Genomic DNA, 144179 nt, shown 5'->3' with positions numbered 1-144179 from the left:
AACATATTTTACACCAGAGTACAATCCAAGAACACTCACTTGTGAAATGGGAGATGCAAATTCACTTGCCCTTTCTGCTTAGGCAGAACACAGCTTCAGTGAGGCATCTTCAACACCAAATAGTAACAATCTCTAGATAGGACATTCCTCATTCCTCCCAACTGATGTTCAGAAAAAACCATGACACTCCACCCCACCCACACCCCAAACTGTATCAACTACTCAAAGTGTACTCTGATCTCTGTCTTCTAACTTTTGCCCAAGACGATAAGTGTCTCAACTGATATGCTTTTGATGCCCTGTACTCAATGATCCCCTCTCACACTCTCCTTGGCCAAGTTAATTCAGAGTTATTTTCTTTCCATTTCTCTTACATCCATCCAATAGATTGTAAAATGACAGTTTTGAACATCAATCTCCTTTTGCTACTTCAAATATTTAAGAATCAAAACATGCAATTATTTTTCTTCCTCGCAGATTTTAGTATTCTTTCACAACTGCTACTAACCTCATTATACAAACTATAAGGGACCTCCTGAAGAACTATAAAGATACATATAATGGGAATTATGGAAAATATGAATTCCCTAATGGCTACTGGGCAAGTTTTATGGAAAATTAGACATATCCCTCGTTAACCTAACTTTTGATAGGTTTTTTTAATCTTTAAAATACCTTTCCACCCTTGAAAAGCATAGACAAAATTCCATAAGCATAATAAAACACAAAACCACTTCAAATAGCCCTTGTGGATCAAACCAAAACATCTCACTAGCCCAATATTCAGATTTCAAAAAAATGTTCATTAATAGACAGTTTTGGAAGTAAAATGAGGAATATACTAAATTTCAGGTTTCAGTAGTCTCAGATTAATTCTATGATTCTGACAATCAATTACTATCTTCATTATTAAATACCTCTTTACTGTACATCATTTGAGCCTATGCTTTAGGTTTGTTCCTTGTTGGGTGGAATCTAGCTCCTGTAGATTAGGTAAAAATGCAGGGAGTAATGGCCACAATAATTTAGCTTTTTGTGTTATGACTGTGTATTATCATATCATAGAATATCCTGAGTTTGAAGGGACCCACTAGGATCATCAAAGTCCAGCTCCTGGCCGGCACACATCAGCCCCAAGAATCACATCATGTGCCTGATAACATCCAAACATTTCTTGAACTCTCTCACGCTTGGTGCTGTGACCACTCCCCGGGTGAACCTATTTCATTGCCTGACCACTCTCTGGGTGAAAAAAGTTTTCCTAATATTGAACTTAAACCTCCCCTGACACAGATTTAGGCCATTCCTTAGTGTCCTGCCACTGATCACCAGGGAGAAGAGATCAGCACTCTGCTTCCCCACGAGGAAGCTGTAGATCATGATGAGGTGTCCCCTCAGTCTCCTCCAGGTTGAATAGAACAAGTGCCCTCAGCTGCTCCTCATACAGCTTCCCCTCAAGGCCCTTCATCATCTTCACTGCTCTCCTTTGGACACTCTCTAATAGCTTAATATCTTTCTTATATATATCTTCTTGTGGCCCCCCAAACTGCACATAGAACTTGAGGTGAGGCCACACCAGTGAGTGTAGAGCAGAGCAGGACAATTCCCTCCCTCAACCAGCTGGTGATGCTTTGCCTGATACCCCCCAGGACACGGTTGGCCCTCCTGGCTGCCAGGGCACTGCTGACTCATCGACCAGGAACCCAGCTCCCTTTCTGTGGCACTGCTTTCCAGCCTCTCATTCCCCAGTCTGTATGAACATTCAGGGTTGCCCCATCAGAGGAGCAGAATCCTCTTGTTAAACTTCATATGACTGGTAATAGCCCAGCCCCTGAGGTCTCTCTGCAGGGCCTCCCTGCCTTCAAGGGAGTCAAAAATCTCCTCCCAATTTAGTATTATCTGCACACCTACTTAATATACCCTCCAGTCCTGTATCCAAGTTGTTTATGAAGATGCTAAAGAGCACCGGCCCTTCAGTGGAGCCCTGCAGAACCCCACTAGTGACAGATCACCAGTCTGTCACCCCATTCACTACTGCCCTCTGTGCTCAACTCGTGAACCAACTGCTCACCCACTACACAATGTTTATCTAACTGTGTGCTGGACAGTTTGTCCAGAAGGATCCTTTGAGAACCAGCATCAAAAGCTTTACTGAAACTCAAAAAGATTACATCAACTGGCTTCCCCTGATCAACTAGGTGGGTTACCTTGTCATAAATAGAAATTAGGTTGGACAATCAGGATTTTCCCCTCGTGAAGCTGTGCTGGCTGTGACTGATGACTGCATTGTCCTTTGGGTGATTTCAGTACCTCCCAGAATAATCTTCTCCATGACTTTACCAGGCACTGCAGTGAGACTGACAGGCATGTAGTTTCCGGGGTCATCCTTCCTGCCCTTCTAGAATATTGTAACAACTTTATCCATTTTCCAGCCAGCTGGGACCCCTCTGGATTACAAACACCATTCAAAAATCATCAAGAGAGGCCTTGCAATGACAGCAGCCAGCTCTCTGAGGATTCTTAAATTAATCCTATCAGGCCTCAGACCTTTAGGAATCCAGCTATAGCAGCAAATCCCACACAAGTTCAGGGTCAACTGGGAGCTGATTTTCCCTGCAGTCATGGTCCTCCAGCTGAGGGCACTGAGACCCCTTTGGTCTGTTATCCGTGTTGAAGACAGAGGCAAAGAATGCATTAAACACCTCTGCCTTGTCTCTATCCCTGTTTGTGAGGTGATCATCCTCATCCTGTAACAAGCCGATGTTAATTCTATATTGCCTTTTGCCATTAATATATTTGAAAAAACTCTTTTTATTGTCCCCCACATTTCTGGCCAGCTCTAACTCCAATCAAGCTTTGGCCACACAAATTTTCTCCCTACAGTGGCAAGCAGTATCTCTGTATTCTTCCCTTGCCACCTGACCTTGCTTCCACTGGGCATACACCTTCCTTTTTCACCTTATACCCCAGAGGAGACCCCTGTTCAGCCAAGCCAGCCCTCTATCTCGCCTGCTTGACTTCTGACATTTGGGAATTGCCTGCTCCTGTGCCCTTAGGAGGTGATGTTTAAAAAGTGACCAGCATTGATGGACTCCAGCACCTGCAAAAATATTTTCCTGGGGGACTTTACATACTAATTTCCTGAGAAGCCTGAAGTCTACTCTCCTCATATCCAGGGTTGAAGTTTCGTTGGCACTTTTCCTCATGTCAGCAGAGCTTTTAAACTCGATCACCTCATGGTTGCTGTGACCAAAACAGGCACCAATCGCCACTTTACTCATGAGACTCTATTAACAAAAAACAAATCAGTGATGGCATCTTTCCTAGTCAGCTCCCTTAGTACCTGAACAAGGAAGTTATCATCCAAGTGTTTTAGGAATCTTCTAGACCTGTTTGTGTCAGATGTGCGGTGCTCTCAGTTAATTTTCAACAAGTAGTCCCCCATAAGGGCAAGAGCAGTTGATTTGGAGGTGTCTCCTAGTTCCTTGAAGAATAATTCGTCAGCATCATTGTCCTGGTTGGGAGGTCTATAGCAGACTCCCACAATGACATCCACATAATTTGTTTGTCCCTTAAGCCTTACCCAGAGGGTACCATGCCAGTGCCAACCATGAGCTCCATCTTCCTTGAGTTCAAATTTTATACTTCAGAGGTCTATGAGTTCCCCCCTGGTGGCATCCCTATGACTTAAATAAGTTGGGCGAGAGAGGAGGACATTGTGCCCATAGTAAGTTGCTCCTCAAACTTCATTTGAATTAAACATATTGTGTCTGAGCTTTTGCTCTTTTCTGTGATTAGATACAATTTTCACTTTCAAAAATACTGTCCTTAACTTTCAACAGGAACCTGCTTAAGAATGATGGACTTACTTTTCCCTCATGCTCTAAAAAATTCCCTGCTATCTATGAGCATATTAGCTATTTATTTGCCCCTTTAAATAATTCCCACTTTAAAAATTTTAATCTCTACATAACCACTCCTAAACTGAATGAGTGGATTATTCCTGTAAAGATTTTGAATTTAACTGTATCACCATTAACATATATGTAAAACTCCTCACAGAACTCTTTTCCTAACTGCCTCTCAAACTAGGTCTCATGTAGTGCTCAAGGCTAAAATCAAGAGATACTGATATTTTTTTCAGTTTCATTACCGGTGACTCTGAAAAGCAACCATTTATGAAATCTAAATGTCTGCATCATTATCCATTGGAACATCCATCCAGTTAAAATAAGCACTTTGCATAATGCTAAACATCTGCATTCCATGCTTTTTAAACAGTACAAATTTCTCTGCTTATAAAGTATACACCGTATTTCAAAGCCAATAGATATTAGAAAAATCACACTACTCTAGTTTACATTGAGAACAAAACCCCAAACCCTAAATGAGTCACAGAGAATATTTTTAAAGCATTTTAGAATGAAATAAGGTTCTTAACCCATGTTTAACTTAAAGGACTGATAAAATATGAATCCTGTTGTTATCAAAATCTGTTTCCACTGTTGAGGCAATTGCTTATTTCCTCCAATAACAACCATGCACACACCATTTTAGACAAAACAATATGGATAGTTGGCCAGGTTAGAACCAGATTTTACCAAAGAGAGAGTGTAAAATATTATTACAATACAGCTTATAGTGCAAATAGAAAATATGCTACTTGTACATCTATTTTCAAATAAAGAGTATTTTCGTATCAAATCCACATTTATATATTTTTAACAGTGACTGTAATCTCAGGGATACAACTAGCCTGGCATGTCCTGACACTGAAGTCACCTACATCCTGAAAAAAATAAGCCTCCTTATCATCATCATCATCATCATCATCATGGCTAGGCTTCATGAACAAAGATTTGGGAAGGGCTCTATCCACATTTGCTACAGGCGTGTTGGTGGCTAAAGACGCCAATACGAGATAGGCATGTCCAGTTGCAAAGGCACAGCAGAAAGACTCCTTGGATGGTATCAGCAGGATAGCATAGGTGAACCTGAAAATTACTTTGAAGTATCTGGATTCTATCACATGTGTTGGGAAGTTGGGAAGTTAAAAAAATGTTGGGAAGTTAAAAATAAAACAAAACAAAAAATCAGACAAACCAATCCATGGCCTCAGGAAAAAAAGCCTGGAAGTTTTTTTATATATATAAAAATTATATATATATATATATATAGGACACCATATCAAATTGCCTGTGGAAAATATGTTACAATATTTCATCAGCAGAAGATGTTTGAGTGTTCTGTGTTAGTATGAGTTGTTAAGGTGTGTAGGTAAATAACAGGGCTCTGGTATTGAGTGTAGTCGTCTGAACACAACACAATTATTGAACACAATATGAGAAATTGCCGGACATATTGAATAACACGGTGAGAATCTGACAAAAGTTGCAAATCACACTGAGAGGAATGTCTGGATTTCAACAGTGGTTAAGGGAGAGTCAGGACAACAATGGTTGAACCTCATGGGTAATTAAAGGCGGGCAATGGGGATCTTTTGGTGTGTTCTTGTAAAGACAGTAGTACCAAGGTACAACTGTGACCCATGGGGCAGAAGTATTTACATACAAATTGTTAATTTTGGGAAGACAAGGACGGAGATAAGAGGGGATCAAGATGGATCAACAAGAAACAAGACCAGCAAAATGAAGAGAAGTTGGGGAATAAAAGAGACCTGACACATGTAAGCAATCTACTGGTCATTATGTTTGTCTGGCTCACGTTGCTCATGATTATGAGTGCTCTGTGTGTTTATGTTGGTGTCTGCAATGGCCAGCTTGTCTGTAAAATGTATGTTTGTGTTTGTACATGTGTGCATGCACTGGGAAGTAGCCTGGCTGCAGACTGTCTGGAAACAGAGAAACTGCCACCTTGCATTAGCAAGGTTCATGGGATTCAGCTACCGTCATAACAAGTGATATTACTTTGAATTCGTTAACATTAACGTCTTTAATTTTGTGGGATCAATTCACACTTCCTCTACCACTAAATATGAGGAAAAATGAAAATACATTATCATATGATCGACTGGTTCTTGTGTCTCTTCTATAATTTTTTTTCTGCCTCCTCAGTTAACCAGAGAAGTATCTAGCAATTATTTGTTTATTCAAACATACTAGAATAGCTACAAGATCATTCAGACAGGGAAACAAAAGGGTAAATTGTCAAGATATTTAAAACAAATGGATGTAAGCAGTGCTCAATGCTATATCCATTTGGCTTGAAGAATCAGGACAGAACAACATTTACATTGACTATAATCTGTAACACAGAGATGTCACTTCTGTCTGCCAATAATAAATGATGGTCAACCACTCAGCTCAAATAAGACAACAATCTACTTGAAAACATCCATACATTTTGAAGTAAGCATCCACAATCCATTTAGAAACTCTACAAGGAGTTTCACAGTTAATTCTAATGAGAGAAGCAATTGATTTTGTATTATTAGTACAGCCCTATAGTTTTTGAAACAAAGATTTGTTCATGGGAATATATGAAAATATCACGAATTCTTAGAGATTTTAGACTGGACTTTGTTTTCAGTGTGCTGTGCTATGTACAACTTTCTATTGATTTCTCTCTCTAATTTATTACAACAGCACTTTTTAGTAGCAACAGGATGAGAGTGCCCAAGAGCCGAGAGAGCATAAAAAGAAACATTCCAAACATTCTGCATCAGACTTAGCAAGTTTATTTTTATTATTTGCAGGGTTGGTTGGTTTGTTTCATTTTGTTTCTTTTAACATTGTTTCTTTTATTGTCAGGTTAATTTAAATTAGTAGCTCTGCCAGTATTAGTGGAAAATATAACTTTTTAATCAGTGCTCACAGAATGACATTTTAACTACATTAATATTTCACCTTCCTAAAAATTTTTTACAGATAAGAAAGTAAGATAGTCTTACATTTTTCAGTTAAAAGCATATTCCAATTTGTTGCAATGCAAGTCCAGAAATAAGGTCCTTGATGAAAGTATAAATTTCAAAATATTAAAGTCTAGTAGACCAGTCATCTCATGCAGGTAGAACTCTACGTAAGAAAACTTAGTAAGTTTGGAGATGAGGGCTAAAGATGAAGCAAGACAGATTTAGCATAAAAACAACAATTCAAGCCCCAGTCTGCAAATAATTTTTCAAGTGACAAATGAGACAGTAATGATTATCTTACAATGAGCACGACATCTTTTGAGGTACACCTGAAAATTTACCTAGAAATGATTGAATTACTAAAGGTTGGCAAAGTTTTTTAAGAACTACTTATAATGTACATAATAATAATGTACATCATAAAAAGACAGAGTTCACTATACAATATCACAACGTTTATGGAAGAAGAAAATGGGAGAGATGGTGGTTATTGTATTCCATGATCCAAATACCGGTGAAGGGAAACATCCACATAAGCTTTACCAACTACTTAAACATTATTAATACTCATAAATCAAGCAAAGTCAGTGTATCATTTTTAAAAGTTTAAAATTCTAGATCTTATTTACAAATGTATTCAGATCCCAATTCACATTCTTTGCTCACAGAAAGACTTTTATTGAAGTCAAAAGGACAATTAATATCAAAAATATGCATTGTGTAGCAATTTAGGTTTTAAAAAAGTTTGACTGATGCAAGTTTTTCACATAGGAAGCAGAATTTCAACCCTAACAGATACCTATGCTTTTCTGTCAATTAGAAGAAACTCAGAAGAAAAATCTACAGTAGTCTCTAGTCAGAAACAAGAGTAAAAAAAGTGCATCAATTAAGTACATTCAATTAGCCAACTACACCAGTCTGAATGACAATTATTTCAATTATTTTAGAATTATTTAAATTAGCTCTTTGTATGCACCATATTTCTTAATGCATACTTTCAATGCTTAGATGGGTTGATGAAAAAATATAAGAGGTAGGAAACTTCCAGAACACTCATCACATAGCAAACAGAAAGTCTGTATTTCACACTTCCCTCTGAGTTTGATAAACGGATGACCTGTATAGCAACTGTCATAAAATAGTTTTGCTTATTTATATTTCAAACTCTGTATTTCAAGAAACCTTTAATTTTAACTCCAGTTCAAATCTCTACAAATCTCCAAAATTCTACCTTTACCCTAAACACTTAAAGAAAGGCTATTCTGGATTCCTGCAACACAGATTATTAACAGTCAAAAATATGGAGAAAACATTTAATTAAGCATGCTGTTATTGTCAGAAAACAATCACAATGCAAAAAGTTCTCTTTCTGTTCTTTGTACTTTACATTGTGGAAATATATTTGGAAAGATAATGTGCTACCAAAGCCAGGGATTCAGAGGTGGACAACAAGTGAATAGGGAAATAAAATAGGAATATTATTTCAAATTAGAGAAGCTTGTACCATAAGGCAAAATAATAAGACAAATGTCTGTTTCATTTAGAATACAAATTATCAGCAAGTTTTGGCATGGTTTTTGACAGCACTGACCATCAACTTCCACCAACTTCTCTATGTTCATATTTAGTATTTCTTGAAAAATCTAGCCTTTTTCCATTTATGACCTATCCTGCAATCACTGCACTTGAATAACTTCTCACTGAACTCTAGGTCTGCTTCACCTGCGTTCAGTTGTAGAACCTTAGTCCTGCATATTGCAAGTTCTGCAAGACAGAAGATATATTTAATTAATTCCCTTAATTTTGGAAGGAAAAACATATTTGCCTATGAAGAATTTAAAGACTTCACAGAAATTTCACACTGATAAAGGATAGAGAACAAAACTGGATTACACTGGATGTTCAATATGACAAGTCTTTTCTATTATATCATTATATATATGATCACTTACAAGCGCTGTATAGTTTAAAATTAATGCATCAACCTTGGGTACAATATAGTCCTTCTGTAACATGTCTCCCTTGACACACATCTAAGCAGGTATATATTTAAAGACTTATTTTCTTTTTAATAAAATTGAACAGAGTAAATATGCTACTCCAGGATTTGTGACAATAAAATGTCAAAGAACAAGCTGCAAGCTGTTTGTTGCTTAAGATACTCAAAGAATTAATTTTATGCTGGCATATACTGTAATTAGAAATAGCTCTGTGCATCATGATTAAACTAGTAGCTATGGAAACCAAAGCAGACTAGGATAAGTGTAAAAGGAGAATAATGAATAAGCCAATCATAAAACTCCTCTAATCTGTTTATTTTTTAATTTTTCTTGTAATGCAAATTGGAATACTAAGGGTCAATACTACTTTTTTTTTAACCTTTGTACATTTGGAAGAAACAGTATTCTTTCCAAACTACTTCCTAGGTATTAGATTTTGTTTTCACTTCAGAACTTCTCAGCCCACACAATCTCAGAAAGCACAACATTTTTAATGACCTGTCCTGTATCAAATAATTGTACATATCTATCCTTTTACAAAATGAGAACTCTGTGTTTTCAAGAGCATAAAATATCGTGCTCTATTCCCTTAGCTATTCTGATAGCTATCTGCTGATCACATTCCAGTTTAGCAATTTCCTTATAGGTGGGGGAATGGATGGACATATCTCCAAGCTGTACTCAGCTGATGCAATCTCAAGTACTGAATGAAGAGAAAGAATCACTTCCTTTGCTATTCTGGCTACATGCACTTTGGCCACCAAACAGGCAGACAGCTTTCATGATGCAGTGCTTACTCGTGTTTAAATTCTCATGCACCCTCAGGTCCTTTGTGAAAGAGCTGTTTAGTGCCAAGTCACTCACCAGCCTATGTTGTTGCATGGGGTTGTGCCAGCCCAAATGCAGCACTTCATGTCTTTTCTTACCGAATTTCACCAGGTACCTTATGGTCAAGTTAGCTGAGGTCCTTCTGAGTGCTAGCCCAGCATACAGACTCACTTCCCCACCCATGTCACTGTCATTCACAAACAAAAGGGCACTTCCCCTCCCATCATCCAGGTCAATGATGAAAATGTGATGCAACATTTGCATCAATATCAGTCTCTAAAGTGCAGCCACTACTTAGGCTTCATGCTGTTCATCTCTATTCTGTGAGACATACAGTGGAGCTGCTTTCTCACCTGTGTTGTGGCCACTAGTCCATAATGCTTTAAGAAACCATGACAAAATACTTGATTAAGTCAAGGTAAACATCATTGTTTACCTGTTCTCCCCTTGACCAAAGAGCCAGCTGTCTCATTACAAAATGCAATCAGGTTAGTCAGATATGATTTGTCCTTGGTAAAGCCATAATGGCTGTTACGAATCACCTTATTTACCTTGTTGTGACTAACAATGGCTTTCAGGAAGATTTATTTCATAATCTTCTCAGGAATTGAGATAAGACTGTCCTATGTGCAGTTCTCTGGATATCCTTCCTTTCTCTCTTGGAAGTGGGCATGTTAATTATCGTGCTCCAGTCACTGAAGATCTCTCATAATCACCATATTCTTTTGAAAAAGATGGGAAATAGCCTCCTCAAAATAACAGCAACATTGGATGCACATCCAGCAGTCTCAGTTTGCTCATATGGTCTCTAACTCAACCTTTCTCTAACATAGGTAGCATTTCTCTCCCCAGACTGTCCCCGTAGGCACAGAGGTCTGGGAGGCTAGTGACTAGAGGCCCAAAGAGAGCCCTTTAAAACTTTCTAACCTTTAAATGGAAAAGCAGTAAATATATTAGCTATACTACAGATTTACAAACTTCACCTGCCTTCAGAAAGGGACAATTTATGATGCTCTGTGCCAATATTTGGTACATTATCGGGCCATTAATGTAAGAGAACTGTTTAGAAAGAACACTTTTCTCAGAAGATGACTGTGGAAGGGGACCTGGTCCAAAGATATGCCATTCGCTGGGCTACGGTAAATGATGAATAAACATTTCAGATATGATGCTTAGTATAAGTACCTTCAGACAGACTTAAACAGTTTTCTGGTATGAAAGATGTGACATTGACCTGGTCAGAAAACATTTTATTGTTGACTGGGATCACTATTTGAAATGAAAAAATCCTATAGAACAAACTAAAATCTTTTTTTCTCACTTCCAGAATACAGAAACAGATAAATCTTACAATTCAAACTAACTTTTCAAGAAAGCACTTGGTCTAATAAACTCAATTTCATGATTCTCAGTTAAGTGTTTTCCTGGGCTACTCCTTCTTCTGTCTCCCATCACCAGCACAAACATTCATAAAACAAAATATGCAGAGCAACACTCTGAAGGACAGAGATGTTTTCTTTTTTTTGCTACTTCTGGTTGGGGTTTTTGCTTCAAAAAGTGTTTCTTACTATTGTATCTCCCGTACTTCATAGGCTCTAACATCCTGTATCTCTGTGCTAAAGAAAGAAAATCTAGTAGAACCAGTGTTTTTGACAGGATCTCATCAACATGTATCACACTACCATCACCTGGGTAAGGAAAACTGTCATTACAATTAAATTCAACAGCTGTGACCTGCACAGCAACTACACTGAACAATTTTTTCTGCATTTGAAGTCACACCTTCATCAGCAGAGATAGGTAACAATATCTTTGGAACTTTGGGAAAAAAAGGTTATAAACATAAAACTGGATTTTGTTTTGCAACTGTATTTTTACAACTGGAAGAGAAGAAAATGCAAAAGTACATATTTACAAAAACATGCTGTTTAGCCACATCCATTTCTCATGACATATACAACTTTTGCACTGAAAGATGAGGAAAAATCTCCAGTTGATATCTTTACTATGTTATTGAATTAATTATAGTTTGAAGAGTTAGTTGTATTCCCTCTCAGAATACAGGGATGTTGCCAAAGAATTTAAGCTATTTCAGCGAGAAAACAAAAACCAAAAAAGCTTCAGTAAATCCAATTAGTATTCAGGTTAAAGAAATCATGTCTACCTAGAATACCTGTGAAATTTTCCTTATTCTGTTAATAATGGCCAGAAGTTCTCAACACACAAGTCATTAGCAAAATATTCATTATTTTTTTCTATTCCAGTATCAGTCACTTCATTCATTTATGCTATTGTCATCCTCTCTTTCCCCAGGCTAATAACTGCAATGATTGTATTAACTTTCTCACGTGGTTTCAAAGCTATCTGACAATACTGTGATTGGTTTCACTATTACCAGTAAGAATCTCACCAAAACACAAAATTACTCAAGATGATATTACAAAGGAGGGAGAGGGGGTTGGCACACTCAAGAGCATTTCTCTTTTCAAAGGTCTCCAAAATGTTGCATATTTCACAAGAAACATTTTTGAACCAGCCTTCTTCAAAATGCTCCCTTCCCCCTCACTACTAGCAGTACATTTTATTTTCTTTTCTTTAGCAGAAAATTGATTACTGCAACCAAACTCATCAACATCTGAAGCAACCGCTGGACTGCTTCATGTGCATAGAAAGATAGGAATAATCATCTTCCAGGGCTATTTCTCTTGACAATCATATTAGGTTTGTGCAGCAAGGTTTTGTAGCAGGGAAGGGGCTACACGGGAGCTTCTCTGAGAAGCTGCCAGAAGTTTCCGCAATGGATCCAATGCCAGCCAGCTCCAGGATGGACCCACTGATGCCCAAGGCCAAACCAATCAACGACAGTGGCAGCATCTCTGGGATAACATATTTAAGAGCAAGGAAAAGTTACTGCACAAGACCAGCCAGGGGAGAGAGGAGTGAGAATACGTGAGAGCAACAGCCCTGCAGACACCAAGGTCAGTGCAGAAGGAGGGGAAGGAGGGGTTTTAGGTACCAGAGCAGAGATTCCCCTGCAACCCATAGTGAGGTAGCTATGCCCGTGCAGCCCATGGAGGTCCACGGTGACCAGAGAAGATGCATGCCTGAAGGAGGCTGTGACCCTGTGGGAAGCCTGTGTTGGAGCAGATTCCTAGTAAGACTTGTGGACCGGTGGAGGGAAAATCCCATGCTGGAGCAGGTTTGCTGCCAGGACCTGTGATCCCGTAGAAGACCCATATTGGAGCAGTCTGTTCCTGAAGGACTGTATTCACATCTCTTCTTGGTCCTGCATTACATTGCCCTTACTTAGTGAGCACTGGCTTGATATACGTTGGCTTTCATACAAACTGTATTCATCCGTGAATGAAATCGGTTCTAATCAATCATTTAAAAAATGACTATTTTTATGATGGGACAGCGACTTGAATCAAGATTGACAATTCTGACTTCAAGAAATTCTCGTCTAAGATTAGGAACTGCGTTTTCTTCTATGCCCTCCCGCATGACGCACTCTCCATCAAACCTTAAGTTATCCTCCAGTTCTCCACCTGCAGGCAGGCTGCGGGAAAAACAACCTCGTTTCACGCCTCAAAGAAAAGGGACTTCCACTCACTTTAAAAACAGATGACGTAATTTTTTTTTTTTTTTTTTTTAATAGAACAGATGAAATTACCACTGGTTAGCTGGAAAGGGAACGACGGAATCCAGTATAGTTAAAAAAACCCCGCAGGATGCCAAGAGAAAAATTTTTTCCAGATCAGGTTCTCACTTTCATTCTGTTCCGCTTAGAAACGGCTCCCTAGTTACAAACTGAGCTCTGCTCTCCATGAATTCTCGGCGCAGCTACAGCTGGAAAGGGACAGGACGTGATGGGAAGCGGGTCTCCAGAGCTGGAAAGGGACAGACGCGACGGGAAGCGGGTCCCCAGAGCTGGAAAGGGACAGACGCAATGGGAAGCGGGTCCCCAGGGCTGGAAAGGCACAGACGCAATGGGAAGCGGGTCCCCAGGGCTGGAAAGGCACAGACGCAATGGGAAGCGGGTCCCCAGGGCTGGAAAGGCACAGACGCAATGGGAAGCGGGTCCCCGCAGCGATGCCAGGCGGGAGCGGCGCGTGCCCCTCCCGGCGGAGAGCGACGCCCCCTGCTGGGCGCGCGTGCTTATCGAACAGCGCTGTAAAGGTGACGTAACCGCTGCAGCAGCCCCGACCCCCCCTCTACTCACTGTCATAAGAGACAAATATTCCAACAGGTTTTCACCCTGCTCTTTTTTGCTGTTTTGTTTTTACATCTTTAAAATAACTGCTCTGAAAAATTTTAATATCAAAACATTACAATATTGTAAAGAAAGACTAAAGAAACACCTCCCACTGGAGGTTATTCAGCAGAGCCCAGTGGGAGATGTCACTGGCATACACTGCAATCTAAATGTTAATTACCTTTCTATTGTGCAATAAATAAACAAGGTTGAATGAGGTACAGAGTCGATGATACAGTCAGCAATACTACCACTCCCCAGTGTTTTACGGGACCAAGTACCACTTGTCAGAAAACCACAGCATCAGGTAACGTGAGCAATTTATAGAACAGCCCTCCCACCCAGAAAAAAACCAAACCCAAACCTAGACCCAACCAAACAACAACAGCAAAAAGCAGAAAACAAAGAAAACCCTCAAAACCAGTCCATGAGTCTCATTGGTAGGCTGATTCCTCTGCAAACAAGACGACACTGATCTTCTAAATTCCCCAGTCAAATGCTGAAACACTCCTGAAAAGCACAACCCTGCTATTTGATGCATTTCCCAGTAGTGTTGAATGAAACTGTCAGCTTCCACAAGCAGAGCTTGTAAGGTCAGGAGATGGGGTCTCTCAGTAACAAGGCAAAAGTTTGGAGGCCGTTACTGGAGAAGAGTGTTCTGAAAGCTGTGAGGTTTGCAGTCAGAGAAGAAAATGTGTATTTTTTTCCAGATCTACAGGTAGAAATTACACAGAATAAGAATGGAAAGGAAAAAAAAAAAAAAAAAAAAAAAGAAAGAAAAATAACAGGGATTTAAAAAATATCCTTAACTACTTCAAGAGAAAAATCAGAATGTTGCCCTACCTGCTCTTAAGCTTCAGTTATGCAGTGAAGGGGGACATTATAGCAATCACAGAGTTGATAAATCATCTGGTACAGAATAAGTACTAGATTTGGCTTCCATTGAAAGTAGTGGAGTATCCACGGACACTGAATTATGAAATGTTCAACATTACGAAAGGCAAAATTAGTTATTTTGTTTAAGAGGACATTACTTATTTAGGCGAGTCAAGCATGTATATGCCATTATTACAAGTGTAGCAGGAACACTGCACTTGTTTTGACCTTTATTCAGTATTGCATTGTATTTTATTAATCATCAGTAATTGATTTAAAAAAAAAAATCTATGTTACCTCTCAGGTTCTTTTCTTGTATTTACAAAAATACATTTTCTTGCTTATAAATTCCAGAATGTAGGCAGATCACCATGATTCTTTAAACACTTCAATAATCTGAGCAAGAACCAGCCACAGAATATAAAACGTCTTCAGAACTATTATACTGCCAACTGGAAGGATTAGCAATTTGTTTACAGCATACCAGGCAAATTCAAATCTATATACTATAGCCTACAGAAAACTACTGTAATCCTTCATCCTACACACATATATTTTCTAATTGGTTATAAAAACAGATTTCAATTTTTTGGATTAACATATTTAAGAAGGTAAATAATATGAAGAATTAGCATGCACCAGCAGGTCAAATTATTAACTAGAAGTACAAATCCAAAAACTCATGAGCTCCACAAAAATGTGTGACACTAGCTACTGCAAAAATTTTTTTTACTAAGTGGCAGCAATAGGTATGTGCTATTATTTAAACATTTCAAGTAAGCTGTCAAGATTTTACAATACAAACTCCACTAATGAGAAAACAAGAAAATGTCTCCACAGGAAACTAGTTAAGAGGTGTCACAAGTGAGAATTTTGGTCACTTAAAGAACCACCACCAAAGTTATTAGTGAAAGCAGATTTTAATGTAAATTTTTGAAAGTGCAATTTAACAGAGTTTGGTGGCAAGGTTCACTCTATTTCTAAATACATAGATGAAACATACAAGGAAAATGGAATTAGAATCAGTTTGGGATGATTTCCACAGAGGCTGGGGATGCAAAAGTGTAAGGGTGCAAAAGGATAATGGAGATTCACACATTGAGTAACGAGGTTCAGAGTGGACCCCTTGCTCTCTAAACTCCTTCTGGAGCTTAGGTGTGGGCGGGTCCAATCCCAGCCTCAGATCTGGACAACGGTTTATGTCTAAAGGATTTAGTAGCACTACATAATTGATTAATTTAACATTTACACAATGATTCAATAGCATTGACTATAATCACAACAGTAACTCAATAAGGTGTTTAAATCAATTCACACATGCAGACCCACAGACACAAAGATGTATTTATATGCACAGAGGTACCTGTTAAAAATTCCCTTGAGTGCCAGTGAAATATGTTGAATGCCTTGGTGTTTCTCAATAGGCAAGGGTTGAGCCTCAAGGAGTTGGAGTATCGGCCCAGATCCTGTCATCAGCCAATGAGAGCCCTCCAACTATTGCGAACTTGGGAGTTTGCAAGCTCTAAGAACTGTCCCACTAAAAGGGAGGTGCTGGCACAGCCCGCTGCAGTTCAGGAGAGTTCAGAGGGCCTCACTTAGGAACACCGCTTGTAGGGTTGCAAGATGATTGTCTTTTGAAATTATTCAAAAGTCCAGTAACCACGGGACCATTCCACTTGGGTTACAATTCAGGTGGGTCATGTTCCAAGGCTGTCAGGGATGACTGATTATTTTTTGTTCCCCTCCATGGTCAGGCAGTAGATGTACCCGGTACGGACAGTGCCACTCATGCTTTAGCCGTGCAAGAGGTGCTGGTACAGTCAAGGGACACTTCACTGCCAAACTGGTTACACAAAGGCTGTGGTGTAATGAGAATTACTGAGATCATGGAACAGTCCAGAGAAGGCAGAGCAGGCCTGATGAGGGAGAGTATGCACCACCACAGTGGGCTGTTTTCCTGTCAGAGGTGTTCAATTCCATGCATTTCAGCACTTGCTTTTGTTAGTGCAAAATATTATTAGAAAATTATTTTTTATACAAATGGGGTATTTAGTTGATAAGGCATCTGATGGGAATTCATTGGCCAAGATCACTTCTATTAACTCCCTTGACAGAAGACAGTATGAAAGCTGAAAAAAAACCCCAAATTTTTTGGCCCCCAGACAAATTCTTAATGCTACAGAGTTTTTAACTACAACAGTTATACATTATCAACTGCTGTCTTGGAAACATTGATATATGCCAGCAGTTGAAATTTTAGCATACTCATAATTTTAATGAATTATTACATTATTATCAAATAGTATGTTCTGCTGTGCCTTTTGCAATCGGATATGTCTGTCACGTATTGGCCTCATAAGCCACCAGCGTGCTTGTAGCAAATGTGGATAGAGCCTTCCCAAATCTTCGTTCGCGAAGCCCAGCCATGATGATGATCAAATAGTATACTTTTCAAAAAAGTGTATTAACTCTAAAATTTACTGTTAAGTGATTAACTATCACTTAGTAATTGCATACATGTTCTCTTTCGCTTACGTATATTTCCAAAAGGGGTTAGGCCAGAGTGAATACCCACAGGCCTATAGCCGGGACAATCACACCTGCATCTTTCTCAGGGGCAAGAAGGACAAAGATTATTTCTACTTGTTCCAGTTAAGAGAGAAAGTTAGTAGCAAACCATTGCAATTCTTTCCCTTCCACCTTCCATTTTATGTTGAAACTAGCTGTATATTTTGAAATATTCACATCTCTCTGACGTTTGGTTTTCCAAGTCACTCAGATTAATTCTGTTTATGTTTTATTTTCTAATTTGATCATCCTTCCAGGCAATGTAATATTACTTGAAGTTATAAGTATTAGAAATTATTACTCAAGAATGAAACACATACAGATGCTGAAGTTACAAAGTGCAATAGAAATAAGCAGCTCAAAAGGAGTAAAATGAAAACTCATACTTTATGAATGAAGAAACATGCAGACTGATAGGAATATATATTCTTGGTATAATATTAAATCCAAGAAATAATCAACATCTGATGCCAATTAATTTCAATCAATATTTCAGACAAAATATTTTTAAAAATCAGTCTATCCTCAGTAATAGATGTACTGTCATTTTCACTTGTACCAATGGATGATAAGACTGAATTTGTAGATCTGATCAAGGAGAGACAGGATACGTAAGTTCTATGATTGATACTTTTTTTTCCTTATTTAAATAAAATATTTCAGATGAAAGAAATATTTTACTGTAAAACCATAGAAGTCTAGAAGCAGACATGTTCTTTCTTCTCTTGCAAGAGCTTTACATAAAAGAAGGAAGCTAGGTTTCCTATGCTTTTGAAGGTTTCAGATTTTTATAACAACTATCAGGAAGTTAAAAGATGATCTTTAACACTGATGATTAATTTGTCAGTCTGAAATGTCATTTTGTATTTCTCTTTTGCCTTTTACTTAAGTAATTTAGAATGACATTTTTCAGTAGTTTAGCATTGCACCTAAACCCCCCAAAAACTTATAATGACTGTATAAAGGAAATTAATATAACTATATAATGCTCAAAGTCAACCTATTAGAAATTCCTCTAAGTTTGCCAAACACCAGCCTATAATATGCTTATAAACAACTGAAACCATTGAAAAGAAAAGAAATTTAGCACATATATACAGTAACTAACTTGTGTCAAAAAAGTGCTGATCAAATTTTGCCTTTCCCTTGCTCTGCTCTAGTTAAGACATAAAAAATTACATGACAGATCAAAAGAGTCAAACCACCAGAGATATTTAGCTAGAGAATATAAATCTGAGCCAGCATAGCAGTTGTCAAAAGTAGAGTTCATTAATTAGAGCTCAAAAATTTATATTTTTTTTTCCCAACATCTTTTAAGTCAAAATGGTACAGTGCATTTATCTACCACAGTAGTTCTGTTGTACTTTTCTAACACTATGTTTGATGTTTCAGTAAATTCTACCATAGTGACAGTGCCTTAAAACAGACCTTTTCTCTCTATTTCAAGTATATCTAAGCACAATCTTGCCCCCCCTGAAATCAGGGACAAAACTTTTGTTCGATGTAATAAACATTCATAATGGGATTTATTACTCTTGAATTTTACTACCATAAAGTTCCCTAAAAGGCAGTTTTTAAAATGCATTGCTGCTATAAAAACAGTTATAGTACTCCTTATTTTGTGTAGATGCCATAATGTTTCAAATCTGAAAGCAACAAGATCTCAATTCTGGAACTTGGTCCTATTCCAGTTACATACACTATGTTGCTTTCCTGAAAATTACTGATTTAGCCTCCAGATATGAATAAGCAAGCATTAAGAAATTATACCTGTATGAAAGCACTCGACAAGAAACATGATATCCTATTTTATTCAATGAAAACTGAAGGATTTGAATGGCATTGGGGGAAGGGGTAGAGGGGAAGGGCAAGGAAGAAGATGGAAAAAAAATGAATTAAATAGAATTGTTCTTTAATTTTCCTTTTTCTACATATGAAAGATTAATACTTATAATGTCTTTCTAGAGACAAAAATAGTGTGTGAACTCTGACTTTTTAATTCTTCAGCAGAACTGTCACAGCCTGACATCATTTTACTGTGCATTGACTATGTTACCATTCCTTACTTAAAAGCTGTCAGCTTTTAACTTGTAATCAAGAGATAATGATAGGAGAAGGGGAAAGAAAAGCAGAGAGAACTGCTGCTAAGGAGATGCTACACTACAGTAGATTTAAACACTGAGTAAAGCACAGTAAAGGAAGAGAGCTAGAAGAAAATAATTAACTATGCACCCGGTCACTGAAAGGCTTCTCAAGGATAAAAGGTGCAGATGAGGGACTGAAATAAGTAAGGAGTCAGAACAGGAGGGGAGGACATGGTAAGAGTAGTAAAGAGACGATTTCACAGATCCACGAGGGAAGAGATCAGAATGGAACTGTCCATATTAATGTATCAACAGTGAACAGGGCTACCACGAAAATGAAGTTTCAGCAAAAATGGAAAACCCTGGCTTCAGGCAATTTCCAGTCTCCATCTCCGAAAGTGGTGATGTCTGATCCACACATACCACATGCTCTGTAGTGTCATCATGCAGCACCATTGCTTGGCCCCTGCCCACAGCACACAACTCCACCACACATCCCTGTCTCACACCACACCCCAGGATGCTCCATGGCACTGGACACAGCTCTGTATTTGAAATCACTGAATCCTGCCTCATCTGGATCCAGCCACTGCTGTTTAAGAAAGGATTTCCTAGCCAAAGGGATGATTTTGGTCTTTGTGTCTGATGGTAGATCTGGTCAATCTGCTGGCAGATTTGGGCCTTAGCATTGCTGAAATATCACAGTTCATTGGAAGTGTTAAGAGCTTGTGGCATGAGTAACAAATTTAAACCAAAGCAAAATTGTTCTGGAGCTGGCAAATAATCTTCTTCCTTTCTACCAGCAAAGAATTACCACTAATAAGAATTACTAATAATGAGTTGTCCATCATTAAAGACCTGAAATTACCCCTGGCTTTTGCAGTTATCTAAAACTAAAAAAAATTAGTATCCAGTTGTTATAAACAATTCATAACATATAGCTTCTGATATCCTTATCCATTAGTTCAAAATAGAACCAAGATACTCAGAAAAAAAAAAAGAGACCTAATTCACAGGATTTAATTGAATGCTAAATATAAGATGAGAAAAATTGCTTCTAGTTTAATTAGAAGTACATGAAATAAAGCATTTGCGAGAAAATAAGATTGCTACCTGTGAAGTAAGAGGTGTTTTTAGTGGAATGGAATGATAGGACAGTTTATACCATGGAGGACAAGAAGGAAGCAAGCAAGAGGGAGAATACACCAGACTTTTACATAAATAGGTCCATTAAGCATGTTTCATAACATCCAGAAGAGTTAGAAAAGTAAATTCTTGGGTTTATCATCTTAAGTTTATGCATTTGATATTTAATTATGCAAAATTCACGGTTGGACTTGATGATCTTAAAGGTCTCTTCCAACCTTGATGATTCTATGAAAAATGTAGTGGGCCACTGCAGAAGACATTGTAACAGAAAGATAATGACTTCAAGTAGAATCTCAATAGTTTAGTCATAGATCTTGGTTGTACAGACCCAGACTTGGACATGAGTTACTGCTATATGACCTGAGCACATGTAACGACTTTGGTATGTACCGTGTGTAAGAGCTTGTTCCTATACAGATGTGTGAGAGCATAAAGTTCTCAGGAAATCTCTATTCCAGTACATCAAATCTATCTATTCTGGTCTACAATAAGAGGACTAACACGTAATTATATTTGCCAGCTCTTTGCTCTTCCTACCTTAAAGGGATTATGCTGAGATAACTGGAGCTGTACAATACCTGAAGAAGGGAACCAAATAAGCCTCAACACTTTTTGATTCTAAAATGTTTGTTTTCACTACCATCAAAAAAGGAGGTGTTTTACATCATGATCCCAGTTAGATAGGGACTTGAACTCTGTAAACTATTTTAAATGTTCTTTATTATAGTTAAAAATATAAAGAGAGAATAGTAGAGGTAATCTTACCTTGCTTAAGATGCTGGGAGCCCAAAGCTGTGCAGCATTGAACAGGTCTCTGTCAGGATGCAACACACCATGCAGTCCCTGCCTGTAGAAAGAGTTACCCCATGTTGGTCATTTGAGCTACTATAGGATTTTTTTACAGGTATACATCTATATTCATAATTTCTAGTCCTAAAAAGGAAGGATATTCGCAGAAGAACTTCCTGCTGCACTTTTAGATAATGGCAAAGCCACCAGGTACCAAGTGGGAGCAGTCTTGCAGTTTCCTCTGTCACAATGAGCTGGCTGATTTTGTCCCACAGCCACAGGCCTGAAAGCCTGGTGGGATGTGCAGCATGGCACAGCACAGCACAGGCCTTCACCTTCTCAGGTTCAATGTTATCTGGGTCAGTAGCACAGCAATATGCAATGGTCTAATGGTCAGCATCACTGCAGGAACGTGGTGTTACCTAGCCTAAAATTTTGCTGCCAGTAAAACTCTGGACATGGTTTAAATTTAGGTGTTTAAAATTCCCATTATAGTCAGTAATAATCTAATCAATACAGTAAATAGATTAGAGCAAACAACTCCTTTTACCCTTAACATCTAGTGTCTAGTAAACTGAGCTACTCTGCACAAGTCTGTGAAAGATCTTGCGGGACTCCTGTGAGAAAAAAATACTAATGGCAGTTTACGGACCTACTGGTCCAGCACTTCAATGTAAGTGCCCCAGTCTTAATGTGAATTTCACCTGAGTCCTAGATTTTGTAACCAGAGCCTGTCAGCCAGACTGTTCAGAGTAGTGAGCATCCCTGGTCACTGCTTTTGGAAAACTACCAATAATCATCAGCCAGGGAGAGTCTGTGACCTTCTTCTTCCTCAGGTCCTGCAGAACCTCTGTTCAAAATCTATATTGTACAAGTCACTAAGGGCAAGTGGGACTTTCTGATTTGGTCTGATCTCATTTGCAAATGTTGGATGTGATAGATATTCCAGTTCCCAAAATAAATTCTAGGCAATCCTAATGCTGTAGCTACTAACAAACATCAACAGCACTGCCAAAGTAGCAGTTCTTCCACTTCAAATAGTTTATTAAATGTTACTGATTTTAGCCACAGCAGACTGTATGCACCAAATAAAACTACAGCATGAACTAACTAGAATGAATGGAGCTTCTTTCAAGTATTTTCTTCTTTTGACACCTTTCAGTAAGCACTTCTTAGAAAGAATGAACGAAAATAAACATCAGCCTGTGTCCCCCATGAAATCATTTGCTAGATATAATTTGACAGCTAACATGAGGTAGAAAGGCATATGATCCCTACCAGGCAGCAAGCTAATAGGATCACTAGTGGAAAAACCCACAACATTCTTAGTGAGAAATTAAAATAATACTTGCTGACTCCCACCAGAGGTCAGTCATACCATAAGAATAAAATAAAAGTTACCAAAATTATAAGTATGATGGAAATTGAAACTGCATTGTCAATCCATTTAAAATTCTATTTCTATTTGTTTTGTTGTATTATTCATAGTTGGGATAAATGTATCCTCCTTTAATAACATGAGTGAGGGAAAAAATACAGAGCTCTGGTAAGAGTAGGAAACAATAGCTGAATAAACTTCAGCTTAGCTTTCAGTGACTGAAAAAGAACACGAAATATTCTGTAAGAACCTAGGGCTCTGGTAACTATAACTAACGCTGTAGATAAGACTGTGTATGGTGGACATGGATGAAAATAAACTACTACATTTCATCTAGATACCCTTATTTCTTAAGCTGAAAGTCACAGAGAAGCTAGAAGAAGTAGGATTTGGTTTTAGTAGTGTGGTAGAGCTAGACAGCTTGCATAAAGGACTTATTAGTATGCCTAGATTAATGAAGACTCCTAATAGTAAAAACTGTCTTACTTTTTAGACTAATTAAAATAAAACACAACATAACAGAGATTGCAGTGCTAAATATAATCTCATAATCCAGAGAAAATTACTTTATGCTCTTGAATGTGATTAATTCTATTAAAGGAAAAGGTTTCTATTTTTAGGATGTGAAAGCATTAAAACAGTTTTCTGTTATACATATTTAACTTTTTTCCTCTCTACTAAGCACTTCTTAGACCATATCTGTAATACTGCTTCCAGTTTTGGGCCCCCAACACAAGAAAGGCATCAACAAAATGGAGTAAGTTCAGTGGAGGACTGCCAAGATAAAACCATGGGATTTCTGGCCTGACCTCATAGCTCACCCTGCTTTAAAAAGGAGGTTTGACTTGATTGCCTCAGGAGGTCTTTCTAATCTGAATTACCCTCTTCTACTGTTTTATGATCCTATGAACTGGTTCTATGACCCACAGACCAACACTTTTCTAGGAATAACATCTGGCAATTCCAGTCATCTCATCTCAAAAGAATGAAATAAAACAAGAAAATATAAAGGCAACAAGGATGGTCATTTGCATTTATAGGTTAGAACTTCTCTAAGAGTCAAAATAGGCTAGATCTCTTCAACTGCTAAAAGAGTTGACTGAAAAGAGCGAGGAAAGCATGAATGACAGAGAAATTGAATAGAAAACTATTATCTGCTATCTATCATTAAAAAGGGAACAAATGAATTTCCAGATGGATGTTTTAAAAGTAACAAATGCAAATGCTGACTTTAAAACACCACTCAGTGTGGTGGCATGTTTTGGAGATCAAAAATCTAGGATGACAGATAAATGTAGGGGGTACATACATGAGCTGAATATGCAATTGTTACAAGAATCTCATAGTTTGTAATTGCCAAAAGATACAATATCAAGAGGGATATTATATCCTTTGTTCCTTCTAGGCCCTTTGTTCTATACTCTGGCTGCACCTACTTCTTGTACTGGCTATTGTTGGATATGGAATATAGTACTTGGGACTATGACCAAGTATGATTCTTATAGTCTTTAACATCACATAGGTTAAAACATAGCCCAGGCTTCTGAGGAAAGAAGCAAATCCAGGAAAAGTTTTTGCTGGCAGGTGATGTGGGTTAAAGCTGTAAATTTTCTGCCCAGTAAATCATATACAAAGTGATACCTTATCCACCTCTTCTCAGTTCCTCCTGCTAAAGAAAAATCTACCAGTAAGGTCAAGAATTACATTGTACAATGGATTTCCTCAAGCAATAGATTCTTTTTGTCCAGAGAACAGGGTAAGAAGACATTTTTTCTTATTTGAGCATGCCTAGATATCAGCTACAGTGGACTATGTTCGCTTTAATGGAAGAAATCAAGAACTATCTTTGGAGATGTAGTTTCACAGTCCATGGCCTACCTCCCCACTGTTTGCATTGCATTGACACAAACACAGCAATAATGATATAGGAAGTTGAACCAGGAGATTCTTCTATCTGAAGAATAATTCAAAGAAAAATACTTGTTCAGTAAACAAGTAGGATCCACACTGCAATCCACCATCCAGCTGCACAAGCAACTGAAAGAGGGAAAAAGTCGAAGCAAAAAACAAGCAGACGTCATTCAATAAATGTCCATGGATTAAAAAACCACATGTGTCCCTAATGACTCTAGGTAGAGTGGGACTCAGTGGAATGCGTTTTGTGACTCCTATTTGAGAGGATCAGTCAGTGTGTAACACCACAGACTGCAACTCCTTTCAGCCCAACAACATGGGAGCCACGCCCTCTGCAAACTAGGCGCAGGTATAGCTAAACGGCTCAAAATTCATGTCACCTTACAGTGCTGAGCTTAACAACAGGGGCAGCATCCCGGGCAGGTCCTCGGGGCGCGCAAAATCCACTCTTTCAGCCTGACGCTGGTTCCTGGTGCCCCCACGGTAACGGGGGGGCGGCTCGCTGGCTCTGACACGTCCCCTACCCAGCCGCCTCCCCTCTCGGAACCCGCATGAAAGAATCGTAATCATCAAGGTTGGAAGAGACCTTCCAGATCATCCAGTCCAGATGTGAAGCCAGCACTACCACTGTAACTCCTAATCCACTAACCCCTATCACCCAGCGCCAGATCTCAACCGACTCCTGAACACCTCCAGGGATGGTGACTGGACCACCCCCCTGGGCAGCCTGTCCCAATGCATGACCACCCTAACAAGAGCGAGCCGGGGCCGGGGTTCGCCCCCGCGGTGTCCCCCTTCTCTCCGCCGGCGCCCGGGGCTCGGCGCTGCCGCCGCGTTGCCCGGTAACGCGCTCCCGGCGTGTGGCTCCAATGGCGCGGCGGGGGCGGGCTCGCGGGTTGCCCGGGAGACGGGGCTGGAGTCGCCGGCGCGGCGGTGGATGAGCTGTGGCCTCTGCGGGCGGGCAGGTGAGGGCTGGCGGCCGCCTTGGGAGTGGCAGGGGCTCGGCAGCCGGGCCGTGCCGGGCGGGAGGGAGGAAGGGAGGGAGGGGTGCGGCGGCGCTTCTCGCCCCGAGGGGTGCGGCACGGCCGGGAGCGTCAGCCCGCCGGGGGCTGCCGAGCCGCGCCGCCCTGCGCACACCTGCGCTCCGGAGACGGAACGGCCCCGCGGAGCTCCCGGGGCTTCGGGCGGTGTCTGAAGCATCCAGGAGCGGGCTGTCGGTATTGTCGGGATTTTACACTGGTTGGGGGACTTTCCTGCTGTATGTGTATCTGTACAGACGTGCTTGTGCGGAAATACGAACTTAAAATCGAGTAGAGGCGGAGGCAGCAATCTTTAGAAGAAGCGAGCAGTGTGGCAAACGCCCTCCATAGGGAGGGAGAGCTTTGGGCTTGTTTGTACTCTAAATGCTTTTTGTAGCTGGGACAAGTGTGGGAAGGGGGAGCAAAATCAAGCTTAGAGAATTAAAAAAAGCATTCAAATACAAAAGCAAACTACAGGCTAAGCACGCAAAACTTATGAAAGCGAATTTGAGAAAGCAGACTCTGCAAATGAAGAAATAATTTTTATTTCTGTTCAATAAATTCCTCTGATACCTTAAGAGATGTTGCTGTACAAAGAGGTGGTCATACAATAATTTGAGAAACTGTTTTGGAAGGCTTAAAGAAGGCAGGTATGAAATCAAAGTCTGAGATCTTTAATTACTTGGAATGCTGCAGTAAAGATCATAATCCTGGATTTTAGAATCAATAAAGACCATAGTGTCCTTAATAATGGGCTTAACCACTGCATGATATAAAACATAAATACTTGGAAATGTCCTTTTTGAGCCCCAAAACTTGTTGCAAGAGTATCCTTCTGATGGCCATGCACTTAGTATTTCAAAAACGTTATGGGCTAGGAAGTCCATTATGTCTCTTTCTAACTAATTCTAGAAGTTTTTTGAGGAGTGTACAGCCTCTGGTTTTATGCCTCATTTAAAAATTTTGCCATGAGAATTTGCAGCTACCTGCTATTCATAAGAGCATTTCAGGGGAAGAATTCTGATAATAAACACATATGGTAAACAATCAGATGTTCTTCAGACTTTAACACAGAGTTATTTTGCATAAGTTATTAATGGGAAGACGTTTTCCATTGTTTAAAACAAAGTTCAAAGTGCTAAACTTTGCACTTCCTAACTCTTTGTAGTCCTAAACCAGGGAAAATGCACTTAGGTTGTGGCATTTCTTTCCTAATTATAGGCACAACTGTATAGGTTACTGATATATTTTAAGGTTTCTGTAAGAGAATAAGTGCCTTGCACAAATTAGTCTAATTAACTTTGTGTTACCATTATTTTTGTTTTGCATATCAGAACTGCTCAAAAGCTTCAGTTTAAGACTGTAGTCATCTTTAGCAAATAGTTGCAACCCATATGGAGACATGCTGATCTAAAGAACTTGCAAAGGTAATATGGAGTATGCATGAAATAATACCAATAATGCAAAAATTTTTAAATATCATAGGACCATTGTTTTACTTACTGATTTTTTGGTCGCTTATTAATTATTCTCCCTGACAAGGTATCTACAGTCTTCTTCCAGCTCTCAATGTTTCAATGTTTTGTGCATTCTGTTACACCAAATCTTGGACTCATTTAGTAGCTCTGGCTATTTAAAGGACCCATAACACAGTGATAAATTTGTCCTTTGGTCATCTGCTATGAGGAAAATTTCCATATAGCAAGAACAAAATAGGAAAGTCCTTGGTAAGTTTGACTAATGGTCCATTGAATTCAGTGCGCCAGTAACAGTGGTAATAGGAGATGATAACTAGGGAAAGCAATACTTCCTCTTCCTGCAGTCTTTGAGTCAGAGTTGATGTAGACAGAGTTAATTCAGCAAGTCCTGGTGCTGATATTGTGTAACTCACATAATTTGTTCTATAAAGCAAAAGATATGCAGCACAAGAAGAGAAGTAACTATCAGTATAACATTTGAATTACAGCAACTGACCACAAGAACTGTGAATTCACCTGTAGGATATAGGCAATTCAGTGACATTGTGTTACTTAGGCTAGCCCTTATTTATGGTAGCAGCTGAGCACTGGAGAAAGACAGAAGCTTTGTATAGTATTCTTTTCCCCATTTGCGTCCTATAAGCACACCTTGGCTGAATCCATTGGGGCCGTTTAGTCCTTATCCTGTTCCAGCACAGACTGGAGAATTTGATTTTGCTGCTGTGTGAGGGATTTATTTGGCTATCAGTATAGACCTGTACAATTTTACTGACTTTTTTTTATTTGTTAACAATATCTATACTAGCTCTCAAGATAGCCTAAAGTATAGGAACATGCCTCATCCAATCCTTTCTTGGTTGGTGTTTTAATTTATGGTGATAACCTTGACTGCACTTTGTCTCTGATAAGTCTCCTTGTTACATTTTTTCACTTGGGCTATTTAGTTCAGTTTTCTCTGGGAAGCTGTGTGTAAGCAGACAAGTTGATAAGTAGTGATTTCTAAGATCTTCATCAGTGATGAATCTTTTTATTTGTTGTCCAGTGCCTAATTTCCTATTTAATGATGGGAGAGGCTCTCAGAAGCCATTGTTGCAGTGGAAAAGGATTGATGTCATCTTTTTTTTTCTCAGGTTGTATATTATAGGTTTCATATTGATTACATTCATACTGCTTTTCGCCTACTTAATGAAGTTTTTTTCTTAATGCTTTTAATGACTGCAAGTTTGCTGCAGGTTCAGGAACCTTTACCTACCTTTCAGCCTATGTGACCAATTTGAACCCCACTACTTAGCGTGTATGATATAAATTGATTTAAATAACACTTCTGTATCTCTGGTAATTACCTCATCATACCAGGCTTTTTTTAAAACCCTGTATATAAATCTTTAAATTCATCTCTCTTGAATATGCCAACCAAACATAGTGCATGAATGCCTGGTACAACAGTGTTAAGCTTCCTTCTGTGTTGAAAATAGCTTTCCTAACACATTGTATATCTCTTCTTCTGTCCGCATCCCATTGGTGGTTCATACTTTTCCCCTAGTTTATTACATCCTGTGTTTGACTGACTTTATATGGGTTTTTTCCTCTTTCTCTCCTTTTGACTGATTCCATTCTGTTTGATGTGCTACAGTTTTGTAGTTTGTACTCAATTTCATGGTTTCTTGAAACCAACCATCTCTATTTGCATCTTTTGGGGGCAGAAGGCGTAGAGTTTATTCCATCCCTTTGGTTTATATCTTTTAAGATCTGTTTTGTTTCTGTCTTAGATATAATTGTTGACATTTACTTGTACCATTAGATAATGTGCTCTGTAGCCTCTTTCTTAATGAGACATAAATGGCCTGATTTGATAGTCTGAACCCTAATCTCTTTGGTTTGGCCTTTTGTATTCTCTTTTTCAATCTGGCTAAAGAATCATTTGGGAGTTTTTTGCTAGGCTTGATTATATTGAAATTTTTTTAGCATAGGCAAATCGAGGTCTAAGAGAACTATTTAATGCCACTATTTTCATTCTCCTAACTTCCTTTTCAAGTTGGTACCTGTTGTCTGAAAATACCTGTGATGGAGGACTGATAATGATGGAATTAATGAGGATATGTCATATCCCAGATATCAATTTCATACATAGGTTTAGGTTCCAGGAAAGAAAGATTAAAACTTCCACTGTCAAGTGTGAGGTTAGCGTTGTGAAAGCTCTGTAGCCATTTGTTGCTAACCTACAGCATGCTTTTTGTACTGAACTGCTGGCTCGGAACATGCACGTACTTGTATCCCATTCACCTTTCCAGAGAATGGAGTGCAATCTTGTTGCAGTTAAAAGAGTTTCTTACTTTGGAGATGGTTGTGGTGTTTGCTTTTTCAGGGTTCTTTCTGTCTTTATGGTTATTGGAGCACAAGTGGCCCCTGAAGTGTCTGAACAAAACTGTTAAATTGATTGCTCTGTAAAAATTCCTAGGCAGAAAATCTTGTGTTTTAGAACATTATCTTGGATACAACTTTTCAATAGTTGATCTGTTTTTCTAATGAAATCAACTCTTTCTTGCCCACATCCAGCTTTAGCCATTTATCCAAATCAGGAAAATTAATATAAGATGATATACAGGTGGATGTCATCCCCACTTTGACTGTTCAACCTTTCTTACCTCACAAAATCCATTAATAAATACAGATGATTTTAAATATTTCCTCAAGTTTCACAGCTAGAAAGAATTATTTCTTTCCTTTTTTTCATTACATTTTTTTCTACTTTCAGTTTGTTTTGTCTATGGTCTCATTTGTGCTTTGGATGCTAACATTTTTTTCTGCTTAGGAAAGTTCTTGTTATGTGGGGAAGTGTTTATGGTATTTCATATATCTGCCATAGAACTTTACTTAATAGTATTTATTATTTAATTTATATTTAACATCTACATCAGCAAACTATAGTACAAAAAGTTGATATTATTATAAAAGTATTTACTTTAAAATGTGTTAATTTTAATTCCAGAAAGGGATTTAAACTCTTGTAATCTAAATTTACTGTAATCTAACATGTATCTGAAGAATATCTTAGAATGGAATGACTTAGCTAGAAATAGATAAATCCTATGAACATGATACAAAAAATACATGCAATGTGTTTCTTGGCATGTTACCTGTTTTCTGACAGACCAAACAATCAGCAAATGACTGTGGGGTTTAGCTACCTGCCAGGTTAAACACTGAGGCACTTCAGCTTTGAGTATGTTCAAATTTTATTCAAGTAATGACTATGAAACAGAGACAAGTATTTTGGTATAGATGTAGTTTTATGAATAAAATTATAATTTTTCTCTGTAAATATACTGTGTGCTCTTTTTGTCTTTTTTGGCCAAGGACACAATTGGAGGCATCTAACTTCCCGTTTCTTAAATGTTGCAGGTATTCTTCACAGAAGAATGGAGGCATCTGCTAAACTATAGTAAAAGTGGTACTATATGTATAAATATACTCATATTTTTTTCTGAACAGATGGTAATTTGTTTTCTTATAAAAAGACTATAAAGCTTCATTGAATTTATTTTTAAGATCCAGTTATGGAACATCCTTAAGAAGATACATGATCAAGTCCAATCCACTGCTATTGTTGGCAGCTAGAGCTTAATCTCCTCCATAAACTGATAAAGCTCAATCTTAAAAGTAGCTTGTGAGAAGGTTGTTCTAAAGTCTCAGCCCAGTGTAAATCTGGTGATGATGGTTGTGTTGCATGTCTGTTACAAACGGCTTATTTTAGTCACTGTTAGGTGGCCTGGCTGTCCTGTATGTCATGCCCTGATAAATCCATACAGCTTGTTGGGAACGAGCAAGTGAGGGAAAAAATAAAAAAGGACAACTATTTAGAGCCCTGCTTATGTTTGTGCCATTAGTAGCTTAGTAGGAGTAGGGGAAGTCTGGGGAATTCTAATTCTTAACTGACCTTGTATGACATAGGATCACTGAGGCATAGGTTTGCAGTGTCAGTATTGAATGATTGGTTATTGCATAGCTTTATTCTAAACATTGTATTTTAGGATTTATTTTAGGATATTTAGCATCATTACATGCTTCATATTCTCAGTGTACAGGTTCTTAAAGCACTAGTTAATAAATAAAACTGGAGGCTTTAGTGGACTTCTTTACTACAGATATTGATGTAATGAATTTACATAATGGCATACAAATTATTAAAGTAATGAATTTTTATACTTTTATAATTAAGGAAATTTTTTAAGTATTTTGTTCTTGAGTTATTTGTTATGTGTTTTCGTCATGAAGACACATATAATGAAATTTGCGTCTTCAAAATGCAAAATCATAGCGCATTAATCTTTAATAAATCAGTAGTTAAGGTAGATAATTTTTAGAGCTACGATGGGACATATTGTGAAATTATGTCTACATGGATGGGCAGAGAATTTTGTCATAGAATTGGGTACAGCAAAAATAAAAATTTCTGAGGTGTTAATATAGTTATTAATTGAAAATAATTCTTAATTTTGAAATATACATAATGCTGCTGATTTGTGGCAAAAATATATTAAAAAAACCCTGATTTTTTAAAGACATTAGACAAATGTCTGAATATTTCTCTTTATAATATTTAAGCAGAAACAGAAGCAGTGAGTTAGAGATGTATTTGGAAAAAAAGAAGTGCATGCTTGATTTGTCACAGTATAACAACTATATATGATTAATTAATAGCAAATTTGGTGGTAAAAGTGGAATATCAAAATAGAGGTTTATTATCTCTCTGCTATTCATGAAGATCTTTTTTCACAACTGAAATGCATTGCTGGCTTCAGATATTGCCAGGTAACATGGGAGAATAGCATTAGTTTGTTCATTGCAGCGCCATATAGGACATTACTTTCAGATGTCATCTTTTATCCTTTGTTTTCTAGGTAAACTATATAGGTATGTTTTATTTAGGTACAGTTTTCTTAGTGTGTAGAGACTAAGACCACTATAGTCTCCAGCATATCCTTTCAGATTCTTAAGGTCATGTCTTTGTGGAAAGCAAGGTAGTAGCTTACTGTCATAATGAACAGATATCTGTACTGGAGTGTCCAGAAGATCAACTTTCATATGAAATATAAATAGAAGATAACCATTGATTTATTTTTTTTTTTGATTTTTTGGGGGGTAGGGTGATTGGTGGTGTTTGATTTTTATTAGTTCTTGACCATTGTAGCACTGAGCTTTAACCACACATTGTGATGTTTGTATCCTAAAGCACCATAGTTTACATCATCACTTCCATTTTTTCCTTCTGGCTATTTTGGGATTTCTGTATTTATGCCTAGTCAATGAGCTAAAAGGGGAGTACCTAGTTCCAAAGGGAGAATTGTGAAATGTCTGCAGCACAGGCTTGATTACAGAATATCTCAAATTTGAAGGGGTCCTTAAGGATCATTGAGTCCAACTCCCTGTTCCTTGCTAAACCATATGACTAGGAGCATCATTCAGATGCTCAGTGAACTCTGAAAGGTTAGTGACGTGACAGCTTCCAGATGGAACCCAGTGACCGACCATCCTTTCAGTGAAGAACCTTTTCCTAATGTCTAATCTGAATGTCCTCTGATGTAGCATCATACCATTTTCTTTTGTCAGCTCAAAAATGAAACAATTGTTTCTGCATCAAATGAATATGATTTTTTTTATCTTCTTTCATTCTTTCTGGAATATTGTAAATAAATTTATTGGGCAATCTATTGTAAGGCTTAATACACCTTGAAGATGTCTCTTCTGGTCTGATCTATCATGGTACATTTTGTTGTCCTTACATTGAGAGCAAAGAACACTTAACTAGAGATACCAACTGGACTTTAGGTTAAATGCATACTCAGTTACTTATAAAACATTTAATAATATTAACCCTAATTACAACAATTTAAGGAATAGAATACTTTGAGATTTTTCATGTTTTTATTGTAATAAATAGTACACAAAGCTTTATTCATCCTACACATAGGTTTTATTATACCTGTATGCCATGGTTTAACCCCAGCCAGCAACCAAGTGCCATGCAGCCTCTTGCTTACTCCCCCAACAGCAAGATTTGGGAGACAATCAGGAGGGTAAAAGGGTGCAAGACTCATGGGTAAAGACAGTTTAATAGGGAAAGCAAAAGCCGTGCACACAAGTAAGCAAAACAAGGAATTCATTCACTACTTCCTGTGGGCAAGCAGGTGTTCAGACATCTCCAGGAGAGCAGGACCCCATCATGCACATTGGTGACTTGGGAAGACAATCATCACTCCGAATGTCCCTTTCTCCTTCTTCCCCCTCACATTATATACTGAGCATGATGTCATATTGTCTGGAATATCCCCTTGGTCATTTGTGGTCAGCTCTCCCTGCTGCATCTCCTCACAGCTTCCCATGCACTTCCAGTCCGTCTGCCAGCATGGCAGTATAAAAAGCAGAAAAGGCCTCACCTCTGTGTAATCTGTATTGATTATAATCTCTGTATTGTCAACCCTATGTTCAGCACAAATCTGAGACACAGCCCCATACCAGCCACTGTGAAGAAAATTAAATCTATCCCAGCCAAACCCAGCACACATATAATAGTTTTTCCAGCACTTGGAGATGAATGGTAGAATAGGCAAAAAAATATAACGAACCCATGATGCATTTGCAGCTACTAGTCTTTCATATCTTTATTTTTCATGTATAATTTAACACAAAACTTTTTAATTTATTTACAGGTAGTTGTAACAGATGTTTTAAAGCAGTTTAATTTTCCACACACTATCTTGAGAAGATTTGAATTGCATTTGTACCTTTGAGCTGAAGATATTACCAGTTTACTGAAAGAATAATACAGTATCCATTTTCATTTAGCCCATGCTTCCCTGATGATCCTGAAACTAAATGTGAATCACAGTGTTTGTCTGTCTTGAGAGACTCATTGTTTTGACAGGTTGGTATAGACACTAGGAAACTCAGTTCATATAGACGATGGAACAGCTATAGGCATAACAGAGAAACAAGTTTGTTACTGTTGAACTACTTGTAATTCTTTGATCAAGATTCTTAATGATGCAATGTGCCCTTATGAGAAGACAGATTTGCCTGAAAGCAAAGACTTTCCTAAACATGTTAGTGTTAATTTATTTGAAACCATGATTTTGGTGTGTAGCAAGCAGAAATAATGTGGATATGTTTTGTCTAGCAATTTGTAAAATTTTTATACATAGGAGTGGTACATCAGTCATATTTTTATCATTTAGTCATAGAACTTGGATATAGTTGGGGATTTTTTCAGCAGTGTGATTAGAATTGAATGAATTAATCGTATGTTTCTCATACAGTTTATCAGACCATGTAATATAATGTGCACTTCGCTTTGTTTGAGCCAAAATCTCAAAGGGCAAGTTATTTGAAAAATTTCAGCAGTACGGTGAGAAGTTCCCTCTCTGTGTTCTTGTGTCTGTATCCATTTATCTGGAAGAGTGTATAAGCACAAAAAAAATCTGATAATCTTGAAATGCTAAATGTAGTGAGTGTCTGGATTTAAATATTTATTGTTTTGTGTGTGTGGTTTGTATTTTTTGGTTTGGGTTTTTTCCCTGGGATGTCATAATTTCTGAAAAAGAGGTTGGAAACCAATAGTATTGCTGCTTTTCTTTATTCCTCTGCTGTGTATGTGGAAATGTAGCTTGCTTATACAATACCCTTAATGGAAACTACGTGTGCTGGAGTAGGACAGGTAATGACACTGAGTTGCTCTGTGGAAATGGTAAGTAATGTTCACCACTAACATCAGGTTAATAGTTGGTACTTTCAGCTGTTCTTTTTCTACTTTGCTTTGTTTATTTCTTGATTAAACAATCGACTTTGCAGTTTTTTGCATTTATTATATTACCGATTTTGGAAATCAGCTTGTTAATCCAGTACAGAAAGGCAGAGGTTGTCTGGATTCTGGGTTGCTTAAGAAACTGGGTTTTTTAGATCTTCATAATCTCTGTTGAGGATCTGATAGTTGCTGTAATCATGCAGTCAGAAAGATTTGTATGAAAATATCTCCTAAACAGCACAGCTGATGAAGTGTGCTGCTGCTGCAGTACCGAAATGTGGTATGAGCAGTACAGCTTTTATTCCTCTTTTTACCTTTTGTTTTCATTGCTATAATGCACTGTGAAATTTAATATGAAACTTGAGAGCATACCAGCAAAGGATACTGCCTGTGGAAGGAATAAATGCCATCAGATATGTGAAACTTCTGAGAGAGAAAAAAGAAAGAGATCCATTTCGATGAATTAGGTAGATTGGGCTTTTTATATTTCCCAGCCAGTGCTGGTGGCTGTAGCTGAGCCTTTCAGGCTCTACTGGCTGCAAACAATGGAGTTGCAGATCTTTTTTTCTTTCTTTTTTTCCCCCTTTTTAAAAAAATGTTAAACCGATGTTTGGCATTTGTGATAGTTTTGGCCCCTCCTACTGTGCCAATTGAAACCACTCCCTACATAACCAAAACAAATCGTTCCCCATGACTCTGAAGATAATTTACATTTCAATACAAGCTTTTATGCACTGAACATTTCATACAGACATTTCATTTGAAAAAAGAAAGTAATTTTTAGGAGACAGATAAGAATTACTCAAACAGCACCTCGTTTTCAGAGCTCAGAAACACAGCAAAATCTAGAGCTTGAAGCACTAGTCTGCTTTAATTTAAAATATGTGAATATATAATCTATTTATTGTTTTATTATTGATTTCTGTTTTCCAGTAGAAAATCCAAGACATAGAGCATTTAAATTGCTGCTAAAAGTATTTCAGATTTATGATTTTAAAGCTTATTAATGTAAATTCATATCAGAGTTCAGATCTGTTCTTTGAGTAGGTTGCTGTAGTGTTGAGTAAATTTTAGCACAGTACACATTGGACTTATATGTGTTCAGGTTCTGTATTTTTTATTTCAACTGTGCCTTCTGTCATGGCTTGGATGACTTATATTTCTCACTGGTTTGATGAAGATGACTGGTATGAAGGACAACGACGAGTAAGAATTGTTTAAATTAAAATTTTCTCTTTTACTGCTTTTATATTTTTCTTCTTTAAGCTGCTGTTTATTATATCGATAGTATCAAAAAATAATATTTCCACTGTGGTACTCGCAAGGGATTTTTAGTAGCTTTAATGAGGTCTTGAATCCTGGGTAAAGCACATCCAAAATGAGATTTTTGAAAATTAATGTTGCTAGCTGGATAAAAGGTACTGGAAGTTTGATAGCCACCTACTTGCATTTTTAGGTTGCATAATTTAATGAGTAATTCTTTAATATGCAATGAGATGGAAATCAAACATTTAATTTTATTGTATTAGAGGAATTAATATAGCATGCATGGAGTAAACTAAAGTAGTTATAAGCAGTAATTGAGTAAAACAAAAATATTTGGGAGATATTAAATATGTCTAGTTGTACCTTGGATAGCTGTACATTTTTATTAACATGTTTCTGAGGAGGGGGAGTTGTTACTATAACAACATTTGCAGGATATCTTTGACTTTTTTTTTTAATGTTTATTAACTGCATGCCTTAGGCAAGCTTAATCTGCAGCTGCTTTCATAGGTTTATGGTAGGAAGTGAATATAAGTCTCATATATTTCACTGTGTTAAGCTCCTTTATGGAACTATTATTTCTGTGATTTCTTTTTCTTGTTTCCATACAATATCATCAGCTAACAAATTGGAATGCAGGAGATGCTACTGAAACATAAGCAGCTGCTTTCATTATATTATTGTGTATTACTTGATAATGCCAGTTATATGCTTGTAAGTATAAAAACCCGGCAGATTTTAATACTGTTTCACTGTTCTCTTTTTATATATCACTCGTGATGTGAATGTTTCAGATGTGGAGTTACCTTTTAATAGCTGTCATCAGAGATTCAGGTGTGAGATGTGCCAAGAGGTAACTTTATCTGACATCAGAACTACCTTGGCAATTTGTATACAGAAAAGCAATCTTCTGGTGATTGGAGTAGTTCCGGATTGGAAGATGAGAACAAAATCTTATGGAAACTCTTAGATGCTTCATAGGGAGATCAGACATGGTTGTATATAGCTCTTTGTATTACTCACAGTATCTGCAAACTAGATTTCTGATACCATATGATTAACCAATACTCTATAGATGATGCTAGATGTGTTTTGTATTGATTAGGTGTGTAGTTTAGCATTGCTGATGATGTATTGTTAGAACTGTTAGCATTTCTGCATGCTTTGTTTTGAACCCAAGTGTTGGTCTTTAGATTATTTTGTTAAAGTTGCACAATAAAGGATATTCTAGTTAAATGTACAAGTAGTGTAATCAAGGCAGTCAAAAATACTCCTCTGTAAGGCTTGTTCTAAGTTCTGGGTTTTTAATGTTGTTTACCTTTGATTTTCTAAGCAGGGTATCTATCTTGGATTAATGTATTTGGGTTTTATTCCAAATGCTTGTTTCTGTGAAATACAATCTTGGGCTGCAATTTCAAGTTTCAAACTTCAGAGTAAGGTCCACAAGTACTTCCCTTGTGAAGCCAAGAGATCCTGTGGTTAAAGAAATTCTGGTAGTGATTTGGGTCCAAGTTTATTGTGGAGGTTTAAAATGGCTGTGAACACTAGTAGAACACTTGTTCATTTAAAATGAGCTTTTAAATCAAAGTATTCTTTTCCTAGCCATTGTCTGGATAACGGAATGCACGCATTTTGAACACTTGCTAGGTTACCATAGGCTAGGAAATGTCATCTGCAATTCTGGTTGCAAGAGTCTAGCCAAGGCTTCTGGTGTTCTTGAAGAATCTTATTGAAGTTCAAAACTTTGTCCAAGGCACCCTCTTCCTGCCTCTGGTTAATCTTCTGATTCTCTGGGAGCTGTAGATAGCCTGTGTGCCATGAATTGTATGCAAAAGTGGAAAAAACTTTCCCAGTTTTTGCAGAGAAGTGTACAAATTGTCTGTACTGCTTAAGGGCAAACTAGCAACCAATCTGGTGCTTTAGCAAGTATTAGACTACTTTGGTTAAATTCTGCTGGAGAGTATGTCAGGCTGCATTTCTGTGTCGAGCAGTACATGTGTAAACCTATATAATTATTCTACATTGTTTTACATTGTGACTGTCATTATTAATATAGTCAGACTTAGCTCATCTTTTGCCCAGAAGCAGTTTCTTGAAGTAGTGTGTATCATCTCAATCAGACTATGTAGAGACCTACACTAGTAACTGCAGTTGGGTAGATCACATCAAGAACTGAATATTCATTAGCATTTTGCAGCATTCCAAAGTAGGAAGAATTTTTTTTATTTTGTCAAAATTTTCACGGTATAAGTTTTCTATTAGCTTTTCAGCTTCATATGTACTAGAATATTTCCAGTTCTCCATTATTTCATGGGTCTGGACAAATTATGAGAATTTAATTTCTTAACATGGCTGTAATGTGCTTGGTGGAATAATTATTTATGTTTAATTATGAATATGTTATTAATGAATTAATTATGTTTATGTTATTACATGAGACTCAATGCTATTGAGGCAGGCATTGTCAGAAAGAAGTTGTTTACTGCTGTGTCTTGCAAACATGCCAAGATTTCTTGGTAGCCTTGAACAACTTCATGCTTTTAGCAAACTTAAATGATTTTGCTTCAAACTGGTCCCATTTGACATGGTAATGAATTTGAAACACTATGGTTCCTAGGTCACATTTTCATCCTCAATGGATTTTCCCTCAAAGATGGGTAAATATACCCAATATCTTAGGGAGACATCACTTTGGTATCACTAAAGATCTTTTTGATTATTACATTATCGTTGATATACTGACAAAAATATTGTTACATGAGGACAGTAGTTACAGGAGCATCAGCATGCTTTCCGCATAAGAAAAGATGCAAACTTAATGGGAAGATAGTGACAATAGAATGAACAGAAGCAGAGGACACTGGCACTTCACTGTATATAGCTGTTAAGAAACTAGGGGTTTGTATACACAGAAGCATGTTGACTAATATAAGGCTATTGTATATCCACATTTGTATGCGTGCTGTACTGCATGGGGACTCATTTGGACAGGTCATACACCACATGGACCACAATCAAAGCATATGTAAGCATCTGTTATTGGTTGTGCTTGATGGTTATAAAGTTACGGATACTTAAAACATGCAAGCACATGTATTGATAATGGAAGTGTTAAGTGATGGGTTTAAAGAGCTGCTATTATTCTACAAGTGTCATTGTAGTACAATTGGGAAATACAACAAGGAATGAAATACACTGAGTAGCTGAAGCAGAGAAGCAGGAGTTAGGTTAAAATTAAAATGGTGCCTTTTAAAGAGCTGCAGTTGCCAGGCTACTGACACTGCCGTTTTGTGTGTGGTGCGACACAATGCTCAGTCTTTTCTCCTGTATCCTGTAGTAACTGCATTATTCTGTGAACATCAAGGTTTAGTTCCTTCATCTGTCAAGTAAAGTGATTTCGTTCTACAACCAGAATAATATTTTCCATTTTTGGGAGCAGCAAGGTATTGGAATGAACATGGAAATGCTAAAGTGGTTTACAAAAAATGACACCTATGCTAAGGTAGGGATTATTAGGCATTTATCTTCAAGCTGTTAATATAAAGCCGTGCCTCTATATATAGTCCATTCAGTTGTTATTTTTCAATAATATTTATGATATACAAAATTTAAGTTTATTGTGGTTGGTTGTTTTTTTCTTTTTTTTCTATATTTAGCAACAGGAGAGGGCTTAGAGTGTTCCTGCTTCTACCAATTGAAAAGAAAGGTTTTTGTTGTCCTCCCTCTTTATTTCATCTCCTTGGAAACTGTGGGCATCATCTGATAGCTTTCCCAGTGTGGTATACATTTTTTACATGCACAGGGTTTTTTTCAGGGTATATTTAGAGTTCAGTATAATTACTTGTACATCCCTTATTTCAAAATAAAATGCTTTTTTAGAAAGTATGAAAAATGTATAAAAATGCACCATGTGTGAAATCATACCTATTTATATTCAGTTACTGCCCTTTTTTGTCTTTTTACTCAGGCTGTTCTGATGAATGCTGCTTTCTCCCTTATACTATAAGTATGCTTAACAAAAATCTATAATGTCCGAAAAGATCTGCAGGAAACTGCTTTAATGCATGATACTTACAGGAGACTAAGTTAGTATGCCATACAACTGTCATTTCTTCTAGATACTATTGTACTGAATTTCAAAGCAAATTCTTCCCTTTGTAAAATGGTATATAGCTCATTACAAGGAGCAGGAAATAATAACAAGTTTAAAACAACAAATATTAGTGAATAAAGTGTACATTCCTTTCTGTAATACAGCTCAGAGTATTTTATGCATGTAACTTCTTTATATATACCTGAATAGGAAAAATCTAGTTGAAAAATCAAATTTTAAGAACACTTATTAAGCACGAATTCTTAAATCAGTGAAAGAATGGTATTGTACAGAGCAGCATTTTTCATCTAAATTCAAAAATTTCATCTATTAACAGGATTTTTTAAATACAGATTACTGCAGAATCCTACAAGACACATGTATTGTTACTCTGAAATAAACACTTGTTGAATTGTTTTAGCACCTGTAAGATTCTTGTCTTTCAACATCATAGTCTTAGCTCTTTAACCTAAAGAAGTCATCCTACATGTAATGTTTTTCTACATAATGTCCCCCAGTCCAATAATCTATTCACAGCATAAATGTGGCCCCAAATGAGACATTCTGTTACTAAGTAGCATGTTGATATTATCATGGATCAAATGTGGGCTAGGTAGATAATTGGTCTGGCTCAGCAAGGTGTTTCTTACGTTTTTATGTTAAAAACAGTTGTCTCACTCAGAGCAAGATGGTAGTATGAAATTTGTTTTGGATGTTGAAGGCATAGTTTGCTGTACAGTAATGTTACACTAAGCTTTGCCTTTGTTTTTCCACAGCTTACTTCAACTTTTTTGTTAAAAAGTAATTATTAAGAAAATTTAGAAAGCTTCCCATAAAGGATGATGATAATATGTACTGCATAGTTGTTCTGTGCAAGTGGCTTGAAGACCTTTGTACACATGTTGCTTTAACTTAAAACAAAACTATTAGCATATGGTTTATTTTGTCTGACTGTCAGTGGGAGATGAATGGGAGAGCAGAGAGGGCATTAAACATAATAGAAAGTATTGAACCAGAATGCAGAAGAAAATGGGAATGATGAACAGTTTCAGCTAGTACACATCAAGAACTATTCAAGTTTTCATTCGCTGCTTCCCCTCCCCCGCCGCTTCTTTTTCCTTCCAAATGGATTGTTGTGAATGGTGTTCAATACCCTTTCTTCTGTAGCACTGAAGCCTCTAAACATCTACATGACTTTATTTTGAAAACATTCTTTTGTATCTCAAGCTAGTTATATTTTTAAGGTAGATATTATGGGAACAAAGAAGTATTATTCTCTTCTTTAAAATTCTGTCTTCTTGTAGTCTAATGAATTTCTGTTTTAAAGGCAAAAATGTCACAGGTTAAACAAGTGGGACTTTTAGCTGCTGGATGTCAGCCATGGAACAAGGATATATGTGCTGCTAGTGGGGACAGATTTGCCTACTGTGCTACCCTTGCTATTTATATTTATCAGGTAAGATTATCCTTGTTTATCAGAATAGTTATGTTTTTACATTGTTGTTGATCTCACTTTGAACCCTTTTAATAAATGTTTCTGCAATTCTTTTGGAAGTATGGTAGGTGCTTAGAAGATGTCTATGTAAAACTCAGTCTTCCATTCAAGATAGCCCTAAAGTTGTATATGTCAAGAGTTATTTTTAAAAGCCAGGCTCACAATCCAGCAAACACTTGAGATGAATGAAGTGCAGCAACGGAAAAATATGTTCTGAGAGAGAAATGAAGCAATTCTGTGGTTTCATTTGAAGCTGTAGTATAAAAATAGTCCTGTGCACAGTGGATCAAACTGCTTCAAAGTTGTGGATTCCAGAGTTGTGGCCCACCTTTATTTGATTTGGAACTTAAACTGCTCAGGACTGTGGTCTTCTGAAGTTTGTGGTTACTAAAAAATAGAAATGCTGTGATGTGGAATTTTCAGAATGAGAAATATGTAAGGAAATAAAGGATACATTTACTTTAACTTCAAGAGTTATACCGCTTGTAGGATTAAAATAAACAAAATTTCCTGTGTCATGTTTGGGCATGTGATTTTTTTTTTCTCTTTTTGGTTTTTAACTGTATGAAAAAATGAGTATGATTAAAAAAATGAGAAGGATTTCAAACTCATTTTCGTATTCTATCCTGTTTAACTCTTTGGAGATTACTAAATGGTTGTTACCATGCCTATAAATAAAGCATTTTAGGATTGTTTGAATAAAGTTATTAATGAAATTTAATAGTTTATAAGAGACAAGAGAATAGACTGTTAATACCAATTGAGCTAATTGGATATTTGACAACTTTTCTATCAAATATATGAGAATTTAATTTATTCAGATGTGAGGCGCTGACAATTGTTAAATCCACTATAAGTTCATCTGTAAGTCTAATACTGTTATATGAACTAATCTCCAACCCAATAGTACGTAAAGTGAGTTTACAAAAAATGTATGTCTAAAATGCCTTTTATTATTTGTTTAGTTGGATCACCGATACAATGAGTTCAAGCTCCATGCAATTATGTCTGAGCATAAGAAGACGATCACAGCCATATCCTGGTGTCCCCACAACCCTGACGTGTTTGCAAGTGCCAGTGCAGATAGTTTAGTGATTATTTGGAATGTGAATGAACAGAAAGTTGTGGCCAAGCTGGACAATACAAAAGGTATTTCAGACAAGGAGATATTTGATCCATACAGCTTTTTAATGCACGGTTATGAGAAATACTTGATACAGTGAAAACTCTAAGCAGTTGTTAGGCCAGAGGTTTAACAATTGCCCAAAACAATATTCTTGACAGATCTGTTGCAATCAATTTTAGAAAGTAATGATAGTGTGAATGAATTGCTGTGAACCATCTTGTAAGTGGTAAAGAAAGAGATTATTCTTTTTTTCTAAAGTACTTGAACAATTCAAGAATTAACTTTGTTAGTGATTTCTTATTGAGCAGGAAAAGAAATGCAGCACAGTATTTTCATCTGTATAAAAGGGTAAATAATTGCATTTTTAAACTTGTGTGTTTTCATGATAACTTTACCTAAGTGAAAGCAAATAAAATGTAGTCTTAACAGATTCAAGTATAAATTATAGTGAATTTTAAAAACAGCTTTTGTTTAAATACCCTAAAACTTGTCTACCTGAATCTTCTCTCAGGACTTGAAACTGCTGATTTGGACTTTGTGTTACAGGTCTAGGGGGTTAAACATCTGTGTCTGCAATTACCTCTCTCTACCCAGCTCTGATTTATTCCCTTTAGTCAAAACCAGGACCTGTATTTCTGTTCTTACAGTCAATTTCATCAGGTGTTCTTGACTCTTACATTTGCATTCTTGGAAAATGAGTGCAACCTAAGAACAGTCAGAATCTCAGGATCTATTAAGCCATTTTGGGACTCCCTACTCTGTTCTCTCCTGAGCATTTTGAGATACCTCTGAAAACCTTGTACATCTTGCATATCCTGCAAAAGGAAAACCCAGACTGATTTCATCTATTCTAAAAGAAATATTGTATCAGTTTATGCATTAATATAAAAGCAGATGCTTATTTTTCAATACATTGCTTGTTTAAAAATTTACTTCAGCCGATGACTACACATGAAAGAAGTGTTATTATTATTATTTTAATCTTTTTAAAAACTAATTTACTTTTAGGATAATATGTTTAAATTTCCTATTAATGCCTCTTTTACACTCTTTGACGTTGCCATGTGAAAATATGTAAATACAATTTTAAATTGTCAGCTTGAGGAGTTTTTCTTACCATCATTTATTCCTTCAGGCAGACATTTTTAAGCTATGGAGATAATGAGGGTTGGAGATGTTAAGGTCAAAATTTCTAAACTGGAATGCCTACAGTTAGGTGTAAGGCAACTGAATTAGAACTGTCACATATCCAGAAGGAAGCTATCAAGAGTTCCCTTAGATTACAGAGCTGGCTTTCCAATTTTTTCACAAATATCTGTCTCTGTTATATTTATCTCTGAATTTCATTGCAAAAATAGGCATTTTGAGGTTCTCAATATTTTACTAGCTTAGTAGCAAATAGCTTACAGTAAAACGTAGTGGTGAATGGGATTCCGAATGAATGAAAGTATTGTTTACAGGATCAGGCTTATCCTCTTTCATAAGTGTGATTCTCTTTAACAGTAATGAAGTACAGATACCATAAAATACACTCCATCAAAGCAGTATTAAAGTAATTTGGGAAATAATTTTACTTCGTGCCTATGGAAATGTGTAATTTACTTTTATAGCATGAGATGTTCATACCGTTGTCTAAATTTCAGTCTAGTAATTTTTATGTAGAACAATTATTTCTACAATTTTTCAAGAAAATTGCTGATTCTGCGTTAAGGAATACTGTACTGAATTTCATATCCTGGTTCTTATCAGGTTTACCTGTATGTTTCAGGAATTCCTTCATCACTTAGCTGGTGTTGGAATGCAGGTGATGCAGTTGCATTTGTGTCCCATAGAGGGCCGTTGTACATTTGGACTATCTCAGGACCTGACAGCGGGGTAACTGTACATAGAGAAGCACATAGTTTCTTGTCAGATATCAGTCTGTTTAGATGGCATCCAAAGAAAAAAGGAAAAGTGGTGTTTGGACATACTGATGGAAGCCTATCTATTTTTCAGCCAGGTAAAAACTGATATGGTAAAATATTTATTTTTTTATATATATATTGCTTGTTTCTGTATATGTGTGTAATTCTGCACCTCTTTAATAAATATTTTATAATGTGGGTACATACATAGTATTCCTACTCCTCCCATATCACAAAAATATGTTTTCTTAGTTATACAATGCAGAGCATTACATTTTCTTTACATCTCCTTCATTACATTCTTGTAATTAAGCCAATGACATTGAAGCCATCATAATGATTTTGAAAGGATGCAGACCAGTATTAGTTTCCTTTTAACTTGCTTTCTTTATACTACTAGAAAAAGACAAAGAATTTGTTTGGGTGAAAACATAGATGTGTTTGAGAATAGATCTTGAAAATTTTGGTGAACAGATAAATTCATTAAAATATGTTTCAAAACTAGGTAATACTGAAAAATAGATTGTAACAGAATAATAAAATAGAAGTACCATTACTATGATTACACTTTAAATGTAAATTCCTTTAATATGTGTCTTAACATTCAGATATAATTGAAAACATAGGCTTATCCAAGTTAGCTGTTTTTTTAACTGTGGGTTTCTAGTTTACAGTTTATAGTCAAAATTTGTCTGACTTTTTTAACTGGTGGCTTCTAAAAAGTAACAATACACTGAAGAAAGTGAAATCAGTAGGGTGAATATAGGCCTTCTGTTTAAAAAAAAGAAAGTGGAGGGGCAGACATGGGTGACACAAAGAATTGGTACTTTAACAGTAAAGAATAGAGAGCTAACTTTTTTGCTTTGAGATTGAAGTTCAGCCCTCATCTACCTCATGTAAAATGTGTTGTCGTTGGATCAGAACTTAGTTTGTCACCAAGCAAAATAAATTTCTGAACATCCACAAGTTCTGGTTGATCGCTTCAAAGTTCAGTGCGATTGACTCGCTGAAGGGTCTAGTATTTCTACTTTAGTGTGACTCATTGCTGCATAATTAGGAGACTACACTTTTTTTAATTATTGTTACCTACTTAGGTTTTTCTCTCATGGCTGTATTTTCTTTTTTGTTAACTCTAGACTATCCATTAATGTAGCAAAACATTTAGTGCAAAGAAAAAATATGCAACAATTAGTACCTAATTTTCAGAGGAGTACAATGCAGTCATATAGAACCAAATATTCTGTAGTACTTTACCTTTCATTTGTTCTCAAAATAAGCCCAACTTGTTTAAATGACCTGTGACTCAACTGCATGATCTATAGTGCTGATATCTTCTCTTAACGAAAATTAAAATTTAACAGTTAGGGTTTTCAGGAGGGTTCCTTTTGGATTCTTTTGTGAAACACAGGTAAAACTGAATAACTCCTAGATATTCATACTCTCTCCCAGCAGTTGATTGTGCTTTCTTGAGACTAAAGTGTTTGAACATGGCTGGCTTTGATCATTCAAAGACTTTTTGCTTTTAGTTCTTGTATAGCTAACTGAAAAATGACAGTTCTGCTTTGTCGTCAGTTCTTGTTTTTCATTTCAGTGTTGTTTTCAGTCAACCAAACAGTTGAACTGAAGTGTAAGGAGAGAATATTGTTTAAAAAAGTGAGAATCCTAAAATTTTTGGCAAATTAAAGCAGTTATCTGATCATATTTCTGATATTATTCCCAAGGCTTCAGAAAACCAAAGAAAAAAAATGGAACAGAGAAATTGGTTTGTGGTGTTAGTTGTTGTGCAATCTTAAATTATTTTTCTCATTTCTGGTAACTGATTTTATAAAGTTACCTGATACAGAATGTGCACCAACAACATTTTCCCTAGAAAATCATGGTGAGAGCTGTTTTAGTATTCAGAATGTTCCCTAGTGAACAAAAGCTTTTCAGCTTTTATTTAGCCTGTATCAGAATAGGCTTTGTTCTACATCAATTATTAAGGAATATCGGTAGGTCCTGACAGTTATCATAATATGAAAAATTAATTGTAGTCTCCAGTACCAAAATTGAAAATTAGATAGAAGCTGAATAATGGAAGATGTCAATCCCTTATTTATAGAAAAGGGGTACAAAATTAGTTTGGTTTTTTTTTTTAGTACAAGATCACAACTTCAAAAATAGAGCTCAATTTCATTTGGACTGGACACGGGACTAAGATCCATCTCTTTGTAAAAATAAAAAGTGGGAAATAAATTTGTTTAAAAAGTATGGTTCTTGGTAGTATGGATCATCAAGTGAAATATGTCTTCTTTTTTGCAGGTGTCAAATTGAGTACTTAATGGCCTGTTTTGGCTACAGAATCTATAAATGCTTCATAATTGCACACATAGTTTTGTGGAAGAAAAAATCTAAAGGCAGTTGTTTATAAAAACTTTTTTGACTGCCACAGTTTTGTTCTAGTTCATACTACCTTTATTTTGCCTGTATTTGCTGTGGTGTGCAGATTTACTTACACTCAAATGACTGTATTTCAGGCTGTGCTGTAGGCCTTTACTCCTGGAAATTGTTAGAACAATGTATATAATTTACCATACTTTCTTATAAAATTATGTTAATAAGCCTGACAGCTGTTTCTGTTTTCTGCTTTATTAAAAATAAAGTTGGATCGAATGGAACCAGAACTGCTTTAAGTCAAATACTGCAAAGCCAGCTTCTTTAATTTTGCTGGTACAGCCGGTAGAGCAAGATAGTGAAAATTTCAGGGAGAGATAAAGAATTATGTTTGTGAACCTTGTAACTATTGAAAGGATATACTTAATTTCATTTTTAAATAATCTGTTTTCTTGTGCACTTAAAGGTTCTAAAAATCAGAAACATGTCTTAAGACCAGAGTCTCTTGAAGGAACGGATGAAGAGGATCCAGTTACAGCACTGGAGTGGGACCCTTTGTCAACTGACTACCTTCTTGTTGCTAATTTACATAATGGTATTCGACTAGTTGATTCTGAATCTCTGTCCTGTATCACAACTTTTAGTTTTCCCAGTGCAGCAGCATCTGTTCAGTGTTTAGCCTGGGTTTCCAGTGCACCTGGAATGTTTATAACTGGAGGTAAGACTTTTATTTCCTGACTTATACAAAGGTAATAAATACAGGACTGAATCTTCAAAATTGATACTCCAAGTGTGATTTTTTTTTTTCTTAACATTTCTACAAATGAAAGCATACAAGACACCAATATAAAACTAGAAAATAATAGAAAACTACACTGAGCAGTTTTTACTTGTTTTAAATTTGTTGGGTACATAAGCAAGTGACTTTCTGCTTTTTTTAATACTAAATAATACTTTTCTCATGCACACTTTTGCAACAAATATATGAGTTACTTTGAGAATACGAATAAAAATGTGTTATACTAATGGATGTCACTTAGAAGATTTATAAATTAAGAAAAAAGAAAAGAATCTATTTGTTTTCTACACCATAGACCTTACTGCTCAAGTTGAACTAATGAATAAGGAAACTGAAACAGTGAGAATATTTTATGAAAAAGGTTCCATAGAATTTATCTATGTTTAAATAGCTAATATTAATAATTATTGTTGTTAATGTGATATTACCACAGAAGTAAATGGAAGATAAATAGAATATTACCATGGAGGTTCCACTAGATGGTCTCCACAGGTCCCTTTCAACCCTAATTATTCTGTGATTCTATAGAGATGACAGTGTCTGCTTATAAAATTCTTCTTAGGATTTGAAGTTTAATTCATTGTTGCATTTTTGCATAAATCAATCCTTAAACCACATATCTCTGTGTTCTGTTTTGGTTTTTTGTTTTTGTTTTTTTTTTAAACTTCAGATTCTCAGGTTGGTGTGTTACGTGTTTGGAATGTTTCACGTACAACACCTATAGATAATTTTAAATTGAAGCAAACGGGTTTCCATGGTTTGCATGTGCTAAGTTCTCCTCCAAAGAAAAAGTGTAAGTGTAATTTTGATTGTTATTCATTGTAATGGCTGCCAGTTAAGAAAATCTTGTTTACGAGTCTTGTTATGTCCAAGTCAGTCCTTAAGTTTGGACAGCTCTGTAGTTCTTAATTAAACCAAGTACCCTCTGCTGCTGGTGGACTAGACAAATGCATAAAGGATCAAGCACTTTATAGGATCCTTCTTTAGCAGGCCAGGCTTCATACAGGAATTCTCCATTTCTTTATTTTTAAATCTCATTGGAATACAAAGCATTTTACTCTTTATAATTGTTACTTATTATTGAAATAAGAAATAATCTTCTCTATTTCTGTCTTTTGCTTTATTTTGTTAAGCACGTTCATCACAGTATCCTACTAAAAATCATCATACATCTTCAACAAGTGAGGCTGTTCCTCCTCCAACTTTAACCCAAAACCAAGCATTTTCTCTTCCTCCTGGTCACACCGTCTGTTGTTTTATGGATGGTGGAGTGGGGCTTTACGACATGGGAGCCAAAAAGTGGGATTTCCTTAGAGATTTGGTATGGTTCATCTGTCTTTGAAATGAGAGTTTATTTGGCTTACACACTTTCTTCTAACAGGAAAAAAAATGGGGAATGAAGTCTTCACAGCAGTTTCTATCAAAAAGACTCTAAATTTCTAGGAAACAAATGACAGTTCTGAAGTTGAAAATAATTCTTTATTGCAAAGGACTGAATCCTGTTGGCAGTATTCTGGCAGTTTGTTTTCATCCAGAAATAAAGATTTAAGGACTTGTGGGGGTTTATGTGGTTTGGTTTTTTTTTTTAACTAAAATTTTAATTTGATGGCCTTCTCAGAAGGGCTGGAGGGTTTTCTATAATTCAGAAAAAGGATTCTAGTCAAATCAGAGGGATATATGGTGAGTTCACTCAGTTTAAAATTACAAAGACTGAATTATGAAATTTTTGTTGAAGCTGAAATTCAGAATTGGGTTTATCCCATATTAGATGAGCCTCTTCTTCACAGGGCGCTTGGTTATTCTTAAGGATTTGTCTCTTTTCCTCTTTACAAGTTCCCTTTTCATTTGGAAAAAAAACCAACAATTTTCAGCTGTAATCCTGTATGTGTTTGAATAGAGGCTGTTGGCTGCTGTTATTTTTCCATTTTTAATGGGTTTGGTCCTGTAAAGCAACTGAGGCTTAAAAAAAATTCTTGCATATTAACCATGTTTCATATATTTGCCGACTTAAATTCTACAAGTGCATGTCTTAGAAAACAAGCAACTGACTTGTGGAGTTTCTAATGGATTGAATTTTAAACTACAATAGACCATAGACTGTATCTAGAAAGACAGAAAATTCAGTACTAGACAACTTGTAGAACATGTTTAACATTCAGAGCTTTATTTTGCAGTCACATAGTTTATAACAAAAGGGCAACATTAATTCTGTTTTAAAAAATTAACTATTTTTTCTTTTTTTGCTTTTTTTTTTTTTTTTTTTTTTCTGTTTTTTAGCAACTCAGTTCCAACAGAAATTGTTAACAAATTTCTGGCATTGTGTGCCCTGTTGTTTCAGGAAATAATTTTTCTGTCTTTAATAATGATCTCTGAAAGAGAGTACTGTTATAGTCTAAGCTATTTTATGACTTTTAATTTTGACTGATAAGCCATAATATGCAGGTTTTTTGGAACTCTTAATTGACCTGACAGGTCAATTAAATACAGTGTATTTTAGAGTTTGATCTAGAGTTGGTCTTATTAAAAAATCAAATGTAATAAAAATGGATTAAATATTTGTTTCATTTAAGGGACATGTTGAGACCATCTTTGATTGCAAATTCAAACCTGATAACCCTGATCTTCTTGCTACAGCTTCATTTGATGGCACAATAAAAGTTTGGGACATTAATACTTTATCAGCGGTTTATACATCTCCTGGTAATGAGGGGGTTATTTATTCCATTTCTTGGGCTCCAGGTAAGAATATTTTGCTTTATGTCTGAATGGTCTTTGAATTAGCATTGACTGTAGAATTTGTCATATAAAAGTATTCGTTGTAGATGGAAGGGTATCTTATAAGGTTTAAACAAAACTAAATTATATATGAAACCAGTAGAATTCAATGCTTCAGACCTTTCTGAGGCTTTATCTTATGAGTAATGATCCCAGTATTTCTCAGTCAGAAAGAAGGAAGGAAAATCTCTAGAGCCTTTCTAACATTGCATTACACAAACATCGAAAAGACTTTCTTTGCATGGGAAGCAGCTACTTAAAGTTCATATTATATTTTGTGCTAAAAAGTGGAACATACGTATTTAGTTCTTTCTCTTCCTTCTTTGTGTAGGATTCTAATCATTGAAGAGCTCTGCTTTTACCTAATTAGAATAGGAAGTGCCTTTTCTGCAAGGCATCTACTTTTTCTTAGAGAAATCACTGATGTCAGTGGGAAATTTTCTTTTCAAAACTGTGCTGCAACACTCTTCAGTGTGCCTGGGAATATACTACTAATAGTTACTAATGTCAATAGTTAATGATAGGTTGATTTTCTTGTGTTCTATTTCACTGGACAGGAGATGTGCTTTTTGAAAAATCTAAGTAATTCATCTCACTGCTGTTCTCTCCTGGGCTTTTAAACTCTAAGAAATAATACCTGACAGGAAAAGAAATATTGTGATGGGAAGCTTAATGTAGTCTACATATGTGAAATGAATTTGCACTTTTTTCATTTCAGAGAGCGTCTTACAGATAATTTGTCTTGCTATATGTAAATTATGGCAGTATGAAATATGGTGGTTTTGTTTGATTATTTTGTTTTGAAGTTTAAATTCAGTTTGTAGTAGTATCTCAAACTGAGGGAATAGTTTGTTCACTGAAGGAGGCTGGTTTTCTTAAAACCCAAAAAACAAAACAAAAAAACAAAAAAACAAAAACAAAAAAAACAAACAAACAAAAAAATTAAAAAAACCCACAAAGCTAATTGGAAGCATGTGCTTTGACTCCATTCCTTACCATCCTGTCCAAAAGCTCATGTCCGTCCTGGCCAGACCTTTTGCCGCTTCTTTCACATCCCTTACTCTTAGACATTTCCTCTCTCCCTTGTACTTTATCCCTAATATATAATCCAGTACATATCACCATTTGTATTTGGTCTCAGAAGGTCTTTGGAAAAAGTGATTACTCTTTTTTCTTTTTTTTCCCCCCTTTTCTCATCCTCCTGCCTGAATCTTTTCCCATTTTATATATTTACCATGCTATACTCCTGCATAGATTGTCTTTTCTGCCTCCGAAGCTTGGAATAAAATAACAGTCAAAACTTTCCTATAAATGTACCATTTATGAGAAGTATAGTTATATTGGGATAGAGAGTCACTGTGGTGAGGAGAATTTGATGGCTTTTAGATTAGGCCTGAATTCAGTTTTCACGTTCTCGCTGTGGAGTTATGTATTCAGATTTTCCACCCTGTAGAGTGTAGTTACAGATTCAGGTACATCCTTAGGGGGTCGCATGCTGCAGTGGTGCAAGATTAAGGAAACAAACTATTGTTAGATGTTCTGTCACATTTTTATGATTTATCTTAGTACATAGGGAAGTACATCTTCTTTTAAAGGAAAGTGTTCTAGTTGCTCCAACTTTAAGGTTGAAACATTGAGATTGTATCTCTTTTCTAGTGTGAGTCATATGCATCATGGTCACTATGTTTTTAAGGGCAAGACTTCCATCAGGCATTGAGAATACTTTTTACAGCAATACAACTTCTCTTTTGCCTTTCCTCAAAACAGGAATGTAAAAAACAGGTCAGGCTTTTTCTGAAATTGATTTTTGTGACTTAGTAGCAAATGCTGGCCTTAAACTATGGAGAATTCATGTTTATGTGCCATTGATGTCTCCTGTTGATATTTCATTTCTTCAATTTAAAGTATAAACACAAACAATATTGCGATCTTATAATTATCGTGACACTTTACAAATATCTCTCTTTAAAGGAGATCTGAACTGCATAGCAGGGGCAACATCCAGAAATGGTGCCTTCATCTGGGATGTTCGAAAAGGCAAAATGATAACCAGATTCAGTGAGGTAAGATGAGATTATTCTTTTTGTCTATATAAAATGTAAATTAGTCATTTCCTCTAGTGTCAAAAATAGATGGGTCAAAGTTCATATGTTTTTTAAAGGTGCTAGAATATAAAAATCTATAGAATTACGTGGGTGCCAGTTTACCTGTGTGGCAGAAGTATTTTATTTCCTCAGACTGGATTTGTGACATGAGAATGATGAAGCACCACATGGTCTCCATTATATTAATATTGGTCCTGTAGGGACACACAGCAAAAGCAATGCTGATTCCTTCTTAAATGTGTCAATGTATATGGACATATAGACTTGGCATCAAAATGCAAATTGTGTTCTGTATTTTTAAACATAAGGCTTTCAGTCACTGAAGTCTAGATCAATAAAGCTCCATTTTGCAGCACACTAAACAGTATGCCTCATTTAGAATCTTGCCTTGTATTACCTGAAATCTATCCAGGCATTTTTAAGTCCTGAAACAGTAGCGTAATTTTTATTGGCATAAAGGAGCTGTTGTAATACTATGTTGTAGTATTCTACTCTATTTTGTGTATTGTTAGTATATAGCTGTAATCTTCAGATTATGCAGACATAATTAACTGTGGTGTCTGCATCAGTGTACAAGGGATGCTCTTTAAGAAGAGAGGTGTGGGGAGAGGCATGAGCAGAAAACAAATACATTCAGGAGTTCTGGGATTCTAACACTGGTCTTTGCATTTGTGCTACTAAGCATCTTCTATGTAGTGCTCATCCTGATACACATACCATTTAAGTTTTCACATACCACAATTTTTCATGCCCACTCACTTCATTATTCCAATAAGTAACTAACCTTATTCAGAATCATAGAATGAGTAAGGTTGGAAAAGGACCACAGCGTGTGTCATCTGGTCCAACCTCTCTGCTCAAGTAGGGCTGTCCTGGAGCACATTGCAGAGGTTATGTCCAGATGGTTCTTAAATATGTCCAGTGAGGGAGACTCCACAACCTCTCTGGGCAGTCTGTTCCAGTGCTTGGTCACCCACACAGGAAAGTTTTTCCTCGTATTCAGGTGGAACTTCCTGTTCAGCAGTTTCTGCCTGTTGCCTTTTGTCCTATTGCTTAACACCACTTAGAAGAGCCTGGCTTCATCCTCTTGACACCCTCACTTCAGATATTTGTATACATTGATGCAGTTCTCTCTCAGTCATGTCTTCTCAAGGCTGAACAGGCCCAGATCTCTCAGCCTTTCCTCCATAAGAGAGATGCTCTGGTCCCTTAATCATCTTTGTTGCCCTCCCCTAGACCTGCTCCAGGTGCTCCATGACTCTCTTGTACTGAGAAGCTCAGAACTTGACACAGCACTCCAGATATGGCCTCACTAGGGCTGACTAGAGGGGTAGGATCACCTTCTTCAACCTGCTGGCAATGCTCTTCCTGATGCACCCCATACCACTGGCCTTCCTGACCACAAGGGCATATTCCTGGCTCATGGACAACTTGTTATCCACCAGGACCCCCAGGTCTTTCTCTACAGAGCTGCTTTCCAGCACATCAGCCCCCAGCCAATACTGGTGCACGGAGTTATTCTTCCCCAGGTGCAGGACCCTGCTTTGCCCATGTTGAACTTTAGTAGGTTCTTCTCTGCCAATCTCTCCAGCCTATTGAGGTCCCTCTGAAGGGATATACCACACCCTGGGGTATTGGCCACTCCTCCCAGCTTTGCAGCATCAGTGAACTTGCTGAAGAGGTATCAGCCCCTTCATCCAAGTCATTGATGAATAAGTTAAACAGTACTGGGCCCAGTATTGAAACTTGGGGGACACCACTAGTGGCAGGCCTACAAGTAGACCCTGTGCCACTAATTACAACCCTCTGAGATCTGCAGTTTAGCCAGTTCTCAACCCACCTCACTGTCCACTCATCCAGTCCACACTTACTGAATTTGCCTCTGAGAATGTTGTGAGAGACAGTGTCGAAAGCCTTGCTGAAGTTGAGGTAGACAATATGCACTGCTGTCCCTGCATCCATCCAGGCAGTTGTTTCATTGTAGAAGGCAATCAGGTGGTTCAAGCATGATTTCCCTTCAATGAATCCATGCTGACTTCTCCTGATCACTTTCTTGTCAGCCATGTGGATAGAGGTGGCCCACAGAATGAGGTGCTCCATCACCTTTCCAGGGATTGAGGTCAGGCTAATTAGCTGATAGTTCCCTGGATCCTCCTTCTTTTCCTTTTTGAAGACCGAGGTGACATTTACTTTCTTCCAGTCCTCTGCCAGCACCTCTCCTGATAGCCAGCTTTTCAAAGATGATCATGAGTGGCCTCACTGTGGTGTCCACCAGCTCTCTCAGGACTTGCAGTTGCATCCTGTCAGGGTACTTGGACTCGTGTATGTCAAGTTAGTCTAGGTTCTCTAACCCAATTCTACTTGACCAAGGGAAGGCCTTTCTTGCAACGTTCTTTTGTGCTGGTCCCTTGGGTCAGAGATTCCCAAGGGCTGGTCTTGTCAGTGAAGGCCAGTGCAAACAAGGTATTCAATATCTCTGCCTTCTCTGTGTCCTCTGTTACCAGTTTCTCCCTCCATTTAGTAATGGGCCTACATTATTATCCTTTGATTTCCTTTTGTTATTGATTGTTATTTAAAGAAGCCCTTGTTGTTTTCCTTGACATCCTTGGTCATATTCAGTTCCAGATGGCTCTTGGCCTTCCTTATGTCATTTCTACTTACTTATTCATTCCAAGTGACCTGACCCTGCTTCCATCTCCCGTGTATTTCCTGCTTATGCTTGAGTAATTCTTTGTTCATCCACGCAGGTCTCTTGCCCCCTTTACCCCATTTCTTGCTCATTGGAATGCATCATTCTTGAGCCTAGAGGAAGTGATCCTTGAATATCAACCAGATCTCTTGGACCCCTCTTTTCTGCAGGGCCTGTTCCCATGGGATTTTTCGAAGAAAATCCCTGAATAGGCAATAGTTAGCTCTTATGAAGTCCATGGCTGTATCTTACTTGCTGCCCTGTTTCTTCCTTGTCTGATAGTGAACTCCGCAATCTTGTGGTCACTATAGCCAAGGCTGCCCCCAACCTTCACATGCCCTTCAAGGCCTTCCCTGTTTCTTAGTATTAGCACACCATTCTTTGTGGGATCCTCCACTACTTGTGACAGGAAGTTGCCGTCAACACTTCAGGAACCTCCTGGACTGTTTGTGCTTTGCTATGTTGCTTCTTCAGCAGATGTTGGGTTAGTAGAAGTCCCCCACGAGAACCAGGGTCCGTGACTTTGCTGCTTCTAGCTGCCTGTAGAAGGCTTTATCTGCTTCCTCCTCCTGATCAGATGGCCTGTAGCAAGACCCCACAACAGTGTCACCCTTACTAGTCTCTCTTTCATTCTAATCCATAAGCTCTCGACTTGCGCATCATCCACCCCAAGACAGAGCTTGATACATTCTGAGTGTTGTCTCACACGGGGCAATTCCACCACTGTGCATTCCTGGTCTGTCTTTCCAAAACATTGTGTAGCCCTTCATGACAACATTCCAGTCATGCAAGCTATCCCCTATGTCTCCATAATTTCAGTGAGGTCAGAGGGCTGTGACTGCTCACAGATCTCTAGTTCAGCCTGTTAGTTCCCCGTACTTTGTGTGGTGGTGTACAGGCACTTTACAGAGTATTTGATTGTGTCAGTATCCCTGTGGGGGTGCAAAGGGACATCCCATAGTCCTGTCTAGTGATTATGTCTTTGGCTGCTTGTGCTAGCTCCAGGTATTCTCTCTTGGGCCTCCTTATACTAGGTGGTTGCTGTTGTTCTCCCCTTCCCTACACCTTCTCTTTGGCAAGCCTGTCCCTGTCCTCTTTCCAATCTAGTTTAAAGCTCTCTCAATGAGCCCCGCTAACTCCCGAGCTAAGATCTGTTTTCCTCTTTGAGACAGGTGGACCCCATTTGTTGCCAGGAGGCTTGGTGTTGTATAAACTGACCCATGATCAAAAACCCCAAAATTCTGCTGGTAACACAAGTCTCAAAGCCGGATGTTCATCTGGCATGATTTTCCTCTTTCTTTTCCCATCACTCCCTGCAAGGGGCAGGCAGGACAAAGAGAACACAACTTGTGCTTCAAAGCCCTTGTGCAGTTGTCCAAAGGCCCAGAGGTCCCTCTTGATTGCTCATAGCGTTCTTTATTTAAGCTTCAGGTTTATAGAGTTATGGATTGCTTATTCTTCAGCTTGACCCAGTTTTGCCTCTTGGATCCTGGCAAGTATAGCAGTTTTACTGTCCATCTCCGTAGTCCTAATTTTTTGGACTTGAGTTTTCAAATATCCCAGATGTATTGGGTACTCACTATAGTGTGGTTTTGTACAGTATACTTTACTAGGAGAAAAGGGCTGAAGCCCATAGTAGAATAAAATAAAATAAGAGTCAATAGATGAGAGAAAAAGGGGTGAATTATTTCTTATTGATAGGTATTTTGCATTTTTTGAAGCATGGAAAGAATGGAATCTTCTGCATTGCCTGGAGTCATAAAGATTCCAAAAGAATAGCAACCTGCAGCAGTGATGGATTTTGGTGAGTGTTATTGGAAGAAAAAAAAATTGCTAAATGCACTTCTCAAGTCTGTACATTTTGACAGTACTGTCAGTGATTAATGTTAAAACTTTTGTTACTGGACAAAACTAGAATTATATTAGTGTTCTGTACTTAGGGTATGTCTTTCATGATTTTAAGAAGAAGATAAAGGAAACTTTTTCAAAAGGAATAGTGTTTAAGGCACTCTGATAATGAAACTGAATTTTTATTTTATTTAGCCAAGAATATCCTATAATTCTTGTCTGTAGGGGACACTTTCCAAAAGCTATCCAACTGTATTTGTTTTAATTTTTAAAATTTTAAAGTTTGTTCTTTCAAGGACTAGAAAGCACTAGTTTAGAACAAAGTAATTACAATTGTACTATTACGGGAGTATAATACCTTATTTCTAAAAATGTGTGAATATCCATTGAGCCCAATTTTGCATATATTATGTTTTAGTACATTTTAAAAATCCTTCTTCATTAGTTTCCTCTGCTACCTGTGTCATTCCAGCTCAAACATAATGGGCATAAATTTTAGAAAACAATCAACTTTTTCTTTCTTTTTTTTTTTTTTTTTTTCTTTTTTAGTTCCTTAAGAGATCTATTTGTACCTTAAAACCATAACTACAACTTTGATTTTGGGCTATGAGGATCTTTTCAAGAAGGAGGTACTACAGTGGATATCTTTATAGGCCTTCTGAAGGAACATGGACACTGAAGTCTAGTTAGATGTTTTCTTGGAAAATGCATAGTTAGCCTTGTAGTTGAGGGGCTGATATTGTTTATGGCTATTTCTCATATTCTTTCTGTATATCTTTTTACTACCTGGCTTATTCGCACAGAATAAACCTTAATTTTGGATAACCTCCTCAGAATGTTTTTTTCCTTATTATTTTGCATTATAATTGGTTTCAGTATTATTCGAACCATTGATGGCAATGTTCTTCACAAGTATAAACATCCAGCTGCAGTGTTCGGCTGTGATTGGAGTCAAAACAACAAGTAAGTAAAAAATAACCCAAAGAATTGACAATATTTACTATTTAAATTGATTGCCAGTAAAGAAACACAAGCTTATTAGAATGTGATTTTCACTGTGGTAGTAAACCACTAAAATTATCTGTTCCACAGTAGGATATGCCTGTAGCAGCTCTATATTCCCAGTAGTGTATCTCATTGACCACCATGAACTTCCTTAATTTTCAAAGGAAGATCTTTTCATATTGATGAGAGAAAAAAAATTCTCTAGCTGAATATATAGTGGGGGGAAAAAAGCAGACATTCAATACCAGGAAAAAGGGGTTTATATTGGCTTCCTTGTAATGACTGCTAAGCTGAAAATGTAGTAGGCAACTAAATGCACTATGGTATATATTAATTTTGCAGATAATTCCTAATAATGACATAAGAACTTTCTGTCTGATTTAGTATATTTAATTGGATTATCAATAGTTACTTTGTCTCTTGAAGAGACAAAGAAGAAGCAAAAATATGCTGTTTTTTGAAGTAAATTGCAAATTACACATCATATTTATTTTTAAATTAAAAAAGCATTGATCATCTCTCTGACTAAAGATTTTGCTGTTTATATTTTGCAGAGATATGATAGCTACTGGTTGTGAGGATAAAAATGTTCGCGTTTACTACTTGGCAACCAGCTCTGATCAGCCACTGAAAGTTTTCACAGGGCATACTGCAAAGGTGTTTCATGTACGGTGGTCTCCTCTGAGAGAAGGAATCCTCTGCAGTGGCTCTGATGATGGGTGTGTATTTCTGAACTATTGGAAAACTTAAAACCTCAAGCAGAACTACTCAAGAAACTAAAAATATTTACTTGTACTAGTGTTTGCACCTTCAAAAACTTCATGAATACCTAATAATCTAAATCTCTGCCTTGTTCAAATACAGGCTGTAGCTTTGCTGTTAGCTTTATATAGTATTTGGGCAGCGGGATCATTAAGATTGTCACAGCTGCTGTAGCAGTGCAACCTTTCCAAATGCTTTCCCAAGAGTAGGATCAGTGACTGATACTGTTACTCTGAGGAATAATACAAGGAGGACACCACAGTGACTGATGTTTTTTCAAAAATATACTTAAGTATAGTCTGCAGAAATTTTTAATGAGTGCTAGATACTTCTGTTTTGTTGTTTTGATGACATCTTTTTTGAGGGAAAGCGCAGCAGTCCTCAGTAAACGAGAGGAAGGATTTTGTGGTTCTAAGCCACTTCCCTGCAGACTATACAAGATATTTTTGTAATAGATCTCAAGTTTGGAGTACTGACTGCTTTTGCTTTCCCCATTAGAGATTTATGCTTGAAGCAAAATCTGTTAGTTCATAGTGTAGTGATTCATGACAGAAAACAACTTCACAGCAAACTTCTTGACAGCAAAATACATTGAACAGGAGTGGCCCTAGAATTGAACCTTGAGGAGCACTGCTGATGACAAGTTGCTAGCCAGATGTAGCCCCATTCACGACAATTCTTTGAGCCCTGATGTTCAGCCAGTCCTTCACCCAGTGCACCATGAACCTGCTTATCCCACCATTGTCCAGAAGGATGCTGTCAGGTACAGTATCTGAACTCTTACTAAAATTGAGAGAAACTACATCCAGCACCTTCACTTCATCCACTGGGCAGGTGACCTTGTCATAGAAGGATACCTGATTAGTTAACCAGGACTTTCCCTTTTTGAACCCATGTTAACTGTGCCTGTGCCTGATGATTGAGTTATTCTTTAAATGCCTTTCCATACTACCTAGTATAATCTTCACAATTTTTTCCAGGAACTGAGCTTAGACTAGCAGATCTCTAATTTCTTGGGTCTGTTAGAGGGCTGTTGAAGCCATAGGAAAGATAAATTTTACAGTTTTGCTTTTCTTTAGTTCTTTTTCCTCTTGAGAGTCCTAACAGAAAAATTTACTGCATATGCAGACATATGGCCAACTTCTTTTCTCTCACTGACATGTAAGTGACAGGTGGCTGTCAGCTTTTGAAAGATTATGTGGTCAATGGAATAGTTTCTTACCCTGGTGAATGGTCTTTGGTGTACTTTGTATACCATTGTAAACTTGAAGGGCATTGGCTCCACCCTCTCCTATTTCAGCTTCTATAAACATATTGCAAGTAAATATTCTGATAAATTTGAGACTTAGAATGTTGCTGAAGTAGAGAGATAATGATATTTTTATAGGTGATTTGATGGACATTGGTCTCTTTTATCCTGTTTCAGTACTGTTCGAATATGGGATTATACACAGGACGCTTGTATAAATGTTCTTAGTGGACACACAGCTCCAGTACGGGGGCTGATGTGGAATCCTGAAATTCCTTACCTTCTAATATCTGGCAGTTGGGACTATACAATTCGAGTCTGGGACACAAGAGATGGAACATGTTTGGACACAGTTTATGATCATGGTGCAGATGTATATGGTAATATTTTTTAATTTGGTTTTATTTCTGTATTTAAATGCATTCTAATATATTTTAAATTTTATAAAATAATTTAATCAAATGGGTTATTAGATAAACTTTTTTGACTGCATTTTTAAATGCCCTCTCTGCTAGGATTAACATGTCATCCTAGTCGTCCATTTACTATGGCATCCTGCTCTCGTGATTCCACTGTGAGACTCTGGTCATTGACACCTCTTATAAACCCTCTACCAATAAATATCTTAGCAGATAGATGTTGGGATGATATTATCGGCAATACAGGTAAGTAAATTGTGTATACCATTGTTCTAATTTTCTTTATATCACTATTCTTCTTTTTTCTTTTCGTTGTTTTTTTTTTTTTTAATTTTCTTGTATAAATCTTTGTGTGTGTTAGATCGTGCTGTGGAATCTGGTGCTCCTCCTTTGCTGTGTGGTAAAGTTTCCAGGGATATTAAACAGGAATTGGAAAAATTGTCAGGAAATCCTCGAGGAAAAAAACTAAGGTGGTTTTCAGAATGTTTTTCAGTAAGTATTCTGTAAACCTGAGTATGTTGTCAGTGTGCATGACTTGCTCTTCTGAGGTCAATCTCCAAAACTGAAATTTCTTCCTTCTTTACAATTTTTTTCTCTCTTTTTTAAGGGACCTTAGGAAATATGTAGAAATCAGTTCTGTTTTTTAGCAGTTCTGCATATAAAAATGTCCATGACTTAATTGTTTGTCAGTTGTGAACACCAGTTTTTTGCAAAGTGAAATTAATGGGATAATTTAATTTTCTATAGAAAAGGTGTAATCTGACAAGAATTTGCTATTGGAGAAAATTAAGTGTTTTATCAAACTACATGAGAGTTTTTAATTTTGATTTATCAAAGGGACACCCTCATTACTCGTAAGGTTTGAACTACCCAAGTGTTTTTGCCCAAACCACAGGATTACATTCTGGCAGCTGTAGATCTGGATGACCGATGCCCCGGTATCCATTTGTTTCCTTTGCTCCACAGCATAGTAATATTTCCTATAAATCGCTGCAACCTCTCAGTGCAGTTGAGTTAAAAATATAAACTACTGGATCCCTGTGACCGTTTAGCTGCATAAGGGCTGAACTTGGGGTAGAACAAGGACAAAAATTACCTGGAACTACAGATTGTGTCACGCACTGTTGTAATTTAAGTCAGGATTCTGATCTATAAAGATCTAGTTCATCCAAAATATTTGTTATGATTTCTAGCTAGATTGAAGTGTGTGATTTTGAAATGCTGAAACAATCTTCCTCAATTTGGAACCTGGACATTTTATATTTTCTAAAAATATATTTTATGGAATTCCTTGTTTCACAGAAGCTGTACATTTTGATATCCCATGTTGATTTGAGAGTAAAACTGTTATAAGAGTACTAAAATTTTCCAAGAACGAAAGCTTTTTTTATCAGCTATACTCAGTGCTTTTTGAGTCCAGAAAATGAGATATTGTGCTACACAATGAGGAGACAAATAAGAGCTTTACGGGACAGAAAAAAGAGAGAATATTTTTTAGGGGGGGGGGGGTGTTGCCTTTTTTTGTTTCTTTCTAGTAGGATTTCATGCTTTTTACCAGCTCAGAAATAACTGGACTTCTAAACTTGTAATCCTGTTATTCTTAGGAAAGCTCCTTCAGGTCAAAGGTTTAATGATTTTTTTTTTTTTTAAGCTTTTAAATTCTCACTCTCTTCTAGACCTCATTCAGTGTTAAACTATTGTCCTAGATCTACAGAAGGATTGATTCAAAAGCCAGACCAATGGAAGTGCTTAAAATCTATTTTTAAAAAATAATCACCTTGGTCACTTTGTGCTGCAAGCTTTTGTGCATATACATATGCCATATGTGTCTATTTCAAGATTTAATATTAAGAAGGTAAACCAGGTTCTGGCAGTCAAGCCTTGGAGCTGTTTTTTTATCTTGCCTTTTTTTTGCCCATACCTTCAATTTACAGAAAATGGTAAACAAGTACTGGGGCAGCTCCTGCATCCCAGCAGCTGAATGTTGTTTTATGCCAGCAGTAGCCACAAGATAGCTTGTATGTCTTTGTGAGGAAAAGGGAAAACTCTAATGGCAAGCCCTCAACTATGTCCACACATAACCCAATACTTATATTCATGGATCTTGCTGTATCTTTACAGCCTTCAAGAAGACTGAAGGACTTAGAGTATCTTGAACTAATTCATGCCTTCATAATGAAGGTTCTAAGGTTGAAATGGTCTGACATTATTTTCTTGGAGTTGACAGACAAATGTTTTTGAATGTCTTCATAAGTTCAAGTTTCTCTCTTGAGCATGACTGTAATACAACTTTTCTTCCCTAACAATTTCAGCCTCCTGGAGGCAGCAAAAATTTATGGGATTTGGTTGCTGTAATAAAAGGACAGGATGACAGTTTGCTTCCACAAAACTACTGCAAAGGAATTATGCATATGAAACATCTCATTAGATTTAGAATGGTAAGTGAAACATGAACAATATGTGAAAATGATTGTTACTCTATATAGTATTTCACTCTTTAAAAATAACATTTAATGTTTTACAAAAGGGTTACAATTTATTTCATGTCCAAAGATATTTGTGCAATACCAGTTCCATCTGCAATACCAGTCTGTTACAATAGGATCTAGCTAAGTCTGCATGACTTCATACTCATACTGCATACTCAGTGTTAAAATGATAATTTACAGTTTTTAACTAGAGAAGCCTTTTTCAAAATAATTAAAAGAAATTGCAAAGCTTGAGCTATGAAGCGAGTTTGTCTTCCCTGTTATATACACTGTGCTTTTATATTCAGTAAAGTCAAATGACTTGATTATTTGATTGTATAAACGTGAAGTATGTGTCTGCGTTCAGATGCAGGAATAGAGGAATTCACATCAGAAAATGGAGGAGAGTTAGCAGAAATATATTCTGTAGGTCTGTGGAAGAAGGAGTGGAGAAACAAGAACCTGTCATTAATACAGATATGCATCTTAAGAGCAATTCAGATGTGAATGTGAAATTCAAGTACTAGACCATAAATTTATTAGTAGCTGCATATATGAATATGCAACCAGACATACAATTTCTGCAGAATATGCAAATTTGTGGTTCTGTCAGGGAGTTCTTAGCAGTACTAAAGAATCCTACACTCTAATGACTGGGTTGTAAATAGAGGAAACATTATCTACTGGTATAGGATCAGCCAATGCACTTGCCACCCCCAGGGGTAATACCTGCATTTGTTGTATGAGGTAATACCTGCACTTTTGTAATACCTATCACCTGTTGTTTGCTGTTGCAGACTCTCTCTTTTGCAAAATCACAGGTTCTTTAAGTGTCCTACATACCTTATGACTCTTAAATGATTCAAGTTTATTGGTATTATTAACTGTAATAATAGCAGCTGTTCTGCTAATCCTGTGAAGCCCTGTAAATGTGTCCATGTGTCCAAAAATCAGATTTCTCAGCCAGTTAGCCTGAGAAGACATTAATTCTTGGCTTGTGCAGTGCAAGCAGTCTGTTTATCTCTGCAACATGATTTTGTGCATTTATAAGTCCGGTGACCTAAAATCACTACAGTCATTGCTGGTCATTTTGTGCCCTTTTTTGCTGACTCAGAATCTTGTTTGACAGGGTAATGCTGACTGCTTGTTAAGGGCTGCTGATACTCTCTTTTTCTTAGGAAACCGGATAATGGCATTGTAGCACCTAGACATTTCAGGATGAAGTAGGGATGCAGAGCAACTGTGTTTTTTCTGTTTTTAGGAAACAGAGAGGATGTATTGGAGACTTCAACATGAAAATAATAAAAAATGTAGAGATGCTGAGGAAAAAAAGTAACATTGTTTTAAAAAACCCCCAGATCCTTGGGAGCTGGCATTGGTCTACATGGCAGTTTGCTTTAGTGAAGAATGTTTAAAATTCATTCTCCATCTTCCATATATGGTACACTAAAGCTATGAATAGCCAAATGCCATAAATGTGTATTGATGGTAGAAATAAACTGAGAATTGTTGAAACATGAAGCTGGTTTTGCCTTTTTTTTTTTTTCTGTGTTAACTATAATTCTGTTGCAGCTTGTTTCTCAAGCTCTGCCAGATGAAGCAAGTTAGTCTTATTTCTCCAACTAATATAAAAATTGCGTTAGTTGGGAATATAAATAATTTCTTGGTTATAAGACTCATGGGACATGACAGATCAGACCACAAAGCTATTGTCAACCAGTTGAGCCTGCTATCTGTATTATTTCTTTATGTGACATCATTATAATGGTAATATGTTCGATTTCCAGCTCTCTATGGTTTATGTTCACAATTTTTTTTTTTATGTTTCAAAATATCAAGATTTTTATGAGGGACATCTGGATGAATTACTATAACATATGAGAAAATGGTTGAGAATAAAAAATTATATAAAGATATTAAAGGAAGATAATAGAAACTTTGTGTATATAAGCACAAAACACTAACACAGTTACTTTAACAACATAAAGTTCACTGTAATCTCACTGAAATCGGTTCCAATTAGCCTTTTCTCAAAAGATTTTTTTTCTGAAATTATAACCTTTGTATTCCACTGTAATATTTGACAGCAGTGTATTCTTAAGAAAACTTGTTTTCTTCACAGAAAACTTTTTTATCCTTTTTTTTTTCCCCCTCAGTCCAGGGCACAAGAGCTGACAACAGTAAAGATGTCTAAGTTTGGAGGCGGTATTGGTGCACCAAGCAAAGAGGAAAGGCTCAAAGAAGCTGCAGAAATACATTTAAGATTAGGACAAATTCAGCGATATTGTGAACTAATGGTAGAACTTGGAGAGGTAAAACATCAGAACATTATTGAAGAATAACAAAATATGAAAGTTTCTGAAACCAGCTATCCTTGCAAAGATGGAGAGTCAATAAATGGTCACAAGTCCCCAAAAAAATAATTGTGTTCCAATTAGCTTATTTTTAACATATGCAGTCTAAAGCATAACTCATTCCTTATTGAACCTCTTGTCAAATTTATTTTTAATGGAAGAAAAATTAAGCTAGTTTAAAATATGGCTGTTTCTCAAAATAAAATGATCAGGGTAAATGTATTGCTGCTTTCTTCTAGTGGGACAAAGCTCTCTCAGTTGCGCCTGGTGTATCAATGAAATATTGGAGGAAGCTAATGCAAAGGTAAGTTCATAAAAATATTATGGTGAGTTGTAGCTTCAATCCATAAAAGGACACAGACAAGTTAGGAAGGATGGATACTAATATCAGTTGTAGTTGTCTTTTGTTACAGCCTTCTAGTTATGTTACTTTTTGTTCAGCAAGCTTTGGGATAGAACTGTGGAGGATTTCAACAATTTTGTGTACTTGAATCAAAGGGTTGAACAAAAATTGGAACTTCAGCTATGAACTCTTTAGTGCAGTATCCACAGTTTGTAAGTCTGGAAAGGCAAATGGGTTTCAGTGATCTTTTTATGGCTTCATCTAACACCTATACCATAGAGATAAGTTTGGTGATTAATCATATGTGTAGATCTTTCTTGTTTATTTATTCATTTGTTTAATTAGGAGAGCTGATCAGTTAATTCAGGAAGAAAATGATGATGTCATCCCATACTGTATAGCTACTGGAGATGTAAAGAAACTAGTTTCTTTCTTTACTTCAAGAGGTCAGCTTAAAGAAGCGCTTCTTGTTGCACAGGTATTACTATATATACCAGTGGGGGAGATGTATTTAGCTATTAGCTTATAACTCTGAATATGACAAGCATATTTAAAAGACTTGCTCTGTTCACTTTTGCAAAATAGTGAATAATGATACCTCAGTCTTTACTTTCATATTGTACTGACCAGTTTTTATGCAAAAATCAAAAGAAGGTATGTCATGTTTATGTATTGAAAGCCTGATTGTTCTAAACTGCAATCACATAACCATAGTGAAAACTGATGTGTTCAATTTTGATTGAAATAGAACCTGATTTTCAACAGTCAGTATTGGCCTTAACATCAAAGACGTGTAGAATTTGATTTCTCTTGCATTTCTACTGAGAAATTGTCTGCCTGAATGTTTTAGCTCAATAGCTGAATAATGTACAGAATAGAACTTCAATATGTGCTTAGATTTAACAAGTTAAAATGTTGGACCCTAAAGCAAATTAAAGCTTTAGAAAGATCTTAATTTTTCTTGTAAGAGAGAGATTACAGAGAAATATTACAATTCATAGAATGATCTTGTCTCAAGGATTTAATCGGATAATATTAAGCAACAAAATACCGGGACTTATTTTCCCTTGTCACTCAGCTCTGAGGTTTAATCGTGTTATCCCTGCTACACCTTAAAGAATATGAAAGAATTCACAGAATCACAGAACCAATTAGTGTGGAAAAGACCTTTGAGATCATTGAGCCCAATCCTTGACCAAACACCACTTTGTCCACTGATTTCATTTAACCCACACTGATCTCTTTGTATTTAATGTAAGAAATAAATTATTGCTAGAGAGAAAAGAGTTAAGCTTATGCCACTTTCTGCCACCGTATGCCAAACATTTCCAATTTGCTGTTATACCTGCTGAGAAGTATCTATAGACTTCATCCTTTATTCACAGCCACTTGCTCCTTGTGGTGTAAAAATCGAGGTTGTAGTCTTCACTGTCCATTTTAAGCATATTCAAATGCTGGAAAAATCTTGCTCAAATGCATAGGAAGGAAGAAGTCTATTGCTTCTGTAGAATTTCTTGTATGGCTGGATAAAATTAGGCTAAGATGTAGCTATGAAAAAGTTCATTAGTTTAAACATTTAAACATTTTCTTTGTTATAACTAGGCTTCAGAATTATTTTTGTAGATCACAGGTTATTTTTGTTGTTGTTTAAAAATTGTATTTCATCTTCAGTTTCAATTGTGCATTAATTAATGTTTTTTATTCACTACCAGGCAGCTTGTGAAGGAAATATACAGATGTTACCACTCTCCACAGCAAGTGGATCTTCAAATTCTGGTGGAAACAATACTGATGATTATAATGAGTAAGTTGTTCTAGTTTATATCTAAAATCTCATTTTAGTACAGAACGTAAAGTCATTAAGGGAGATAAAGCTTAGTGGTTTAATTTGGCATCAGCAATTTAGAATTAAACAAAATATTGCGTCTTCTAGTACATAGTTAATAGAGTTCCTAACTATCTGATGCTACACTAATTTCCCTCTTGTGACTCCTCCTGGCACAAAATGGATTTTTCATTTGTATGTTTTATAAATGTCCTTTTCACTTGCTTGATATTTAAGATGCATTCCTGTGCCCTTAAATATATAGCATATTAACTTAGAACTTCTGGTAAGCAGGGTAAGATTTAGCATTAACAAGTATTTATTATCCCCTGTTATTATGCATCATCTACTCCTGAAGCTTTGCTGTTTGTCATCAGTAAAGATTCTAACAACGTACACTAAAAATCAAACTGAGACAGTAGTTTTAGATTAGATATTAGGAAAAAATTCTTTACTGTGAGAGTGGTGAGGTTCTGGAACAGGTTGCCTAGAGAAGTTGTGGAAGCCCTACTCCTGAAAGTGTTTAATGCCAGGTTAGATAGAGCTCTGAGTAACCTGGTCTAAGGGAAGGTGTCCCTGCCCATGGCATGGACATTGAACTAATTGATCTTTAAGGTCCCTTCCAACCCAAGCCATCCTATGATTCTGTGATTTTCATTGTCCATGCCCTTAAAAACACCCAAAGCATGCACCTGTCCTTGTTTAGAACAGTGGTCAAAAACCTGAATTATCCAGTTATTGGTGTAGTAACAAGCAATTTAGAGGCTGTTTAGCTGCTTCATTTACATGTGCAATTTTTGAGCAATTAGAGAAATACTTGGTATAAATTGGATATCCAAATATTTGATTTTTTTTTGTGTCAGTCTGAAGAGACATTTCTGTACTTACGTAGATTTTGGGAAATGACCCCCATGAGTACACACCAACCTAAGCAGTGGATGAAGCTCAAACAGATTGCATTTTTCAAGCTAGTCGTAAGTCAAATATAGCAATTTTTAGGGTACAGAAGGAAATGCGGTGAATTTTACATAAATTAAGAGCCAAAGGACTCCAGCCTGAAAGCGACCTTGCAGAATTCATGTTTTGTTCTTGCAGGCTTCTGCACAAGGTCAGTAAAGAACTGGCAGATTGGTATTTTCAGGATGGCCATGCAGTGCTTGCAGCATGTTGTCATCTGGCTGTTGAAAATATAGAGGTATTTTTTTTGTCTTTAATTATGAAAAATCTGACATTGTCTTCCTTTCTCCACACGTGTTTTAAAATTTATGTATCACATTCTAAAATTCTACTTATACTTGATATTTGATTTGTATATATTTATGCAGAGTTAGATCCTTACAGTATTAAAGTTACTAGCAAAACTTCCTTGATTCTATTAAATTCAAGGTTTCTCTCATGCACAGAAAGTAATATATTATCATTGAATTGTATATACAGTATCTTGTTATATTAGAAAATATAAGATACTTAAGTACCTTACATATATCCACTTAAGTGTTACTGTTTACTGTTTATGGTGATTCAAAATAGCTATTCAGAAATGGAAGTTATTGTTCTACAGAAGATGCAATCTCTGCCTTCAAGAATTTACAGTCTAAATGAAAAAGTAAATAGGACAAAACCCCACCTCTCAGTACAAATATAAAACTGACATGTAGGAAACATTTTACTGGATTTTTTCATTTTGTTTGTATTTTTATACAAATAGTTTCTTTTTCACATTCTTTCTGGACTTAATGTGTTTTTCTCCTCTATCTCCCCGAAATAAGTATAATTCCATCTCAATCATCTGTTCAGAGAGAAATCGAGAATCAATTAATGCTTGTATTTCAAAATAAGCATATTCCAAGTTGTTGTGTAGTCTCTTACTGTTTGACATTGTGCTATGCCTGCCAGCAACTCTGGTTGGTCAGAGTGTAAGATCAGGAGAATCCTTCCTGGTTTCTTGTTTTTTTGAGTCTCCCTTCACTGAAAGAAAGGGGAAGTATATACTTTGAAAGTTAGCGTCATTACTTAAGATTAGATGAAATTCCTATCATGCTTTTTAGTTATCATATCTATGTAATCTCTTTGGTTAAATAAAGAAAGATTCTGCTAAAGGAAATCTATTTGTTTATTTTAAAACCGATTAACATGTGGTGCACAGTTATTTACTCATGCAAGAGACCCGAATTATATATAATTTACTTTAAGTATTGCATATTTTGTCCTTCTGTAAAAAGCATTCTCATAAATTATTGTCATATGCTCAACATGATGAATACCAAAAGTGCTTATGATTTAATTTTTTCATTGAGCAAGCTTGCGATGGCAAACCTGATTCGTGGAAATGAACTGGAGCTGGCAGTCAGTGTGGGTACTGTCTTAGGAGAAAGTGCAGCACAAGCAACACATTATGCCCTAGAATTACTAGCAAGAAAGTGTATGGCAGTAGCAACATGGTAAGAATTTCTTAATCCAAAGAAATTTTTTATTAATTTTTTTTCCCTGACAAAACAATCAAGGTATATCATTCTGGAACTTTTATGGAGACCAAACCACCATGGGTAGGTAGAATAAGAATTGCTGCTATTAGACCTTTGAAGTACAGGGCATACAAATGTTCTGCATTAATCTCAAAACACATTATGTATGCATTGTAAATGAGAGAAGAGTCATTGTCAAACAGAGTGTGAAAACCATTGAAAAACCACCAGCTACTTGGGCAATAGGTAGCACATCAAGTCCTGGTCTGTCCTGAGTACAAATAACTACTTCAGACAAAGTAAGGCTGGAATTGAATTAAAAAGTCAGAAGGGACAGAAGCTCAAGTAGGATCTGTGAAGTGATTTTTAAGTACTTGTTTGAAAAATAAAGAAGCTAATAGTCTGAGGAATTATTTTATATTGGTATTAGGAACACAAGACAGCTAAAAAGATTTAAGGATGAAACAGGATTACTGTTTAATTCTGCAGGAGTAATTTCTCTGTTGCATATAGGGGAAACCTTCTCTGGTTTTACTTTGAAGAGTACAGCTTCTTGTTTTTTATCTACCAGTGAAAAGCAGAAAACTGTCCCAAGGTATATTTGGCAGCTATAAAGGTGTTTCATAATTAATATGTCATAGAAAAGATGTACTTAAACAGATGCTGCAATTAAGGATCAGTTTTTCTGCTACAGTTAGTGCTAAAATATCTAGAGGCAGCCTGAGAGAAACAGTGGAACTCCTCTCTCTAGAGCATTTAGCCTGCCTTAGACAATGAAGCATTGTAGAAAAAGATAAAATAAGAAATTGATGGCTTGCTACTTTCACTTTGCAATGATTTAGCAGGTCTGCAATGCACCAGTTTTGACAGGGTTGTTTTGGCAACTCCAGATCCAGCTGTTAAAGTCTCTGAAGCTCCTTCTTTGATCTCCCTGCCTTCATTGTGAAGGGTGATTTTTATGTAGCCTCCAATAGGAAGCGCTGGATGTGGAGTTAAGAAAAACAGCGTATATTTTTCCCAGTTCCGTTACAAAAGCTTGTTCTGATCTCAGAGCTGTAACAAATACTTATAGTAGTATGGCATTTATGTTTAGGTACATAAAGCTTCTGCAAACTTATGGCATATGTGTACTGAAGTCTGCATTGGCACATGTGATAAAATTTTGAAATGGTATACTGCATACTGCCCAAGTATACATCTGGATTTCACAGTGGGCTATACTGAACACCTACTGCAGCTACACTCTGCAATCCTGGAGTCTGATTTTCAGCCATTACAGCATATTTTTTCTATTGTGTAGGAAAAGATCAGGGAATTAATGAATCTCTTCATATTTTGTAATAAAGAGATAGTGACACAGCATAATACGTCTTGGTTCACTGCATTTATAAGATCATGTGTGGGCAAGCTGGAGTTCCAGGTCTCTGACATTTGAAGGGTTCCCTTTTTGTTTTTATTGGTTGTTATGCTTAGGGATTTCCATCAGTTGGAAACATTTCATTGTAGAGACACACTTTATTGGTGGAATGTTTCTTGGGATTTGGTTGGTTCTTTTTAGAAGTGCTCTAAAATATAAAATTTAAACAAATAAAGTCAAAACTAAGCATTCATGTCCTTCCCCAAACCTACAACCTTGGGAAATTAACACCTAAATAGTGTTAAAAGCAACCTTCTACTATTCAAAAGGCTAATCATATTTTACTTGAGATAATGAATTCTGCATATGCAAACTCAGCCACCTAATTTTTATCTTTATACTTGACAGTGTTTTCAGCATAATTTTTAAAAATCATTCCAGGTAACGTTCCATGAGGGCTTCTTTGAATTATTTTTTTTAAATAAACGTTGGATTCAGATTTTGCAAAATAGCTTCTAATCACGTTAAAAAAAAAATGTTTAAATTGCTTTTGAAGATTAGCACATGTGAGTAACTGATCTTAAAAATAGTTTAAGAAGCTGTGAAATATCCTATATTCTGAAAGAGCTCTTCTGTAACTTGGAAAAGTGGCTATTGCACAGTAATAGTATAACAGATATTCCAAAGACCTTTTGGCATTAATTTCTTTTGACTAAAAGGCATTTTTTTGTTGTTGTTAGTCAGTTGCCCTGACTCTTAGATTTTCTGTTGTCTTTTAATTATTTTCTCTTAGATATTTCTTCTGTAAAGTAATACAAAGGTTTGTTCATTACTGTTTCAATGTCTTCCTTTTAGCTTTCCATCACTTGGATACAGGTATTTTGCTTGTTTATAGAAAGAAAGATTTGAAAAGCATGTGACTTTATTAAGGGTAAAAATAAGATTAAACTCAGTGTTCTAATTTTTGTGATGAGTACTTGAAAGTGGGATAGAAAGCAGCTACAAATATTGGACAATAGCTTACTTGAACATTTTTAAGTCAAGGACCCCATTCTGAAAATCCAGAGGAACTTTGTAGGATTTTTTGCCTTACACAGGGGCAAGTCAGTCTTGTGAGTCACAGGAGAAATGATGTCTGCCGGAATAGAAGAGTCAGAGAACAACCAGAATAGCCAGTTATTAATATTTGAATAGAAGAATTGTTTAAGAATAATTTCCTAATATTACATGTGTTCCCTCCAGCTGCTTATTGTGTTCAGGATAGGGTAACAAATGGTAAAAAGTTAGGAAAATTTCAGAAATGTCAGTTTGCTAAAACACAGTTTTCCTTTGAGAAGAATGAAAATAGATATCACATTCTTTTCTTGTATAATCTCTCTATTTTAATGTCATAGAAGCATGCCATTCTGGATGACTGAGAGATGCTTTATGCTGATGTCATGGAGCTTTAGAAGCCTGGAAGTTTGAGGATGGTTTCATGACAGAGAACCACATTATCATCTTTCCTTCTCTCAAATTGGATAGTTCCTACTCTCCCTTCCCATCCCTGCTCATGTATTCTTCCACCTCACTTTGAGGTGGTTCTGATGCTTTAGGATTGCACAGCTGTTTAATTCAACCAATAAAGCAACAGAAAATTCACTGATGACTTCCCCAAAAAGATAAATAGATTAAGCCTCATTTATTGCACCAAAATAGTCTTAGAGACTGAGATTGCTTCTGCACTTCTCTGGAAATAGTATTGTTTTCAGTAAACTCTTCTTTATAAAAAGAATGTTAAAGAGAAAACAGTTTCCTCCTATTACAAACCATCAAGAGTAACTACATGTCATCTTTTTTTTGTGCAGGGATTTAGCAGCTGATCTTCTTATGATGATTCCTGATAACAAACTTCAGTTAGTAAAACTATGTGCTTTTTATCCTGGATGCATAGCAGAAATAAATGACCTGCATGAAAAGGTACAACATAAAAAATTTACCTGAATGCTAATAAGAGGTTATGTATTGATTTGTTTACTAATTTCAAAAAACTTAAGGCCAAATAAATCTGTAGGATGAATTTGTCCCGAACAGTCTTATACATTGCATGCCCTTCTTTGCTCTTTTAGTCTTCATTGACTTTATTTTCAGTATTGTGCAAGAAATTTAGTTCTTTAATTCTGCTCTTTGTGTACGCTTTCCATTACACAGGTTGCTTTCTGAAGTAGCTTATGATCTTCAGAATTACCTGTCAGTATGGTTTACAACCTACTAGATATGCAGCCTAATCATGTTGAGGCAGATCAGCTTTCTTTACTAGTCTGAGTTGTTTTACATCTCATCCCTCTAATGTCCTTAAATCCCTCCTTTCCTCTTCAGCAGCAGAAGGGTCTTCTCTGCTAACTCCCTTAAGGTTCAGCTCAGACTGTACATTTATTAAGCAGTAGTAAAAAGTTCACAAAAACATTAGCAATGGAAACTGGTACTGCTTAAATTAAAGTTACAGAACCTTCTCCCCCTGTGTTGTTCTCTGGTCTAGATGGCTTTCTTAATGTGCATCATATGCAGGTACATCTTTCAAACAATGAGTCCTTCAGAGAGAATTTTTTTCTTATTGTTATGTTGAAACATCAGTGTTTCTCTGCATCTTAAAGAATTGTTTGAACATTTCTGTCACTTTCTGGCAAAATGTTTTTTTCCAGTGCAATCTTCCTGATGCAGAAGAATGTATGCGGTTGGCAGAGGCAATTCAGGCAGACGGAGATATATTTGAAACGATAAAGTACTATCTGTTAAGCACAGAACCTGACAGGGCTCTCCCTGTTGGCATTCAGTATGTGAAAGGTAGGCACTTGGATGAAGAAACCTTTTAAAGTGTAAGTCATTTGTATAACTTGCCTCTTGAGATATTTTTATTTTTATTTTTCAACAGAACAACTTATTGGCTCAGATTGGACTTTGGATTCAGTCTTTCCATATCTTGATCTTCTAAGTTACATACGCACTGAACAATTAATGTTGCATCAATGTAGTGAGTGAGTATATTTTCATTACTTAGAAAGTGGAACTTTCATTAAAGGAAACTTTTGGAACTTATAAACAGATATATATATATATATATATATATGTAGGTGAACACTGTTACTATCATTATTTGCTTACCAAAAGAGGGATACAAAAAAAATTTTCAGCAAGCTGGCTGGTTCTCAATCTGGAGAATAGAATGTGGAATTTTCCTAAATTTTGAAGGTTTAGCAAGGGAAAAAAAAGGATATTTTACTGCTTCTTTTTCTGTGGCGTATTTACAAGGGGTGAATCAATGGTCTTACGTGAAGACCTTCACTTTGATCTGTTCTAGTTTCAGTTTCCTGAGGAAAAAGAGCAGTGGTACCACACACAATGTGGGCTTTTATGTCAAAGTGGTAAGAAAATTTGAGCTGCCACTCTCAGTATTAACTCTTTAATAGTTGGAAGCTGTGGTTCATCTTTATGATAGATGGTTGAAACTAGGCCTAGATGCCTACACAAGTATACGTGTGAAGAACTAAAAGGAGAAAAAAGCTGGGGAAATTTGGTGAAACTGAAGTCCGCACTAATATTTGGGGCAATTTTTTTTTCCATTTAGAGTTCTAGCGCGTTAAAAGCTCTGAGTGTTGTTTTTGTAACTTTACATGATTGTGCTTAAAAACTGTGTTGTATGTGCCATTTAAAATTTAACAATGGAGATGAGTATAAAACGCACAGAGTCTGTTTTAACAACTCCATGACACAGAAAATAAGCATAATCAGCAAACATATATTCTCCACAAAAGGTGGATGGATAAATTAAGTTTTAATATTGTAATATTAATTTGTTTAATGTTTTGCAAATGCTTGTTGTTTTTCATGATTAATACTTGTCCATTTATAGATTTCGGAATGAGTTGCTGATTTTGTGTGGTTACATTGGTGCTTTACTTGCTATCAGAAGACAGTACAATAGCATTGTACCTGCACTGTATGAGTATACAAGGTAATACTATGTTTTCACTAACACTGGGAAATCTCAGACCTTATTATGACATATACCATACATTGCTCCCACCTCCCCTCCAAAAAAAAAAAAAGAAAACCAAAAACAACCAAGTTCCCAGTTCTGTTATAAAGTTGTAAGGGTATAGCCATGCTTGCATATAGAACCTTCTTTACTTTCTTTATGCATTATACACATAAAAGTTTCTGAGGTAACACAATGAGTTGTGAAACCAGGATATGAGTCAAACTCTAAGTTCTGTAAAAAAATAATTTTTAGAAGTAGATGAGTATTCAGCATCACTTCCATGCATGACTGACTTATACATGGACAGTAACATTTCTAAGTTGTATCTACCTGTAGACCATTTGCCAAGACTTGCTCTGTAGCAACAAGGACAAGCTTTGAATTTAGAGTTCATGACTGGGCACTCGCTTGATTTTCAACAAGAAACCCAGTTTGGCCTTCTGTTACTCAGTGAGCTAATATCTCCAGACATTAATACACTTACTTTGCCCACTTGATCTGACCTGGCCTGGTCCTACCCGCTTGGTGCAGCTCAACCCCGACTGGTCACCCGACCATATCTGACTGGACTAGGCCCACCTGACTAGACTTGACTGACTTGAATCAGCTCAGCCTGACCCACTTGTCCTGACCTGACCTGACCTCAACCACTACATGTGACCCAACTTTGTCCATTTGACTTGACCAGACTTGGTCTGACCCAGCCCAGTCTGGCTTGGCCCAACTCACTTGACCCTACTCAACCTGACCTGCTTGATTTCACTTGGTACACCTGACTTCATCTGACCCCACTTGAACTTGAACCAACTAACTTGGACTAGAAAACAGAAAGATTAAGATGAATCATCTTTATCTTATATGGTAAATAAAGTAGACTTAGATGGAATACTTTAGTATTCCTTTCTCAGAGTATAACCACAATTGTTTAGTCTTCCTGTCTGGTTCAGTAATGATATCCAGCTGACATATTTCCATTTCTCCTTCACTGTTGGGGCTGTCAATTCCTCTTGGTTTTGTCACCTAACTTATTGAGTAGCAAGGCCAGCTCCAAGGTGCCACTGATTTCATAGTGAAAGCTGTGCTGACATTATTCCAGCGGTTACTCCTGCAGTAACTGCTCTAAGGGACCCCTGCAGCTTTGTTAATAATTTCAGCTCCTTTATCTCTTCATCAAGAATAAATGTTGTGTATATGTTGTTCAGTCCTTTCACACCTCACTAGAATTGTGACCTATCCTATCGAGGATAATTAAACAACTTAATATGTCTTTCCTCTTAGCCATCCTCATGTCCGAAACTTGGTGAGAGGATTGGGAAAAAGGAAAAAGAGCATTTTTTTGTTGTTGTTGTTTTTGTTTTGTTTTGTTTTGTTTTTTCCTGAACTTCCAGAAATAAAAAGATGAAATACAAGCTTTTACAGAAGGACTATTCTGATATGTATATTAACAGACTAATAATACGCGGTCTTTGAGACTCAGTTTTTTATACTTTTGGCTGTCAAGCTTTCAATTTTCCTAGGATATAAAGAACCACAGAACAATACAGCTCTAAGTTTTATTCTTGGATTGCCCAATATCTTCAGGATTCGTGGATTTTTAAATTCCAGCACATTTTAAATCAGACACTTACATGCTTGCATACAAGCCAGACTTTTTATGGCATCCCAACACAAATGAAAGGTGGCTGAATTAGGTGAGGTAGTAACTGTCCCTTATTTTATATTTTGATAAATAAAAATGCATCCACTGCAAGGGTTTTGAAACTGTTTTCCACAAGTAAAACCAGGCTGTCCCAAAGCATGTGTTGAACCATGTTTCTCTAACTGTATTTTTACCATATCTACTATATATAGGCAAAATATGTTCTTAATTTTAGTGAAGTTGACATTATTAAGAAATAAGAACACATATAGCCTTAAGATACAGAACGGCCTCAAATTAAAAAAAATAGAGCTAAGTAAGGAAGGTGTAAATAGGAATAATTAAAATAAGATTTAAATGAAAAAGTATACTTTTATATCTATTCTTAATATTTATAAGGTTTAATATAATGATTATTGTGAAGGATCAATTTATTTCCATCAAGTTATTTCCATATCCAATCAGAAATAATTTCTTATTACTAATGTCTGTCTTGTTTTGCTTCTAAGAAAATACTAATTGTTAGAATTAATTTGGACTTTAATTACTTTTATTTCTTTTCAGTCAGCTTTTAAAAAGACGAGAAGTATCCGTACCTTTGAAAATTGAACAGCTTTCTGAGGAATTAGATGCATGGAGAGCTTGCACACAATTAAACAAGTAGGTGGAAAACTATAAAATTACCATGAGTGAGACTGGTAGTATTTAACTGTTTAATTGTAAATTTATTTCCTTTGTAAAATATGAATATGACTGGGGGGAAAAAAAAGTGCTTTGTGGCTCTTAATTTCTAAAACAAATTAAGAAGTATAGTTGAAAACCAAATATCTTTTGTTCTTAGGTCTGGCGATGAACTGCCATGCACTCCACCATCTGAATCACAGAGAGCGGTGTATTCACTGCTCGTATCACGAATTCAGGAGGAGCCTCTGAAAGGAATGGTTGGGCCAGACTGTGTCACTGGATCAAATCTTCCTAGTCATTCAGATGTTCATATCTCTTGTTTGACAGGGCTAAAGATACAGGTATGGCTTCAGAGAGCTGAAGTGTTATTTCTTGGTGATAGCATTGACTAGTTGTGAGGCTGCCATAAATCTAAGGTCACATCCATCATTTAGGAGGAAAAATGTTTACCCTGTTCTCACGGTAGCAGAGTTAAAGATGACAAATGCTGACATCTGCTATATAAGAAAGGCTGCATAAAGAATTGTCCAATCAAATAATTGTCATTTCCCAAATCCAAAACATTTTAATTTCCACGTGAAATTCCTTTGCCAGATGTTCTGCCTGAAGTGCATGTAAATTATTGCCTACTACCTCACCACAGCTTGAATAAAAGCCAGGATATTATTTATCTTCAAACACATACTAACATTTTTCTGGTGTTGGTATTTATCACTATGGAAATACATACTATAAAACTTGCAATTCGTGACTAATTAAAGCCAGATATTAGCAGACTAAATATTCAAAGATATTTGATCAAAGATATCATCAAAGATATTTATTCATCACTCATATGGAGCTTTATGATTGAAGCACATTAGTCCTTATAATGCCTCTTTGGTATATGTTGTTATTTCAATAAAGAGAAAATTGGCAGATCCTGAAAACGCTACTCCCATGTCCAGGTAGTGCCACAGTGTGAATTTACTCTCTTAGGTGATACTGTCTCCTCTGTCCAGTGCAAGATGCCAACCCAAAGACTAACAGGGTGGTTCCAGGACTAAGAAGGATAGTTTTGTGTCAGAAATTGGACATTGCAAAATGCTAGTGGGATTTTTGAGGTAAACAAAATTTACAGTTGCACCCCATCAATCAAAAAAAAAACTTGCTGTCAACACTCACATTAGATCAGTGGTCTCTGGCTATGGCTGTGCTCTCAACATTTGCTAACAGCCACATAAAGCTGCCATTGTTATAATCCATTCAACAAGCATAACAAATATGGTGTCACCATCTTGTCATCTACAATATCCTTATTTCCAGATTAGTGTACATTAGGAGTCATTGCTTTAGGCATGCAGATCAGCTCACAAATCACTTGGTTAATACTAAGGTGTATAGCAGCCTAATTGCATTGGGTTTACAAGTTCTAAGTAGCAAGTTTGGAGAGCTCAACCCTTTCTGAAAGCGCTTAAACTGAATTGCAGCTTTGAGACCAGATTTCATCAAATTAATAAATTGCCAAATAGCTCTTCTTCCATCAGATAAATGAGTATTTTTTCCTTTTCGTAGTGAGCATTTGAAATTATTCTGTAGACTCCATGTTTTCAAACAATTCATGGATGCATTATATTGGGGTTTTTTGTAGATAGGAAAAAGCACAGATCAGCACAGATTATGACAGACACCATGAAGCATGGACAGTATTACGACGGAAGAAAGCTTGTTACCTCTGTTTCTAAATCAGGCTAAATTAAACACTGGAATAATTGACAAGCATATATGTAATAATAGTAAAATATATTATTAAATATCAAACTAAAAATTTAAATATTATTAAGTGTTGCGTAGCCAGGTTTGGGAACATAGCAAGTTCACTCAATTTATAATGTGTAACTGTTATCAAAGTTGTAAGTTGGTGGGGTACAATTTTTTGCATGAAGGTTAGTTGTAAAGAAGACTTTTGTGTTCTTCTCTGATAAAATGTGCTTTCTGCTGTGGTGGCTTTTACACAATACCTGTGTGCTTTCTTTTTCTTTCCCTCTCCAAACATTTTTGCTGTACAGGGTCCAGTGTTCTTCCTTGAAGATGGAAAATCTGCTATTTCACTGAATGATGCTTTGATGTGGGCCAAAGTCAATCCTTTTTCACCACTAGGAACAGGAATACGACTTAACCCATTTTGATGAGGTGTTTCCTCTGTACTTTATAGTGCTTAAAATAACACTCTGGGGGTTAATACTGATTTAACCTTGATCAAAGGACAGAAAGTGGTAGTTGGAAGGGCAAGTACTTGAACTTTGAAAATTGTAAAGTGAAAGCAAGAAAAGAATTTCTATACAAATGTTTGTTGAAAATCCAAAGAAAAAAGTTATTTGATAATCCAAAGAAAAAGTCCTAACTTCATATACAGCCATGTCTTTTTTTTTTTCAGTAAGAACAGTGTTGTCAGACAATACAGACATATTTTAGTCAACTCTGTGTGAATAGATGCCTTGTAAAGGGAGTAAGCAACTATCTGCACATTATCAAAATATTGATAACAAACTGTGAAATCCATAAACACACTTACAAATACATAATAATAGAATAACTTTCTTGATACCTACTGCAACCTGTTTTTAGAAGGACTGGAATACTGTGGCTCTTTCACACATTGTGTCCCCCTTTTTAATTTTAACTAATTTTTACACACAGGGTTCTATAGTAAAAGTAAAATTTAAAGAGTAGATTATTTTTTTCATCCATTTGTTATTGTGCTTATTAGCAGTACAAATAGCAGTTTACTTATGTTTTGTTTAGACAGTTTTGAATATCTACATTACAAAATTCTATTTTCTAATAGGATCATTTTCAGCAACTGTCCCCCTTATATTTTCACTGGAGGCTAAAATGTATTTATAAAACTGTTTGTTTTTTTTTAACAAAGGGTTTGTAAGGAACAAACAGCAAATTTATTGCAATTATTTAACTGTGATATATATATTTAAAATACTTGTTTTCTTTTTACATTTTGTATTAGTTATAAACATGCATATATTATGACAAACCAGAAGTAAATACCTGTGCATATATATTTTTATTTACTAAATCTGTGCTCAAATGGAAAAAACTAGTCATGGCAATAGAACACTAAGAATATTTAAACTTTAAAGCTGTGTATAGTATGGAATTTAATTATAAGGAAAATATTATACTTATTTATTATTAATAATTCTTATAATCAGAATTACCTGTAGAAAAGATGCCTTGGTTACAATATTCCTTATTAGTTTAATTGCTGGCACTTAAGCAGAAATCTACTTTATCTGATGTTACCTTTTTTGCTGCTGCTTTAAAATAAATTTTAAAATTTATTTAAAATCCTGATAATTACATGAAATGTAAAGAAGTTGCAATTAAAAATTGGCAGAATTATTTCAATAGAAACTGTTGTAAAACTGGTAATAATAGCAGGTATTTATCAGACCCTGTAGACAATCCTCAATACAGAGGTAAGCCATGCCCTCATTTAACTAGAAATAACAATGCCACCATGCTGGAAAGGTGGGATGGAGACTAGAAATAAAAAAATACAAGGTTGTTTTTCCCCCTCTTTAAAAAGGTAAAATTTCATTCTGGCAATGCTCTAGAGTATATTACAGGGTTTCTGGTGTAAGAATAAATTGGAGGGGGAGAGGCAAGGCTTAGCTGTTTTGTAGCCTAGAAACCCCCATTTTTGTATGTACTTGGATGCTGGAACAGAATGTTTTACTATCTGCAGGTATTCTTTGGAAGATGATTTTCCTTTTTTTAACTCCATGGAGCTTGGCAAAGAAGAATTGGGTTTCAGAAGTCAAAATTTGTAGTTTTTGAAATAATTTTCCATCAGTCAGTATCTGATATCTGCTTCTGTCAAATGAAAGACTAGCTGTCTTTTAGCACATAAGTTGTATAACCTGATATATAAATGCAGAGGTGCAGAGCAATGGTAAGAACATGCAGCCCCATGTCTGGTGATTGGAATCTGAAGGATTGACTCAACTGCCATTCTACTATATTTAAAATCTTTTGCTGTATCATAAGGACTTTTACCAATATTTCAAAGTTTAAATAACTTACAATGTGTAGTATAACTACATCAATGTGTTGCACATAAATTGTGCCTTAACATGGAATCTTGGGCAAATCTGCTCCCTCTTTAGAATGTGAGGGTTAGGAATTCTTTCATTGCTAAAATATAAAAATTAAGTCAGAGGGCGTTTTTTATATTTGGGGTGAATCAGGAAACAGTCATTGTGAATAACATGAGGTTGCATTTTCCTTGTAGTTGTTTGTACCCCATGTGTTGAGTGAGGGGAATATGCAGAAAAGGTTGTAATTGTGTCTACTGCTACAGCTGTGGTTGCAACTGTCAAACTATGAATTCATCATTTTCATAATTAATTTCAGATTGTTTGCTAATATGTGACTTCATTGTCTGGCACAGCAAGTCAAATACAGATACTTCTCCCTTAATATTAAAGAATACTTTGTCTTCAAATTATTGTTTGACTCTTCTGTGAAAGTCTTATTTCCATTTGAATGAAGAAATGTATCAAGCTATACAGCTAGTGCTTTCCAATGACTATTAAATCTCAGTTAAATTTAACATCACTTTATTCCCCCAAACTAAATCCATTGTTATATTGAAAGAATCTGTCCAACATTACTGACATGTTTATAAGCTTCACGGACAGCTTCACTGGCAGCTGCAGTCTGAGATATGAGATGTGACACTTTAAATCCATGTTGTTGGACTTCTTCATTGGGTAAAATAATTTCAATCCAGAATTACAAATTAAGATTACACTAATGAAAGAAACTCCATTCTTAACACAGAAAACAGAGAGTCTAGAAACCTTTTTCAGAATAGGCATTAGGTTTTCTTAAAAACTTGAAGTTACATGTTTATGTAGGAAGGAAATGAAATCCAGGATCATCTTTGCTCCAGATAAAAATTACAAAAGACATGGAGCAGGCAGCAGATTCACAACAGCAGTGCTGAGGACCAGCATGCATTTGCACATAAGTCAGCATATGATGAGATGAAGTACACTTTCTGATTTAGTGAAAATTTTGCATACAGCCGTTGTGTTTTGTGGCTTTTACTTACACGTTGTTATACCCTGTGTGGGGCTGCCGTGCCGGCCCAGGCCCGGAGCCGCCCCCCAGGCACGGCCGCAGCGAGGCCCGGGCTGGGCTGGACGGTGCTGAGCAGCCCCTGCAGCCCCCCCTTCCCTGTGCTTTCGCAGCCTCTTTTGTCTCAGGAGTGCTTTTTGAGCATGCCTGTAGGATTTCACTGTTGGATTGCTTTCCAGAATTGGCATATTACGCTATTTTTTTTTTAATTAAAATGTCCTGTGATACTGTTTTAGTAGTCTAAAAATTCATATAATAAGAGCTATTCCAACCTGTAAAGAATGCTTCTTCCAAACTTGGATGTGCTGTAGTGGTCTTAAACAGTGCTCTGATATGGGTAATTTTTTTTTTTTTTTTGCTTCAGCTCCTGATTCCTAGTATTTTATTACATAACTTAGCATTTATTTCATACTAAGAATAGGGCCCTCACAGCATGAAAACAGTAAGAAACCTGTTTCCTTTCATTTCTGGCTAAACAAAGGATAATTTTTGGAAGAGATTTTATCAAATACTAACGTCAGGTATTTCATTGCTGGGTATTTTTGGTATGTGGCATTAGCAGGCTCTGATCTGCCTGAGACCTGTTGCAGTGCATAGTCCTGCCAGGGCAACAACATCCATTTCCTATTTTTGTTTGTCCCTGTTACATAGTAACAGAAGCACTGCCCCACCCACTTGGCTTATCTTGCCAAAATGACTCGCATTTTCACATAATTATTTGGTAGCAAAAGATAAAAGTTTATGTTGAGAAATGCATCTTGCCCAAGATCCAAGTCATAATATTACCATAAGCCAGTTTCTTCTGACTAGTCTACCCTTCTGTAGAATTACAGGAAAAGCAGTACCAAATACCTGTATACTCCAGAAACGGTCTTTGTTTGCTCTTTGGATAGTGGCAAGGATCGGTGGGAATAGATATTGCAAATGCCTCAAGAGCACAAACACAACTATTTGCAATGAGATGGCTTCGACTCTTATATGACTCTCAGCAAAACTTCTCATGTTATCTTGTGGTGTTGAACAGGTGTTTTGCAGAGTAGCCACACTTGCTCAAAACTGAGCTTATAGAACATGAGAGCTTTTTTTGACACTTTGTCTGAGTCAAACTTGAAAAGCACTGAGGACACCCGAAGGGGAGGATCTAAATTATCTCATTCTACATAGAGAAGTTCAGCAGTGCCATGGTTGGCTTGGCGGTTTGAAGTTGGCTTGTTTGTCGAAGTAACACACAGTACTGGTATTGTACATAAAAACACAAATTGCTAGGTTTTGATGGAAACCAAAACCACCCAACTCACTCCATAACAGTCTGGATGTTATGGACTCCTAAGCAGCTCCTCTTACTTGCATTTGATTTTTCTTTACAGGGACTTCAGAAGAGACCCCTAACTAGAGTTTTTGCAGGGAACAGAAGAAAACTAGGATTATTTAACAAGGGCAAGTGCTGGACAGCTGCATTTTTTATTAGGGTGGATATAATTTAGCAACTGACTAAGCATTCCTCTTTGTGAAAGCTTCCTCTATAGTTAGTTCCTCACTTAGTATCTTTCCAGTAGGAACATAAATACTGAAAGGAGTCACTGAAAAGGAATGGAATAGGGTGAATCACCAAGGGCAAGTGGCAAATTACCAGGTGTCTTATGCTTTGGTTTACAGGAATTGAGTATAAGTCACTGAGAGTGTAATTTGTTCTCAAAGGAACACCAAATGAGAAGACTGAGAGGAGGAGCACTGCATTTCAGTGTAGTCAGATCACATTTTTTGACAAGACAGGCAATCACCAAAATGCAAGGGCATGAGCAAGGCAGAAATCTTTGAGGTTTTCTAATGTCTCTTGGGGGTGTCAGCATTCCTTCTCTGGCTGGAGTTGAACAATAAAATTTGAACCTGTTCACAGAAATGCCTGCTAGAGCATTCTAGGATTTTGCAATATGATTTTTGGTGCTGGGTAATTGTTTATAAACCAGACAGCAAGAGAAATAATGTCCTTTCAAGAGTGATAACCCTCCTGATATGGAGAACTGATGTATTTCTGGAACCTCAAATTCACCTCCTGAACTTTAGCTTGAAGATTCATTATCCACATCTCCACAATATGCCTTCAGAAACCTCATAGAAATACTGCACATTAAAGTATGCCTTTCCCTGAGGCAAATAATTATTTAATATGCCAATGAGCTGTGATACAGCATTGTTATGAAAAGATAAGGAAAGAGCCCATATGATTTTGTTTTACAAGAGGAGATCAAAAGTACCTCAGCATTAAGGCTTTTGAGAAATATTCCTCTGGAATTCTTAAAGCTATGAATTGTATCAATAAACAGAGATTCTATAAAAAACGGAGATCATGTTCACAGCAGCTTAATTCCATTTCACAGCACAGGCAGTGAGGAAGAATAAAGGAAGTTCTTCATTAATTAATCATCTATATAAAGAAAAAGAAAAAAATGACATCCAATCATTTTATTTTTATCAATGTATATAGCGCACCTATCACCAAGTATTTTTAGATACATGAACAATAGAAATTTAAAAACACATACAATACTGACTCCAAATGGACAAACTTAACAGATAATAATGAAGAAACTCTTTGTGGTTCAGGTGTGTCAAAGAGATTTTAAAAATATAAACACAAAATTAACAGCACTAAAGCTATTGAGTATTAAGGTAAAGCTATATAATCACGTCCCAGAGTATCAGCACACTTATTCAATTCAGCTTTATTAGCACCATGGTACTAGTTGCTGAATGGCTCCCAGTTACTATTACATTACCAACACCAGATGTCAAAGATACAATTTTTTTAAGCAATATGCAAAAGGCTCTTTTTCCGCCCAGCAGTTCTTTAGATAAAATGTACAATAAACAGAGAGAAGAAAAAGTACTTGCTATTTAAGTTTCTAACACTTAATTACTATGTTATCTGTATTGTAAGAAATTCTTCAGTATTGTTGGCAACTGGAGCTGTGGAACAAGATGCAGTCTAGCTCTTCCTATGTAATTTCGGATACGTAGTCGGCAGAGCTGACACAGAGAGGATGGTGTGGCTGCAAACGATAAAGGAAGTTTAATTGCACAACAATAAAAGCCAGGACTTAGTTTTACAGCAGTCTTGCACAATAATGGGATTTCTTTAAAAAAATGTTCCCATTTTGCAAATTTGGCCTTTTTCTTCATTTCCTTCATTGCCTTTCTACCCTCAAAGATAAAGACTGGGGCTGCTAAAACCTTGTTCATAGTTAGGGTAATACTGAAAAAAGCAAGGTTTTTAAATTTCAGTGTTTTTAAATTAAAAGCCTGCTCCCAGAAAATAATTTTAAAAACTGCAAGGTTGCTGTTTTTTTAAATTCACAGAACAGATGACATACCTGCTATGGCACTACAAGCTGCACTCCTGATGCATCACTGCATCAAGAATAAGCAGCCAAAATACCCCAAGCCCCTGGTTCACGTTCAGTGATCTTACTAGCTCATCATAACGCCTCTATCCCTCTGCTCCCCACTCCCTCAAAATGAACATTGCTGTTTCTCTGGACAATAAACCCATATTTGTTTCTTGCCAAGTAAATTTTTTTGACATCTTTGCCATGACTTTCAAAAATACTACTAGTCTTGGTAAATTTGTGAAAACCTAAAGGTTTTAGAGGGGTTTTGTTAACAGCATTCAGACTACAGAGTTGTTTCCTTAAGTTCACCTCTAAAGAGATGCTCACAGTTATTGAAATAGTTTTTTTCTCCTGTAGCTTATTTTTACATTATACATAGGTCAGTCTGAACAAATCCAGTTCCCTTAGGAATATTCTCTCTCCAAGGCAACAGACCTTTAAGAGTTTTGAGTGACTCTTGAGTGTCAACTCCTATTTCTCAGGTTCTTATAATTTCATAAAGAAAATTTAGAAAATGAAATTTTTTATACTTTTTGCCCACAATAAAAATAAAGTCCTTTATATGCACTTAAAAATATATTTTTAAAGATATTTTGACAGCTGACCAAAATGAAATATATTTTTGATCTGAAATTTAAATACTTGGTTTCTTTTTAATAAGGTCTGTAATGGCCAATAAAAATGTAGCTTTAAATGTCGACTTGTGCAAACACCCAAAAAACATAAGATGATACTTGTTCAGCTTGTATAAATTTTGATGCTGCTTGGTAAATGGGCTCTATCTAGCCTGAGACTAAATACTCCTGAGTATTTTTATAGTTAAAAAGGAAATTACCTGAATGCTAATATATTCATTTAATACAGCACAATGTAACATCTATAACATGGGTTGTTTGGGTTGTTGAGTTGGGGTTTTTTTGGGTGGGTTTAGGGGGTTTTTTTAATAATACAAGTTACAGTTGCAAAAACACACAGATAAAACTTACCTTCATGGAAGAGCAGCAGTCTCTCCACTAAACTGCTAGGAGCAGCTAAATCAACAGGCCTCTCAAAATCTGAATTTTTGGCATTTATGTCTGCCCCAAATTCAAGGAGTAAGTTTACGATCTCTGTACTAGAATGCTGGGCAGCAGCATGGAGTGGAGTTTGCAAATGCTTTCCTTTCTGCACATTGGCACCTGGTGGGTAGATGCACATAAAGAGATGTCAGAAGAGATTAATTAAAATTGCCATTGAGTAAAAATGCAGCTACAAAATAAACAAAAAACCCCACTGTCCTAGAATGTCCTAGAATGCCACAGTGCATTTAGCCACTTTATTAATCCCATTGCATAGAACTACAGCTAAACACATCAATACAGGGTTTTTTATCCTATGGTTTATTACCTAAGTACAACCAGATAAAAAGAAAAATCAAATCAGGTCACATGAGCATCATTGTTGCCCTAATTATAAAAAAGTACTTTTTGTACACATTTACAAAAATTTGCACTACATAAAAATATACTTTCCTTATTTGAATATTTAGAAAAAATCACTAAACTGAGGTTTTGTATGTATATTTTTATAGGTACACCAACTCAAAAAGGCTGCTTTATAGTTTTTCATGTGTTGAAGCTGGCAAAGGGTTTGTAATAGACTCCCCATCCCATCCAACCTTTATCAAGGATTTATCTATAAATGACTTAATTTAAATTAAGGTAGGATACACAGTCAAGAAATCTAATAGGGAAAAAACCCCTGTACTATTAATTCTCTCAATCATGGAATTCTAATTATTACACTTTTGTATTCAGAAAGAATTATTAACTTATTTTAAATTAAAATTGATTAAATTAATTTGCAGTAATGCATTCATATTCAAGAAAAAAAATCCATATAAGAGTTAAACCAAACCAGCCAGTATGAAAGAATTTCCCTTACAGTCAAGATGATAGACCCCCTAAAACTGAGTTTGCCCCAACAGTTTTCTAGATTATTCTAGTAGAATAAATCCCAGACTTCTTAAGAGAGATTTGCTGATCTTGTGAGACCAAAAATAAGCTTGTGTACCAACTTTACTCCCTGAAACAACACTTTTTGCCTTTTAAATTCCCTTTTGAGTAAAATAATTTATTAATGTCACAGGCCTAGCAATTAGATTTGAAGTCTGAACAACTCACTGTTCTCAATAGTAACAATTTGAGAATACTCCTGCAGTACCATTTTCTTGCTTATTTCATTGTCTATTTGCTTTCCAACTTCTAATACATTCTTACAAACCAATAAAATATGAAAAAATTCAGACTTACTTAAGTAGTTACTTTTGTTCTCAGTTTACATATCCTTTTTCTATTCCAGGGAGCCAAAATATGTAGAATAAGCCATTCTATTGCTTTTTTTTATGTATGGTAGTATCTGAATCCCCAAATATGCTAATTATACTTTTGCTGTTCTTAAATATGAAAAATCATGACATAGGATAGTTAATCATCTAAAGAGACTGAATCAATGAGAAACAACTTAGCTGTTTAAGTTCTAAATATAACATGCAATCAGCTAGAAAAACAATTCTGGTGCAATGATAGCAAGGCTGAATTATTCTTATATATATATTTTCCTTCATTGTGCTACAGGACATGAGAGCCCTGTATGTCATTACCTGAAGCACAGCAAATGATCCTGTAGCTATGCCCATTGTGTCCCTGGGCTTGTACTAAAACAGAGCAAGCCTCCAACATCTCTTTCCAGTTGATTAAATAAATAACGAAATTTAGGAAATTTGTTATTTTGAAATTTGTGAAATTTAGGATCGATTACCTTTTACCTCTTCCCTCTGCTACTCAGCCTCTCTGCCTTGTGAAAAGATCAAACAGAATATTCTGAAGAATGAAAGAAAGTGGGACTACATTGCTAAAATAGTTCTGTTGAAATCTCAATGATTTCAAAGCTGATTTTTTATCCTTGTCTTTCCTACAGAAAATGAATAGCTACAAATCTGTAGTAGGTACTAAAAATTTTGAACATCCATTCTTACTTGTCTTGCTTCCTTTTTTGGTCATACACTCACTATATCACCAAAAAAAGAAAGACACGGTAATTTATTGTAAGAAAACACGCATCACAGCATAACATTTGAAGTAGAGCCCTGCAAGGAAGTGTTCTAGTTCCAATGACTCAGCAGAGCTAACTTTAAAGGTGAGTAGAGTATGCTGATTTTACAGACTAGTAATATTTTTATTTAAATCATTACATACCTGCATAAAGAAGCTTTCGAATGCAGTGGATCTGCTGTGAAACGCAAGCTACATACAGAGGTGTTCCTAAATGAGGAAGGTCTTGGTCAACATCTATACCCCAGGATATCAGTACCTCCAGACATTCACTGTGACCTGTCAGTACAAAGCACGACAGAGTTTGCTCAACTTCAGTAAGCTGTCTCAGACAAAACCTCACACATTTCTTAACCCTGTTACTGAGATATTGGTCAACTGCCCCATGTTTATTCAGCAGGTAATTTCTTACCTCTGCTGGCTGCTTCATGAGTTGGTGAAGGCAGACAGGACTCCCACTGAGCTTTGGCACCATACTGTAACAGGAGCTCAGCACATGCTGCACTGCCTCTCGAACAGGCATTAAATAAAGGTGTCACTCCATCAATTGTTGTGGCATTTACCTAGAATACATATAATCTATTTAAGAACAGAATTGAAAGAAAGGTAGATTTTTAAACAGGAAATAGTTAGAAATTGCATTAAAACACACACACAAAAAAGATACTAGTTAGAATAATAGCTCAACTGACCAGTCCCTGTCCTACTGTCTTCCTCATACCACACCCTTCATTTGAGATTAGTTTACTAATATTCTTGTTAAACTAGGTTGAATAAACTAAAATACACCTGGAATACTAAAGAGCACACATTGATATCTGGGGAGTAAATAATTTTCAAAAGTCATTGCACTGAGCTTGTTTCACTAATACAGAAAATCTACACTTTGGTAGTAACACGTTAACAGGGACCTTCTCTCTGCAGCTCTGGCAAGTCCATATTAAATGTGAGAATTATTTGCCATTTTTTTCTGTAGTTTTAGGCTCCAGGTTGGAGTGATATTTCACAGGATGGAGGCAAAGCTAATAGCACAGGCTCACTGTTTTTATACCAACCTCATCACCGCACTGGTTAACTGAGTATTTCCAGTCTGAGAGAAGAAGGAGAGAAACTAGGCAACTTTGTGAGGGCTAATAATACTAAAGGAAGGAGCACAGGTATTAGGAGAGGGCTCCTTCCAGGACTCTGGCCTATCATCTTTCGTACACCCTCAAACCCACCAAACCAATTAAAAGTACTAAAAATAAATCAGGTGTGAAAATGAAATTTTTTCCTATAGTTTTTTCTATAGTGTCTATAGTTTTCTATCTTTAGAATCCTTGTGCTAGGTAAAGTGGAGAGGCATTGTTTTTGGAAACATCTATGTATCTTTTTTTTTTTTTCTGTTATAACATAGATATATTCTACACGGTTTTCAAACCTGAATTTGTAAGGACAGTAAATATTTGAATTACAAAGATCAGAGACTTGGGAAGGTATGCATTTGAACTCTGATGTCAGCAGGAATTGTAGTGAAAGTGATCTATAAAGTCCCATTTTTGTTTTGGGATAAAAGATAAGACAGTCTATGTCAGTACAGAAAAGAGGCAGTGCTTTTTTGTACTCAGACCAAAGAATTTTAAGTGCACACAGGTGTAGTGTGACAACAGACATTCTGATGATTAAAAGAACAGTCTCCTGAAAGCCACTCAAAGCAAAAAGGAATCCAGTAGAGGAGAGAAATGCATTCCATATTTTAGAAACACTTGATGAATACTTCATTACTCTGTCTCAGTGTCCGCCCATCACTGTCTTTTGCTAGCATTCAGATGGTAGCTTTTTGTAAATAAATGAGATGAACACAACCAATAGGGTGAGTAGAGGGAAATACCAATCAAAAATAAAAATCAAGGAATATATCCTTCTCAGTTAAACCAAGGTTAGCATTGGACTTCATGCTAAAAAAAACCCAAAACCCAAAGCCTTACATTTGCTCCTGCTTCAAGGAGGATTCTTGCGCATCCTACATGATCTCCCAGGCAGGCTTCATGAAGTGGAGTTACTTGGTCAATTGTTAGTGTGTCTACATTGTACCCCTAAAATAGATGTGAATGACATTTAAAGATCATACAAAAGCTATTAAGAGTCAGTCCCTCACACTACTGTTCAAATGAATAGTTTAAAATATTCTAAATAGGCTTAAAACAGAACTTGTAATAAGTAAATCCTCAATGAGCATAGAAAGAATCTTTCATCAATCAGTGTATAACAGAATAAAAGTAAATTCTCAACTCTTCTTTTTTTTTTCTTTTTTTTTTTTTAATTAGAAATAGGCATAGGACATAGAGGGTATAAAGAAGATTGAAACAGACTGTTGAGATGCACAGTGATAGGGCAAAAGACAACAGACCCAAGTTGGAACATGCTAAATTCCAATTAGTTATATGGAAAAAAATTAACAGTGAAACCCCAGAACAGGGGTGCATCTCCGCTCTTGGTGATCTTTGAAACACAACAAGGACCTGAGTCTAAACTCTACAGTGACTCAATGATCCTCTGACTTAAGTTTTGAAATATCCAAAGCCATGAATTTTAGCAAGGAAAACATTCATTGGATTGATAAAATCATCAAGCCCTTGAAGTTTTCTGCAGTTGATGTTGTTTGATTCTTAAGAACTAATAGGGATCTATAGTATAATTATGCAGTATTAAAATAGCTGATAGGACAGTACTGTAATATTGAAATTTAGCAGTTTGAGTCTCTCCCTTCACTATTAAATATTATTTTTCTTAAATGACAACTATGCAAAACCCAGAATCTTTCAGTGATTCTTCTCATTACCTAGTATCTTCCTGACTAGCTCTATTTATTCAAAGCAGTTTAAAGCAGTGGAACTACAACAATTTATACCATGCAAGAGGGGAAGACTAACATACATTTAGTCACAATTTTCATAATTTTTTTTTGGGGGGGAGACTTTAAAATATACAGAGGAAATATTTTAAATACTAACATATATTTTAATATGAAAAATTCCTACATGTGTATTGCTCTGAAAAATTCAAGTGAAAAAAAGCAAAACAAAGCATACTAAATTTGCATTAATAATCTATGCTGAGAAATTAAGTAACATTAAAAATAAATAACTGTAAGAACACAGCCTTTACCTGTGACAATAAAGTCTTTAGAGAAAGAAGACGTCCTTGGCTGGCTGCCTCATGCAGAGGTGAGCGATCTGCCCAAGAACCTATATAAGAACAACATTTATTGAATAAACCATGGGAATTACAAAGGGTTTGGAATGCATAGAGCAAGGTAGAAAATATAATGCACAGAACGAAGTCAATTGTCCTATGACATTAATTTTTCCTCTTTAGTGACTATATTTCAAATTATCAGTTTCTAAACAATAAAACCTGCTCTATTATTTACTGTAAACATCTCTAATAAATGATTATGAGGTACAGATAATAAAATATTGAGATACTGATTTCATTAATCTGACTTAATAAATTCATCAATTACTATATTTTCCACTTCTATTTTTGCATTGTTTATTTTTAATACAAATAATATAACTTATTTTTGTAGCTGATATATAAGCTTATTTGACCTTAAACCAGACATAAACCCGCCCGAAGAAGTCATGAAGAAACTGATGTATATGAAAATCAATGTGGAAATCCCTGTGTATGATGAGATTAATTTGCAGCTACTACACTATTGCAAGTAGAGAAATACAGTGAGAACCACACTAAAAAAGTTACTATAGTAGAAATATGATATTAAGTCTAAGTTCTCATTCCATAAGCTATTAGACCTAAAAACAATTAGATATGCTTACTGTAAAAGTTTGGCATTTATTTATCACCCTCATAAAAGAAAGGAGAAAAACAAAACAGGAACACAACAACAACCCAGTCTTCACACACATACCCCCCGTAACTCCCAGCCTAGATTCCAGAGTCATCCTGCAGCTTTTGGTGAGGCACCTGCCCTTTCCTCTAGAAGATTGGATACTGAACAGGTTCCTTCTAGCCATTCAGGTTTGCACGCACAGCTGATACCAATTTATTTAATGAATTTTGCAAATCGAGTTTTGACAGACTGTGCAAGGAAGAATCATCTTTAAAATTTATTATGAATTACCGATATTTTTTCCTGTAAGAAGAAAATCACTAAAACTGTAAAATACTAATACAATCACTCGTGTGAGTTATATCAAGCCCTCCAAAATCCCTGAAGAAACATAGAGAGAATTAACTAAATATAATGAACTGATAACACGGGCAGATGAATCTTCAATGCGTAAAGGTCTTCAACTTTGTCCCTTGCAATGGACAGGAACTGCCTACAGAGCCAGTTACTGCATTTTAGTGACAAGGCAATTAACCTTAAATGAGAAGGCTGTTGCTCAATCACTGACAATTATCAGTCCAAACTCTAAGATAACTACACACCAGAAATAGACCCTATTTCTGTTTCCTATTGGTCTCCTTCTGTTCACCAGCCTGTTTCAGAAAGTACACTTTTGGTTACTATAAACAACCCCCTGAAATCACATGAAGAATGACTAAAAAGATTAAAGCTGCTCAACCTGAAAAGAAATTAAGGGATAGTTAAAAACATGTGAAATAGCGCACAACAGGAAAATGTAGATAAAACCTCAATTTTCCTAGAGGTGTTAGGGAATGAAACTAAAATTTACAGAGATAAATGCAAACTAAAATTTGCATCTTAGAGAATATATAACTGCTCTTTGTAACTCAGCACTACTGAACACTATTGAGATCAAAAACTTAGCAAAACAAAAGCACAGCTGAGTATTTATCATAAAAGTACATAAATCTGATCACGGAAGTTAAAAAATATGAGACTAAGGCTTTATAAACCTGATTTTAAAAATGCAGGGAGATTTCTATTATGTCAGAGTATCCTGTATGTGTGAAGCTCCTTGTGTTCTTTGATCTGCCAGAGTAGATGGACCACTGGCAAGATCCAGTTTCCAGTACTCTGTCAGAATTATTTGCACTAAGTTCTTATTATATGTGTGTGCACATATATACACATGCACACACATCGCTCCCTGTATTTTCTACTTCAAGCTTATTTAATGTAATGTTTTGAAATTCTTATTGTTAGTCAGAATAACAGCTAAAAACACCCACGCATAAAGTGATTGGGATTTTAAGGGTTATTATACCACAAAAAACAGAGTTCAGAAATATTAAAGTGACCCAATTTTGACAAAATAGAAGTATTTTCTCTGTCATCCCAATAAGCTCAAATAGATTTATTCTACTGTAGTAGAATACACCGATGTGTGTAATCACAATGAGTATTTTGATCAATGTTTTCCTTCTTCTGCAGTATTACTTGAATGAGCACTCAACTTGTTCTAATTCAAATGAATTAGATCCACTAAGTTCTCCTGCTGGCAGCTAAAAAAAAAAAAGATTTAAATCTGTATTTAGAGGTTGCTTTTGGTATTTTGTCTCCCTGTCTCTATATACAAGAACATGTCTCTCTCGACAGTTTATCCTACTCAATGGGGGGAAAAAAGCATAACTAATTATATAGAAAAACATCTTATAAAATTGCGTCATGGAGTTTTTCTGTCCATTAAATACAATCACACTTCAGACATTTTTATAGCCATGTATAAATAGAACAAAGATGCAGGTAGGATCTGAAAACAACAATTTTTCACCTTTCTTTCCTTCACCTCCTTCATTCTTGGATTGATCAGAAGAAGTCTGTTAATTACTCCAATGACATTTGAGAATAAATTTATGCCAGATCCCATTGTAACCTCTGTTTGGTACATACACCTACCTTATAAAACTATCTTCATGTAGAGATCTATGTCAGCCAGATGTATTTAATGGTAAACCCATTAAATACAAAATGCTTGTATCATCTCTTCTGCAAATAAAATCTATAAGCAGAAATATTTTGTGCCAACCAAGTTTGGAAAAAAAATTTAGATTCCAACTGATTGGTTGGTATACATAGTAATTAATTATTAAATACCACAGGGGTAAGAATAAATATCACAAATAAACATCAAAGGTGTCTTAAATTCTTTGCCTAGATTGCTGTCTTCTGCTAATCTACAAACTTACTATGTCTCTCACTTAGAAGGCATTAGCAAGAATATAAACAAGGACACTTTTTCATTCATTGGTGTCTGTTACAACAGTATTAGCAAACACAGGCTATTCCAAAATTGTTAATATATTCGTTCCCTACTGATGTTGTCTCTGACAGATGAAGAATACAAAGGATCTCTAAGCCACATTAGTTCCAAGTTCTCTGATGTATAGTTTACCAGGAGGCCAAATTATTACAAAGCATTATTGCTTTGTAATCATTAACAAGAAAGATTAAATATATTCACTGTATTAACAAGTGAAGTTAAAAAAAAAGTTACAAATCATCATACAATACCTAAATCTCCATCTCCCCATGGCACTTCCAGCCAACTGCAATTATAAATCCTACTCATTTCTTTCAATCTGGAAAATAAAAAAAAAAATAAAATAATAATAAAAAAAATCTGCTCTTGCTAGTTGGGCCATTCTTAATATACTCCAGCTATGTTCGGAAGGAGATCAGCAGCTCCCTGTAATATGAACTTTCACTCTTCAGTAAACATAGCTCAAAGATATGAGCGTGTACAAGTTGCCCATTTCTTTTCTTATGTTAAAGGACTGTGGCTGTTTTTGTTAATTTTTCACATTTCTTTTTTTATCATAGCAACTTCTCAAAGTGCCAGTATCGGTGCATTTGCCTTCAAAGACAGATAACTAGAATTTCAACAAAAGAGAAACTCAGTTGATATGAATAAACTGCAGAAAAAACTCCCCCTTTCTAAACCTCATGTAAAGAGACAGTTTTATATCCTCAAAAATCAGTGTTACTACATAGATTTTTAAGGAAAGCACTGCCAAATGTATGTATGTTATTTTACTCATTACTCATATCTAGAAAAGAAATAATTTGAATAATACACATACTATAAAAGAATGGTCTGAAATAATATTCTGAACATGTTTCAAATGCAGTTTGATCTGTATACTAAACCAGGGTTTTCTTTTAGTAGTTCACTATTGCCCCAAATATCTTCTAAAATATTCTTTGCTTGTTAAATTGGGATGTTGACAGCTATTCTCAGCAGTGAATACATAATTCTCAGTGAAAATGCTCAAAAATGGGGATTTGCAATTCTGACTTTGATCCATTTCTAAGTCATTAATGTTCTCTTTCTCACATATTCCTACAAAATTCACTCCTTTATATCTGCCTACAATTATTAATAAGTCATTCCTGCAGTTGTAATCAGAGTAGTAAAATACTAACTAAAAATATTTTCACAAGAGTCATTACCTTCAGTCATGCCATCTTGTTGTGTTTATTTCTAAAAATTTGTTTCGTCTTCACAAACAAAACAAAACAAAACAGCCTGAGTCACTATAAAAGGTACATTAAAAGCTGGACTTTCAAAAGAAGAACTGTAATGAATGAAAGTCTTCTTAGTGACTTCATTGAGAGAATATTTATACCAGAGCTCAGCACTTAAGAAAATTACTGCTCTAAGGCTAAATAGGTTGTGTCCCAGTCCTCAGAAGAAGCAGTATCATCAAAGAAGAATTGAAAACAGAAGCCTGACACAGCTCGTTATTGGGAGATGAGAAACAGAGTATTTGGAAAGTGTTGTAGCTAATATTTATTTCTGCAAAACCAACAAATGCTATTTATTAAGATAAGCACTGTTACCTTTTATTTCTTAAGAGGTATTCTGAGTCCTTCAGTTTGTGGCAACTGTTGTAACAGACAGGATCAATAACTACAGGAGAAAAACTCTGCAACATTATAGTCCCAAAATCAACTGAGTCACTTCACTCCCTGATATTTTGTATATGTAATTAAGTTCTAACAGATTTTTACTGTGGCACTATAAAACTATCCATTTTTTTAAAGCCCTCATAGGATAAAGAAGAGTGTCAACTACTTAACTGATATTTGATGCTGAAAACTATTGAAAAGAATCTTAAATCAAGCATATAAAAGTTAAGAAATTAAATCTGTATATACACAATGAAAACTTGATTGGTTCAAACCAGTATAATTTCCAGTGTTTATCATAAGGCAGACTTTCAAAATTTGGGGATTTCATTTCAAATGCAAATGCCAAAAATTTCCTACTCTTGAAAACCATACAAAGCAAAGCTATTTTCCCACACAATTCTGTCTATGATGCACCTGCACTACATGACCACACATCAGTTTTGCCATTCCAGTGCTGGATTCAATGAACGAGTTAGTATTCACAATTTTTTTGTATCTCCATATTTAGCAGGATCTCTCGCTCTTTAAGACATGCTATCCAAACTATAAACTAAGTATAACACTGTTAATTTTATATTCCTGTTTTCATGGTATCCTCCCAATAACAAATGAATACTTCAAGCCCCCTTCTGAATCTATCTTCAGAACATCATCCATTCATATTAATTTATAACTAATGAACCAAAAGACAGAGTTTTTGCTTAAATTGTAAAACCAATCTAATAGCTTATTTTTTTTCTGAGTAGTTAAGCATTTGAGGGTACACTGAAAGCACGGTTTAATTATGGTTGTGAGAGCTTTGAGCTTCTGAAATTTCAGCCTTAGATAATAACCATGATGAGCCAAGAAACTTTTAGGTTAGGTGACTGGTCTTAAAACACATAGGTGCCACAGCTAAGACAAGAATAGAATTTGCTTTTAGGGACATTAAAATGTTAACCCTTTTCCCCTGCCATCCACTACAAGCTTTCTAACCTTTGCAACATACAGGAAAACATTGGGTGTATTTTTTCTGACTATAAACCTAATGCATTCTCAGAACACCATTCATCTTGCACATCAAAGGAGGCAGGGGCTTTGTTGAAGAGCACAGCATGTGACTGTGCTGTCAAATACCGGGTTATAATGCATTAGAGGGTCAAATTAGTGTGGCACAGGGAACATTTTGAGTGCCTTGGCACTGCAATTTAGCTTTTCAGGCAGAAAAATGAGCCACTGAACTCTATAAAAAGCCTAAAAAACCACAACAGCAATATCCAAACACAGCTCGCTTGGTTCCCAACAGAAACAACATTGTGGTACATGAAGACAATGGCAACATCAGCAGCAGTTGCTGCTGGTTCTGTGCTGGGCCTTGCACACATGGGAAGAAGTTGTCAGGCTCATTCTCCTGTCACATGAAAGCACAGTTACCCTCTCCATTGCTCATGCACAGTTTCTTTTTTCCATCTTCTTGAAGGACCAACTGTCTGGATATTTTTCTAGCCTAAAGTAGCTTGCAAAGTCTGTGTTTCTTAGCTAGAGTACCAAGGTGTAAAATCACATGAATCTCCAAATTCAGTAACTTGTTCAATCACATCAGATTTGATTTGAACATGTGGAGCAGCTGGTAATATTTTTCAGCTGTTATTATTTCCTTGGACAAGTCATTAAAACAAAGTAAGGGCTTTTCATCCCCTCCCCAGCTAGAAGGTGACAGGAAATGCATACAGACATTCCGAGCTGAGTGCAGACTTTGGAGGATTTATGTCTAGAATAATTTTTCTTGTCAGTTGCAGCCTCAGCCTTAATCCAGACTACAGGCAATTTTCCCCAAGATGTGCTGAGATTTCTCAGTATCTTCCCAGTCTGCCTGAGAATGCAGCACAGGGCCCAATCCCAAGCCTTAAAAGCAGTACACAACTGTGCAGCAAAGCTGAGCCTAGTGTGTTGATTTTTGTCACATCCAGGATATTTTGGTAAAATAGCCTGGTTGTGGTCCCTCAAACCAGTAGGCTGAAGACCTTTTTCTAGTCTGACTACCCTTTCACCCTTCTATCAAATCTTATCATGATATATTCCACTCCTCACAAAACTTTTGGTCCACTTTCCAATCTGCATATTTAATTACAGACTGCACTGAAGTATGACTTTCTCCTCCTTTGTTCTGCAAGGGTGCCTGCAGAGTAAAGTCAGGTTTGGATATTTCCATGGATGAGAACAGTAAGGGAGGAAAGAAGCATCCTTCAGATTTGATAAAAGACATACCTGTTATTCAAGTGAACCGCAACAACCAGAAGTCTCAACTGCAACAACAGAAGCCTCTCAGTACTTCAAGATGTCCATCAATAAATATATATACCCAGTTTGGCAATTGCAAAGAGGCTGTAAGTAGCTGGACCATGTTAAGGTGAATTCTTCAGAAAATTTTACTTTCCATATTTTACTGTGATTCTCAGAATTTCAAAACTAGACTAATTGTGCCTAATTCTTTATAAGAATAGCAAGAGAGCCTAAACATAAACCATATCAAGGTGCAGCTAGTGCTAACACTAACAATACACTGTTATGAAATTTCCTTTCAGCCGAGAGTGAATGTCCTAGCTTTTTGGGAACTACTGACCTAACTAGCTAAAATATCCATAAATAAAAATTTCTGTAGGTCAGGAAATCTTAATTCAAACAGTGAACAACATGAGGGCAAAAGATGCTCTGGATATTAAAACTGATGAATAAATACAACCTTACAGCATCATTGCAGTCAAATGGTTACTTAGAAGATAAGAAAACTGGTGCTTAAATTCTTGAATATTGCTTAATTCTAAAACTGTAAGTACTGGAAATCAGCAAAGGTATTTTAAGAATAACTCTGAGTCCTATAATATATAGCTGTATTCTACATAGTAAATTCATAATTCCTTTATGCATATGAAATCACTCTTTCCTGTCTGCTTCTTTCTTGGCTATTTAAACATCTCCAGTTTTTAATCTTATAACATATTATCATGAATTTCAAGTTTGATTTCCTTAATTTCTTTTTTTGTCTCACTCTACACCTTATAACATCTTCAATATTAAATGGAATCATGATCACTCTCTTAAAAAAATTCCTCTTAGACTCTCACAATTACTTAATGCTCCCTTTTACATACTTGTATTATGAAAAAAACTGGAAATCATGGTACAGGCAATGGGAGTCCTAAACACTTCTATCATAATGGAGTTTGTTCCTCATTCCTGAAACTGTCAGTGATAAGCAACTTAAATACCTCCTCAGTACTTCTCTATTCAAAGCCTTGCAATTATATCTTTGTCTTTAGTATCTTAGTAGAGGACAATAATTCTGTCACATGTAGTTCCTCTACTGCCTCCTGTTTCAGCTACCTATAAACTCTTTCCATATGAAGTTATATGTAAAGTTTACTCCTCCCCCTCCTTTCATTCCCCGGTTCCCTCTTGTAAACAATTAACCTTCAGTATCCAGTTACCTTGTGACAGGACACCAAAAGTCAGGGTAAGTCAAGCCTTAAACTCTTGCATAAAACAAATAGGGCAGATAAACAAGAAACGGCATTTTTGATCAGCTGATAAGAGAGCAGAAAGAACAAAAATAGCTTCAACACCCTTCTGTTAACCCATGCAAGACAATAAAGTGCCACTAGCATAAGCATGCATTTACATTACAGCTAAGAAAAAAAAACAAAAAAAACCCCCAGTTTATAGCTAGAACATCATAAATTGGGTCATCTTAGCATATTTCAGTACACAGTTTCTGAAATGGCTGCTATACTAACCTTGGCTGGTCAGAATACCCCAGCTAGCTTTCCGTTTGGCAGGACACTCCCCTATACTTTCTAGGCGTCTTTTGGGGAGATTCTGGCTCCTCTGAACAGCAGTGTTTGTTGTCATGATTTGTTTCTCGAGGACAGCTTGTCTGTCATTGGTGCAGGTACTCTGGTCTGACGAACATCCACAAATGAATTTCTACCACCTTTTTTCCTCCTTTCGCTTTTTCACAGAGGATCTTGCTGTACTTACTGTAGAATTGCTACAACACTGAAATCCATTCAGGAACATTTACTAGCTTGGACTAGTGACTACAGAGTGGGGGAAGGGAAGGACTGCTCTAGCATTTTCTATTTTTAAAACAGAGAAAGAATCAGCTTAGCTACAGCACGAGTCTTAACTATTTACATGATTTAAATGGAAAGAAGGTGTTAATTTTTTAATCATTTAACACAAAAAAGAAACAGATCCATAAAGCTTAAATATCCAAATGCTTTGCTGCTTGAATACCAAGCAACCTAAAACATAAAAACAAACCTATTTTATCAGAATGGAAATTATTTTAAGAATAGAAACAAGAATTATGACTGCATCGGGCTTTACTTATATGTAATGTGCAGTTAAGAGAGATTTTGGAATTCAGGAGAAACCATGAAACTATGAAGCATTGCTGGTTTTTTGTGGTTTGTTTGTTGTTATTTTAAATTGGGAACAAATTATTCTACAAATATCAACTGGAAACTACATCCTGAATAAAAGCATGCTTTGATTACAAAAAAAAAATGGTTATTTTGAAATTCTGATCCCATTATGAAAGTAAGGCTGTCGTCCTCTCACAAGAACCAAAAGTCAATATTTTTTTAATAATAACAAAATACCCCAAATAGTACTAGAACTTTTTTTGTCCATGATTACGTATCACAGTGATACTATAGAACAGAAATCTGCAGAGAGAACAAATCCGTGACAGAATTCCAGCATGATTAAAGAGGACGGTGATTTCTCTTTGCTAATAACATGTTAAAACGTTGCCTTTATCTTGCTGCCAGTTCCTTCTAGTATTTCATCACTATCCTCTTCTACAGATATAAAAACTAGCCACTTTTAAATTTTTTAAAAGCAAATCAGCATTACTGAATTAGTGAAACTACTCTTTTCAGGTACCGACAAAACTCAATCCCTAAAATGTTGAAATAATACACAGGTATTTAATGAAATTTTCTATATCCCTCTTGGTTTTCTTTAAGAGAAAATCAGAGGCAAGATTACAGTTAGATAGGGTGAGGGGAAGAAGGAGCAGTTCAGCTGCAAATTTCACCTTGAAATTACAGCATATGAGAACTGCCTTACTTGGAATAGTGCTGCACTCTTTACAGAACAGAAGCAGGTGGGCTACTGCTATTCTCACAAGAGAGAACACAACTGCACTCTCACAAATGTTATGCAGCTTTCAGACACCTGTTTTCCTCAAGTTTTATTTACCTCAATGAACCAGACTATCTCACAGACTGAAATAAACACTTCAACATTTTTTTTACAGGAGTTTTTGGGTGATGTTGTCAGCTGAGACTGAAGCTGGGTCCTTCTACAGGAGTGGCACAAACCTGGAAGTTGTTCATACAACTTGCTTTCCACAGATATTCCAGCCTCCGTTCTCTCTTACTAGTCTCAGAGGTGTGGCTTGCAGGAGCAAGGAAACCAGCAGGTACACAGACAGCTGCCATGGCTTCAAAGAGGAAAACCCCCAAGGGGTTCAGCATAACCTGCTCACTCTTGTCCAGAAAACTGCATAGGAACCAATAGAGTTAGACCACCCCCAAAATCTTCTACCTTCAAAGCATGGGTTATAGGAAGAATATATGTATTCCATAGACCTTTGCCACTCAGTAAGTTACTTTGAATACTTTGGAGGACATCAAAATGCAATGTATTTTCATGCTTTGAAGTAGACAAAGTTATCCAGTTATCCAGGTAAGGACTCTAGAACTTTTCACTAAATTCTGCTAGGTACAACCATTCATCCTCCAGGCAATAATCATTAAAAAGTCCTATTAAAACAGTTCATAAATACAAGTTAGAAAAAAAAAGAAAGTGAAAGCTATAACAGCATCAGAAATCAACTGGAATTGTATTAAAAATATACTTGAGATATTAATATAAAGAGTGGATTAACATACAGTTAAACCTATGCAGTAAGACTGCAGAGTTTGCAATTTCACTTCTGACATCACATTACTATGTGATCTTCCTCAAGTCAACCATCCATGCACTGGACTACATTAGCTACAAAATAAAAATCAGTATCCCTCAACTTCATAAGATAATAAAACTATCAACATTTGAAACTACCTGGGTCTAGTCCTCAGATTCTGTTCTTTAGATTTTTCTCTATAGAAGACATTCAAACACTTTCAAAATCTGCCAGAAAACCTATAACAGAAGTCTAAGTAGGTGTCCAAGCATGTAAAAAATACAGTTGACCATTATTTTACCTGAGTTGGCAAACAACCAATTAGGAACAGTATTTAGATTACAGTTACTCATGGAAGCAATGCAGCTACCTGCAAAAAAGTAGCCAGGGGAAGGGGCAGACACTACAGTCTATGAGTAAGGAAACTGGAGGATTTTACTGATGAGTTTGGAATTATAACCAAATTTAGCATACAGGCTTTAAATAAGCCACTATGTTACATTTCACTAACAGTTAGTTCTGTTCGACTTTTACAACGCAGGGGAAGAACTGTTAAAGAAAACCTTCAAAATCTTTTTTATCCAAATTTTTATGAAAAGAACCATCAGTACAGTTTCAACATTTCCATGTCAGCAAATAGGTTTGAGTTTAAAGGGGCAGCAGTTCTTAACAGGTGGGAATGAGAGTGGAAAGAAATTTTTGTTCCTCGCTTTCAGCAGGCAGCTCATTCTATTTTCAAGACTATAAAGATGCAATTGTGGTAACACACAAAAAATGTGTTAATAAAACCAATAATACCCAAAACCTCCCACACCTTTCAACATATGATGTAGCCCAATGCAATATAGTCCAAAATCCTATAGAGTTATAGATAATATCTATCCTATAGATAGATAGTCCAATCTATCTTAGGAAAAATTGGACAGAAATGCACTATTTTCAAATGTCACAAATCAGCATTTTATGTGCAACTCTCTCAAGCTAGCCAAGTGATGAGCCACCTTGCTTCCCAAACTGTTCTGTACTTTCAGGTTCACTCTATTTTTATGACCAGGATTATTATGGGGTCACAGTGACTGCATGGAACGTGCCACACTAAATTCTGGAACAGGACTAGAAAGTGACTCTTCCTGCAGATGTGATCCACAGACTACGACCATGAAGGGGAAATGACAGACAGGCTCCCTGTGGTGCAGTGCCAGCACCCCAAGAGTGGCCTGCCATTTGACATTGCCAGAAATGAACCAGAAGAGAGCTTGGACATTCCTCCCTGTAGGAGAAGCCAAGATGAAACATTTTTTAGAAAGAATTACAGAACTGTGGTTACTGACAAAAACAGCATCCTACAAGGCCACAACTCGCCACTGTTACACTCTGCAGTGCTGGCTCAATGCCAAAGAACTTATAATGCACCATAAAAGTACAGTGATAAAGTTCTAACAGCAGAACAGGGAAACGACTGGAACAACTTCTTTTTTTTTTTTTTTTAAACAGATTCTTGCATCAAGCCATATTTCATGGTAAGTACAGTGTTGGTATGTCATTAGCAGTCAACCAGAAGCTTAGGCACTATTCTGGTGTCACCAACCAGTCCTGTGTTCTCCACATCTTGACAAATACAGCATAGCTATATCATAACAGATATATAGATAATACTTTAATGGTCATTAGTTGCTTATGCATAAAATGACATTTCTTTATGCCACTATAAGCACTAAAATAGTCTACTACATACTCTTAATACAATATCATCACCGTCTCTTAGCTGGAAATCTAAATTATTATTATTAAGGTAGCAACAAGCATGGATGGCTAGTAATTTTCCTACCTCTTCCCATGAGATTTTTATAGTTTTTACACCTCATATCCTTGGATGCTGGAAATCATAACTGAAGACTGAAAAAAAGATTTAAACTTTTGATATTATAAAGGCTTTACCTGGGGCCTCCCAGAATTCAAATACAGAACAATGATACATTTATTGGCTTGTGGATTCGCAATGTGTACCTGCCAGACTCTTCATGCAGACAGGCAGGGGTAAGATAGCATATTTGCTAATATGTAAACTAAACCAAATCACAGCAATCATGTGGATGAACCCAAGCAAATCAGTCATAAAGCAGGCCCGAGCTTCAGATATTGACAGAGAAAAAAGACACAGTATGAAAGCAGTAGTGATCATGGGAGCAGTACAGGGCATTCCAGAGTGAATTTTCAGGTAATTACGGTAAACCAACAGCCACAGAGACCATATTTATTGCCAGAAAGACTCTAGACATGGCAAAGAGTAACATCCACTAGTGCAACAGATGCAGCATGCCACAGTGGATTTATGACCACCCAGCCAGCATTGCTGCAGTCACTAACAGAGCTCAGTACTTAGGCATGCAATGCAATTCCCCCCAAGCCATTATCATCTAACCCTGGCAGAAGTTCACTCACTTCTTGTCTGCATTGCAAATGTTTGAGAACATCCCCTACAAGAGAGGAATGTGAATAGCAGAACCCTGGCCATAAGAAGCCTCTGGTTGAAGGAACATCACCTTCAGGGAGTTATGCTATTTTGGTCTTCCCCTATTGCCTTATGCTCCGCCACCGCAAAAAAGACCACTGCAGATGGTATGTCTTGTACTGCAGTTTTCTACAGCTTTTCTTTAACACCAGTTATTTTTTAGAGCCTTGCAGACAGATTGCTCCAGGATTACCTTTGTCTTATTGCTATTCACCTTTAAAACCCCAGGTTTTAAGCTACACCAGAGTTCATAATGTTTCATTTTGTACTTATTTGAATTAATGAGCTTATTATTCATTTCATCCAGAAAAATAAAGAAATCAATTGATGAAGGAGATTTCCATATGAGTTGAGTGTACACATCAAGCAAGCCCACAGAACCTAGGCTGGTGACAAGTTAAGGTCCATCTTCAGAAAAATGACATTTTAAGGAGTCACACCTGAATGAAACTGACCATAAAATACAGCTCATGGACCTTGAGTAGATCCTGACAAACATACAAGAGTAAAAAAATCCACAAAGGAACCCACATGACAGGTTATCCATTTCTTTCAGGGAGGCACGCATGCAAACAGGCAAATATATTCACTAAAAGTTTTCTGTAGCCTCTTAAAGAAATCTTTAAGGTGAGAGATGTAAAAAATGTAAAATTTGAATGTAAGTGTAAAATGCTTGTTTTTTGTTGCTGCAAATATATCACAGTTCTGGCCATGCCAGTCTAGTTGCATCATATAACTCTCAGCAAAATCTCTTTAAGGTAGATTATGTTCTTCAGAAAAGAATGGTTCTGGTATTTTGCTGATATGTGGTGTGATTTGCTTCACTCTAAGCAAGTGTCTTACTAGATTTATTTTGAAGTATGACTCGTCTTTGGCAGTCATTTGTCATACTCGGTAAAGTTATTTAGCATACAAGAGAAGGTGATGAGCTCCATCAAAAAAACCCCTTCCATCTAAACTTTCAAAAAGAATATTCATGCTACCTTAAGCATTTTTACACCATTAGCTTACGTGCTGTATATGAAAAACAAATGCTAAATGTGGTGCCTTACACCAAGTGGTATGGTGAATAGGTATGCCATACAATATTCCTATCATTGCTAAATGAATCTCTATTGTATCCAGGAAGCTAGTAGAGGTCTTATATGGCTTTTATTAATAGAACTGTGATCTCTGTGGAATGCAAGTTGAGAAAATGCCTCATGCCTATCTTCCCTACCTAACAACTGTTGCTGAGTGACATTATCAATTGCAACTTGTTAGAGTAAAATAAACACAAAAATTGCTCTAATCATTCACTACAGTTCAAAACATAATCAAGCTTTCCAAATAGTGGATCTCTAACAGTGAAACACAGCATTATTTCCTATTAATGAGCTGTATTTAATGGACCAGTTTCTTGTGTCCATCCAAGAAGCGCTCAGTGTACAAGAGAAGGAAACAGAAGGCTCTATAGTATTTAGCAGTCTCATGATCCTGAAAGAAGATGGGGACTCAGTTCTGAAATACCATAACCCTATGGATGTCTTAATTTAGTATAACTAGGAATAACTAGTGTACTGAGCTTTCCTACCATGCCTGGCCAAGGCAGATATAACAAAGATGGGTAGCTTAGAACTTGCTATGTTCATTCAAGAGTAGACTTTTTTTAAGCCTGGAAGATATCAGGGCATATTAAGCTTCCAGTTCTGCAAAAACAGTATCATATATTTTGAGAAGCTATACTCAAATACTATAAACAGAATTTCTACATTCAGATAACTTTCAAAAATGACTTTAAAATGATATAGTTATGCATAAAGTGAAATTCTATGAAATTTTTTGTGGAGCTGATATAATTAAAAATAGGATATTAAAGAAAAATTATACATTGTCAGAACTACTTAGCTTGTGCAGACCCCAAGTATCTGTACATGTACATGACAAGTTTTTTGTTCTTTAAGCTATATTAACCTCTGTAAAATGATTTTTTTCATAAAAAGGTTCCTCTTTATCACCTTCTGCTTCTAGCTAAACACATTTTGACAGTTACTGACTAACAGGTTTAATTTTGATAAAAGAGACACTTTTTGCCTTATAAAAAAGTCTATGAATGGGAACTATGTCTCATTTTATAACGTTATCTGTAGTAACAAAGTATGGACTCTTCCATACAAACCAAGATCTTACCAGTATTTGTCAGCAGAGTTTATATCTTACAGACTCAAAACACCTGACAATGAATTAGTTCTTTAGATTTGATACACACACTTTGAAATCATTTCATACCATAGCACTACTACCTCATCCTAAATCAACTGAACTATAAAACTCATCTGAAGCTCCAACCCAGTGCTCATATATACAGAGCACTTTCAGTATACGACCAGCTAGTTGGTACAGTAGGAAGAGTCTAAAAGTCACTTTTGATCCTCCAGTTTGTATCCAGCAACAGCTGTACAAAAGGCTGAGTTATTAACTCTTCACAGGTCTGGAAATACTGTGAGAGAAGAAATGCTACTGTGCAGATCAGTATCATGGCAGATAGCCTGCTGAGGAGCTAAATATACCCAAAGTTAATTTGCAAGTTAGTTTATTTTTGTATATGTTTGTAGGGCACAGAATTTTAAAATGGAACTAACATACATCTGCTATGATTTTTTCCATTAAGAAAGTAATTAATAAAATGTTTACTTTTGCAAAATTTTTAGTGCAATGAATATGTAAATGTTCAGTTCAACACAATAAAAAAAGAAACACTAGGCACCATAACCTATTTACAACACTGCTCTAGTACTTGATTGCAAAGCATTTGGCTCTAAACAACTAATCAGTCCCTTTCAAATCAATGGGGCAAGTGTATATGAGTGTTTACAAAATTAGTGCCAAAGTTAAAAATAACCCTGCGAAAGGGACCTTTATAATAGAATAGATCCCTTTTTCATTTAATTCTTTTATGGTAGTAATACCACTGACTTCACTGAAAAAAAAAATTTTGATAGCTTATTGGACATGGGTCTTTAATTTACTTTAAGCAAATGTAAAAGACTGCACAGTTTGGTCCTACATTTGGTGCTATTCAGGTTTTTATTATTGTGAATTCCAGAATACTGTATTTATTTTTATCCAATCAGTAGATGACACTAAACTGTAAATGCTGCAACTGCTCAGAGGGAAACAATTCAAAACGGACAAGTAAAATGGAGAAATCGTCTGATACCAAGAGAGCATGAAGTTAGCTGAAGACCAGTACAAAGTATTATTCTTAGAGAGGAAAAAGCAAATGCACAGTACAGTGATGCTGTTGTAACATATGGTTTATAGGCTACAGATTCTATCCATAATACTTTACTGAAGAGGGGGCAGCATCATTCCAGGAGGTATTACATAGGGTATCATATACATGGTACGTGACAAAACTGTTCCACTTCTATACAACTAATAGTTCCCCTGGTTATGCTAATAAAATCTCAGTTGGAGCACTCTGTTTAACACGAGGAATTAGACATCAGTAAAGATGTCTGTGAACTGTATATGAACTGGCACAACTCCAAAGGAGAGCAACTGCAGTAACTCCAGGACTTCGAAAAAAAGACTTAGGAGAACAGACTAAGTTAAATCTTTCTTTATTCTAGAAAAGACAAAAATGGTAAAAGTAGGAAGATGCATGATAGTAGTCTTTAAATTGATTACATCTCATACATGAAGAAAAACAAATACATTTTAAGCATTTAGTTTGCAGGAATAAAGATTTAGGTAGGTCTTGGGGGAAGTAGGAAGCAGTCCAGTGAGGAGAACAGTAAAAACTGTAACTGGTTGCATAAGGACGCTGCAGAAATCACTATTAGTAAGCATTTTAAAAACAAATGAGTCAAACATCTTCCAGATAGGTCATGTATATTTGATCCTGGAGCCTCTAAAGGTACCTTTCAGCTGTACACGAGAAAAGTTTTACTCAGACATCATTTCCATAAACAAATTAATGTTATTTATAATTAGTAGAGCTTTTATATGCACTTTTTGGCCTTAGCTGATGCTGATGTTGAACACTGATCTAGTATCCTATATTTCAATGCCCCATAAGCAATATAATAACTTTTAATTAATTAATATGGCACTAACCAGCTGTTCACATACACGTGAGATCCAAAGAATAGATTCAATTAGAATAGATTGTTGACTATTGAAACTAGAGAGAAAATATTCCTGAAACATTAAAGAACAAAGTATGACCTGTTTCACTACTAATATGTAGCAACAAGACCACAGTAGGCAGATGACACATGTAAAGCTGCCTCCTTGTATTTAATAAAGAACAAGCCACAAAACAAAGCAAATCAGGCATGCAATGTGTGATCCCTGGGCCTCAAAACCTGAAACGACCCATATAACATCAGTTTGATGAAAGGAGTTCCACCAAAACGTACTGCTCATTAGCTAAAACGCCCTCATAATACAGGCTTCATAAAAGAAAGGCTTATTTTAACTTAAGAGCTCAATCTAGCAAGTATGAAATAATGCCTGTGCCTAGTAACACATTATTTCCAAAGGCTCTTTTTGTCTTTAAAATCATGGCACTCTGCCCTAGACAAGCATTATAGTAGCAAAAAGTATTTTTTTACTATTACAGGCAAACTGAAAATACCAGCACTAACAGAAATTTGAGAGTATATAATCAGGTTAAAACTAGAAAATGAAAAGTAACATTTCCTCTAATTTGAATTACTTATTGAAACACTATAAACTTCAATTAGCTAATGATAGATTATGGGCTAATTTTCTATTTTGGTGTTTTGTTTTTTTTTTTTCTGCCAAGGCTTCTCTGCTGCTTAAGAAAAAACAGAATGGGGTCACTAATTAGAAGGATATTCAGTATTTAATTTTATCATGCAATATTTCAAGCTGTATCTTAATGTTACTTACTGTACATCCTTCAGATATTACTTTTAACAGGATATTTTTTACATGGTATCGTATAAACTCTACTGAGGTATCTCTGTATTTCACAAATACCAACAAACCAAATCCCACAACAAGGTGTGAGTTGAGACAGTAGTATAGAACAAAAGTATAGAAAAGACAAGATATAATAGTAATTTGAGGAGACTTATTTGCATCCCAAAGAGCAAGGACTGGTCCTGTTAATATCAACAAATGGATGAAGAGCAGATTATGAAACATTAGCTGAACATGTGCTTCAAACTGCGACAAATCCAGAATCAAATACTGCAAGCTGGGCAGTGAAAAATGAAGACACACAGGTGTCAAACTTTAAAAAGTAGAGTTTAAGCACAAAATAGTTGCACTAACTATTTTCTTTTAATGAACCAAGCAGAAAACCAGAAACTCTTGGATTTTTGAGCCTTTAAATCAATATAAACCTCTGCTACCTGACTAAAACAGTAACCTGAGTGATAGATTTTCATCTTTTGCATGAACCAGCTACTATAATGCTTATTAATACATTTATTTAGGGATAATAGATTGGACATTTGACAAATGAACAAATTAGACTCCTGGGTTCAGCAACAGGTAACATTGTAGAGACCATTTTACTCTCCAACATGATGCATATTATTCCTTTCCCTCTAGTTTTTCCCAAGTCTTTTTCCTTCCTTACCCAGATTCTGTGTCAGTCTTCCCATAATAAGCTGCCTTAGAGCTAGCCAGCAGTTTCTGGCAAAAAAATCTTGATTTCAAGTGAGGCCTTCCCCATCCTCTGCAAGTATTTCCGCCTGGGTTCTTCCCATCTTACTGTAGTGAATTTACACATATACACACCCCCCCTCCCACACACATATATCTGCACATATACACACACAAATACACATGCATAATAGTTCAATTGGTGTTTTTAACACACTCAGATATAAAACCCCTGCGTTTCAGAGCTTGTGCAGAAACATGATATAAATCCCTATTGAGTAAATCTTCTGCAAAGTAAGCTAATTCCTGCTTTAGGATTTAAGCCTCTCTGTCTGGTTTGCAAATCTTAACACACCCACAAAATGCCTAGCTTTTGTCCCAACATCAAAGACTGAAAACATCAGGTTTGAAACTGTTTCTGGCTCATTTCTATAGCTTCTCTTCTACATCTAACTCGGGTTGTTTCTTCATGTTCATGGTACCTAGAGATGAGTGGTAAAGGTGGTTAAGAGGCAAGATAAGTCTTACTGTTCCATTGCCTAACTCAAACTCGATGTCATCCCAGAATACAAGGAACAGCAATAAAGATGAGCGAGCTAGCAGGTATCCCAAGCTGAGCAAAACCAGGGCTCAGTCATGCACCAAGATTCCACAATTCAGAAGAGAGACTGTTCTGCGACCCACTAGAAGAACTGAATGAAAATGGCTCATTACAGATGAGCTTGGGGCAACAGTAGTGCCCAGCAGTGCTAAAGTTCTGCTTGAGCAAACAGAAGAAGGAATTTTCACAAGAGCTTTCAACCCAGAAAAATTTGAAGGGTTCCCATACAGATGCCCAAAACCTGACCCTGCTGAAGAGTTACTAGGCTTCCTGATATGTGCCAAGACACTAACTTATTCAAAGTATAGAAGCACCATATCTTCTCAAATAAATTGCTGTAAGAAAATTTTACCTTAATCAAGAAATAATTCTCAGAAATATTTGGACTAGTTTCACTAAAGGGGTGCAAAACAATCATATGCCAAGCATGGAAAATTTCAACCACGCATGGTAAGCTGGGGAACCTGAAGAGCAATTGGGAAAATAGTCTTAGATTGGGAAGCATTTGGCAATCTTATTTATATACAGCCATCTTAAGTATAGGCCTCTCTCCTAACAGGACATTGGCTGTGATACCTCAGTTTCACTCTGAACTTAATATTACCCTAAAAATAAAAAATAAAAAAAAAAATAAAAAAGCTTAAATAATCTAACAATATAATTTTTGTTCTACAAAACATAGCAAGAACGACAGAAAAAACCCCACTCATACATATATATGACAAACTGAATATAAAATGAGGCTAGCAGATAAGTAATTACCTGAAAAAAACCCCCAACACAGTAACAACAGAATTCCCAAACAGTAGTGATAAGATAGTAAGTACAAATATACCTTGTCCTTGAGGAACTCCATAAAATTCAGCAGCTATCCTTGCTGCTTCCTTACGGTTTCCTTTCACAATGTAGAAATGGCTAAGTATAGCAAGGCTGATCTTCACAAAAAGTTTAAAACAAAAAAGTGAAAGTATAGTAAAGTAGACATTGGATAACTGCTGTGCAAAAGGGCGACTTTCTTCTATGACAGTCATTGCTGCAGCAAAATCTCTCTCAGTGTTTGGGTCAGGCTCTCAAATGTGTTGATAAGATCATATGGCTCCAGCCATGCACTCCTGGGAACAACTGGTCCCGAGGAAAGAAAATATCAGCTGGTCATGATGCCTGCTGCTCAAAATATGACGATTATTTATACTGTACATAGTATTGAGTTCACTACCGCTACTGCTAGCCTGGTGATATTCAAGTGGGATAGCAAGTACCAAGATCCTGGATGTACTTATTCCACTTAAAAGGTCTATTGCATTCCAAATTCTGCATTTCTTATTCATTTATTTACCCTATTAATACATTTCAAAATACACCTTCAAAAGTTTCATTTTTAAAACCTGCAACTTCAGGTACTAAACCAGGTAATCAGTTTTTTGCTAAAATATGTTCTCCTGTTGCTTAAGTACAATTGCTTTTTTGTGATACTTCAATTTTATGTTACACTAACATTTTTTTCTTATAAAACTAGAACCACATCAGTAAATACTTGAAATACACATTAAACAGATTAATATCTTCCAGCTTTGACAGTTTCTTATTATTTTGTTCAGGCTGAATGAAAGCATCCAGTATACATAGATTTTAGCCTTATACAAAAAACAGTATTCAGAGCAGATGATATGAATCAAACATCTAGATATTTTTATGTATAATACCTTGGAGCATCTAAAATTAAATTAATTAAAATGCAGTGGTAAATACACAACATGGAAAATGTCTAATATTTATGATACACATTTCATTGTGCTGCATCATATTATTTTAAACCTATGACATGACAGATTTTATTTCTTGGCCAGTTTTAGAGACGGGAATCTAGATTCCTCAGATTTTTTAAGAATTCATTTGCTTATATACCATAAAGTTATTACTCACAGATATCGGCAGTCATGCACAAGTTGTTCCATTAGTGTGAATAGTTGCTGAGTTAATTGCTGAGTTGCAACATGATACAAACCGAGGAGCTGAATATCAGAACTAGATGCCTAAGTGAACTATAGTCCTAAAGTAAAGAATCCTGGCAGCACAAGAAAGGGTCCTGTTCTAAATTTTTATATTTCCTTTTAAATAAAAGAAACAGTGTCTTGAATTATATATATTACCCATAGTAATCCTAAATTTTTCTGTTCTATCCTAAATTTTTCTATTCTCTTGTTTGGTGGTCAGAAAAAAATATTTTAGAATGCTGGCAACTGTCCATCAGGAACAAAGAGTATGATCCAAATGTCACTGCATCCACAGATCCCCCTGACTTCAACGAACAGCATAGCAGATATTAAGGATATAATACAAATTCGTATTCTTGAAAGAAAAGTGGAAAAAATGAGACATTACATCATATAACTCTAGCAGTAATTTATTAGAGTAAGAAACTGTAATGTTTTCTGGCAAATACATTAAAAAAACCCTATATAAATAAAGAAAAGACAATGATAAAGGGAAATGTGCTCAGAAATAAATATCAAGATTTATAACAGACAGGAACTGAATTGTAGTTACTTTGAGAGAAACAGGCATTCAATATTTTTCTTTTAAAAAAATTAATCTACTTAAAAGTCAATCATAACTAGAAAAGGCAATTAAAAAGCAGTTTATATATGCAATTTTTTACTAAATTTCATTTATAGGCATTTTCTCATCCAGATAGAAAAGAAACTGTTTTCCTCATACCATTATTAGAAACGGGAATGAGTACTTAAAATGCCAAATGAAAATCCTTGTTTATATTTGGCACATTGTTATCTGACACTGAATTGAGGTGTCATGTTTTCCACAAGGATAAAAGGCATTATGTTCTGAGCTACCACTGCCAATTTCCGTTTCAATCATTAATAGAAATGGTATTTTCCCTAGTAACACACTCAGTATTGGAATTTCTTACTTCTTCCATATTTTTACTACTATTATTATGCTTATCTTGATCAGTCCACAGAATTCCCCAGGAATTTTAAGTACCTGTTTTAAAAATTTACCATACAGAATAAGAAAAAAACATAAAACCCATTATGTTATGGTAAGCTTTTTTCTTCCTTACGGTGTTTTTCGTGACTCTTTTTTCTTGACTTCATATTGTGCCATCTAGTACCTGTGCTTTCCCATCTGGACTTCTCCCACGTTTTGTTAACTAACAAAACAGTCTTTCTTTGTAGGGGCAAAAATCCAAAATAATAATTACTATAAATAACAGTTGGAGTTAACAGGAGTGTTCAGAGTTCATCTTCCCCTTATAATACTGTTTCCTGCTTCTTATAAAAACAGTAGGTAAATCGCTGAAAATAAACTTCCCAGGTTTTAGGTAGTTTCCTTCAGGTTGAATTTTTCTGTAAAGGTTCAAAAAAAATAAGTTTTAAAAAATCTTCAAAAATAAGGCTGCGTATGCATTTAATATTTCGTAAGTGATGCTTCAAATAATCTGACAGATCTGTAAAACTGCTTTTAGGAACAAAATGAAAATTGACCAGGAGGGTTATTCCTGTATCAAGGCTCATCTTCTGTCCTTTCAAAAATTTCCTTCCTCAGTGCTAAACTACATGAAGATGAAAGAAATCCTGAGTTTTGAGAATTTCAGTTCACACATAGTTATCAGAACCTGGTAAAATTACTCTCATAATATTTCCTTTTTTTTAGAGCTCTGTAACTCTTATGTGCCAGCTTAACTGGAAACTCTCTCAACTGCACAGGACAACCAAGTCTATTCTAATTTCAGGCTACTAAAGTGCTACAGAAATTACCATTACAGCTTGCTGGCAAACTGTGCTGTGAGGCACCCAGTCATGAAAACTGAGCAACTGTTCAGATGTTAACGCCCACACGGCATTTTGGAAGAACCAGCAATGTGAATACTGAGACCTGAACACAAAATAGCTGCGAGCAAGCCCATGCAGACTGGGAAAGCCAGGAACAGAAAGCTACAGCTGCTGCAACAGAAATCATAAAGTAGAAGCATAGGTAAATAAACAGAGGATCTGACAGGTAATGTGATGCCATGAAGAATTTTCTATTGCACAGCAACATGAAGTGACTGGAGTTGGGTCTTGAAGCACTGCAGAATAATGAAAACTTCCAAATGGAAACGCACCACCAATATGTAACAAATATACAACATTATAAAAATATCAAAGAGTTTGAAAAGAGCAATGGCTTAATCTGGATGTTGACATTTCCCATATAGTTTTGACTTTTGGGAATGAAATTTCTCTGCCTCAATTTTTCACTTATAAAATGGATAGTATTCTGAAGATGACTTTATTGCTGTCAACAAAACACTCAGATATCCTGATGAAAAGAATATTTAAACTAACTAGGTATCTAATAATTTTTATTTTAATATAAAAATCAGATAAAAAATCTAAATAAAATTAAATATTGAATGTTCATTCACTTAAGGTCTACAAAAGGGATAGCAGGTAAATTATTTTAGCATTTAGTGTTTTATCACAGCAAGAACCTGTAACGGTCTAATAAAGCTATCACAATCCCAGATATAGAGGCAAAAACTGGAATCATTTATTGAACACACAAGTGCTATTTAAGGGTCTTGGGGGCTTACATGCTAATGAGGAGGCAAGGTTATTCCAAACAGGGGATTTCACAATCTATTAGCATTTCCAGTAACAGAGGTGACATAAGGGGAAAAATGGATTTACATTTCTTGGATACAGTATTTACATTTTGGGGAAAAAGGTTTGATATTTCCAGTAAGCAGGGTTACATTGGGGAAGGGGGATCAGCTTTACCAAAAAGAAGGATTTACACAGGGAGGGAGAAAACAATGGGATAACTGCTGGCATCATGCAAAGTCTCTCTACATCCTGCTGGGGGAGATCAGGACAATGGATCTTGTCTGGTGGTTTTTTCCCCAGCCTCTGTGGCCCAAGGTTTCCTGTTTAATCCTAGCAGTGTCTTTTCTGTTGAGATCCAAATTTCAGACTGCAACAACAACCTACACTGCAGATAAACAATATTTGGATTATTTTTTTGTTTAAGAACACAGTAATACTGTGATAGAAAGGATACCTCTAACCTGACATACTAGCACATTCCCAGCAAATAAAACAAGAACAATGCAGTAATTTCTCTGCTATGCTTCTCCATTTCTTGCAATTAAATATTTAAATTTTAAAACCACTTAATAAACTTCAAATGCTGGAATTCGTGGTCTTAAAATTCCTTTCTAATGCAGCTTGGTCAGTTATCATTTCTAAAGAACATATTGAATATAATCAAAATAGCAATACTGCCATTTATAATGACTTTAAAAGCGGTTCATTTCAAACTCTAGAGCTCAGACCAAGTAGCCCGCCCTTTAATGCCTTGCTGTGTAGTGGTCAAGTGCAGAAAGAAAGTATTCAGCAGTGGCACCTGTGTATGCTAATTCAAACTGTCCAAAATCTAGCACACCATTTATCCTCAACCAATAATTTTTAGAAAAAAAGGATGCACTACCTTCTATGATTAATTACATAACCACATTCATAAACTCTTTATTTTAGTCTGGCAATTTTTTCTCTATGCTTTAGCAGACCAGTGTGCTTAATTTTCAGTAAGGTAAGATACACAAGAACAATAACACAACTGATAGACTATCTATTCTTTGAAGGCATTTTTTTAATACTAAAGACTGTAAAACCCTTAGAAATATTAATTCCTTACAGCATATGCTGTGTCTTTAATTTGGAAAACATTTACTTTTAGATGAAGGACTCAAAAATGCTGAGAAGCATGAGCTACTAAAAAGGAAATGCCTATTTCGGAGTGAAAAATTACCTGCTTAGTGGCCCACTGATTTGTATTTTAATAGGTGTATGGGATGCTAATCCTAAAAATTTTACCTGACTCCTCTGAAGTTACTGAATGTTGTTCATGTCATTTCCGCCTTCATCTGTGTTAAGCAATTTTTTCCACTATTTTCTATTGAAAGCATTTGAACTGAATAAATCTAGGTTCAGAGGAAGTATTCTAAAATGTATTTCCTCATTATCCAAAATGTTACCTTAACATTGAAGTTAAGACAAAAGGTAGACATACCATCAAACAATAATAAAAAATATTTAACATTCATTTAAATAATTCATTGAAAAGAATTATGTGCTCATTCATAAATTAAGTATATTATGCATTTATGCTTAGGCACAGAAAAAACCCCCAACAAATCATATTTACCTGATAGCTACAAGAAATTCAGAAGCTGGAGTGATAGGAAGACATCAAACAGCTGCTGAGTCCTTTTCTAAACAGGAACTCAAACCCATTAGCACAACCCAAACACTACTCTTCATAAAATATGAAGAGAAGAGGTGACCAAAGTACAGACTTCGTGCTACTGTTTTGGGGGAATGAAAAGATGAAAAGGTAGAGAACACAAACTTTGGTCCAGAAAAGACCAAATGTGGCTCACATAAGAACTGGTTTTTTTACTGCATCCCACTGCTATCCTTAGTAATTCTACAGACTTGCTTGAGCACCATGACAAAGCCAAATTCTCAGCACAAAAACCTGAGAGTTGTGTTGTCAATTGAAGCAAACGCAACGCTGTAATCAAACAAATGAAAGGTCTACATCTCCTTTTTACATCTGTTCTTCCTGAATGTCATGTCTATCCAGGATCTACACAAACCATGCAGCGTGAAGTTATAACTGATATCCAAAGTTATTTTTCATTCAGATTTCTGCAGTTCTCATAATTCATGTTAGTCTCCTGATCACCCAACCAAAGACTTTATCTTAAAACATGTCAGCCTTCTCTTCTTAACAGTCACACTGACTTTTGACACCCATTCTACTAAACAGCTATGTATTTAGACACCGTTTGTCTTCTCTCATAAGACTATAAAACATATAGTTCCTTTAAAAAGCTTTAATGCACAAAAATCTATCTTATAAAAGTTTTGTTACATATCGTTTCTCTCCGTATTTTGGTGTAGCACATTATTTCCATCAGTTCTCAAACTGCTCTAGAAAGTTCAAATTTATATCTTTGGATGGCTACGGTTGTACTTTTTTCCTCCAGTGTATTAAAATCAGTGCTCTGATACAGTTTAGGTTCTATACAAATCAAGTTATTCTGGTGATGAATGATGAAACCTTTCATTTCTAACATAATGAAAAGATTGCTTATTCTACTGCTTATTCTACTTAATGAATTTAAACTGAGGTTTTTTGCATTTTTGAGGTGTTTTGCATTTTTGTTGAAAATACTACTCCTGTCTTAGAAAGTAGTTCTACTATACAGACTTGTATGTCCAGAGAATGGAATTACTGGCCATAACAGACATTCTCTGTATGACATGGATTTAAAAGCATGAAAAGTAACTCAGATATTTAAGCAATTATGAAAATCCAGTCTTCTACCTTCCTCAGTTCTTGGTAAAAATATATAGAGATTTAAATCTCTATCACTTTATTATACACCCACTGGATAGTTGCTTCTCGTAATGGTGATAGATGCCCCTTCAACAACTCCAGTATCAAACAGTCCCTGCTATCAGACACAATATCATAAAAGCAGTCTTGATCTGCTTTACTAGTCCATCTAATCACTGACAGTAAAGTTCTACACAGAAGAGAAGCAGGTATAACCAATCTGCTAACAAGTAAATTCAATCCAAGTTCTGCTAGAAACATAGTAAGTTTGTCCTACAGTATTTGTTGCAGTCCTCTTCGGATACTTAACATAACTCAACTATTAAGGGTATTACAGATGATTCCAAAATAAGTCATGTGTGCACTTAGAGACATTACTAAACCCAGAAACGTGTCAGACAGCAGGCACACACAGCCTGCTGACAGACAAACTCTAGCAAAACTTGCCCCCCAGGAGTTAAAAAAGTTACCACCTCCAGCTGCCCATTCCATTCCTCAGCTAGAGGTTCCTGCCCCTCACTCTTCTTCCTGGAAATCAACAGAAAGGAATGTGTATTGGTACACTCTTCAGTTCAAAACCTGGCAATTTAAACTGTTGATGAGTTTAAACTAACCTGATGGACTTTACATTGAAAAAAACCTTCACACCCCCTACAATCCATTCTGGTACAGAGAAAACAATCCTGCGGAAAAACCTGCAGCAAACTGTGAGGGGAGAGTAACGTCAAAATGCACATAGATGCTGTCTCTTCCTAAGGATACTTAGGAGTAACTTTTGATGACCTTATGTACTGATACAGCTGTATCAGTGAAACTTGGAAGAGTCTTCTCATTTTACTTCTCTTTCCCTTTATATAGTTCCTTTCCTGGGTCTAAACAATTTCTTTCATTGCCAACCACGTCTATAGAACACAGATTCCCTCTTCAGAAACTAACTCGACCTCTTCCTTAGGATTGTGGTACCACAGGGCCTGTGCTTTTGGTGTTTCAACTAGCTTGACAGAACTAACTTTATTATTCTCTAGTGCAACCACCTTGTAATCTGGATTCATGTAACTGAACCTGGTATTTTTGCAGTTTTTACAGTTAATCTTTTCTTTAATGAACTGCAAAAATGTCACAGGTTCTTATCAAATAGCTGTTTCTAAACAAATAAGTATATAAATAAATGTGCTTTCAAAGCCCAGAAGAGCCATGATGTGCAAATTTGGGTTTCATCACATAGACAGTTTGTACATGAGAAATGAACATGACAGAAATTTTCTGTTTTAACTAACAGTTTTCAAAACACCAGATTTGCACCTGTAACTAATACCTCTCTGTCACTTTGAAACCTAGAACTCTTCAGCTGTTTGAATTGATACTACCTGGTCTTATGAAACTATTTTGGATCCATAGTAATGTTTTATTTATTTATGTGTAAGACCCGTAAATTATATCATCAAGTTCAAATAATTGTCAATTATTCTAAACTGAAAAGTTTGCTCAAAAAAAAAATCTGAGTTGCGAATATTTTGTCATCAATTTGAATTCCTTTCAAAATTTTTAATTTTATTCCAGATTATAGGCTGTCTTTAAACTTTTCTTTAATTAACTTAATTTTTTTCTTAAAAAATTATTTTTATTTTTAAAAAGACTGAAATCATCTGTTTAACTTTATACCCCTTTTCAAACTTTCTAGGTTTTCATCTAGACTAAGAGTTGTTTAATTTGTCTCTTTTCTGTGTTAAGTATATTTCTGTGCCTAAGAACATTCTTAATAAAAGGAAATTACACAGTCAATATCATGACTTGGTAGGGATGGAGTTAAGAGTATATTCTGCAATCATATGTCACTATACACTGACTCCCATGACTAGTGTTCATAACAGAAAGGTTTTTTCCATCCACTAAAACTGGTATCAGCTAAATGACATCATTGTGACAGAGCCCGTAAAGCATCCTTTTCCTCAAGCTGAGGCATGACAGTCTCTGCTTGGTGCTTTTACAAGAGACATAAAAATACTTTGTGATGAAGAACTGGTAACTGGCTGAGTGAATGAGGTAAAATCAGGGTGAGGTGGATCAGTAGCACCCAGCTTCTTGCCACAGAATACAAAGGACAACGAAGTGTGAAAGGTTAGGCTGAATCAGTAATGTATTTACCTAACATGGCTTCGTATGCCACAGAATGGGCAAACCTCCCAGGAGCCAAAAATTAACTGTCAGGCTCCAAAACATACTGATTTTGGAGCCAAGAATATTTGGCTCCTTCTCCAGTGCAGGTTTTATTTTGCCATATACTATGCCACTACATAAAACAGTGTTCTAAAGTATAAAGTTCATTCTGAAATCAGAAATTTACCCTGAGATTTTCTTGCTGAAGGACTCACAATAATACTATGAAGGGAAGTGAAAATTTCTTCTTGCTTATCTTTTTATTCTCCATACTCTGTAGATCCAAAGCAAAAAAACGGAGATGAGAAGAAGGTTAGAAACAAAACTCCTTCAATGCAGTTTAAAAAGCCTACTTCTCTTAGCCACAGCCTTCTCACACCAGCTGTAAAAATGACCCACCCAGAAGAGGTGCTAACTGAAAGGGGCCTGTTGCAAGAGACAAAAGTTCCCCAAGCTGCTCGTGGTCACATTTATTTTAATCTTCATCATCCTACCCAGAGTTGCCTAAGAGGCTGTGTGTAGCTATTGTCTCTTAAAGAATTAACATTTCAATAATTAATAGAAGACAAATTCAAGAAAGTATTTAGACATTTTTGGTAAAAAAATCAAGAAGTAGATACACATCCCTAGATCAGAAAAGTTATCTATACAGTCTTCATCTAACTATCTAGGTGCCAAAGATGCTACAGGCACCTAAACTTTGACCTGCAAAATTAGTCAGACTTAAGTCCCAAGAAGACCAAAGGTGCTGCCACCTGGGCTGAAGTTAATATCTCCCCTTCACTTGAAATTCACAAACCAGACACCCTAAACTGTCAGCCACCCCGACACTCCCATCTGTGTGTACCATATTAGAACCAATATGACTTCAGTGGGAAAACAAAGGACTCATAGTAATCTCTGTTGATGGTCAGTGTCAACACTTGACATTTTGTTTATAGATGATTAAAGGAATCACACTGTAACTTGAACATCTGAGTAGAAATGTATCAACCAAAGAGTGCAAGCTACTCTCCCTCAGAAGACTACTAATCATCAGCTGCTGACAGGGATCAATCCTGTCGAGGTGCCAACATTATAAAAAAAGAACATGTTTAACAGATCAAAGAGTGCATAAAAACACAATTCCAAAGTAGGATAATTCTGGGGAAGGATAGAAGAAGGAAGAATTCTGCATTTCAGACCTGCTCCCAATCCTATCTCTGGATTTTGTTCAATGAGTTTGTAATGAAAAATATGAAATTTCTTGAAATAAGAACCAGCCTGAGCACTGCCACGCCTTAGGTTCACTGCTGGTCTGGCATGAGTACACTGCTAGGGTGTAATGTATACCACTGCATCTTGGAAATGGTCTCCCAAACCCTTCTGCCTCCCCAAGATTCTATAAATTTGTTTTCATAATTATAGTATTTGATCCATTCAGAGTAACATAACTTATTTAGCTGACAGTGACTTTCAACATTAATATTATGTCACTATTCTTTACAAAATACCAGTTTTATATTTTTCACAGAACAGTTGGGAATGTACAAGCAAACAGCTATTGCAAATAATTATCTTCTCTTCTTTCTTCACAACTGCCTTCTCTGTTTCAAAATTTTTCTCCTATTTTGATTTTTTAAAATTTCAGTCATTAAAAAGCTATAGAAGGTTTCTTTATTCTGAAACAGTAACAGATCAATCCTTGAATAAACTACACCATCTGTCTTCCCCTGCATAATGTGCTTTTAAGTGACATTTATTGAAAGGTTCTACTAAAATAAATCCAAACCTACACAAGCAACAGCCATATTCATTCCCTTAAGAACACATGACTTTGGATAAACCTTTTGATTTTGGTACTTGACTACTGCTTTGGAAATTTCAAAACTTAACTCCTCTAAGTTCTGCCTTAGTTACTTAAGTCCTCCCAACAGCCACTTCTTTTACTAAACAAACAGTTGCTTAATATGAAAAACTCTAAACAGCAACTATAAGAACTAAAAGCAAGAACAAAGGCAATTAAGCCTTTTGTTTGTAGAGACAAGAAAAAAATAATGTTCACACTTGAATTATCTTTTTGATTGCAGCAGACATTTTACAACTTCTGAAACCTTTAGGTTCCCCTGTTAGCGGTAAAAGCTTCCTTGATGCTTCTAAATCTTCATATATTTTTGGGAAAAGCACCCACTTTTCAGTAAGAGTTATCTAAGGTTTCAATAACAATATGTTCTAGTACATAAATCATCACAATAATTAATGTTTGGAAGAGCATAAAATAATAAGCCAACAAAAAACTTTAAACAAGAAGCTCTCTGTGCTGCTGGAATTCTTATGGAACACCAGGGAGGCTGAGAATTACCAAATGCAAACTGGTAAGGAGCTTACCAGCAGGACACTCCTAAAGAGCCTCCCCTCTTCGGGCCTGAAACTGATTTCAGTGGGGCAAATGCAGGGACACACAGAAACCAACTGCATAGTGGAACACGTGGTCCCAAAAGCAAGGAATGGCCCCACAAGTACTTTAACACCCTACACTTAATAATAATGCTAAACAGACATGTTACAGGTACTTGGTCTGGGTGGAAACTAAAAGCATGAGTATGATCTTTTTTTTTTTCCATTCCCTGACTTTTCTTCCCTGAATCCCAGACCTGACTCTTGGCTACTGGGAGGAAAAGAAATAGCAGCATCATGACAGAACACAGCTATTTCAGAATGGCCTGACAGTTGCCACCTTCTTCCTAACCCTTCAGTCACCATGAGGCCTTCCACCCTTTTAGACCCCTGCGTCTGAGCTCCTGTTCCTCCTCCAGCATTTGCAACTCTGAAACCTTAGGACTGGGAAGAGGAAGTTAAATATAACTAAACCACTGCTGACACCTGTTGTCAGCCCTGAGAAATCTGCATTAATCGGGCCTGGTATACTTAATACAGTAAAGTAAGGGGTGGGAACACCAAAAAACCCTCAACTCAAACCACTATAGAAGCTCTCACTCCCCTTGGTTCTCACATTCATAATGTTGCAGGCCCAGGAAGCAGGGATGGGCACCAAGTAGGGGCCTTGGAGAGGAGTTAGAAATCACCTCACTACATAAATTAAGCTTTGATAGCACCAATTTGAAGTGGAATTTCAACCAAATCGGCAGAATAAGGTAAAAGACTGCCTCATCCTGAAAATGATGTGGGACCATCAAGTCATCTGGTAAAGAAAAAGTATTCCAGTAACATGCGCAGCTACTAAATTAGGTTTCTAGGCAATTCTGAGAATGTAACAATGTGGAAATGAATAGGGACATCCTACAGGAAACAAGGCAGGGAATAGCAAATCACAGTACCAGTGAAAGCAAGATATAGACTTCAATTGAAAACACAAGCCTTCACCTCTAATGTTATTTACATTTTATTACACAAACGAAAAAAATCCACCAGAGGAACAAATACCAGCCTTGGAAACACAACAGGTGACAAACAGTTCAGAAAAGAAAATGCTCCAGTACGCAACAACCCTTCATTTCCTCAAAGTTACCAAGAAACTAGGACAAGAACATATATACTGCCGCTGTTAATGGGGAGAGCTGCAGGCAGGTCCCCCAGGGCCGCTCCCAGGGCACACGGCTGAGCCTCCGCCCCGGGCCCGCCACACCAGAGACCTCCCACGGCCACGCAGGGCAGACAGGGAAAATAAACCACCGACAGCTAAGCGGGACGCAACCGAGCGGGCACGTCCAGTCTCCATGTGTTTTTCTCTTCTGTACACCAGACGTACGCAGAAGTACCGTACGAGCAGTGCTATGAAAGTCAGTCAGGTTTGGCACGCCACAGCCAAAGGCCACACAACCTTTCTCTGTGCGGACTCCCCAGTGTGAGCGGTACCAGAGAAAGTCCGGCCCGGCCCTGAGGCGCGGACACAGAGGCGAGCCCGGAGCCCCCGCACCGCCGCCATGTCGGGGCCGGGCCCGACGCCGGGCACCGCCCAACGCCTGGCAGAAGCGGGAGGGGGCTGGCGCATGCGCAGGGGCGGGCACTGCCGGGGGGGGCCTGGCCTCTCCCGGAGCCCGCCCAGCCGGCACGAAGCCACGCCCCTCCGCTGGCGGTCGCGCGCCCGTTCCCTGCCGCCGCCGCCGTTTCCTGCCGCGTCCGCGCGCCCGCCTCCCCCCCTAATCCGCCGTCGCAGTCCCGGCCGGGCCGAGCGGGAACATGAACACGGTGCTGTCCCGGGCCAACTCGCTCTTCGCCTTCTCCCTGAGCGTGATGGCGGCGCTCACCTTCGGCTGCTTCATCACCACCGCTTTCAAGGAGCGCAGCGTGCCCGTCAGCATCGCCGTCTCCCGGGTCACGCTGTGAGCGCGGGCGGGAGAGGAGCGGGAGCGGCGGAGGAGGGCGGTGGCGGCGGCTGCTGCCCGCCGGCAAGGGGAGGGATTCGGAGGCCGCCGGGGCACGGCCGGGGCGGGTGAGGGGACCCTGATGCCCGGCGGGGGCAGCTGTCCCTGGCCCCCGGCGCGGCCGCCCCGGGCTCGGCCTCCTGCGCGCTCCCGCCCGGCCAATGGGGGAGCCCCACGACGGCGGGGCCGGGGCGGTTCGCTCCGGGCAGCCCTGAGGGACCGGCGCTCAGGGACCGGCCCCGCGCGGTACCGGCCGCTGCCGGGCTCGCGGGCCCGCAACCGGCCCCTGCTCAGAACGGAGCGGCGGCTCACGGCCGAGCCGAGAACTGCTGCCGGCAGGTTTGGGGAGGCAGGGACCCAGATGAGCATACAAATTATCCTGTGGTCATCCGGTCGTAGTGCCTTTTCCTTCTAATCTGTAGTTCCCTCAGATTTCCCTGTTGACAACCTGTCGTCCTTTCTTGTCTGTGACAAGTAGATTGACTGGGATGGCTTCTCTTCTGCGAGAGGTACCAGATGTAGGACACATAATACCACATCAAAAGTGTGTTGCCCACAGACAAAACGTTCTGATGCAAACTTGTGCTGGGGAACCTTTATTTTTCAATTTTGGTGGTGTTTTGTTGTGTTTTTTTTTTTCTCGGAAGGGAAGTTTTGTCCTAGGACACTTCCGCCAAGTTAAGGATGTATGATGTGGAAGGCAATGGTTTCACACGCAGTTGAGCAGCTGTTACTGCCACCAAAGAGTGGAGGTCTTTGGTCCCGCTTCTGGCCACATGGCCCTTTGCCAGAGCTCCAGGGCGGAATCAGGCTCGTAGGACACTTCAGTGACCTGCTTTAACTCAGCTAATGTTTTTTGTTTGGTTGGTTTGGGCCCAGATTAGTGAGCTAAAGCAGCCCATCCCTGAAAGTGTTTTAAGGCCAGGTTGGATGAAGCTCTGGGCAACTTGGTCCAGTGAAAAGTGTTCCTGTCCACGGCAGGGAGGTTGGAACTAGGTGATCTTAAAGGTCCCTCCCAACCCAGGCCATTCAATGATTCTGTGATGATTCTGTGGAGCTTTGGAGCCACTCGAAGGTAAGTGGCACCATTGGATGGCTAGCAGCAGGATTTGAGAGGGCGGATGAATGCAGATAGGGTGGGGACTGCCATCACCTTTCAGAGTGGTTTAATACCACAGGAAAAGAAACTTCATATTTACGCTAGACTGAGGATTGCAAACAACATAAAACTGGCATAAAAAGCATATTTTTGAGTTTTATGGTGAGCTCAGTGTATATGAGTTAGCATCCTAATGCCTAATTTGGATGAAATTTATATTGCTAGTGCCGTCTGTGAGGCACAGATCTGGTATTACTGAGAGATGTTACACCTCAGTTGCTTGTCTTGAATTTCTGCAGACCCCAGCCTTAGGGCCTGCTACTGCACAAGATTGGCAGTGCTTAAGAAGTGAAGTCAAGTGCTTGATAAGGTTTACTACTTCAAAAGATACTGCTTTTTGCAAAGGGATGAAAATTCATAGCAAGACTTAAATCAGGAAGTTATGGTGGTGTTTTTCTTAACTAGTGTCCCCAAAAGTGTTTTGTCCGCTGGTAAACAGTTTTTTGGTTGGTTTTTTTATTAAATTACCAAACTTAGTTTTTTAAGAAAATTATATTTTAATTGACTAATTTCCAAACTGGAATAAATGTAACTATGAAGTTCATAATTCGTAAAAAATTTGTTACATTAGGAATTAAGATTTGTAGCTGATTGTCAAGCTGATTGCTTATAGTATTCCTCTTTGTAGAGGGTAAGTTGGGTAAATTGATAAGCTTTATGAGTACATATGGAAATATCTGCTGTGTGTCTGTTTCTTTTTTTTTCCAGTTTCTTTTTCTATTGCGGTTTAGTATGGCAATGTCAGATATTGTTCCAAATGTGGCTTTTTAATGAAGCCTTCCAAAATGATATGATTTTCCATAATGTAGAGCAAAATAAGCATTTTCTTTATGTTGCTACTTATACTGTACAGGGATAAATCTCAAAACTTGTATGAACTACACACCTAAACTCATTTATCGGAATGGTTGGAGTGTCCTGTACAAGACTGAGCACTAGAAGCTTTTTTTTGGGGGGGGGGGAACGTTGAGAAATAATATTGAAAATGCTTGCCAGGAGACAGCTATGCTGACGGTGTTCCAATCAGATTTATATATTTGGGTATGGCTAACACATATTTTACTAAAATGAAATGTAGTCCGGTTTAGATTCAGAGAGGTACAGATTTTTGTTAAGAGGAAAAGGTCTGTAGGCTACATGCATGTCTTAGACCAGTATGCTGGCAAGGCCTGTCATTCAAAACTGGGACACCTTAATTTCTGGAAGATAGGTGATAGTTGATTATGTTTTAGCCAAAAGTATTTAAAACAAAATACAGAAAATGGATGAGAGAAATATCTGATAACAGTCATAATTTATGTAATGTGTAAAAGACAAATAATGAGAAAGATTAATCTTGTGTTTTGTTTTGTCTTAGAAAAAATGTAGAAGATTTCACTGGACCTAGAGAAAGAAGTGATCTGGGATTTGTCACATTTGACATTACTGCAGATATCCTTAATGGAAAAAATGTTTTTCCAACTTTTGAAATAAGAACCCTTTGATGTCTATTTTTGTTACCTTATAATCTTCACATGTTCGGGACTTGGGGAAACTAGCAATTTGTCTTAAAATAAAATTTAAAGCAGGAAAAAGTAGTATTCTGCATAGCTATGGCAGTGAAACAAAATAGCTGCTTGGTCTCTAGTAGGTGACAAGTTGTTTTCTCTTTTTAATGCCTGCTTTTAAAATAGTGAAGTGCACTGTATCTAATAATGGCAAGTGCAGTTTAACATCTGAACAGTATTACTGTTGAGTGAAGTTTATATTGGTGGTTTGAGAAGTGAATTAATGATAGAGTTTATATAGCATACTATTGTGATTGTCATACCAAATCTAGAAACTGATGCACCTTTCAAACTCATTTTGTCATGAGGCTTTCAAAGTTCTAGTTGCATAGAAGTACCTATCTTCTTTTAAAAATAAACAAAACATTGTAATCCTTTACTTGCTTAGGTGTTATACTCTCTAATATTTAGCATTTAATAGTATGAAATTCATTGGGAAGCATATGATGTGCTACAAAATTTATCACATTTTTTTGTCCTCTTTCTCAATTACTATTACAGTTTTGCAGTTTTCTTTTGTATTTCTTTGCTTCCCTTTTAGCCCAGGTTTTACTGGGGAAAGAGAATTGTGTTGTGGGTATTTCTGGTTTTTTTTCATTTGTGTTGAGTAAGTTTTTAGACACTAGAAGGGAATTATCCTTAGAATTTAGGCTCTTGAGAAAAATCTGTGTTTTCCTGCAGAAGTCAGTACCAAATATGAGGCAGCATGCTTTACCTCAGGTGATTACACTAAGCCTTGCTTTGCAGCTGGGCTGAAATTGCTGGGATTTTTCCCTGTATACTGTTTTTTGTCACTGTTAGGCAAGACATTGATTACCTTTGTGTTTCATTTTCCCTGTTTTGAAGAACGCTATGTTCTGTAAGCAAACTACACAAAATACAACACTGATAATGAGTGCTGGACAGATTAAATCAGATTTGTGCAGGTCTGTCTTGCACAGCAATAAGAGGATTATTTTTTTTTATCAGATGGAAGCAGGAGAGGTAAGCTCCTGAGTCTGAGTTTTACCTATGAAATGCTTATACATATTAAAATCAGAGTCTGAAATTCTAAAATAGATGCATGGATTTGTGTGCAGTGTATATAGGTGGAAGCAGAGCAAGGCAGGACAGGACCTGTAAAAGAAATGTTCTCATACAAGGATTAGTCTACAATAAAGGGCATAAAGATTCCATGGTTTAATGGTTTCTAATAGTAGCAGTAATTTTATTTTTTTTGATAAAGAGTCTGACTTAATCTTTCATGCCTGGCATAAATAAACCTTGCAATGTTTAGAGCTGTAAAATGCAACTCTCTGGTAGGGTTTTTTTAGTCAAAATTTTTAAAGAAATACGGGTACATGGGCTCTCTTAACTACTGGAAGCAAGTTGTTAGTCCTGGCAAAAATTAAATAAAGTGGCAGTTAGAAAAATAAACTAGGGAAAGGAAAGGAAAGGATACAGTTTTCACAAACTCCTTTAAGCTTACTTAAGTTGTTGCCAACTTTTGCAAGTGGTACGAAATCCTTTGTTATTTTCAGCTAGATGACAAACAATGTTCAAGTAGAATACCTCTATCTATTCTTTCAGTGACAGCAGTTAAATAATTGATTCTTTCCTTTCTTGCCTTTTGAATTAGTAGCTTAAAAACATGATTTAGTCTTGATGAATGAGTGGAAGATGATACAACAGATTTTGAGACTAGTTAGGGAATCTATTCTTGAGAAAATGGCAAATAGAATACTAAAGAGGACTGAGAAAATTTACAGCTAATCTTTATTGAGAGTTAAAAGGATTTTCTTTAGTAGTCACACATGGTGCATTTTATTGTTAAATAAGCAGACAACTATTTAGAATCCCAGCATTATTATACTGACAGTCTCAAATGGCAGTCATCAGTTCTTTACTGTTTATCAAAAATCTGAGCAGAGTTTTGTTCCAGTCTAATGAGCTTTCTTTGTTGTCAGTAAGTAATAAAATTTTCTAATTTCTTGTGTCCTTTCCAATAGTAAATACTTCCCAGCTTCTAACATCTCCAATGTGGGTATTAGAGGCTCTTTGAATACCCTACGCTCTGCCAATTTTGTATTGTTTATTATTATATTGTTTAATGTTATTGTATTTCGATCCACAATTGGATACTACAGTTCTCTGATAGTATAAATAATTACCTTGAGGATATTTACTGAAGAATTCTGTTGTGCCTTTTATGTTTAAGGTTTTAGAATTGTCTAGCCGAGGATTCTGGTCACTAACTACAGTGTCAAATATAGAACTCTTAAATCATTGGACGAAAAATAGTTGTTAAATTTCATAAATAGTAAAAAAAAACCAACTAAAAACCTGTCACTTTAATAAGCTTTAAATATATGGCAGTGCTCTGATTTATGAATAAGATGAGGTATATTGAAAGGTAAGAACTCTCTGTAATTATCATAGTCTGTTCAGATCTAGTAAAAGTAAAAGAAGGTTATGTAAGTACAATATGGTATTTTTCTTAACTTGCATACATCTGCAGAGTATATTTGACTGGAATGTTAAACAATTGTTTCTATATTTGTCTGCAGAATATTCAACGAAAAACAATGTAAGTATCAAAAAGAAGGTTGAGGCAATTACCCATTTTAGTACTATAGCTATTTTTAAACTTTCTGTAGTTCTGCTGGGAAGAATTAAGGCACCAGCATTTCCTACTAGCTTGGGCTGTTTTTACTGGCCTTCATGATTGTTATTTTCTTGACAGTTTAACTGCAGGGTGGGAGGTTCACCTTCATGAGACCTGACTTGATATGTTACTAGTAGAATGGGAGAAAAGTGTTGAGACATGCTTTGTGTTGCAATGCACTTGCAATAGTGTACTGTAAATGAGTTTTTTCACTTATTGTCTCTGTCCATTTTACTTTTTCCTAACACTCTGCAGATGACTTCGGTTAGAAACAAAATACAGTGGCTTTGGTCTGGCCTGGTGTGGTGGGTCTTTTGTTCATAGATCACAGAAGTGTTTGCCAATACCAGTTGCTGTAGCCCTGTAATTCATGTCATATCTTGTCATACTCCTTAAAATAATTGGCCTTGTTGCATCCTTTAAGTTGCTACTGATGTTGTTACTTTGGGTAGCTGAAGACGCTCTTCACTGATCTAATAGGAGCTGTATGGAACAGCCTATGGAAAAATTAATGAAACACCATGCTGCCATGGTGCCACTGAATTCAAGTTAAAGCTACTGTGGTCATGTTGCAAGGATACAGCAAAAGCTTGAGGGAGTTCTTAACTTGCTGCACAAAACTATCTCACCACTTTTTTTCCTTTTTTTTGAGGGGGGGTTATGCTTGCAATTCAAGTTGAGATGTCTTCCTTTAAAGTTGGAAAAATGTCAATACCTAGGCAGTCATGATAGCTCAATTTAGATCCCTTATTTATAAATATTGCTTTAAAAGTGATTTACCTTTGCAATTCAAAAGGAAGACCCATCATGCTTTGTAAGTCTTCCAAAGCTTATGACTTTTTAAGATGGCTTTCTTGTGTTTTATTAAGGTGTTCCTTGTTGTTTTCATTTATTCTGTTCCACTCTTCACTGTGTAGCAGTACTAAATTCCCCTTCCATAAGGCATTATTTTGTTAAATTAGTTATGAATTGCAAGCGTGTACTTGAGGGTTTTCGGATAAATCATGCTATGAAATTCCGGTGTCTGAATGTGATCCTGTAAGGTACCTTACTGAGTTAATTATAATTGTATTTTTAGGCTCTAAATCAAGTGGTCCTCTGGGACAAAATCATGTTGAGAGGAGATAACCCAAGGCTGTCCCTAAAAGACATGAAGTCGAAGTACTTTTTCTTTGATGATGGAAATGGTCTCAAGTAAGTAAATCCTTTTTTTTATTGCTCTTATTCATAGTATCTTGATTTACTCTTATACTTTGTGTACCTATATTCTGTCTGATACTCTGTCAGCCTGTTGAATCTTCTGGGTTTCTGCTTTCACTATTATTGGAATTGTTTCTGTGATGCACTCAACTCCAAAGGAGTTAAGGAGAAAAAAAAAACAACTGGGTATTACTTCATGAAGTAACTACATAAAAATAAAAAGCTTACTGTTAGTGGACCAGAAAAACAGTCTGTATCCTAATGTATTTAATATTAGTAACTGTTAATTAAATTGGTTGAGTATTTGCGCTGATAGTCTTTGTTGCTTTTGCAGGGGAAACAGGAACATCACTTTGACTCTTTCCTGGAATGTTGTACCAAATGCTGGCATCCTACCTCTTGTAACAGGATCAGGACATGTGTCTGTACCTTTCCCAGATACCTATGAAACAACAAAAAGTTATTAAATTATAGTACTGAATCATAAGCAAGATATTTTTATACTTGTATATTGTGAATACATTTTATTGCGGTTTCTTCTCACATCCCATGCAACTTTTCAGTGAAAGGAACTTAATTTCCTCAGGTCTAACAGCATAGAAAAAGGAAATTAAAGTTCAGGTTTCTTTTTTTTTAAATAAAACATTAAAGCTGAAACTTATGGAAAAGGTAAATTGCAGAGTAATGGTTTTGGGGGGCGGAACTGAGGATTTTTTTATTTTTTTTCCTGGCCATCTGGGTATAGAGCTCTTTTTCTTTTAAATAAATATTTTTAAACCAGAAGATAGTCTTCCTGTGTTTGGGCTTTTTTTAAGTACTGTGATAGTTATTTATTATTTGTAGAACTCAAATACACCTTCTGGAGCTAGTTTCTGGGAGTGCCTGAAGGAAACAGCTATCCTGTTTTACAGCATTTTGCTCAATGCATGCTTAGCCTGTTACAGTAGGGTAAGCTTGGTCCTTTCTAGGTCTGCCAACAGCTACATGGAAAACTGATAGTTCGTTATCTGTCAGTCAGCCTGTAGATCTTGTTTTCAGTGTCACTGATGTAGCCCATCCAGTTCTGTATTATAGATCATTTTAATAACTGCTTATAATGCAGCAAACTGGAAGAATAAAAAGAAATCTCTTCAGCATGAGTCTTAAGACTTTCAGCATAAGACATAAGGATAAGTCAGTAAGAAAAGTAAAAGCTTTAGGTAAAGAAAGGCTGTCTACCAACAAATCTCTTGATTTTTGTTGGGATCTGCTCAGCAGAAAGAATGAACATGCTTGTTTCAGAAGGGGTTGAGACAACTAATATTAGAGGGGACCTTCCATAACAAGAAATGGGACAGATGTTGTCCAAAACAGTCTGGGAAAACATTTACAAAATAGAGGGTTTCCCCATGGTAAGATAGAGTAATTGAGACAGATTTACCAGCTTGAGTAATCTACATGAATTACATGAATCTACCTACAAGTCTTCCTGATTTGCATCAGCCAGGAAAAGTAGGAAGCAGTGTATAGCAGTTTCAGTCAGCACCTCTGCTGTAAAAGTGGCATCTCTGTGGCTGCCCATCCTGCTCTGTGTCCTCCTTCACTCAGCTACAGCTGTGAATGCTGATCAACTAGTGGGTTTAGATCATCGTATAGCCGGAAGGAGCACACACTGCAGTCACCTTCCTGGCATAGTTCTTAATGTACACATATATCTTCAAACAAAGTATGACAGAAGTTAATTTATTGACAGACATGGAATGTTCTAAATGTACTGGGAACTTTGAAAAAGAGGAAACTAAGTCTGAAATTGCAACTGAGGTTTTTAATACTGTAAATCAGAAAAAAATAATAGAAAAAATGATGAGAATTGCAATGTGACAAACCTTGCAAAAGAAGAGATGCAAAAGACTGGAGCAAAATCTCCCCCTTTGTTTTGAGTTCACCTAAGAGCAGATGGATTTTGAGGGAACTAACTTGCTTTTCAAAAGGCATCTTTAATATTTGTGAATTATCCCTAAGTGACTGTTTGGTACATTCATCAAGTTGGTGTATCAAAGAGGTGTTGAAAAAATTTCCAGAAAGTCCTTTGTCTTTACAAACAAAATTTTGTCTAAGTGCGAAAACTAAAACATTATTTTCACAGGAGTATTTTAGGACAATTTTTCGTTTGTATGCAGCATATTTACATGAATTTCAGTTCCCTGAACTTGTGCTGTTTTCCACAGATTAGCATAATCAGCACATTGAAATACATACTATTTTTTTTGTGCTTTGATATCAAATGTCTATATTGCTCCAAAGACTGTTATAGAGAACTTAAAACTGTCATACAGAAGGAAAACAAAATATTTTTAGGAATAATTGGGCAAAGTTGTGGAGTTGTTTTGTTAATTGCCAAACAAATGGTTGGTTTATTCATAAATTATATTCTTGAAATATTTACTGAAACATTTCTTGTGGCTTGGCATTCAACCTGTTCTCTGCATTCCTTCAGCAATACTCTTCCAATAAATATAATGGCCGTCTCTTAAAGAGAAACTTTAACCACAAAGACAAGGATCTGCTGTCAAAAAACATCAGGGAGAAATTTTTCTTCTTTCATCCAAAGTGGTATATTCCTCCCAGCAGACCAACATTTTAAGACACTAAAACTGTAGCTTCCAAATGGGATGCTTGAAGCTTTACTAGCCTTTTCCAGTGAAGAGAAATTATGTTAGAGGTGAGCATTTTAGAGGGATGAAGAAGAAACCATCACGGAGTTCAGGTTCTCAGAGAGAAGAACTTGGGCTTATCCTGAGGGAAAGGCCAGCATAGGTGAGCACTTAATGATGCTGGAATAGCTTGCTCTTCACTTCTGAGCCACCAAGCAGGACAGGCTTATTTCCTCTCTTCTTGGTTCAGGGTATAAGGAGGCAAATTCCTCAGATGTTCTCTATAAAAAAGTGAAAAGGCTTTCGAAAAGTAAAAGCTACTGTATTTTGTTGTAACAATTAGCAAAGCGTTTATAAAAAGAACAGCCTTTATGGAAACAAATGGCATTTACTTACTCTTGTCTGTTCTTATATATCTTATAAAAAAAAGTAGTGTTGCTGGCAGCCGATTGTTCTCTCTGATGTGTTGCTAACTAAATATTGGTGGTTTATGTAGTGATGTGTACAAACAAGGTATTCCCTGGCAAGTAATTTACTTAATGGGAAAAGGCTTGAAATCCTTTTGTGGAAGTATGAAAACACTTATAATGCATTTCAGATAGCAATTTTTTATTGAGATTCTGGAGATGGTTCTTGTGTAAGGACTGAAAAATGAAAATTCTTAAAGTAGTTTGCCATCAAAATCATGCAGCACAACACTGAAAGCCCTATGCAGGAAAGGAAGATGGCTTTAAAAAATCTGTATTTAGAGCTCTGTTCCCCTGCACATACAACCTTATTAATGGATTGGCACAGTAGATATTGAAAATAGAAAGACATTGAGAAAATACATTAGTTCTATTAGTTGTTTATTCTTTTAATGTTTCTTCTGAGCAATGAAATTAAAGCTAGCTAATATATTGCTTACCAGCCAGATTCAAATAGACTTCCAAATGCTGAAAATGTTACTCTTCTGAAAAATTTTTCAAGATGATAGATTTTGCAGGAACAGTTCTGTAAAATGAAAACTATTTAAATGGAAAATTCAGGTACTGGAGAACAATCTTACTCCAAACTTGTGTCAGAAAATACATAGAAAAGTTCTTCTGCTTTATTTGGCTTCTTTTATTTTGGGAGGGAGTTTTTTTCATGAAAACAGTTAAAAACTGTTTTTAAAACATTTTAAACTTCATTCCAACAAACAAGCCAATAACCTTTAGCCTGAAGAGTCCCATTCTACGCACATTGGTAAAGGTTCATATTACAGTAGTCACATCAGGCATATTTTTATCTTATATATTGTTAGCTTGAACAAGCCAAATCGCTACTGTATCAAATTCTGGTGCCCTCCACCACTTCCCTGGGACCATTTTTTTGAGTTGGCATGTTATTGAAGATAAGGGGTTGAAGATAACATTATTGAAGATGGGGCATGGGTAAAGATGAAGTAAGTATTCTGTTAAAGTTTTTGTTTTCCTTAATACTGTGTCACAGTAATAATCGTAGAGTAGTTTGAGGGGGAAAGGGCCTTTAAAGGTCATCGAGTCCAGCCCCCCTGCAATAAGTAGAGACATCTTCGACTCGATCAGGCTGCTCAGAGCCCCATCCAACATCCAACACCTGTCTGGGCAGCCTGTTTCAGTGTTTCACCACCCTCATTGAAAAAAAGCATCTTCCTTGTATTCAATCAAATCAACCCTTCTCCAGTTTAAAACCATTTTCCCTTGTCCTATTGCAACAAGCCTTGCTAACATCTCTTCTGTCTTATAGGCCCCCTTCAAGTGCTGAAATGCCTCAATTAGGTCTCCCTGGAGCCTTCTGTTCTCCAGGCTGAACAACCCAGTTCTGTCAGCCATGCCCCTAACCATCTGCATGTCCAGAATGGCCATCTCATCATCTCATGGTCAGAATTTTTGTCTCCCTCTCCGCACCCACTCTATTTCCCTCTCTTTTCTCCCCCTCACTAGCCCCCCCCTTCCCCTTTACTCCAAACTTCAACACAATTGCTTTTTTCAAACATTAATGGACTAATGATTCTAAATCCTCTATACATAAACTATTGAGAAAAGATAATAAGCAAAAAACCAACTCGGGGCTAATCACAGACACCAAAGTCACCTGGAACTCTCCTCTATTTCCCAGCTGTATTCCCTTTTGCTTGTTAGTGGTGCTCACATAAATTCTGAACAAATAGCTGGCACTCCTTTAAAATGATAAAACTAGCAGAAATTAATTAGAGAGAATGTACATATTTCTAGTGCTAGAGGACTATGACAATGAGCAAGGATTTTTGTAATTTGAAGGCATGTTTATATTATACCCCTAATTTTGTTAACAGCAGTTGTCATGTGTTTTGCATCTGTAAGACAAAGATTTCCATGTGCTTTATGGGAAAAATACATATTTATTTCCAGAAAGATGCTGACATTTTTAAGAATACTAGAAATGCTTTTGCAAAGTGACCTTCTTAAAAAGGGAACTAGAGTTGCCTGTGTGGCATGTGATAAACCAACCACAGGTTCTACCAGCTGACTGCACAGGTGGTTGGTAGGAAAGAGGGATAATTGAAAACTCCTAACTGGGGACTCCTTTTGCAGAACTTGTCTTTGGATGCCACATGCAAGGTTTTGCTTCTGTATTGCAACAGGAACAACAGGTATAGTGCTATTTGTATAGTCTGCCTCCTTTCTTGGTGTTTCTTCTTGTTTTAGCAAGGTTCGGTTTTTGTTTTCCAAGAGGCTCTTATGGTTTTGAGTGCTCGTGCGGAGGGAAATGGGTTGGATTTGGTACACAGGTGAGGTTTGAGAGTGTGGTGGTAGGAGCTATAATGAGAAAAAGAGGGTTGGGAGTGGCTATGGAGGACCAGTTCAGAAATGATTTTTTGGTTTAAGTGTAAAAAACACTTGCCTGTAGGAATGTTTGTAGATGTAGTTATGAGAGGCAGAAAAAGAACTCTCTTTTGTCTAAAGTAGTATTTGAAGATTGAGGTAAAACTAGCTTAACTTGATGAACCTTGTAGGTCCCTTCCAACTCAGAATATTCTGTGATTGGCAAGCAACAGTGTTGAAATTGTCTGTGGCTGCTAAGTATTTCTAGGATTTGGGGAGGGGTGTTTGTTTGTTTGGGTTTTTTGTTTTAATTTTGTTTTCTTTTATCTATGTCTGTCTACTTTTATTTTACTTTATGTCTGTCTCATCAGATATATTTTCTGAGCTCACTGTAAGGACTGTCTCATTTCACAAGCTTTGGTCCACATGAACAGTGAACTTGGCCTCACCTCTCTGTATTTTCAAGTGTTACTCCTAAAAGGAATATCTCCTTAGCACTTGCCTTTCCAAAGGCATTTAAGAGTAAAACAGCTTTGAAGAATTAGTCAAAGGAGCATTCGTAGAAACAGTGAACACTGTATCAAGACATTTTGATTGAAGTAAAGCCTTTGACACTGTCTTCTGTGCTATTAATGAGCTGTGGAGGATAGATCCATAAAGGGGAAAATACTTGAAGTTGGGTGTAAAACAATCCAAACGATTATACACAGCTAGTAGCTTAAGTTTTCCAATATCAGACTAGAAGGTGGGTTGGACTTCATGATTTAGAGATGGAGTGGTTTGGGGTTTTTTTTTTTTCCTTTTACTATTTCCTGGCTCTCATGCTATACACTACTCTTACACCATAGTATGGTTTAGGGACAAGGTGTTATTTGCCAGATGCAGTCTTAGGGGCACTGAGCTGGTAGCAATAGCTCTAGACACTAAGAAAAGTTAAACTAAATCTCTAACCAAAGTAGTTTTATTTTTTGTTTTGGGGTAACTAGGAGAGAAGAATAGATGAAGGGATGATCACTTATCTAAATAGCAATAAATCCAAGAATATATCTTTTAATTGTGTACGTGCAAAAAGCAGAATGTAATATCAAATAACAAAAATAAATTCATTTATGTAGTCCTTGTAATTGAATATTTACTTCAAATTTCCCATCACACAATCTAGTTAATCTTTATTAGAAACCTAAGTAGTAAGGTATTGAACAACTGATTAAATGAAGAACTTAAAGAGGACTGTGGCTGTTTTTATAGTCTTTGTGATTCTTAATGGTAAAATGTTGATTTAACAATCAGTAAGATTATGTAATATTTATATTCTTCACAGTTAATGCAAGCTTCTTGTATTTGATTCAGTCTTGTTCCCTGTAGGTATCCTATTGCTTAAATCCGTGCAGTATTAGAACATGAGCAATTGTATCTGCATAAGGTTAGGTATAGATCTGAAACTGTATTTCAACTGAACAAATTGATGCTGTAATAGTCCTGGGCTGAGTAGGAAGTCTTACAGATACTGCTTTTTAATGATGTTAAAGTGCTTTTTGCCAATAGTTATATTAAAAGGGAAATTTTTCCTTTCAAGCTGGAAGCGGTTGGAGAATATGTTACATAAAATTTGTCATAAGTCTCTGAAAACAGTGGTACTGTACAGGGAGAAATTCACATTAATAAGGTCAATAAATATTTTATACTTCTTGTAGATGTGGATTTTCACTCTTGGGTTTAAGAACTGCGTTGCTTATAATTCCTAGAAATTCAAGAAGATGGATGGAATAAAAATTCTGAACAGCTCCAAGTGAAGTAGTGCTGCATCTTAGAAAAAGCAGAGAGTAGTCAATGATTCTTTGATGCTTTGGTATCTAGAGTAGCCATATTTCTGTCAAATAGAGAAGGGGGAAAAAAGAAAAGGAAAAATATATTCTCATATCTAGACAGTAACTTAAACCTTTGACTGTGTGATAAAGGTTATAATAATTCTATATTTGGAGAACAGCTCCATGACAGGATGTAAAAATGTTGCAAGAAAATGAAGTGTGTTTCATAATCGTTTGGAAAGTCTAAAAGCAGAATTTTGTGCTGCTTCAAGAGTGTGCTGGCACTTAGCTTTTGAATTCAAAGTAACATCTTTGACACAGTTAGAGGATATATATTGTGGGTTTTAATGGTTTTTTCCATCTCGACAAGATGATTTGCAATGCTTTCTTCCTTTTTTATTGCTTACAAAAACATAACAATTAAGTAGAGACACTGGCAAAGCAACTCTCTAGCATGCTATTTCAGAATAATGTTAAGCTATACTGTGCCTACAGTCTTTAGGGTAAAAGGGTTTTCAGATTTAACATTTTTCATTTTCTTTAAATGGATGGGATTTGTCTTTGGAATTATTTAAATCTTCCAAGAAGATATTGATATAATATCTTTTTGTGATATAAGAGCATATAGGTACGGTCTTTGACTTGGTGACTTATTTTTCCTTGTCTCTCATTTTTATAAGTTCTTGATCAGATATTTGAAAAGCAGATGCTGATTTCCTCAGAATGGACAGTAGGCCACTCCTCAAAGTCATATAATCTCATGTAGGAAGCCATCAATATTCATCAAAGTCAGTGGATGTCTTCAGATAAGGTGTCTGGTTTTTTCCTGGATACTTGGCATAATAGTAATGTCATGAGTTCATTAATCATGTTTCTTTTTTAATGGTCTCCCTACTCCAGGAAGAGAATTTTTTCAACTACTATAAAATTCCTAATTTTTAATATTAAAGAAAACAAATTGGGAACTTCCATTTGCATTCTACATAACAGCCTGTTATGTAGACATACATAACAGACATAACAGACATACATTCCTTTCAGGAAGACCCAGTAAATATGTGTGGTATATGTGTGTATCTATAGTTCAGTGTAGTCCTTCAAGAACTGGTCAGCACCAGGAAACGCCAGCAATTTATTCCAGTGCTGCTTATGTGTCAGGGAACCAGCATTAAACACTGCGACTTGTCTGCCTAGTTCTACTGGGTGCAACACCAGTTCACACTTGCTCCTGAGGAGCTATGGGAGGTGTAAATGACTTGTTTTCTTGGAGCCAACAAGTGAATTTTTTTGCCTGCTCTAATTTTAATTTATTGTTGTCTTTTTTTCTCTCTCTTACTATTTTTTTTATTGTTTTCCTTCTGACAAAGAAAATTTCAGATATTTTACATTAAGAAAACTGATGTGCATTTTTCCATTAGATTCACAGTAATTCTTTTAGCTCTCTTTTTGGTGGTATTGTAGCAAACTATAGATTTTACATTGCACACCAGAATTACATGTTATGATATAGGCATTCAAGAGATATTCTACCAGATTTTAATTATATTTGGTTTTGTTGGTACAGAGGGAAAATGAGAAAACAAGAATGGATGGAAGCAATAGCTTTTACTATTTTTTTGCAAGAGAAAGTCTTGTCAAATTTTTTTTTTGTTTGGAATGAAGGATCAGTTTCTGTGGCTGAAGAAGGAGTTCTGGTATTTGATATCCACATAGGCTTCCAGTAAAGGTCTCTAACTTCTGAAGTTTTAAGCATTTTTCCCCTCTAAACTTTGTCCAAGAAAGCATTTTTTTTTGCTACCTCCATATTAAAGAATTCATAAAATATTTTAGAGTTTCCCATTTTCCTATGTATATTCCTTCCTTCCTGTTTTCTAATTGTGATCCAGCAAGATTATTTTAATACTGATATGCTCATCCTTTCATGCACAGAGTTATTTTCTGGGTTGTGTTTTACCAAGACATGGTGTTACACAGTTGTATTGTAAAATCGCAGCTACTTGGGTATTGTAAAGCTCAATTCATACTCAAAGTTCCACAGATTTTTGAAAAAGAACAGTGCAACACATGGAAGGGTGACAAACTGAAAGCCTTCAGTTTATCAGTTCTGGGGCAGTTTCTTTTGCAGCTTTTCTGGAGCAATATCCTTTGTTTTCTCTCGTGTCTTTCCTGGCTCTGAAGAAGTCTTTCTTAAATAAAAACACATTGTGTAGCCTTTGTCACAGATGGGACATATGTAAGTCAGTATTTTAAAGGGCATTCCTGTTGTTTCAACTAGGAATTATGTTTTGTGGTAGCATGCTCGAAATATTACAGAATAGTGTAGAAATGGCTGTCTGAAAAATGTTCAATCTAAACAAAATGATGGGGCAATAGCAATAGAATTGCTTCTGTTAGTTTATTTAAAAAAATGTGCACAAACATCATGTTGGGGAAAAATTGTTTTTTTGAGTACTGCATTTAACTACTCCTGCAGGAAAACTTTGTAGGAAATTTTAAGACACTCAGTGTCTTGAATCTAACAAGTAAAAGCAATATTGTTGCAGTTCAGTTTTGAAACGTCATTACATCATGATTGTAATAATTTTAATTTTTTATCTATACAATCTACTTTTAATTTATCTGAATAAATTATATATTCTAAAGCATCTTAGTCTAAAAATTAAAGACAGTTTATTTCAACAATATGTGGTTTGTGTATTTACCAGCAGGTGTCAGGCATTCACTTCACAAAAGAACTGAGCTTGAAAAGTCTCCATTTTCACAGTAGGATATATAAGAAGCTTTGATTTTAAATTTAGATATATAATGCTATTGTTACAGCAGCTTGTTAACTATTAGATTTTAATTTAAAGAGTGACTTTTCAGGATGTTTTGAATTAGACAGTCATGGGCTTAATCCTACTGTGACATAATCTTTTTTTTTTTAATATTTGAAATATTTATGAATGCCATATATAATATGGTAAAAAAATTAGTTATGTATATGTGTGCACAAATGACATCCTTGCATTTGTCTTCTCTATACAGCAAATGTCTGGTGACATTTAAGATAGTGCTGTTTAGTTTATCCCTGGGACTTGACCAGTCTTCTGTTGCAAATGAGAGAACCCTTACAGTTAAAGTCTGTGACAGACTCGAGACTCTGGGATATTATTCTTGGCTCCTCTACAGATCTTTCATGGGCCAAACATGAAGCTGCAGATGACAAAACTAACATACAGAGTTTTAAAATATATAGGAGTTGGTTGTCTCACAAATGCTTGGAAACCTAATGTATTGAGAACATAAATAAAATTTTTCAACTTGTAATAGTATGGGTAGAGTTGATGTAGGGAATGACAAGACTGGGCAACATCATCTTCTTTCTGAAGCTCCACTGTTGTAGTGAATATATTTAAGGCAATTTTCAGTGCATTTATTAACTGCCTGTTAAATGTTTCCTGTAGGAAACAAAATAAAAATATTTTTTGTAAATATTTGGACAGTGGAGCAGGAATAGCTGTCCTTTGAAGTGGGGTGGTATTTTTATACAGATAACCGCGTTGACCCGTTCTTTAAGGTAAACGTCTGTGTTCTGAGCATCTACTCCTGCTAAGTGGGAACAGCTGCTTTCCAAGGAGACAAGAGACAAGTCAGCAGCCTTGGTTAAAAAAAAACAGAAAAGACTGAACATGAAATGAGAACTGCTTCCTTAGCAGTTCCCACTGTATTAGAAACAACAACTGTTTTTATCCTCTTCCTTCCCAACTTTAGCCAATAAATAAATAAAAAGGACCAAAATAACTGCCATAAGAAAATATTATATATATATATATATATATATATATACATATATTTGTGAAAGAAAAAAAGGATGACTACATCTACTGAGCTTTTTTTGTGGTGTTCCAGAATGTTGTGGGGTTTTCTCTCATGCACAAGCACTGGAAAAGCATTTTTGATCAAAAACAAAATGGAAAGACAAAGACTAGATCTGTATAAATAGGAATCAAAAGTGTTCATAAAGCACTTTGAAAGTGCCCCAAATTGAAAGTGCCCAGATAAGATATGAAAGAGGCTGACTTTGTGTAAAGGAAAGAGACTTAGAAGAAAATCTCACACATTTCTTCCCCCTTTCATGTCCTGGGTCAAGAGTTGGTCCCTCTGTTGCACCAAGAAACTTTAAAGAGCTTACTGATCCAACAGTTTTTCTGTGAATGAATAGCATATAATTACTCCTTTTGTCAGGCAT

At 36.4% G+C, this 144179-nt stretch overlaps 3 protein-coding genes across 21 annotated transcripts; 2 read left to right on the top strand and 1 right to left on the bottom strand.

Moving 5' to 3' along the window:
• The first annotated feature begins 25581 nt into the window (after nucleotides 1–25581).
• WDR17 (WD repeat domain 17) lies at nucleotides 25582–82575 on the top strand. 8 transcript variants are annotated; one of them, XM_027741581.2, is made up of 31 exons: nucleotides 25634–25677; nucleotides 27066–27158; nucleotides 41697–41825; nucleotides 42830–43013; nucleotides 44759–44989; nucleotides 47734–47985; nucleotides 48737–48859; nucleotides 49200–49387; nucleotides 50637–50805; nucleotides 52813–52904; nucleotides 57357–57439; nucleotides 58360–58446; nucleotides 59043–59207; nucleotides 60677–60879; nucleotides 61015–61164; nucleotides 61280–61410; nucleotides 63231–63356; nucleotides 65543–65698; nucleotides 65980–66044; nucleotides 66429–66561; nucleotides 67796–67887; nucleotides 69004–69103; nucleotides 70210–70349; nucleotides 72586–72606; nucleotides 73578–73689; nucleotides 74412–74553; nucleotides 74642–74744; nucleotides 75620–75721; nucleotides 77952–78047; nucleotides 78229–78412; nucleotides 80120–82575. In XM_027741581.2, exons 3-31 carry the CDS (start codon nucleotides 41703–41705, stop codon nucleotides 80237–80239), a joined length of 3873 nt encoding a protein of 1290 aa, XP_027597382.1. In that variant the 5' UTR covers nucleotides 25634–25677; nucleotides 27066–27158; nucleotides 41697–41702; the 3' UTR covers nucleotides 80240–82575. The 8 variants fall into 8 exon arrangements, with proteins under 8 accessions (XP_027597384.1, XP_027597382.1, XP_039244679.1 ...); XM_039388745.1 differs by lacking the exon at nucleotides 25634–25677 and adding an exon at nucleotides 25857–25929; XM_027741583.2 differs by lacking the exon at nucleotides 27066–27158 and having other exon boundaries at nucleotides 25582–25677.
• Nucleotides 82576–85661: 3086 nt separating this feature from the next.
• ASB5 (ankyrin repeat and SOCS box containing 5) lies at nucleotides 85662–126120 on the bottom strand. Of its 12 annotated transcripts, none has more exons than XM_039388706.1 (10): nucleotides 126034–126052; nucleotides 121974–122060; nucleotides 120103–120157; nucleotides 96125–96192; nucleotides 92842–92921; nucleotides 91662–91769; nucleotides 90107–90257; nucleotides 89839–89973; nucleotides 87589–87780; nucleotides 85662–86263 (listed from the first exon to the last, which is right to left on the bottom strand). In XM_039388706.1, exons 3-10 carry the CDS (start codon nucleotides 120114–120116, stop codon nucleotides 86136–86138), a joined length of 876 nt encoding a protein of 291 aa, XP_039244640.1. In that variant the 5' UTR covers nucleotides 120117–120157; nucleotides 121974–122060; nucleotides 126034–126052; the 3' UTR covers nucleotides 85662–86135. The 12 variants fall into 12 exon arrangements, with proteins under 12 accessions (XP_039244640.1, XP_039244639.1, XP_027597370.1 ...); XM_039388705.1 differs by lacking the exon at nucleotides 126034–126052 and adding an exon at nucleotides 125607–125654; XM_027741569.2 differs by lacking the exon at nucleotides 121974–122060 and having other exon boundaries at nucleotides 126034–126120.
• On the top strand, nucleotides 125867–133374 carry SPCS3 (signal peptidase complex subunit 3). Its single transcript, XM_027741577.2, has 5 exons — nucleotides 125867–126108; nucleotides 128667–128740; nucleotides 131346–131422; nucleotides 132579–132694; nucleotides 133035–133374. Exons 1-5 carry the CDS (start codon nucleotides 125966–125968, stop codon nucleotides 133165–133167), a joined length of 543 nt encoding a protein of 180 aa, XP_027597378.1. The 5' UTR covers nucleotides 125867–125965; the 3' UTR covers nucleotides 133168–133374.
• Nucleotides 133375–144179: the final 10805 nt, after the last annotated feature.

The sequence above is a fragment of the Pipra filicauda genome, unplaced genomic scaffold, assembly GCF_003945595.2.
Source record: "Pipra filicauda isolate LSUMZ 115617 unplaced genomic scaffold, ASM394559v2 scaffold67_size6003252_pilon, whole genome shotgun sequence".
NCBI lineage: Eukaryota > Metazoa > Chordata > Aves > Passeriformes > Pipridae > Pipra > Pipra filicauda.
The sequence above is the reverse complement of the archived record's forward strand: the minus strand, read 5'-3'. Positions and strand labels throughout refer to the sequence as shown.

Excerpts from the sequence above, each read along its gene's own strand:
- SPCS3 (XM_027741577.2), top strand. The coding sequence starts at position 125,966 with ATGAACACGGTGCTGTCCCGGGCCAACTCGCTCTTCGCCTTCTCCCTG. Across the intron at positions 128,741-131,345 it reads CACATTTGACATTACTGCAG|ATCTGCAGAGTATATTTGAC; the intron begins ATATCCTTAATG and ends TAACTTGCATAC. Across the intron at positions 131,423-132,578 it reads AATATTCAACGAAAAACAAT|GCTCTAAATCAAGTGGTCCT; the intron begins GTAAGTATCAAA and ends TTGTATTTTTAG.
- ASB5 (XM_027741568.2), bottom strand. The coding sequence starts at position 113,250 with ATGACTGTCATAGAAGAAAGTCGCCCTTTTGCACAGCAGTTATCCAAT. Across the intron at positions 90,258-91,661 it reads TCCTTGAAGCAGGAGCAAAT|GTAAATGCCACAACAATTGA; the intron begins GTAAGGCTTTGG and ends TATGTATTCTAG. Across the intron at positions 89,974-90,106 it reads TCATGAAGCAGCCAGCAGAG|GTCACAGTGAATGTCTGGAG; the intron begins GTAAGAAATTAC and ends TTGTACTGACAG.
- WDR17 (XM_027741578.2), top strand. The coding sequence starts at position 36,106 with ATGTGTTCAGGTTCTGTATTTTTTATTTCAACTGTGCCTTCTGTCATG. Across the intron at positions 61,165-61,279 it reads TGATATTATCGGCAATACAG|ATCGTGCTGTGGAATCTGGT; the intron begins GTAAGTAAATTG and ends TGTGTGTGTTAG. Across the intron at positions 70,350-72,585 it reads TGTATGGCAGTAGCAACATG|CTTTCCATCACTTGGATACA; the intron begins GTAAGAATTTCT and ends TCTTCCTTTTAG.